The sequence below is a fragment of the Mixophyes fleayi genome, chromosome 7 (genome assembly GCF_038048845.1).
Source record: "Mixophyes fleayi isolate aMixFle1 chromosome 7, aMixFle1.hap1, whole genome shotgun sequence".
NCBI lineage: Eukaryota > Metazoa > Chordata > Amphibia > Anura > Limnodynastidae > Mixophyes > Mixophyes fleayi.
The window spans coordinates 93,820,614-93,964,792 of NC_134408.1; the positions used below are offsets into that span (position 1 = coordinate 93,820,614).

Genomic DNA, 144,179 nt, shown 5'->3' on the forward strand with positions numbered 1-144,179 from the left:
CATTGAGAGGTGTCTTCCGTTCAGAGCAGCCATAAATGGGTGCAGCGCACCAGGAGCTGCAGTGTTTGGAGGGGAAGGGTGGTTTCTAATGGACAGCCTAGTGCTTTACAGCACCAGGCAGCCCTTTGGGTAGTGGCCACGCTCCCATCACTACGTGACCATGACCCCCAATGCCGGGGAGTGAACTGTTGGGAGGTATATGCACAAGTGACTGTCACTATCTTCCACACAAAATCAGAATATTGATATCTAGTTGCTGTAAACATTCCCTTTTATGTTAATTATCTTTTAATACACATGGTTTAAAAGCAACCCTGAATATTATAATGTGGATAAACTATTACATAGATACAAATGTCAATAGTAAGTAATATACGAAAAATTATTATTTTCTCAGTACTAGATAACATCGTCCTATTAAACACAGATGCTTCCAAACATTCACATGAACATTATTTTTTGCATAATCGGTTCTTCGCTTTCCCCCAGGAATGCGGATTTATGGTACAGTCCTAACATTCTTGTTGTTACGGGCGACCACGAAGACGCTTTCTGTTATAGAACGGTGGCCGAGTGGGTACCTTGACGCATGCGCGCTGGGCACTCCCGTCCTCTAGTCCAGCCCCTATTTGCCTACGCTGTGACAGCTGTGTGTCCAGCTGCAGGTCCTTGGACCTCCTACGCTGTTTTTCTCTGGTAAGATTCGGCTTTACTATCCCCATTTTATCCCCGGTCATTTTCTCCTATCGTTCTTAAAGGCTGATACCCGGGAGCCGTTGTCATGGCAACTGATGGGAGATGCAGGGTCGTGATGTAGGATGGTCTCCCATCCCCCAACAACGGTCACCTCAATACAAGGGCGTATGGTGTTTAAACCAAATGTTCAAGTTTCTGTTTTTGTTTTTACCCATGATGCCACTATATCTTTAATTATAAACAATGATGATCTCCAAGTAATAGCAAATCCCGTCTTAAATCACAGTACAGTATGATTTGAATGAGTTATTCATATGAGCTGGTCCTAACACAAACAGATTTCTGATCTGTTGTAATGGGTTACAATAGCTTTTCTTAAATGTCCACCATTAAAATCACACCTAAGGATTGGGAGTTAGAGGTCTCAACAGTTAGTACATTTATGCTAGCAATTGTATTTTATCACAGCTGTGGGGTTTACTGATGTATAGTTATGCACAATACAGTCTGACATTTTTAAACAAAAAATAAAAGTAATGTAGATTGTAAGCACAGAAGTTGCCATGTTTTGACTTGTAGTAAGAAAAGCACAATTAAGTGGCCCATGTTACAGCAGCACTACCACATGATACAAATCAAATTAATCTGGTAGTAGTAAATGGTGGTGTGGAATGTGGTGGTAATAGTAAGTTATAGTGAGAAATGTGGTGGTATTCGTAACCAATGGTGAGCTGGCTGCCATGCCCTTCTGTAGTATAAACTGGTTATTTTTTTTGTGAACTTTATTAAAGTCTAATGATGTGACCATACTTTGCAATATCAACAAACAGTATATCCTTATATGATTTAATTGTATATGTAACCCCCTGTTACTTTATTATCTGTGGTATATTCCTCTGCCCTCGCTAGCTCTTGAGTGTGGGTATAAGTGACCAGAGGGTCCCCACACAAGCAGGTTTTTCCACCAATGTCTTTAAAGTTTGTACACAGGTGTGTGGTGTTGGCAAATCTTGCTTTTAAACACATTGCTGTTTTAAAATTAGCTGTCAAACTCGCCGAATATCGTTGAGTTGCAAAAAGCGCTGTTTAATACATATACTCCTAAGACTTTAGTGAACTATATAAACTCCATCAACTGCCATTAAATTTGCTAACTGTAAAATTTTAACATGCAAAAAGAAAATCAAGCCAATAAAATCTACATCACCTAACTATATTTTATTATGCATTAAAATACTACAATACAGTGGTTTTGGTTACAAATCTCTGACCTAAGTTATGCTATAACCCTTATTTTAGGTCACCATTTGCTTCAATATTTAATGTAAAAGTGCAGGTCAGTACATTTTCAATAAAATTGTAAAATATTTATGAAACAATAACATGGTGACAGCTGTGAATTTTTGATAAACATGTCTGTCATTCACAAATTTCTGAAGCTATACTCCTGTTTCTTAAACAAGCAATTTGCTAGTATATTGAAAGAATGTACAAGAACTTCACATATATTTATTTATATATTGTCATATTTGGTATTTGCTTTTATCTAATCAGAAAACTTTCTTGCATATTCACAGTTGGTTTGTAGGGTGGAAGTCTAATTTGTTTCTAAGCATAGAATTCATTTTTGTTTTAAACTCTCATGTCTGCAATAGTTTATTAATACAAGGAAAAACATTAATCTCTATTGAAGATGTCAAGACAAATATAACTGTCTGACTGCAGTTGGAACATTACTTGGCTCTGTTTGACTTTTAATATAGAGACATTTCAGGTATGTAATTTATAAAATCTTCAATATATCAAGTATGTCTGTTTATTTGTATTTAATATTCTTCAGAATGCAACTAACAGTAACAGAATACTAATGCTTTTCTGTATGAATGAATCAAATGCAGGTTATTATCACATCACCTAAAATACATAACTAAAAAATCACCTGTAACTGCAATCCCCGGCTCCCCCACCCCATGATCTTGATGGATGTTACCATTATATCTAGTGGTTTTGCATAAATGATGTGTAATTATGTATGCCCACAGAGTCTCCTCTTATGTGGTGAATTAGCATGCATAACAATACAACCTCCACTCTTTTCCTGCTCTACCTACTCATAGCACATTTTAGTAAACAGCTAAATAACTGATTTGATATTATGTAAGGGGTTTTCTAACCTCCCTGCCATAACTTACTTTAATGAGGTTCCTTCCCCTGGAATCCACATAATTTGCTGTACAGGTTAGTGCAGGCTCACAGAACTCACATATACCTGAGACTCCACTCTTAAACTTTTGTACTGTATGGGTCTCTGTGGACAGACAAAATCTGTTGCAGTACTGTTAATGAAAAAGTCGTTACTGATTGGAGGAACATTCAGTCCTAAAATCATCAGCCGACTTTCATGAACAGCACTGTGTGTTCCGGAGAGACCTTAGCACTGCTGAATATAATCGGCAGAGTGTGGAAGTGCCAGAGGAGTGACCCTACCAAAGTGTTCTTATAAATATGGGAAGGGGATTGGTTAAATTCGATATTAAAGTGGAAAACCGCTTTAATGAAATGTGATTTGAATCAATGTGTCCCATACTGTGTGTATGTGTTCAACTGCGTTTTCTACTGTTTCTAAAAGTGTGTGTTTAAAATTGCGAGTTTTACTGCATACAACTCTTTGGTCCAAGATGGAAGGAAATTTATATAAAATATTAAATACTGAAGATGTCAAGATAAATATAACTGTGTGACTGTAGTTGGAACAATACTTGGCTCTGACTTTTAATATAGAGACATTTCAGGTATGTAATTTAGTGTGTTTAAATATGTCTGTTTATTTGTATGTATACAATAGTGTCTTTTAACCATGGAATTGTTCATCCCTAGAACAGAGCAGTTACTTACAAATGAATGTTACAGTGCAGACATTCCAAACATCTACTAACTAATTTAAAGCTACCAGATATCTAGGCTCTGCATTTTAGAGACCCCAGAGCTTAAGCTTAGCTTTAAAATGCATACCCTAGATCCCCAGGAAAGCTGTCATAACTAGTGGTACTCTGATTGGTGGAGGGTACCAACCTTTCTGCAGACTGCAAATGTTTGATGGCTTTACAAATCCAAGTGTCTGGTAGTCATGCCCTGTGATAGCCCTCTACTGGGACAAAAGTCACAGACTATTGTTTAGCTAATTTGCTGCTTTTGTAACAAGGATCCCTTGTATATTTCTCTTTATGCTATTTGTCCCTAAACATGAACAAATATCCTAGGAAACTGGCCTCACCTATTTTTAGTGGCAACAAAATGTCTATTGGTTAAAAACTTAAAAAAAATCCACTTCCTGCTCACTACATACATACATACATACATACATACATACATACATACATACATACGATATATGGCGGATAGCAGCAATGGAGAATATCACCTACCACCTCCATGACATGGGGCATGTAACCCCTTGGCTATTTGTAGAGAGCAGATCTCAGACCACCTCCTCTAAAACTTGATAGATCACTCTGGACCATGAGTAATTGGAAGTCCTACTCCTCACAGGAATTTCCTTTGTACTAAGAATATTGTTCCTTAACTTTCCGTACATACCTTTATAATACCCAACGTAGCTGGGCACCTCCTCTCCCTTTCCTATAGGAAGCTAAGAAGTCTGTATTCTTAAAATTAGTCCTGTATGTATCCCTTTTGCTTGGATCCTGCATTCTATATGACTTTGTTGAAATATGGTCTGACTTTAGTAACTTGATCCAGTTAGTGTATTCAGTGTCGGACTGGGGCATGAAGGGCCCACCGGGGAATGTAGTGATAGGGGCCCACTACATTGGGGTGTGGTCAACTGTAAGAGTGGGTGTGGCCAGTCAAGGGGGTGTGGTCAGCCCATGGAGGGCAACTCACAACGTAAAGAACAAGGACACCTGGTAAATATATATATATATTCATAATAAGGTGCCATTTAGATGGGGTCTGCAGTATGTGTATTGATTCCATTCCCCCATTTCCCTCAGGGCTTCTCTGCTCCTTTCTGGTGAAAAAAAAAATGACAGGCTGGCTGGCTTGGGATGGCACTCACCTACCTGTGTGGAAAACTCCAGCATCCTGCTCCTCTGGGCGGCCGTGATACCAGGAAGATGGCACACTCCTCCCCTGCTGAAGTGAAAAACACACTACTGCACAGATGCAGAGAGCTCAGACATGGCTCTCTACACCTGCGCGGTAGTGAGTTTGTGACGGAAATGGCCCCGCCGCCCAGAGCTGGATTAAGGCTTTGGGAGGGGGCCCCTGATAATCTAAAATTAAGAGCGTCTTCATTGGGTATAATGCTGTAAACATTGACACATCCTGCATTACGACACCTGTAGCCCGCTAGTACGACATTTACAGCTCTCCCAGAGGGCTCACCTAGCTTGTCTGCACAAGAAAAGTCATTACTTCCACAAACTAAAATACTTTACATTAAAACAATCATCAAAACCCCACATTAAAATGGGCATTGACACCACACATTAAAACCAGCAATGATACCGCACATTAAAAATACAACTGATACCGCACACTAAAACTAGCAATGATACTGCACACTAAAACTAGCAATGATACCGCACATTAAAACTAACATAAAAAAAATAAACATTGATAACATAACACCAATTTTGACTATATATGTCTGTATGTGTGTAGCTATGTTTGTATACCCTTATATAATGCAGCGACTATGTTAGAGGATCCTCTATTTTATGAATCAATAGTAAAGCAATTGTTGAAGCCTGCCACTTATATTAAATCTTTTAATTAGATTACACACACACTTTATATATATATATATATATATATATATATATATATATATATATATATATATATATATATATATATATATATATATATATATATATATATATATATATATATATATATGTGTGTATATATATATGTATATATATATATATATACATACACTAAATTCTCATTCAAGCTTTAATATAAGTGGCTGGCTTATGTCATTACTTTACTAATGAAACATTAATATCAATGTTCAGTGTATATTTATTGAGATATAGCTGATAACAAAAATAAACATGTATATACATATTTAAGAAGACCCTTCATATCATGATTATTACTTGACTGCTTGATTAAATATGTCAAATGTAGCCACCTATAGCAGCAAGAAAATATATATATTCTCACTGCTATAGGTAACATATTTAATCAAGCAATAAACATGCTATGCTGTGAAGGGCCTTCTTGATATTTATTTATATGTGATTGATTTGTTTTTAACTGTATAAATATGTGTCCAGTGAAACTGACACTCACCTGCTCACTTGTTGTTGCTTCCTGAATCTGCTTCTGCTGCACATGCGCAGAAGCTCCAATTCAGACATTTTTGACAGTAGTACAGCAGCACCGCAGCTGCTGTACTACTGAGGAGATCATCTGATGCGGGCAGCGGGGGGAGCCTCGGAGAGAGGGGGGCCCAAAGCACATGCCCCCTATGCCCCCCACGATGATAGCTGACCTCCGGTAAGCTCCGCCCCAACAGCGGAGGGGGCGGGGCTTAATCGCGCCCTGGCCTACCGGTGTATAGCCCGGCTGGCCGGCAGGCCAGTCCGAGGCTGAGTGTATTGTATTATCTTTTATTATATTCAACACCATATTTTTAACTCATCTGGCTTTTACTATTTATTTTTCGAATTGCTGCTGGATTCAGAGACTGGAATGATGGCATCAAGCAGATGTCATTCAAGTTCTGCTTCCCATTGTTATAAATATTTACTTACACTTTTTTCATTAAAATTTAATGTAGTATCTAAAATCTTATTAGTGGTTCAAACAAATATGAACAACTTTAGAAAACTCTGGGTCATCTTTTGTGTCTGTCTTCCAAGTTACTAGACTTACACTGCTCAGGATTAAATGGCACAGTTTACAACCATGAAGCTTTTTAAATGTTTTATTTATTTGATCCAGGCCACATCCTGCTACTTGATGAGGTTGTTATTTATTAATGAAGGTTACTTGGTGACATGAAATAGACAGTGCTGAATACATTATTCTGTGGGCGAGTGACAACAGGAAGGAATATAATTCATTGCCTTATTACTTGCAGTTACTCCATGTACAGCAGCGGGCAGCCATGGGTGGGAGACGACCAATCCATGGTCAGCCGTATGCAAAAGAAATTTTGGAAAACCAAACAGGTCTTAATCAAGGTTACAAGGAAAAAAGAAGATGAACATGTGGTTGCATCAGATGCTGAGCTGGATTCTAAACTCGAGGTAGGGGTCAATTATTGTAGCAATGTTTAGGTAAGGTGAGAGCAGAGCCACAGTGCAAGTAGACCTCACCTAACCCAAGCAATCTGGTCAGATGAACCTCGCCTTTTTCTGACACATTTTTGGCCTGGTTGACTCAGGAGTAGTTTTTGGTGGAATTCAAGTGCAGCCATCAGACATTCATTAAATGGCAGAAGATGTGAATATATTCAAAGAGCGTTTCAAGTCTGTATTGATATTTATGTAAAATTATAGGGCATAACTCTCTGTTGCTACAATTTCCTTAACATAGTTAGTTGTAGTTATGTATAAACATCAAATTTGAGGCACTTTTTAATCTTAAAAAGCGCTGAAGCAGTAATATTTAGCTATTTCCATCAATATTGGGATCCTGTTTGCTAAGTGTAAGCCATCTTGACGATCTCTCAAAGTATATTGCTCTACTCTACATTTATTGAATATTTGTATTATGTGACACAAGTTGAAGAGCATAATGAACTCTTTATTTTTACAGGTATTTCATTGTATTCAATCAACAGGATCAGAGTTGCTTAAAATTATTGAAAAATACCAGCAAGCACTCAATGGTATGTATTATAAGCAAGGCATGGCCTCAGCAAGTTACACTTCATCATCATCATCATTTATTTATTTATATAGCGCCACTAATTCCGCAGCGCTGAACTCATTCACATCCGTCCCTGACCCATTGGAGCGTACAGTTTAAATTCTCTAACACTCACGCGCAGACAGATTGACTAGGGTCAATTGGATAGAAGCCAATTAACCTACTAGTATGGGTTTTTTTTTGGAGTGTGGGAGGAAACCGGAATACCTGAAGGAAACCCACGCAAACACGGGGAGAACCATGGCCATGGTCCGGAATTGAATTCATGACCCCAGTACTGTGAGGCAGAAGTGCTAACCACTTAGCCACCGTGCTACCCAATTTTTCAGCCTGTTAAAAGTTCATATAAATTCTAGAACTTCCAAAGAACAATATACAATGTGCACCAAAGTTACAATACAATGGAGTGTATTCCAAAATGCACTAAGACCCTTAGAAATCTGCAGCTTCCGCTTTAACACCCGTTCTTCCATCGGTTAACACATTCTATAGAGAAAAGGGGAAAATACAACGCTCCTTAGTTCAATCAAACCTTTTTATTCACTAATTACCACCTCAATTGAAATAAGCATACCAGATTAAAAGTCAGCAGAAGCTTATAACAAAGATACATTTAAAAAAGTTCCGGTTGCCAGAGGAACTATAAAGAGACAACATAATGTATAGTGTTTTTTTTTCCATGTTCCCAGTACCATCCAAAAGTGTTGTTGTTTTTTTTTTATCATATCAATAGAGTTACAGACATCTTTAGTTGACTCGTTAATCCATTTGTATGATTATGCTGAATACTGAAAATTCTAGCTGCCATTATATTAATGAAGTGGTAGAAAGCATCAATATTAAGCATATTCAGTGTTAAATTAATTAACCACTTAATTAAAGACTTCTAAATCTCTATGGATGTGATCATTTCAGAATAAACCTGACAATTTCAGGATGGTTGTTAAATGTCAGATTATTCTATAGCCTCTTTGGTTGGTAATGGAAAACTCCATAGTTGGAGCTTTTCATATTCATTTCAATGGAGTTTCTCGTGCACCTGTGGAAAAAAACTTATTATAAATATATTAACTTTAAAGTTAATATATTTTGCAAATTCAACCTGTAAATCAGGAAAATAAACTGTACAAATCTTTAGTAGATGTTCTTTCTGCATATTTTCTTCTATGTATAATATTGATGTTACCAGTCACTCCCGCTGTTTCAATGTTTGGTTATTAGTTGATATCATCTTTTTTTATTTATTGATTTATTTTTAGAGCTGTCCCAGGAAGAAAATGACTTTGGATTGCACTTGAAGGTACATGCTCAGCAAAATAGCACACAAGCTGGGAAAATGATGAAAGCCACTGGCAATGCTTTGTGCTCTGCGGCTGGCCAGAGGTATGAGATTCCTATTATGGAGGAAGGGCGTTTGCCTGCTTGTAAAGGCCTGTTTGTGTTTTTGGAATACTGTTAATATTAAACAGTGTAAATGACATGATATAAGACCATTACATGTATGTCAGTAGCTGCGGTGTTACCTTAATGCCTTTCCAGGTTAGCCCTGTGTGCTCCACTGTCACGCCTTCAACAAGAGGTGGCCACGTTTACCGGTTGGGCAGTCTCAGATACTTTACTGACCATCAACCAAATGGAGAAGGCACGGACTGAATACAGAGGAGCCCTGCTTTGGATGAAAGATGTATCCCAAGAGCTGGACCCGGACACCTGCAAACAAATGGAGAAGTTCAGAAAGGTCAGCAAAGCTCACTTGTCACATCAGAAACGAAAACATCTCCAGGACAGTTTATAAATACTCACATTGAAAAATGATAAACTAGCTTTGTCATTTCCTGCGACGATATGATTACACATATGCAAGAAAGACATGTTTCATACATTCAATAACCCCTAGTTATGTGTACGAATGTTATGTAAAAGGACTTAAAAAGTACTTGTAGATAATACTTTTATTGTAATGTTCTTCTGGTGCTAAAGTAGTCAAATATAAAGGAACGTATTGAAAGTGTTATGAAGAATTTCACACACATCTTAAGATTTGGTACTGGTCGAAGTTCCTAGAGATAAAACACTGAGCTGTACTTATCTTGGATGTGCTGCTCTCTTCATACCACCAAGGTCTCCAAAGTCTCCAATGGTCCAGCACTGCTCTTCTCCAGCACTCCATCCGCTCTCCTATTTCAGCTGTGTTGTAAGTGCCCCTGTTCTGTGAACTTCTCAGTCATATGTGCTGCAAGGTCACAAGTGAGGGGCATGAACACCACACTGACACATGAAACAGGCCAGCAATAGTAGCGTAGAGCAGAGGACTTTGAGGACCCTGTCAGATTGGGAGTACTGTGGTAACTGCTATACTAATGTTATTATAGGGAACTTTAACCATTACTGAATTCTAATTTTTGTGTTGAGTTGTTCCGTCTTTGCAGTTCTAAAATGTAGGTGTTATCTTTATACGATAAACCTACTCAGAATACAAAAATACATTATATGTAACAATTTAAAGAAATTGGAAGAACCTGCAAGGGGTGGAACCCAGCATAGCAAAATTTGGTGGCGGGCCCGGTGATGCTCTCCACACTCCCGGGACCTCTGCTCTCATGATTTTCTCAGTATGTGCAGGGGGCCAGCGCATGTGTAGTGAAGCCCTGTAGCAGCCCCATCCACTTGAATCTATACAACATTTCAGAAAACGTGTTTGGAAGGGGGAATTTGTTTTGTGCATATCAGGCTATAGAGAAGAAATTTCTGTTACGCTTGCCGCACACATGGAGATGTTGGTGGCCAGGTTAGTATTTTATAAGCCAAAATTGGTTCCACCACAATCAATTTTAACTGCTTAAAGCTGAAAATTAGGTTAGCCAGTGACACCCATTAGGATTGTTAGCTAACCTGAAAGTGGTAGGTGACCCCTTAATTTGCAGTCTAGACAACACCAGGACATCTAGGAAATACAAGACACAAGCATTTGAATGTAATAGAATATGAATTGCACAAGAGTTACATAGTTCTCTTAGTTCCAGGAATTGAAATAGGTTATTTAGCAACAATTTGCTCATATTGGAATAACATATCTCTGCATCCATCTTGAGAAGATCGGACAACAAGTTCATTTCAATGTCCCCAGGTGCAGATTCAAGTCAGAAACACCAAGAGCCACTTTGACAAAACGAAGATGGATGTGTGTCAGAAAGTGGACCTTCTTGGAGCCAGCCGCTGCAACTTGCTATCACATTCACTAGCTTCCTACCAGGTATAGGGCTCGCGCTACTATGAGTATCGGTCATCTTTTTATGAAGATTATTAATATTCATTTGTATTGGGTTTCATTTAATACAGTGCAAACAAAACAAACTGAGTTATGATGTAATAATAATATGTGAAAATTAAATCAATTTAAAGCCTTCAGTTCAACACATTTGAATAGAAAGAAAATTGCTCCAAAAATAGATGTAAAGGCAAAATGAATCCCATCCAGATATGAGCTGCAGATAAAATGAATGGATTATAGATATACTAATGAGAGATAAAGAAAGAACACTAAGGGGTAAATGTATCCTAGTGCGGGTTGTACAAGTCCCGGAAATCGGCGAGATGACAGCTTAAATTTAAAGCGGCGCTGCCTTGTTTCCCTTTACAAGGCAGCGCCGCTTTAAATTTAAGCTGTCATCTCGCTGATTTCCGGCGACTTGTACAACCCGCACTAGGATACATTTACCCCTAAGTATTAAATACAAGGTTTATTATGAATTGCATTTGTATAATTTATAAATATAGAAGACCAGCTAAGATTTGGCTTGATCTCAAATATATTGGGCAGTTGGCCTAATATTGCATGTAGTTTCACAACAAGCCTGGTCCCAATAGTCTGATCAAAATTGATTGGACCATTATGTCAATAAATGCGTTTGGAAGATGACCACTATGGGTGTGTTCATTCAGTTGTTTTCAAACCTCACAATTGCTTCCCATGTGGTCTATAATTGATGCACAATGTATATTGCCATTACACAAATTAGTCCTTTCACTCTACCTTCTTGCCAACTGGTAGAATCAGCCCTGTGGGGCTAACTGTAATTGTTCTCGGGGACTAAACTGTGATGTACACCATAGTTTATGTGGTCTCGTGGACTGCCAGTGTCTCATGATTTGTATTCCTAACAGACTACACTTCTGCACTTTTGGAGGAAGACAGCACATCTAATGTCTGAAATACAGGCGGAATTTCAAGAGATGCTTCCATATACACCATCTTATCTAAAGGTTTATTTTTCTTTACTTGCACTTTTTATTCTTAGGGATGTGAACCTCAACCTAAAAGGTAGACTAGTCTGTATGGACTTGCTATATATTGCTAAACTGCTAGAAATGATGATGATGATGATTAAGTTCCCTCTGGTGTTCTGCAACCAATCACAGTAATAGCCTCCCTTTTATTAATGTGCTAGATTCTGCAGTTATGTAGTACTTGATGTCTGTCATTACTGCAAATATGTGCAGCATATAACATCTAGAATCTCTCATTAATTTACCAAATGGCGAAATGCAAGAGGCCTGTGTTTTGTACATGTGGTTGATATTTTCATGGTATTTGACACTATATACAGATAATCATGTGATTTTTGAGTTTTCTATTTTTGGGGGAAATTCACTGCCTGACATACACTATGACAGCCATCATTCCTACTTCATTACTAATATGTATATTTACATGGATAATACAGAAATATTTGATTTAGTTTCTTTGAACAACAATAATAGAAGTAGGGATACAGAAGAAAGACGTAGAGAGTGAGAGAGTACAATCTCTACTGAACAATCAAAACATCTGGCACGATAGAGAACAAGTAATGCACTGACAGAATCATTATACACATAGCTCAGTAAAAACGTAAAAGTGTCTAAGGTTGTAGGAGAAGCCAAGCTAGGAAGAAAGGTTTTGAGGGGGGGGGAGATTGTTAATAAAGGAACCAGGGTGGAAGCAGTGGACATAAAAGCTAGGGCTAAAGATTAAGCAACTTACTTTTCTTACGTGTGGGAGGTCGGGCTGGCTGTATAGTGATCGGTCCAGGTGGACCAAGTATTGGAAATCTGTCTGGTGCGATCATGTATTATAGTAGGGATATGTTCTAGCTTGTGTATTTGCCAGACTTTAATCATGTTTTTATATTTATGCAGCCTACCAAGCAGTACTCTGAGCAGGGTAATGTGGAGAAGACAGATCAGAATTGTCAGTTGGTGGACAATCACATGTGAGTACCAAGGAGCAGTACCTAAACTATAGTCTACAGCTGTTTGTGTTACAGACATTATATACTGCTGTGTAGACCTGCTCTATTTTGAAGTAAAACAGTAGTTCTAAAGAAATGTTGTTCTCTTTAAGAAAAGAGAGGATTTCTACCTTTCCAGGAATAGAAGCAGCAATCTCCACCATTTTATATATAGTAATGTCTGTGGTTTTCTACCACAAAATTGATCCATGATCTGTTCTGCCAGAGAGCACGGTATCACACAGTTTACAGAACACTACTCTTATATTTTCTTTCAGGCTACTTGAATTACAAGGGGAAACACCAGAACACCAGGAAGCAAATACCAGTAAGTGTGCATTATTATTTTACTCTCTTGTATTACAGTTACTTGACATCTGTAGTAGACATATACCTTCTTTGTTAGGTCATATTTATCAAACTGCAGCACATGTTGGTTTAAGAAAAAGCATACAGCATTAAACATTGGCAGCTGCACTTCACACAAAATTTAACTCTTTACCTACAATCTTTCAGGCTGTTGCATGAAATACATGAGCGGATAAGCAGAGAAGATGATTTTGTGTTTCCAGGCTAATAAACACATATCCTTCATGGCACAAAGACAGTGCAAATTTTAACCAAACTTGCTTATTTTTATCAAAATTCAATATTAAAAACTATGGAGTTGATTGCAGTTCATGGCATATAATGGTTGTCCGAATATAAGCACTCTGGATATTGCAGTAATCAAGAGCAAACAGGAAAAACACGGAATCTGAGATAATGCAGGGAAGAGTAATTGGCCAAAAGGCAATGCAGGAATAAATGTAATATAATGAATATAACAGTCTTGTTGCAATCCAGCAATATCAACAGTGAGGCAATGCTGGTGCTGATTTGCACAGTCTTTTAGGCATTACAAGAATAGTCCAATACCAAGCAGATACACCAGAGGAACGAACTGACAGGATTACTGGAGAGACAAATGCTGATGGGCAGATAAATTAAGGCACTGATTAACCATGAGCAGGGATGCACAGTGAGTATCGAGGAGGAAGAATAGTTCAAATCGATACATGTCAATAGCGTAAGAAAAATAAATTAAAAAAAAAATGTACAAATCCCAACATCGTAATAAATTACCAATTGTTGAATATATAGCCTGGGTAACCACTTCCAGATATTACTGTGACATATTGTGAGGGGGCCTCGAAGCGGTTGATTAAACTGACGTATTGGAGACAAATCGGTTCCAATCAAACCATATGATGTGGGGAGATGAGGCAGAAGAGGTGTAGGGTATTCCCATGGTTTCCATGTCACAGCTTAGCTGGACCTTAGAGATTATTTTAGATATGAAGGGTAACGTAGTTGATTTCCATGCTTGGGCTATCACTGCACGGGTAGCTATAAAAATGTGGCCTATGACATATCGATCCCCCAATAAAACTTGTGGAGGAAAAAAGTGTAGAAGTGCTACTTCTGGAGTATTAGGGAACAGAGTTCGGGTGACCTTAGCTACCAAGATATATACCTCTGCCCAGAGAGCACGTGCCACGGGACAACTCCAGAAGACGTGGAATATGTCCCCTATTTCCCCACATTCACGCCAACAGGCCCTAGTCTGGGCTGGCCACATTTTATGCAATCTATCAGGGGTCATATAAAGTCTGTGGAGCAGCTTATAGAGCATCTCCGTGTGGTTCAAACACCTCGGCATTCGATGGGCAGTCTGATAAATTCTATTCCATTGATCCGGTTCAAATTCCCGGCCAAGATCTCTCTCCCAGGCTAATTGTGAGGGGGCTTTCACCGCCTGTTGCCTTATGTTGAGGTGAGTGTACCAAAAGGAGACAGCTGCTTTGTTAGTTCCAGTTGAGAGTCTGGAAAACAAGAGGGCTGGAGGGTGTTGTAAGGGGGTGTCTTGTGTGCAGACTGCATGTAACCAATGGCTCACTTGGAGATATTTATAGAAATCTTGATTAGGGATTTGGAATTTTTCCCTCAAATCAGAGAAAGATAATAGGGATGTGTCAGAGTGAAGCTTTTTGACAGTAGTAATGCCCCTTGAGCACCACAGGGATATATTTAAATTAGGTATGAGTTTAGCTAAAGCAAGGATAGAGAGATTAGAGGTAGGAAGGGAGACGGAATTAGATGCCTTTAGAAATTTGTCCCAAATTATAAGAGCATCGCTCGTAAAACGTGGTAGGGTGGCCTGAGTGGGTCTCCAGGACTTGGGGATCCAAAGGAGATCAGCCAATGGGAATGCATGATTAAGGCCTCTCTCCAGGTCAACCCAGGGTTTGTGGGAACCTGGAAGAGACCAATCTCGGAGCTGAGCTAAGATGGCTGCTTCCTGGTATTTTACCAGATCCGGTAAGGCAAGACCCCCTGTCTTTTTTGGACGGGACATGGTAGTATGGTTAAGTTTAGGTGGTTTACCCTTCCACACATAGGAGGTAAGTAGACCACATAGTTTATCCATGTAGCTTTTGGGCAGCTTAAAAGGCAAAGTCCTAAATAGATACATCATTTTGGGTAGGAGGGACATTTTAAACGTGGCTATCCTGCCCAGCCAGGAGATCTCATGATATTGCCACGATTTTACTGAAGCGTTTAGTTGTACCAGCAGTGGAGTGTAATTAGCCTCAACCAGGGAGTCTAGGAGGGGAGTGATCATAATCCCTAGATAGGGCATAGAGAGGGACCTCCAGGAATATGGATAGGCCGCCTTCAGTCGTACCAGGAGAGAATCTTCTGTATTGATAGGGAGGGCATCTGTTTTGGACGTGTTCAGTTTGTAAAAGGAGACTCTTCCGAATTTCTGTAGCAAATCATGTAAGAGTGGCAGAGAGGTCTCCGGACTAGTCACATATAGCAAAATGTCATCTGCAAATAGACATAGTTTATGGGTGGTTGCGGCTAAAGTGATGCCTGGGAGTTGAGGGTGTTGTCTAATTTGCTCAGCCAGGGGTTCAATAGCTAAAAGGAAAATGAGAGGCGAAAGGAGGCAGCCCTGCCTAGTACCGTTAGAGAGTGTGAATTTATCTGATGTAAAACCATTGCTATAGACCGCTGCAGAGGGGCCCCTATACAAAGCTAATATAGATTGAAATATTTCACCGCAAAAACCAAATCGAGCAAGGACCTTCCCCATATAGCCCCAATAGAGCCTATCAAAGGCCTTTTCCGCGTCTAATGACATAACTAACAATTCATGGTGATATTTATTGGCCTGTTCTATAATATTGATAGTTCTACGGGTATTGTCCGATGCTTGTCGACCGAGGACAAAGCCTACTTGGTCTGGATGGATCAAGGTCGGAATGAGGGGGCTAAGCCTATTAGCGATTAGTTTAGCATAGATTTTTTATATCTGTATTAAGAAGGGTGATTGGTCTATAGTTCTGGCATTGGGTTGGGTCCTTGCCCGGCTTGGGAATCGTGACAATGCGTGACTCTAGCATCTCTGGCGGAAAATTCCCTTGGCGAGTGCCTGCGTTATATAACTGTTCTAAGAGTGGGGTGAGTTCAGTCTGAAATGTAGCATAAAAATTGTTGATGAATCCATCTGGTCCCGGAGCTTTATCTTTAGGAAGGGATTTTATAATATGCACAATCTCGGACTGCGTCCAAGGTGCATTCAAAGTGGTTAACGAATCAGTGTCCAGAGATGGTAGTTTTAACTTACTTAAAAACTCTTCAATCAAAATCGAAGTCTGTTGGGGAGAGGAATCACAGTCACAGAGATTATACAATTTAGAATAGTAGGCCGCAAATTTATTAGCTATATCCCTCGGATTAGATGTTCTAATACCCGATTCGTCAGTTAAATATTTAATGCGGTTTTGAGCCCTCTGACCTCGCAGTTTTCTAGCAAGCAGTCTCCCTGCTCTATTTCCTGATACATAATATTTCTGGCGTAATCTACTTAAGGCCTGCTGGGTGCGGAGGAGTAATAATTTTTGTAATTGATTCCTGGTTTGAGATAGACGGGCCTTAAGATCTTCTGAGGGATGGGTTTTATTTTGAGACTCAAGAGAGGACAACTCTGCCTCCAACCTCATCTGATTACTCAGATACGCCCGCTTAAGTCTGGCTCCAGTCTGAATGGCTGTGCCACGCATTACCGCTTTGAGCGTGCACCAAAAGTTAAACACGGATGTGTCCTCAGGTGAGTTAGTGTCAATAAACATGTCAAGCGTTTCTTTAAGAGCAATCTTTGCTTCAGGTGACGTCAAAAGGTATGGGGCCATACGCCATGAGCCAGGGGAATTATCTGCTGAGGATATCGCCAGGTCCAGACTACCGGGGCATGATCAGACCACGATATGGGGAGGATCTTAATTGATCTGGTATTCTGAAGAGACCATTTATCTGACAAAATCAGATCAATTCTGGAATAAGAATTGTGCACAGAGGAGTAATACGTATAATCTCGCTCCATTGAGGCATAAGTCCTCCACACATCGTAAAGTCCGAACTCTGCCAGGAGCTTAGCAAAGGCAGCTGAGGGGCTAGTTATATTGTCCATTGTACGGGTAGATGGTTGCGATGATCTATCTAGTTTAGGATCAGTTACAATGTTAAAATCTCCCATAAGGATAAGAGTACCCTGTTTATGCTTTTCAATATCTCGTAGTATGGTTCTAAGGAAAGGAATTTGCCTTGAATTGGGAGCGTATAAAGAGACAAGCGTGACTAGCTTACCATCTAGCATACCCACTACAATAAGATATCTTCCATTTTTATCTTCGAAACTAGACTTAGGGACGAAGTTAACTTTGGAGCTAACCAGAAGGGCCACCCCATTGCGTTTGAAAGGGGCATTTGCTGTGAAGCACAGCGGGAATCTGTGGTCTTTAAAGGTAGGGGGGGCTCTAGCCAAAAAATGTGTCTCTTGGACTGCGACAATATCCGCCTTTTGCTTATAGAAAAAGGAAAGTGCTAAACGTCTTTTAGTCGGGGAGTTCAGTCCCCTTACATTCAAAGATAGGAACTTAACCATTTTGGCTTACTGAAAGACTCTGAAAACCTCAAGCAGACTTCAGGATTAGTAAGGAGAGAAAAGTACTTGCCTAAGAAGGGGAGGGGGCGGCAAGGGAAAGGAGAGGAAGAGAAGGGGGGGGGGGAGGATAACAAGACACAAAAACAAACATAAATAACCCCAAAATTGGGATTAAAGTAGTTGCCAGAGGGGGAAGTCATCTGGCAAAATCAGTAACTATAGGGACATGGCCCTAGGAATGAAGCACCCACCCAAAACCACAACACAATTGAATATTATGCAAATAATCAGCAAAGAGAAACCTAAACAAAACATAAATAAAAAGTCAAGGGTTATCACCCGTAAAGTTAACATTTACTAGAAACATAGGAAATCTTGCTATAACTTTGAAGAAGGTATACAGAGTCTAAATGTAATCATCATATAAAGATATCAACTAACTGTAAATAGGTATAAGGTATCAGCAAGAAATGCCATATAACAACATTCGAAAAATCTCAATCAGCGCTGGAACTGCTCACCGACCAGAGATCCACGATCCAACTTCCCGCAGGAGTCTCGCTCATAGGGTAAGTAAGGTCCATAGTTCACAGTAGTAGTGGCCCGAGAGCCTAAAGGGCCTAGCGTAGAGCTGAGACACTCCAGGATGCAGTCGGTCATTAAGTAAAAGCAGTATCAGAAGTGAAGAGTTCACCTAGCCTTTTCCAATCCCAGCTGACTAGACAACTTGGGATCAAGACGAAGAAGTTGTCGCTGCCATAGAAGTTTGAATGTCCCAGGACTGCAATAACTGACTGCCATCTTCTACCGTAGCTATCACGTGGGTGGAGTTATTGCGCTGAATAATGAGTTTGACTGGAAAGCCCCAGCGGTACTGAATTTGGTGTTTGCGCAGTGCTCTCGTGATAGGTTGAAAGGAGCGACGCTTGGCTACAGTGGCCGGGGAGAAATCCGGGAACAGTTGCAAGTTTTGCAGGACCTCTTCCGCTGCCTGCGATCTGGCTGCACGTAGGATCTTTTCTTTAATATGGTAGAAGTGGACCCTCATAAGTGTGTCGCGAGGTGAGGACTCCAGTCCCGCTCTCGGTTTCGGGAGTCTGTGGATACGGTCCAGCAGCAGATCGTGATCAGAGGCTTCAGGGAGGAGTTTTTTGAACAGGTTTTTAGCAAAGTCTGGAAGTTCTGAAATGGAGACAGATTCAGGAACACCCCGCAGCTTTAGATTATTCCTCCGGGAGCGATCCTCGACGTCAGCCATCTTATCAGCCATCCCAAAGACATCATTTTCAAGTTTCTCATGAGACGTGATGAGCGCATTATGGGACGCTGCAAACTCCTCCATCTTGTCTTCAATTTGAGAAGTTCTCCCTCCCATTTCCGTCACTTGCGCCTTAACTTCTCGGATCGAGGAGCGCATTTCGGATAGGACCTCCGTTTTAAACGAGTTGAATAATAATTGCATAGACTTAATGGTAGCTGGGGCATCTTGGTCCATTTGTGCCAGGGCTGAGGAAGATGGGGACTGAGTCGGATCTGGCGAGGTTGCTCTAAATCCCGGGTCTTCTGGACCTCTGTGTTTGGGAAGCGCCCCTGGAGATGGGGAGGATTGGGGTTTAAAGAACTGTACCGCAGAAGGCGTCTTTGTGGATCTGTGTCTTTTAGGAGCCATCGCGAAAGCAAGTCTCAAGAAGCGTGGAGGTGGGACTGGATAGTCTAGGTAGTTCAGAAGATCGCGCTGGAGATTTTTTCGGCAGTTGAATGTTGTGAGAGGCTAATCAGGCATGATCGTGTTAGAAACGATACGGGTGGTAAAAGGCTTACGGGGTCCCGGGTGGGTGATCCATCTCACGGTCTCATTTAATACATCTCCATGTATATCGTGTTTGCAGACCTGGTGCCTCTATATAGAACCTAGATAGGCGTGTAGTTGAAAGGCTTAGCAGGATCGTAACCTTTTACTCTCCAGACAGATGGGGACCAGCCCTCACCAGTATGATAAGCAACAGCAAACCTGCAACCGGAAGCGCCCGACAGAGACCTCAATAAGCGGTCTCCCTCTTATGGTATTATTGCGTCAGTGATAGTAGCAGTTGTAGCGAACACTGTAGATGGCACTGTAGTCAGGCTCTCAATCGTGGGCTAAGGCAAGAAGACAACTTGTATGCCCTTTCAGTATATTCCACGCTGGCACATTTGTATATTGATCCCAAGGGACCCTGATTAATATTTAGTGTGGGCTCCCCGCAGACACCCCCAATGGAGCACAGCCGTGCACTGACTGGTTGTCGCTGCCGGGAGAAGCGGTGTCCAGAGGGCCTCGATGGGACAGAGCTGTATATTGCCCTGACCCAGGTCCACAACGAGGGAGAGGCGCTGTGCTTCTAGACTCCGGTGCGAGTGCCACCTGCGAAACGGAAGTTCGGAAGTCAGGGACTTCCGGTTAGCGCTGCGGGGATGAGTGAGAGTTGAAGATTGAAGAGGCTCCGATGGGACAGCCAGGGCCCCGCTGCAAGGCTGAAGCTCGCGGGAGCTGAGTGAAGCCTCCCAGGGGGGCGGGGGCGCATCCAACACAGCTAGATGGGTCTGGGCTCCACACTCACACCAAAGCCTCCAGGCTGGCCGGGCACTTGATATAGTTAGCAGATGGCCACAGAGAGTGGGCTGGAGGTCGCCCAGGAGCAAACAGCAGCAGGTCCAAATGCGGGTCACACCCGGCCGGGTCTCTCCTTTCCTCTAGGCCCAGGCTGCGTTGAGACGGCTCAATAGGACTGGGAGGGCAGTATGAACCCCCAAATTTCTCTAGGGGAGGCTACCCCCACGGAGGCAAAATTTGCAAGCCTTTGTGGAGGCAAACAGCTGCGGAATTATCTTAATTTTAGAGGTTCAGGGGAGAGCTAGAAGACTGCACGTCTGCACAGTATGGCTGTCAGGCCACGCCCCGTGTAGTTGTATTTTAACCTCGTGACAGTATTGACAAACTGATTCTCTTCCAGCTTGTTCACTATCAAAAATGGAACTAGACAGGAGTGTCCCTTTTCAGTCAGAAATTCTTCCCCTGAACATACGCACAAGAGCATATACCCAGGCATCCATCTGACCAAAATGTACGACCAGCTTTCAGCTGCAAAGTTTCCTGCACTTGTTGAGATGATTAAGAAGAACTTAACAGAATGGAATATTATGTATACATCTTAGATAGCTGCCACCAAACCCTTTCCAATTTGGCTTTCTTCTGCTTTTCCTGAGAATATTCAACAAAGTTTTTCCATATCAGTTTGGACCAGTCGCAGGCCAAGGATGCCTAGTGGCACATCAAACGTCTTTGGCATCATTGCACATGGCAAAGGACCAAAGAATGCATATCCTCACCCCATACTTGCTATTCTAGATAGACTCCTAAATATTGACACCTGCTCTCACATAAACGCTGAGTTTTTCCCTCTTCGTCTGGATCATTGTGTGGGATTTTATACATTCATAGATATCTCTACACAGATGACTCCTTTATGGAATAATCCACCTTAACCACTGTTATCTATTTTACGGCGTTTGGAGAGTGAACCCAATACAGTATAAAATGTCTTTGTGATCTTGCCACACTATGGGGTAAATGTATCAATATGCGGGTTCTTCAACACCCGCGTGTTCAGCCTCTTCCGCGATTAAATTTCAAGCGACGCTGCATTGTAAAGGGAAGTTAACCCTTTACAATGCAGCGCCGCTTGAAATTTAATCGCGGAAGAGGCTGAACACGCGGGTGTTGAAGAACCCGCATATTGATACATTTACCCCTATGCGTCTTCCCTGAATTCCAAGAGTTGCAGTTGCATTTTCTGCTGCCTCCTAACAGATTGTTCTAGTACCTTCAATCAAAGCATTTATACGCCTTCTGCTTCAACAGATCTGATTCATAGTCTCATCTCAACATTTTATAGCTTACATGGCCAAGCTTTATATGACCTGCATGAAATTAAATGAGGAGGACAACAGAGATCTAGGGTAATGGGTTTGGGAGAGAGGAAGAGTGAGAGAGAGTTCCATAAGTGTTTTCTTCAGAGAGAACACTTACAAGCTTTTATATAGTGGTTGAAGCTGATGATCATGTATGTCATGTTTGATTTCTATCCCTATAACAAAAAAAATGTATTTAAAAAAAAAAAAAAATAGTGGAAAGCTCAAGTGCTTTTGCAAGGAGGAAGAGGCTGTGCGACCTCCCATTAAGCAGAGAACGCATCTGTAATAGTGCCCTCATCATCTATCTTATTTCAATGATATTGTCTTGCACAAAAAAAATCTAGCCACCCAACTCTTCCCATCAGATTGTTCAGTTCAAAGTACCGCTGCAATATATTTTTGGGGAATATATTTTTTGGGTTGCACTATTTGCATGAAAATAACAAGGGTTAAAATCATAGTGAAATGTACAGTGTTCATATTTCTGGCTTTCATATTGGTGTAGTCTGGTGACTGTGCAGTAAGAGGAGGTTGTGCTGAATCAAGTTAATGGCAGTTAGGTTTCCTTTTTATTGACACATGGGAAGGATTCTAATTGAGCCTGTATATCCAGGGAACATTTTCCAGATATTTGTGAGATTGCATAAGAGCAAAACTCCTTCTTTCTTCCATTACTGGAAAGAGGCAATAAATTCATCCACTCAGGTTTCATCTTCTGCAGAAGAGTGTAGGCTGTGCCAGACAAGAACATGGTGGATTCAGGCGCTCTATTAGTAGTATTCGATTTCACAATTGCAGTTGGTAATTTAATCAGCATGGTTCTGAACATTCAAGAACCACAGTCTGCTGAGGAGAACATTACTTGTTTGTAAAATTAGTATGACCGTTATCCCTGTTGTTCCATTATTAGTGATATTGTTAAAGAGTAGTCCTTCCCTAGCAAGCTTTTCCAAGAATTGCAATGTGGACGCATTATTACATTATGGGGCTAGTAGACAGACACTTTTTGAAGAGTTTAGTGATATATATACATCACACCCAAAAGCAGGTCAGATTAGAAAAAAAGAGATAGGGAATTATGATCCAAAAGAGGCACAGATGAGAGGTATGAGAAACAGTTAAATGGTGTAACAAGAGCCAGGCTCTGGAAAACTAGAATACTCTTCTTGATGACTTGAAATTGGATTTGTATGGCCTGGGAATATACTGTGTAAGTTCTTTCATACCAGTCAGCCAAAGACTGTATCATTTCTACGTGACTATTTGTTTTTTTTTCCATTTTTTAAATTGCAAGAATTTTGCTAGCACTTCTGCAAAACCCCAATTCATCTTTGTATGATAATCCCTGTGTTTTCCTAGCTGGTGCTTAAATCTGTCCTCCAGCATGCCTGCGACCAATTCAAGCATTGTTACCTCCATTAAATCAAGCACCAGACCGATGGCAGGCATGGGAATCTGAAACCAAGCACTGCAACCACAGCCAACATTGGGGATATTAACTTTCTTCGGTCATTTTCCTGGAGATTCTAAACAAGAGCACTTTCATTATGAGAGTTAATCAATTTAAGAAAAAAGCAAAATATAAATCGAAGCCCATTTAATAGAAATAAGCATGCAGAGCATGTTTTCTATCACATCCTGTCCTCAAATTGATGTTGTTTTTTTTCTGTCCGTAGTATATATTTCTGTTCCTAAAATATGCTGTATGTAATATAGAAGGAAAATAGATTGACTTACAGCACATCTTGTACAGTATTTTAAATTGAACTAACTATGTCACCGATGTCTGCAACTGACAAAATGCTATACAGATTATTCTAATAAATTTGCAAATGAATAGGGAATTTGACATATCAAAAAATAATTGCGTTAGGAGTAACAGGAGAGGGCACTTGGGCACCCATGTAACATGAAAGGCCAACTTATTATTATGGTTCTTGTGACACAGGAGGACTTTTTAGGACTACTGTATAATAGGGGGATTGTGGTAGAGTTTATATGCATTCATTCATTGAAACAAAATATTAAGGTAACCCTTGTAAAATGAGCTTAGTCTAAGGGGGGGTATTCAATTGTTCGTCCGGACCTCAGAAAAACTCGCACTCTAAAACGAATACCGTTAATACGGTAATATTGCGCATAAATACCGTTCATATGGTAATTTACTCGCTGAATTTCACTGCGAGCTAAAATTCAGCGAGTAATTACCGTATTAACGGTAATAGTTTTAGAGCGCGAGTTTTTCTGAGGTCTGGATGAACAATTGAATTGCCCCCCAAGAGTATGTAATTATGGCAGTTGTACATCCGCCTGTATTATGTATTAGGTCAAGCTTCTCTGAGCAAGTGGGTATACAGAGAGCATTTTAAAAGTTAAGGATAATCATAGCGTTTCATTGATTGGAACTGCGTGGGAAAAGTTTTGCAGCCTTGCATAGCTTAGCTTCATTTTAGATTCCAAATACTTAGACTTAGGTTCACAACCTGTAAAATGTGTACCTTAAGGGGTACATTAGTCCATACTTGCCAACTCTCCCGGAATGTCCGGGAGACTCCCGCATTTCGCGTGAGTCTCACAGACTCCCGGGAGAGTGTGACAATCTCCCGCATCTGCCCACTTCCTAGTGAAGTGGGCAGAATTGGGCCCCGCCCCCTGCTGTAAAATGGCGCGTTTGTGTCATTACTTAACGGGGGCAGGTCCAAAATGACGCAAATTTTGGAGCCCCGCCCCCATCATGCCCACCTCCCCCGGCAGGCTCCCGGAAGCCAACTTTAGAAAGTTGGCAAGTATGCGTTTAGTCTGTTAAATATTTCTCAGAATAACATAATATTTATTACTAAATAGCAAAACAAATACAAAACTAACCAGAAGGGTTATTTTTTAAAGCATTTAAATGCAAAAGGAACTGAGACGTATAAGTTATCACATGAGGGTACATTTTAAAAAGGGAAGCCTTGCCTATTTTTTTTGCATACACAGCATGTTTTAATGTGTGTGTACCTTGGATGCCTCCTTCATAATGATTAAAAGTCTCTATTACACTTGCCGAGCATGTGATAAACACAGCTCAAATTATTGTATCAAGAAGGCGTGAAAAGTATCTGCACTTATAATAGCCATTTAAGAATTAGAAGAATCCATTTTTTAGTGATTGTTTGTCCAGGCATCAGAAACGAGACAAGTAAGAAGATAAAATGTCAGTGATAAAGATTTCCAGTGATCGATACAGGAATGGAGATCCACATTATAAATTGATATAACCTCTGCAGGCTTGATTGAGCATTAGTGCATTGGTGTAATAGTCTCCCCGTGTATATATTAGCTACAGGAATCAGAACTTATCTGCACATGGCAGGTAGTGTAAACATTGGGATCATGTAACACTAGCACTGAGAAGCACTGTGTTTACCCTGTCTGTGTATTTTATCATTGCACTGATTTTGTCGTGATTATGTTTTGACTTAATATATGACCAATCACGATTACCAGCTGTTTGTGTTCTTAAATCTGATCTCTAATATTCATTCACTATAAGTTTTTGCCGGCGCCAAGGGTCCTTTCTTTATTAGTTTATCTAGGAGGGCTACAGCCCACCCCTCCCCCCTTCATTCCCAATAGGCAGCCAAATACCTATATACTGTTAGGAACCCCTCTAGCCGGTACAGCACAACCCGGAGTCTGCTCTGCCAGTCAGGTGTTCACTGGAGCCCCTAGTGGTGGGGACAGACTTGGCCGCAGACTAGCAGAGGGTCGTGAAGTGCGTACCGACTAGGGAGAACCCAGGAAAGCGGAGTAGAGTCCAGGCAGGGGTCGAGGGCCGGCAGCAGACAGGGAATCCAATACACAAGCCGGGGTCAAGGGTCACAGGCACGGTAGCTAGGTCCAGTTACAGGCAAGAAGGTCAGGGTCACGAGAAACACGAGCAAGGTCCAAATCCAGGCAAGGGGTCATACACGAGCAATCCAACATGATATCCAAAGGACAGAACAAGGCAGGAAGCAGGTTAGCACACTGGCAAGCAGGAATTATAACCGGCAGTGAGGCTACAGACCCCACTGCCCTAAATACTGGCTGCCACCAATCAAAGCCCAGATCTGTAAAGGCCCACAGGGGGTAGTAATCACTGGGCCAAGCCCCCTTCAACAATCAGCCCACAGGCTGCCTATTGCGCGCAACGGCCGGGCAGGAAGCGGAATTGACGTCCCGGGGAGCCAGAAGCGAGCCGCGGCGGCTGTGAGAACTGCCGCGGCTCGTGACATATACATAGAAAGCGCAGATTCCCAATCATCTGTATTTATATTTTACTCCGTAACCTGACTCTCAAAGGCTACAGAGGGCCTCATTCATTTCCACGCAAGTTTCATTTTAAAAAAGAGCATAAAACAAAGACTATGCCATGTCAGTCAGCACTTACACCTGCACTGTAGTGGGCGCAAATGATATGGCTGAAGTCAAACGGACTTGCGAAAAACTCAGGACTTGAATCGGCCGCATATCATCAGAGGGCTCTTACTGTACATGACAGACGTTAGTCCTCCCCTTTCCTCCCTCCTTCCGCCTCTAAAGTCATAGGCAATCGTAAGTATCATTTGCGTTCGGACATGAATTGCATGCAATTGCGTCCATTGGTGTAAGGTCCGTTTCTGAGCATGAGCAGAGCAGGTTTATAAAAGATACACTTTGCAAATGGGTGTAAGTACAACTATGTTTCAAACCCAGAATGTTCTTCGGGAAGATGTGTGGCTTAAAACATCAATAGTTGTCTGTCTAAGGATCCAGTTTGCAAGTCCAGCTTGAACATCCATATAATTGCTTTCATTTGTTTTCAGTTGATCTTCTGTTTGAAGGAATTGTGATATCCGTACAAATATCTGGTTACAGTCAGTACTGCCTATCGGGAATATCCTGGCAGGCATCAAATGGTCAGGAGAAGATATACTGTTGTGTTATATAAATAGAACTTCTTTTACTTACAGAACCAAAGCACCTGCTTTTGGACAGCACAGAAGTGGAGGATTTTGACCAGGAGTTCTCGTTCCTAAGTTTGCAGCCTCCAATGTCTCCAGAGTTTTCACAGGACGAACAAGATCTCTTTGGAAGCGCCGAATCACAAGATGTGAGCTCATGGGGAAAGCAGTCATCCAGTTTGTCAGGATTTCTCCCTTCACAGCTCCTTGACCTGGGACTTCAGTCTGTGGGAGGACTCAGCAGTAAGTGAATGTGTTACACTGTATCAGATTAATTAAGGTGTAATTAATTTGGAACTTCCTATACAATTAAAAATTATCCATATATTTTCTACTTAAAAATATAGACTCTAATATTGAAGTCTAATAGTAGGTTTCTGTTTTTGTATTTTTTTTTTAAAAGCATTTTCATGACAGTGGGCAGCGAAGGGTTTAATTCTTGTTATACAAGACTAATAATTGATTGAATTAGCCAAAGATAGAAAGAATCCTGCAAACCTTCCTGTAGCCATTTTTTGTAACGTTTTCTGCATTTCCATGATCTTTCAGCAGTGGCTACAACTGTGAGTTAATTCGGAGTATAGATTTTCTATGGATTACAGTCTATATATTAGGACTTTAGTATGATATAAGGCATGCAAATAATGATGCACCCTCTATATACACCATATATGTGCAGAGGAAAACACTGTGAATGTCTCTTTCTCTCTCTCTCTATACTGGTATTTAGATTTCAATAATATACAACCCTCTGAAAACACGACTTGTACATCCTTCTAGGACTGACATTTTAAATAAGTCGCTCGTTAGCGTCCTCTTACAATATCACTATATAGCTAGGTTTCTATAGGGTTACATGCGAGTTGATAGAAGAACGTTGCCCTGCATCAGGAGGATAATATAACAGAGAATAGGAAGATGCAGAAACAAAACATTTTTACTTTCAAGCAGAATGTATTACATGTACCTGTTGCTGGACTTAGCAGTCAAAAAATTGAATACACCTTCAAGTCAATGGTCCTGATTCATGCAGGCACGTATTCTCAGCGCAACCCACGTTCAGTATGATCCGCAGATATTTAGGCTTTGCATACACCCCTATTCAGCAAAGCACAGATCTCAAGATGTGTGTGCTTTTGAAATCGGGGGAAGGTCTGCTGTACCCTACTACACCGGATGCACAGGATGCATCCAATGCCTATGTGGATTATAAATTGCAAAAGAAAGCACAGGAAAATGTTAAAAAATCTTGTACTACTGTTACCTGATAATAATAAAGCATTAGTGTTAAAACAGTAAAAAAAAATTTTTATTCCCCCCAATGAAATACATTTATTAGAATGTTGTCAATGTCAATGTCTACTGTGAATAAAATACACTTTTACAGTTGTTTGTGATTGCAAACACATGTTATAGCATGCATCTGAGACTGTCATCACTAGTGATCAGGACTTAAACTAGCCCTTTAGCTGGAGCAAGAGCTACGGCAGAAAAACAAGTAACTTTCAGACACTCAGAACTTGATTCGGACGTGGCTGCGTGCACCCGAGTGCTCCCCTACTGTAAATTCACTGGCAAAACGCCCCTTCCCCTCCCAGTTCATTCCCTGAAATCGTAGGCTATAGTGTCCTTTGAGCTCGCGCGTGCACGGAACAGGACTGCTTTCAGTGGTGGAGGAGGTTCATTCTGATTGTCAGTGTGGAGGAATTAATACAGGCTGTGCATCCAGTACTTGATGTTCCTAAGGAGGCTGTTTCTGACACCGCAGAGCCTTCTCTCTTTTCATGGCGGACAAAGAAATCTTTGTCTTTCCACACTTCTTCCCAGTTGGAAGATTTGTTGGCTGAACCTTGGGCTTCCCCTGATCGGATGTTCCAGGTGTCTCGGCAGCTGCAGTAATGTTATCCCTTTCTTCCTGAGGTTCTTGCTAAATGGGAAGCGCCTCCAGGTGTGGATGCTCCTGTTGCAAGGTTAGCCAAAATGACTACTATCCCTCTTCCCAACTCAGCCACTCTTAAAGACGGTACAGACCGTAAGGTTGAGGCCGTCCTTAAGTCTATTTTCATGGCGGCCCTTGCATCTCTGCGGCCCACCTTAGCGTCGGCGTAAGTCAACAAGGCTGTAGAACGCTGGTCAGAACAGCTGTCTGAAGGTTTGTTGGCAGGGAGACTTTCCTCTGAACTGCTTCCATTGCTGGAGCAAATTTAGACGGCGACAGATTTTTTTGGAGAGGCGTCTCTGGATGTGGGACTGATTGGGGCATGTATATCTACCTCTGAGGTTTCGTCACGTAGAGCTCTCTGGCTTAAGTTCTGGGAGGCTGATGTTGAGTCTAAAAAGGCTCTTGAGACAATTCCTTTTTCTGGGAATGTTTGTTTGGCCCCCCCCATTATCAGTCAAGCAACGGGAGGTATGAGCACCTTTCTTCTTGCTCCCAAACAAAGAATGTCCAGGTTCCAGTCCTTTCGGTCTTCAGGCAGGTCTCGGGGGGGTCAATATTACTCAGCTCAATCCTCCAGAGGTCAGTCACCACCAGGGGTGGTTAGCGTTGGGCCTTGTCTGCTCGATGTCCTGCAGCTAAGCCTGCAGACAAGCAGTTCGCGTGACAGGCATTTTGCCCTTCCGCGGTCGCCACTGGTTGGAGCCCGTTTATTCTTATGCAGGGATAGGTGGTTTCAGTCTACCACGTATGCCTGGGTATCCAGGCATCCGTGTGGAGTTCTGGACCGGAGATAGAAGATAAATCTGCTCGGTCTTCCTCCCAGGCAGTTCTTTACCTCAGGGCTTCCCACATGTCCACAAAGAGACTGGCTTTACGAGAAGTGATCCAATTGCTCATTTCTTCCGGAAGGCACATTCAGATCCATTCTGAATCAAAAATCATTGAACACTTGTGTCAGAGTGCCCCAGTTCAAGATGGAGTCATTGCGGTCGGTCATTCACAGCATGGAAGTGGGAGAGTTCATTGTGGCTCTGGACATTAAGGATGTCTATCTCCATGCTCCCATCTGGGAGGGTCATCAGTCCCTCTTGAAGTTTGCGGTTTGGACAGTGCACTTACAATTTCAGGCTCATCCCTTTGGTCTGGCCACGGCACTGCGGGTCTTCACCAAGATCATGGCAGTCATGGCTGCTATGCTAAGGTCCAAGGGGCTTACAATCATCCCTTACCTGGACAATCTTCTTTTAAAAGCTGAGTCTCCAGAGGTACCTCAGTCTCATATCCAAGTAGTGATCCAGACATTAGGATCCCATGGTTGGATTCGCCACTTCAAAAAGTCCAAGTTGATCCCATCCCAGCGGATGATCTTGTTGGGACTTTTATTCGACACCTGACAACAGCAGATGTTCTTACCTACGGGCAAGATTCTAGCCTTGCGGAAGATTGTGAAATCTCTGGCGGCAAAAATAGATCTCTATGCATTTCGGCATGAGAGTTCTGGCCAAGATTCTAGTGACTTTTGAGGTGGTTCAGTTTGTTCAGTTTCATGCACAGGAGTTTCAGTTGGAACTTCTGTCGAAATGGAACAAATCCCATCTGAATCTGTTGGGCCAGGTATTTCGCCTCTCTCCGCATGTGCATCAGTCGCTTCTTTGGTGGTTTCAGAAACAAAATATCTGCAGGGGTCATCCGTTCTTCATCTGGGATTGAACCATGATCACAACAGACACCAGCCTTTGTGGTTGGAGGGCAGTCTGTCTTTATGCTCGCTTTCAGGGTCTTTGGACTCTGAAGGAATCCAAGCTTCCAATCAATGTATTGGAACTGTGGGCAGTGTTCTTTGCTCTTATAATATTTGCTGTAGGGAAGGATAGTGAAGATTCAGTCGGACAATGCCACATCGGTGGCATACCTCAATCACCAGGGCGGCACAAAGAGTCCCTTAGCCATGCGAGAGGCGCCCAAGATCTTTCAGTGGGTTGAAGCCCACATTACGACAGTCGTGACAATCTGTTTTCTGGGAGTAGAAAAATGGGAAGCTAATTTCCTAAGCAGGCAGACTCTGCATCCAGGTTAATGGTCCCTCCCTCCAGAGGTGTTTCACGTTGGTGGACAGGTGGTGTCAGCTGGATGTTGACATGATGGCATCTCTGTTGAACCACAAGGTCTTCCTCTGCTGCTCCTGCGCAAAAGATCCCTTGGATGTCTCTGTAGACGCCATGTCTGTTCCTTGGAGGTACCTCTTAGTGTACCTTTTCCCTGCGGTAGCCATGCTTCCACAGGTGTTTAAAGCCCTTCTAGTAGCGCCGGATTGGTCTCTGAGGGCCTGGTACACAGACGTGCTCTCCATGGCCTGAGGGCAGTCGTTGCGTCTGTCGATATGCCCAGACCTATTAACTCAAGGGCCTTTTGTTGTGGCTGTTCAAGCCATGATCCTGTGAGCTAAAGGTTTTTAAGAACATGTGGTACAAGTCATGCTGGGCTCGTAAACAGTGTTCAGCAAAAATCTATTATCAAATCTGGAGGATGTATATTGTCTCATGTGAAAAGGGGTATCCTACCTCTTCTTTTCGTTTATCCAGGTTACTTATGTTCTTGCATGATAGGCTGGACACGCCTTTGTACCTTAATTCTCTTAAAGGTCAGGTGTCAGACCTTTTCGGTCTTCTTTCAAAGAAGACTCGCTGTCATGCCTGATGTGCACACTTTCATTCAGGGGGTGCTCCATGTGCAACCTCCATATGTTCCTCTGGTAGCACCATGTGGTTTAAATTTGGTGTTGAATGCTTTACATTATCTGCCTTTTGAACCCTTGAATACAGTGGAATTCAAATTTTTGACCTTTGAAGACGGTCTTCCTTTTGGCCATATCTACGGCAAGAAGAATTTCAGAGCTTGCTGCTTTATCATCCAAGTCCCCTCTTTTTGTTTTTCATGAGGACAGGGCAGTTCTTCGAACCAAGCCTACTTTCCTCCCTAAAGTGGTGTCTAGATTTCATTTAAATCAAGACATTGTCATTCCTGCCCTAAGTCTAGGTTCTCCGAAGACAAAGCTTCTATTCGTTCGCTCGATCTCGTCCGAGCCTTGCACATTTATGTGCGTGGACTCCGGATGTGCGCAAGACTGAGGATATTTTGATTTTCTATGAGGCACACAAGAGTTTGGCCAGCTTCCAAGGTGACTATTGAAGGTGGATTACAGCTGTTATCTGTCAGGCTTATTGTGGGGCTGGGCAGCCTGTTCCTTATAATCTTTGGGTGCACTCTTCAAGGTCTGTGAATGTTTCCTGGGCAGCCTGGCATGGTGCCCTTTAGTGAACAGCTGTGTCGGGCGGCCATGTGGTCTTCTGTACACACATTCACTCGGTTTTTTACAAGTTTCATGTGTTTGCATCCAAGGATGCAAGTTTTGAAAGAAAGGTACTTTGTGCCTTTTCTTCTGAGCATTCCCTCCCTTGATGCGGCTTTGGGATATCCCCGATGTCCCCCAAAGAAGGATAGAGAAAATAGGATTTCTATACTTACGTTAAATCCGTTTCTCTTAGTCCATTGGGGAACACCAGGCGCCCACCCTTAATGCTCTGGTTTCTCCTACTGTTTCACATGTCTTGTTTTTGAGAGAATGTTGTTTTTTCTCTTCTCCTGTTTTCTCTCTGTCTCCGCCTTCTGTGGGCTTGGTTAAACATAAACTGCCTATACAGATAGTGGGGTATACAGAGGGAGGAGTTGGGGCTTAGTCAACTGAAGTTTTAAAGTGCTAGATCGCCCTGTCCCTACTCTATACCCCTAATGTCCCCGGTGTTCTCCAATGGTCCAAGAGAAATCTTATTTTCCCAAATAATTTTATTGGAAACCCCCCACCCCAGTAATATTCAACAAATTATGTGTTCGTCATCTATTTTTGGGTTGTCCCAATAATGTACCTCATAAAATTATTCCAATGGTCCGTGGTTGTACCAAATAACAAAATACCTAGTAAAATTATTCCCAGCTTGGAAAAAAAAAATTATGTTCTTCAAGCTTGTTAAACCAAAATAATCCACTGGAAAATGCTTGGCAAAAGAAGAAAAAAACATTACAACTGACGTACTCTAGTTCCTGACTGGAGCAGTCAGCATATAATGAAAGAATTACAGCTGCTAGGTCATTTTATGAGCTGGTACTTTCCGAAACTGTCGGAGTAGAAAGCCCCAGATTATAAATAGACCTAGCGGCTGATGTTTTTTCATTATGTCACAAGAGTTCCTACAGTCAGGAGCTATTTTGCATAGTTTGTAATGGTTTCTTTTTTTGCCAAGGATGTTCCAGTGGATTATTTTGGTTCCTGCAACTGATCATGTTTTGTCCCAGTGAAATGCTTGTTGAAATTAAACTGCCCTATTGCCTCAAATGTTCAAATAAAACACCTACATATTTATTTTACACTCTGCATGTAATACACTTTCTTTGTATTTAGGAAAACTGATGACTGGTGGTAATTGGCAGGTTTGCTTAGGTTACTACAAGGTGATGATACTAGCAGTGCCAATTAGTCTGCCAGACAGCCTTGCTTCCACTTTCTGGTCTCTTAAAGTGACAGCGATCATTGGCAAAATGTAGAAGTGTCTTTGATCCACAGCTCTTGCTCTGGGCATCGCCCATGGAGGGTTTGGCGCTTATGGTTTTTACTTGCGCTATTGGCAAGTAGGACTAAGAAAGCCTTTAAGCTTTACAGGCCTGGGAATTTGTATTCATTGTGTTTTAATTTGTGTTTGTTATGTAGGGCCTGCAAATAGTTCTCTTTCTATTTAATCAGAATATCAAAAAGAACAAGTTTTTGTTTGGGGTCAATGCGGATTGGGTAGGATGTAATACAGGAAACTAACACTGGGAGACATTACTACTTTAAGGCCTTGATTTAGATTTAAAAGAATAATAGTATACAATTGTGTATAATATGCAGTTTGTCTATACTAATTGTAGACCTGCTCAGATGCAGTACAGTGAACCAATGCAGTAAATAGACATCTGAGCACAATTTTAGATTATGTAACCATCTTTTAGCCTTGTTACTGTTAATGACCTACAAGTCCTAATGTGTCATGAAACCTGCTGAAGAGGCACAGGTTGCCCAAGCTACTTTTATACTTTTAATTAGTTTGTGGTGTTCTGTGGCATAGAGGGCCAGGAAGTTTCAGGAGAGGGTGAGTCCAATTTAGGTTGCTGTATTTGTTATTAAAGACACAAGAGATATAAAAATAGACATACTTCATGGCTGCATTTCATTTCTTTCACTTGCATGCAGTATATCTGATATAATTGTCCTGCTTGAATACGTAGGGCATTATCCAATATGTAGTCAAGCAAGAAAATGAACACTCTCTCCTCCCACCTTACAATAGGTACTCTTTAATGGCAAATCTGACATCCCGAGCGGAAACCCTTGTAATTACATAAAACACATCTGATGTGCACCTCATTGGCGAATCTCACTTGATGCATACTGTAAAACTGCCCGGCACACATGAAGGTACATGCCTACTCTCTGCTCAGAGGCAGAAGAATCTGAAGAAGCGCACTATTCAAAAGTTAAATGCCCCATCAAATTCCTGTTTTTATATCCTAAAATACTGCTTGGTAAAGCCTCATGTACGGCTTACATAATCATGAGAGCAAGGGGACATCAGAACTGTCTTTATTACACGTGTCATTTTTGAAAAGTTTTTTACATTGACCAAAGTGTGCATAGAGATGTGCTTCTCTGCTAAGGTACAGCTGGAAGACATAAAATGTGTCCCATTAAAAGTATAGACTGAGACTCTGTCTTTCATAGCTCAGAGCTGTGGCAAAAGCCAAATCCTCTTGCAGTGTGTACATAGCCATATGCCCTTCAGAACATCAAGGAACTCCTCTAAAATGCTCTCGTTCCACCACTATTTAGAAAATATTGTTTCTGCAGTGCTGCCCAAAACTAGGTGCATCAGTGTGTATACTTTATTCTTAGCAGCAGGGGCAGATTGGGAATTTAAAGTGGCCCTGGAAAAAATTATTGAAGTGGCCTCATGTGGACGGGTCCAAATCAACTGTGGGTGGGGCCAACACAAAAGTAGGCGGGCTTTAAAACTACTAGAATTCGGTTGTAGTAACACTTAGGAAAACCTATATGTGATGACTTAAGACACAGTGGGTCATTTCTAAAGCAAAGCAGGGAAAAAGCTGCCAGTCCTGTGCTATAAAAATACATGAAATCTTTTACATTATCTGAGACTGATTTATGCCTCTGTGCTCAAACTTATTTTAGTTGCCTACTAACACATCCTTCCAAAATTCCCTTCATAGAAACATATCTGACTTTGTTTAATAAGTTTAACTATTACGAAACATGTTGGCAGAATCCTATTTGATCAGTCTGCCAGAGCAGCATATGAGCACCTCACCGCACTGTTGCATCTTTCCCTGACATCATGAGCTGTAACTACCAGCCAAATCTCTCTCTTTAATATTTAAAAATGTGTACTGTGTGTTTCAAAAAATGCATCAAAAATAATCCTTATAATAAATGGCTATCAAGTGCGATCACCAGAAAAGTAAAATGCTTCAAGCATCTGCAAGAAAACACTTCTTCGGTAACAATTATGTATAAGCCCTAAATGTGCCCTGTGATTGGTGGTGTTTTGATTTGATAACGGTGCAGGGAGGGTTGGCAGACAATGGCATAAGTGAAGGGGAGAGCTATTCCAAGGGTTTGCTGGTGATATAGTAAGTTTAAAGGAGGCAGGACTAATTATATTGTCAGTACAATGGGGGCTGGCCATATGTTCAGCAAAGTGATCTGAGAATGGGACCAATGCAAGGTAGAAGGAGGCAATGGAATCAAGGCGAGAACCACTAAAGTATCGCTAGAGCTGGAATAAGGCTCCGGGGGGCCCGGGGCACTTAAGACAGGGGGGGTTATTATATATGACAAATAAACAGGCAAAACTGTGTGCACTACTGTTAGGTACACGCAGCTTTGCCTTCACAAGTAGTACAGTGTGAAGCGGGGCATACCTCCCAACTGTCCTTTCAGTAGGACCAAATCCTAAGCGAGACGGTCACCGAAATTCTGGACTGTCCCACCAGATTCAGGACAGTTGGCAGACTGTCCTCCTCTCTCCTACCTGTTCTTGTCACTGTCACCACCTGTGGCTGTTGGATCATTTGCTGCTTGTCTGGATTCTGGAATGTTGGCGGCCCTACATGGAAAAAAAAAATGGATACACGAAATTTAGAAAACTCCAACCATCCCTGGCATTTAATCAATAGCACCCACATTTAATAATTAGGCCTGTTTCCCTCCCTCCAAACAGCCCCAGCAATAAATTAATAGCATTTACATTTAATATAACCATTTTCCAAAAACATCACGGCATTACATAATTAATATTCACATTTAAATAATAAATAGCTCTCCTTCCCAAACTCAGCCCTACATTCAATTAATAGCCCCAAACCATCCCAGCATTAAATTAAAGGTCCCTTCACTCCATATTAATTTAATAGGCCCAGTATTAAATGAAATTATCCCACCAATAAATTAAATTGCCCCACCATCACCCCACAAATATTAGCACCCATTAAATAATTAGCCCCAACATAAACTCCGCCATTAAATTAATACCCTATCTCCCACCCATGAACTATTAAGGCAGCCCCCTCCCTTCCCTCTTATCACATAATATATTAAGACCCTCCCATTCCAACCTTTAGCAGCCCCCACTCCTATCCTAAACACCCTGTAGCAGCCCCCACTCCTATCCTACATACCCTTTAGCAGCCCCAACTCCTATCCTAAACACCCTTTAGTAGCCCCCCTCCTCTACTACATACTCTTTAGTAGCCCACACACACACACACTTTAGCAGAGTTACACACACACACTTTAGCAGAGACGCACACTTTAGCAGTGACACACACACACACTTTAGCAGAGAGAGACACATACACACTTTATAGCAGAGACACACACTTTAGCAGTAACACACACACACACACTTTAGCAGAGAGACACATTTTAGCAGAGAGAGAGACACATACACACTTTATAGCAGAGACACACACACTTTAGCAGTGACACACACTTTAGCAGAGAGAGAGACAGACAGACACACACACACACACACACACACACGCACACACACACACTTTATAGCAGAGACATACACTTACCTTGTTCCTTCTGCAGACTCCCCTCACTGCACACATGGGACGGCAGCTGTCATGTGACACGTCCCATGTGACCTGTGTAGGAGACTGCAGCCACAGAGGGGGGGAGAGGGGAGAGACCATTCTCCGCGGCCACATTAATGTAGGTGGCTGGTCCCGGAGGAGGGGCAAGCTACCTAGTACCACACTGCCTTTCCCCCTCCCCCGCCGTTCGGGGGGGGGGGGGGGGGGGGGGCGCGCTACACATCATTTTTTTTTATTTTATTTTTTTATTTATTTTAAAATAAACTCCTAAAAAGACACTAGTCGGCCTCCTGAGGTCGTCGGCATCCTGGGGTTTTTCCCGGTAGGTTACATTGCCAATCCGCCGCTGCTTAGCAGGAACGCTCTCACTCTGCTTAACTCATTTCATAGCTGGTGAAAATCTCTGCTCCTCTGCAAATGCCTGTGCAAGGAGAGGTGCAGATGATTTTGCACTGCATCTCCCATTTTGTAAATAAAGTCCTGTGAGTCTACTGTGGATAATAAATATATTACGCCCATAATCCAAATCCATGTAAATGATGCAAACAAGAAACCAAATCTATGACTATAATTAGTATTTGACAAATTTATGATTTGAATGCACATTTAATAACCTTCTCATATTTAGAGAAGCCTGTAGCAGATAATAATTTTCCACTACATTTATTCTGAATGAAATGTTACTCTATATTAGGCTGGACAATGCAAGGTCTGACTTCAGGTGGCAATAAGTCTGACAGCCAGAACTGTTCTCTGAAGAAATCGCCTGACCTACCAGCCAACAGTAAGTAAAAATGTATTTATATTTAAGAGCTGAGATGCCAAAGACTTTTTGTATGACATCATTATTGCTAACCTTTATATTATATAGCGCCAGCATATTCTGCAGATCTTTGTAGAGAATATTTAAATTATTCACATCAATCCCTGCCCCCGTTATTCTAAATTCTCTAGCACACAAAACACACACGCTAAGGTCAATTTTGTCGAAACCCAATTAACTTACCAGTTTATATTTTGGATCATGGGAGGAAAATGTAGCACCTGGAGGAAACTCATGCGAACAGAGGAAAACATACTGTGCCACCCAAGGATTAGAACAGAATCTAATCGACAAATATGTCACAACATATTAAAAACACTGATCTAAGAATCTACAGCTAGTCTACAATCCTGTAGTCTGTTTAATACTAATACCAATTCTAAATGGCTGCCTAGCTGAACTCCAAGGGTGAATGAGTGCCAGTTGTCTGAGATTAAATCCTGAGGCTCTTATGATAGGAACCCACTTCAAATAACAAGATCAAGCTGGGCCAACCAACTGGACTTAAGCTTGGGGGTCCAGAGTTGCAAAATTCTGATCATGTGTGAAACATTGGAGTTGTACTTGACTATGGCTTGACATTTAAAACTTCAGGTTTCAACCATTATCAAATCTTTATTCTCTCGTATGAAGAACATAGCCAGAATTAAGCATTTCATTCACTCAAAAGATCTTCATGCATTCATACATGAATTTGTGTCCTCATGCTTGGAATACTGCAATGCATTCTACTTGGGTCTCCTAGAAAAAGAACTGCACCGCTTGCCACTGGTACAAAATGCAGCAACCAGGCTGTTATCCAACCAGTACCGTTCACGCCATATATCATCTGTTATTCATTCCCTTCCCTTTCTGCCTGTATAATGGCGACTCTGTTTCAAGATTTTACTTATTGAAATGCAAAGCCCTACATAACCAGAGTGCTGAGTACTTTAAGCACTTTCTCATTCCCTATACTCCCACTTGCTCTCTTAGATCGACAGATGAAGGAATACTAACAGTTCCTATAAGCTCCCATACTTCATTTGGGGCACGAACTTTTGCCTTTGTGGCTCCTGCTGTCTGAAACCCGCTCCCTCATACAGTCTACGAGTAACTTAAGTATTTAGTCTGTTTTTGAAGATTTTGATTAACTGTTTATTCAAGCATTTCATTAATGTCCCTTATTTTTCTAAAAAGCCAAATTCTTGGCTCTTTTCTGTAATTTATTCATCCTTTATATTTTTATTTTGTTTCTTGTGGTTTGTTTTTTGAATAGTGTTTTGGGTCCTATTGGGAGAAAAGAGTTATATTAATATTATTATTAATTATAATAATAATAATGATGAAATAAGATAAATCTATTTCCTTTCAGTTGTTGTTCAGATCAGTTCTCTCGTTAAAGTAGATAAGGGAGGATGCATATATTTTAGAGGCTTCATACCACGGGGCTCTACAAAACAGATACTCTCCAATGCCCCCTGCAACAATGTAATGTTAGAGGGAAAACTGGTGAAGATTAGTGCTTGTATAGCCCTGGTTTTGTGCAATATACTTCATTCCACATCTTATGTACTACAGATGCCATGCCAGACTGAAACTGATGGTTGGTATCTAGGCATATCAGCATGGACATTGATGACTAGACTCACAATTTATAGGTGTTTAGTAAAATAATGAAATAAAAAAAAAATAATAAAAAATAAATATATATATATATATATATATATATATATATATATATATATATATATATATATAGCATTTTATTTCTAGTTTATTTATATGTCTATGTAGAAGAACTGTTTGTCTGTGATAAGTTCTATGGATATATTAGATTAGGTCATAGTTGGAGAACAAAAATAAACAGTTTTGTTCAGACCAGTTCAAGGTTACTACTTATGCAGTTATAACCGGTTCTGACTGCTTTGTTTACTAGGTGGAATCACAGTCTCGTTATTTAATAGACATACCTCGTATGTATAGCTGAATCCGGCTCCCTCCCTTGTCCCCTCTTCCGTGCTGCGCTCGCAGTGAATGTGGGGCATGACGTCATCACACCCCAATAATTTTTTAAGTCGTACTACTGCACTTAACACTTTCCTTCCAAATTTGGCATCTGCTGAAGCTTGGACATTAATCCACTAGTGTTTAGTGAAAGTATGTTTGGAGGACTAGTGTGGCCTTGTATAACTCCTCCATAGAGGCAGATTCCTTCTCTGCCTATGAAGTCGCCACAGATTTTATCCATCTTGCCACCAATGCCCTAGAGGCTGGTTTACCCTTCTCATTGCCACTAATTAAAAACAAATAACTGCCCAGAGAGCTTGAAGCTCTGAATCCTCCTTGCTGAGCTACTTGCTACTAGAAATATGACCTTCATTGTTAGGTATTTCATGGGAAACTTTTGTAAGGTTCAGAAGGTGCTTCTGTCAGAGGTCTCCAACACCAGGTTCAAGACCCATGTAGCCAAAGGAGAGCAATAAAAGGTTTTAATCTCTATGCCACCTGCATAACTTCATTATATACTTATTATCGGCCAACCTTCTGTGTAACAATGCTCCAAGAGCAGATATTTGGATTTTTAGTGCATTAACCACTAATCCTTTGTTAAACCCATCTTGCACACATTTAAGTACAGCACCTATGGATGGACCCTTTGGTGCAAACTGTTTATCAGAGCACCACTTACACAACAATGTCCCAGATTTTACAATCTGTCTTGGATGTTGAGATTTCCTTGTATTTCAAGCGTGGTGATTAATCTACTAGAAAGCCTTGGTATTTCAAATGTCTCCTCTCAGTAGTCATACCGCTAGTCTCCAGAATCCTGGGTTTTGAAGGTTTATCAAACTGTGATGGATCAGATCCGGTTGTAGTGGAAGGAACCACGGTTTTTCCACCACTAGCTGTAACACCCGAGGAAAACAACAAACCTGAACTGCCTACTCTACTATAAGGACAGGAAAGAAGACACAGGAAGGAGGGAGGCATGGCTCTATATACCCTCCGGGTGTGTCTTCTTTCCTGTCCCCACTCACGTGGATTTACCCCATAGTGTTTGCTGACTTGGAGGAGGAAGAGTAAAGTCTTGTTGTGTGAGGAAGGGAATTCCACAAAGTGGGTGCATCGCGAGAATCCTATAAATACCTATGCGGTCCAATAAATTTAATTAAGCATTCTGACTTTGCAAAATAAAATTTCTTAACAGGTCTCAAGCTGCCCGAAATGTCAATCCCAAAGCACATTGACCTGAAGAACTGATTGGATCAGATGTTTGATTTCACTCCAGAAATGTGCTAATTTAGGACATGTCCACCAAATATGGAGGAAAGTACCCTCGTGGAAGCACCACGGCCAACAGCGGTCAGAGGAGTCAGGGAGTATTTTGTGGAGTCTGGAATGCATGTAGTACCAGTGAACCAACACCTTATAAATATTCTCTTTTATTTTAACTCGTATAAAACTGGAGGCAGCATTCTCATGGATCTCCGACCATTCTTCATCTAGTAAAGTTTCACCAAGGTCTTGTTCCCAAGCCAGTTCATGGGGGTCTCTGAGGCCTGAGGTAGGCGGCGCTAGTTCATAGTATAGTGTAGAAATGAGACCTTTTGTGGAGGAGTGACGCAGACAGAGAGCCTCAGAAGTATTAAAAGAGTTGGAAGAAAGGCGGAATTTAGCGATGTTGTAAAAATTGCGGAGCTGAAATATTGGTAGAAATATTTTGAGGGGATGTGTAAGCGAGATTAAATACCTGAAAATTGAGGGAATTTTGTAGAAGTGAGATTGTTGAGTTATCTGACTCCCCGTGAGACTGAGTTTGAGATAATTAATATATGTGAAATGAAGATAAGAGACAAGATATTAAAAGGAAGGAAAAATCCCTTATAAATAATCACTATAATACATTCCAGCAGCAGCTTGGCTAGCAGTACAAAACTGCTATTTTAACAGTTGATTAAACATTATATTTTTACTCTACGATCATTGATTTTAAATATTTTGCTAATTTATTGTGAATTAGTAAATGGAATTAGAAAAAATCTTTTTATTGTATTCCAATAAAAATTGAATTCATTTTTAATTAAGACTATTAATCTTTGAGTGCCCCAACTACACATTTATTTTCTTATATGTTTTGTCCTATACAACCTTATACATAAGTAAGTTACTCAAATAATACATAAAGAACACCAAACAGCTAAAACAGAAAATCTTTAGCAAAGGAAATAAGTCATAATTAAAGATTATATGAAATTACATAAAATCTAGCAGGAATATAGCCGAATTATTAATCGAGGAAACTAGAAAAACTCTCGCTAACTAAATGTAAAAACTTTTATTTTAAAATATCCTATGATTCTTATCACCATCTTATCATATCTTAAATAAAATTGCAATTTGAATAAAAACAACATATAAGCAAAACAGCGTGTTCATTCAGCAAAAAACAGAGTAAATTTTAACATATTCCACAGTAGATGCTATGTTTAAATTATGCATTCGTGGGAGAGAAGTATCTGTTGCTATTAATCCTCAAATGTTCATAGGTACATATATACTGTCCACTAAACCAGTGAAGTAAGGAAAACAGTTTCCATACCTTACAAAGTCTTACAATCACACAATTTCCATTACTGATATATATGAACTGACATCCTGGAAGAAGATTCATGATATCGACAATAACAAAGGGGGTGAGGGGGGGGCGGGGGGGTGTAAGTGGCCAGCTAACCTACCCTTTGGCTTTTCTGTATATCCGGGAGCTTAAAAAAAACCCACAACAATTGAGATTAGTGTAGATGCTGCTTAGGAACAGCTCTTCTCCTCTTCTTCTTTTGTAGACTGCACCACTCAGTTTGTAGATTGTACTACTTAGTTTGTAGAGACATTCTTAGGGTTTTTCCGCATATTATCTTCCTGCTAACGGAATTTCATCTCTCCAAATTTTTGTAAATAAATAGAAACTCTGATGCATTTTGCTGCTTTCTCAAAGATGTAATATTATGGAATTCCATATGGTGTTATAAACCCTCCCTTTTCTCAAGGGCTACCAATCTTAACTCGCTTCTAACGATACAGCCTTATATCGTGGTATCACTTTGAATCGCTGAGTACACTTGCCTCATACAAATGTAATATAAAAGCCCGTAAAAAGTACTCTAACCGGGAATGGGAGCAGGTAATGAGTATAGATGAGAGATGCAGATCTTATGAAGAACGAAGGTGTCGAGTTGGTAGATATTTTGAGACAAGTGAAGAAATGTAAGTTGGTGCAGTTTTGTTGATAGCCTTGTATATTAGTAGAAGTATTTTATATTGGATTTGGTATATAAAACAGACAACCAATATAGAGACTGACAGACTGACTCAGCTGTGAAAGAGCTATTTGCGTGGAAAAATCAATCTATCCTTTGTGTGCAAAATAGTGAATGCAGGACATAATGAGTGCATGAATTAACATTTTTGCCGGGCCTTGTGTGATATTTGCATATTCTGGAAATCTTTCTTAGATGTATGTAAGAATATTTAGATTTAGGTTGGATTGTAGTTGATAGCTCTGAGTCAAGTTGAGTTGGCAAGAGGACATCTAAGGTGAAATGGCTCCGGAGAGGATAAACACATTTGGTTTTCATCTGCGTAGAGATAATAATGAGCTCCAAAGAAGTTTGTTGAACAGCATCTTACATAGACGCAGAGCTCTCTCTCCTGAGGCCTGTAAACACCACCTTTGGGACCCCTAGGCGACCCACCTGTGGCTTACCACCCATCTGAGCCTCTTTGGCGTCACTGGGCCTGAGAACTGGTCCTTTTGAAGCGTTTCTGCCTCTCATCGGGCTCCTGTTTCTGCCCTCCTTGCAGTCAGGACTGTAGGAGGGCAGCCCCGACTGCCCTCCTTGCTCGATCCAGCTGGTCCCTCCTCTGTTGCCTATCATTGCTGGACCCCCTCCTGGCTTAACCAATGCTGCCTGGTGCCTGGATTTACCGGAGAGGACCACGGACGGCCACTTCCGTTTCGCGATTGCTGGGATCAGCCATCTGAATCCCATACACTGAGGGCCACGATTACCACCCATTACCCGGCCTCACATCCGGCTGGCAACAACTCTGGACATCACAGCCACCCAGACAGTCATACAAAATCTAAACGGGCTACTGACACTCTGGACCAGTGAGCCATGGATGTGAGTATATAAAGGTGCACATGATCGAATATATGCTATAAAGCTCCAGCTATTACCAGCCTTACAAATATTGGGAATATAGCCCACCATTGCTGGGGTTATTATCACACAAAGAGATATTTCTCTCCAGATCTGTGCATCTAGGATGCTTACATCTAAATATAACTGCAGCAGATTCCACTTCAGCATAATCACTCAGGAGCTGTGGCCATCTGTTAATCGGCCTGTAATAACAATACTACGCTTAAGACTATTCACGCCACCATTGGCACCTGTCTAATCCTGCTCCCCTCAGGCGATGGCATGTGACTGCTATATAGAGCAGGTGAAGGGCTGCTATCCCGGGGCTACCTCTCTGCATACTGGCTTAAATCATGACCTCTTGTCCAGCTAATGGATAACTGATCTCGATGCCTGGACTGTGACCTGACCTTATCGCTATACAAGCAGCGACACCAGATACTGCAATCCTCTTCAGGGAGCATTGGCAAAATCTCACTACTTACTCTGTCGTAGAGCTCCCTCAGGGATTTCCTTTCTCCCTTACTCTGCGACACCATGCCATCTAAGAAAGTTAAATCTAAGTTGCTTCCGACTGTGAATTTCTTCGTAAGGGGTTCGGCAGCCTCATCATCTTCTCGAATGTCCTCCAAATCTGGGAAACAACCCCCTAATCACCTCAACCTCAGGGGCAAGCGGAACCAGATGTGGCCCAAGAAGAATCTCCAATGGTTGCCATGGATGGCCCAGTTACCCTCAGATCTATACAATCTCTCCTGGTGGTCTTTAAGTCTGATATCAAATTTGAGTTCCGGGCCACTATTAAAGAAATTAAGTCTGACCTGGCAGAGATTGCCACTTGAACGGATCGCCTTGAGACCAACCTGGAGAAGCTGGTCTTCTCACATAATTATCTCATTGCTGCTCATGACAAGCTACAGGAGGAGGTGTCAACATCTCGGGACAAGATCACAGACCTGGAAGACCGGTCCCGTCGCAATAAAATTAAGATATCCCAGACTCCGTCTCAAACGCTGACTTTTATGGCTATGCCGCGGACTTGTTTCACAAGCTGCTACCAGTGGCATCAAATTAATACGTAGATTAATAATAGATAGGATTCACCGGTTTCCTAAATCCCGCCAGGCCCCAGAGGACGCCCCTAAAGATACCTTACTTCGGGTCCACTTCTTTCGCATTAAGGAACAAATCCTGCGGGCAGCCCTCCCTACCTCCACTAACCAGGTGGCCCTTGGCAATCTCCATCTATTCCCTGACATCTCAACTGCTACGCCGGCCAAACGCTGCTTGTTCCGCTAAACTACCGTGGCTTTACATTCGGAAAACATTCCCTAACATTGGGGATTCCCTACTAAACTAAATGGAATCCAGGTGGTGATATCCACTTCGGATAAGGGCCTCTCTCTCATCCGCGTAGAACATTCCCGTAGAAGAGACAGCTTTGCTAGCTCCTACCCAGGTTCGAGAAGAATGGTCGAGACCTGCTACTTGATGGACGATTTCTTCTTCTCCTGATGTGAACCCTATCTAAAAGACAGTAGTAGGTTCCCTACATATCTATGGCTGTCACAATCTGTTTTGATATTTTAGCATAAATCCTTAACTTGTTAGATACTTGGATTTACATGGCTTTACATAGGCCTGCCTCTGTCTTCTGAGGCACGCAACTGTTTGGTTTGCTCCGCTCCGGTCCCTCGTGCCTCTGGGAGACAGGTGTGTTGCTTGATGTGTGCTGTAGCTTGTTCCATTTTGTTTCTTGTACGTATAACAATATCTTGTCATTGAATGTTTACAACAATGTTTCTCTTTAGGCCGGTTGCCTATAATGTTGCTACTTGTGTATTGTATATCATATATATTATTTTACTATTTCATGTCTGTTATCATTTGGTATTCTTGTTCGAATACCCTGGGGTCAGGTCACCCAGGTCCAGTTCCACGTCCCTAAATATATTATAGAAATGCTTACTGACCCCCCTGAAGTAGTTTTGGTTTTGGATCTGGATTAGCTTTGTTTTGGTTTTGGCAAAACCACCCTCGTGTGTTTTTGGTTTTGGATCTATATTTTTTTTAGAAAAATTGCAAAAATATTCTGAAATCACATAAATTTGTTCTTTTTTGATCCTGTATTATTATTAACCTCAATAACACTAATTTCAAGTCATGTGCAGTCAATTTTGACCACCTCACAATTTTATTTTCATACACTTTCAAAGAAAGATTGCAGCAGTTCTTGGCATAAGACCAAAAATCCACCTCTTATGTGTGCAATTATTTTTTTTTTAAATCCAGTATTTTTATTGAAATTTTTTAAGATATAAACATACTAAACAACAAAAAGAAAAGAAAAACAATCGCATATTTGTGATTGTGTGCAATTATGTGTGCAATTATTTTTACACAAATCCTGACAACAGTTGTCTAGCCATTTGTAGCGTTCGTAAACTCAACAGAGGTAGGGACCTTAACCATTTAGGATCCTCATCCATATTACGGCATTTGAAGCAAGTTCATGGCAAGCTGTTGGGAAAATCAGAAACGTATGTTAAAATAAATAACAACAAGCAGTCCAGCATCAGCTAGCTCCCTTCTCTCATTTAGATCCCAGCACCTGCAATCTCCACCACCAACACCTTCCTCATCAATATCCTCACAAGTGATGGGAGTTAGTCCTGCATCTAAGTTGCTAAGGCTAGATGACTCCTCCACTAACCATGATTCCTCTGAAGAATTATTGAGCGTTAGTCCCGCTGCTGCTGCTGCTGGGGGTGGATCTTCAACCCAGAAGACTACTTGTAGTTTACAACAATTGACTGTTAAACAATCCTTTGCTAGAGGAAGAACGTAAGAAAGCTGTCACCCTGTCGCAAAGCGTATCACAGATGCCATGGGGACTATGCTAGTATTAGATCTGCGTCCAATATCCACTATTAATGCAGCTGGTTTTAGACAGTTACTTGAGGTCTTCTGTCCATATTACCAAATTCCATTGTGACACCATTTTAGTAGAAAAGCTATTCCTCACCTCTAACAGAAGGTTCATAAAAATGTAATTATTGGGCTACAAAATGCCATTCTACCCACTGTACACTTAACCACAGATATGGGGACAAGCGGAACTGGGCAAACTAAAGATTATACAACTGACATCCCACTGGGTCGGTGATTCACCTTTATCAGCAGGAACAGCAGCAGCATGTACCCAAGTATGTCATATTTTTCTGAGGCAGGCTACTCTGTGTATCATCTGCTTCACTAAGAGGCATATTATTGTTATAATATATATATATATATATATATATATATATATATATATATATATATATATATATATATTAGTGTCAATATTGTTATCAAAGATAAGGTCACCTCTAAAAAAAAAAAAAAAAAAAAAAAGAGATGGGTTTGCAAAGAGCATCTAAAGATTTGAAGGCTGTGGGAAAGTCGGATTGAGCGTGGTAGGGAATTCCATAAGTGGGGAGCAGCATGGGAGAAGTCTTGAAGGTGGCAGGGAGAGGTCGTTTTCAGACACGAGACAAAGCGCAGGTCAGAGGTAATACCGCTGACAACCTGTTTTAAAAACTAAGAGATGTCATTGCAACATGGCTTATTCTGTTTCGACTCTCGGGAGGATATGTGATTTCTGATAACGCCACCAATATTGTTAGAGCATTACAGCAGGGGGAATTCCTTAACATTTCCTGTTTTGCTCACACAATCAACTTGGTGGTACAGAACTTTTTAAAAAATTACAATGACATGCAGAAGATGTTGTCTGTGTCCTGAAAAATTTAGGGTCATTTTCGGGATTGTGCAACAGTATGTAGGAGAATGCAGCAGCTACAAGAAGATTAGAATTTGAGGGGGAATGTACTTTAGTCCAGCGTAGTAGTCAACTGTGAAGAGAGTGCAGACACGGTTTGCTTGAGTCAAGTGATTGCCTTAATTATACTTTTTGAGAAGCAGCTTGTCACGGGCACTAGGAGTTGCTTACCCGAGTTTCACCAGATGGAACTCTGCTAGAGAGGCGGGGTTATGGCACGCACCTCAAAGCAGGCAGGTGAATGTTTGGAGCGACACAACAGCAGGAGAGTAGAGATAGTCTGAGGAAGTCAGCGACTTGCAGCTATGGTTAGAGGAAAGTCAGCGACTTGGAGCAGTAAACTGGAGGCTGAAGATAATGTAGACACGAGGAGTGGACGTGGATAGGTGATGGTAGGTAGAGGAGGAGTCAGTGGTCTGCGTACAGCAAGTTGTACCACTGTAGTGATGGGAAGACTAGTACTGGTGCAGGTAGGTAGCAGGGTAGTCGGTGGTCTGCGTTCAGCAAGTTGTACCACCGCTATGGTGAGGAGTCTGGTCCAGGTGTAGGTAGGTAATAGGAGAGTCAGTGGTCTGCATATAGCAAGTTGTACCACCGCTGTGATAGGAGGACTTGTCCAGGTGCGGGTAGGTAGCAGGGAAGTCAGTGGTCTGCGTGCAGCAAGTTTGTACCACTGCTGTGAGAAGGAATGAGGACTTGTCCAGGTGCAGGAGAGTGAAGTTGAAAAGCAAACTGTGGCTGTATGGAAACAGCGCGAGTAGAGCAATCTCTTGTGAGGCAGAGATGGAAGGCACAATGAATAGTCTGTATGGAGTAGATGCCTTGCAGTGAGGAGAAGCTGGTCACAGCAGATATGCACAATAACGCTTAGTAGCGTGAGGCGATATCGTAGCTTGAGTGAAAGCTTGTCCTAAATGAAGCAATGCAGTAACACAGTCTATATGGGTACTTGTACCCTGTGCAGCAAACAACAATGGATACAACTGGTATGCGAGCAATAGGCAATAGTCAATAGTCAGTAGAGCATACCCAGTTGTGTAGATCCGGAATAAGCTGAGAAGTGAAGCGTTGTAGCGGTATGGGAACCGCCGCTGAGTTGAGCAGGGAGCAGCGTGGAAGCTGAAGCACAAGTAGAGCTGGAAGCAGTTTGGAAACTGTACACACCTATAGAAGTTCACTGGGAGTGAGACTTCAAGATCAGGCCACTACCTAAGGCTGCAGGTGCCTTAAGTAGGGAGGGGTGATTGATCCATCAATCACATTAGTGGTCAGGTGTAGTTGTTAAAGGGACCTGCGCATGCCCAGTGCGACAGGAAGGCGGACGGCCACGGTTCCACACAGGTGTGAGCGGGAAAGATGGAGAACCACGTACCAGAGTGGAGGCACTCACACTCCGGTGAGTGACACAGCTAGAGAAATTGAAGGAGGAAATTAAACTAAACAAATCCGCTAACTATATTGTAATTGTAGAGTAAGTACTTAATTCGCTTCGCCAGGATCAAAGAGCTATCAACATCTTGTAATGACGTCTCCTCCTTCAGTTTCTCTGGCAACTGCTTCTTGGAAAAAACTTAGCTTTCCCAAGATACCCAGTGGTGATGCAGATGAGTCAACACAACATTTTGTCATTTGCTCTGCTCTAAAAGAATTGGCCAAAAATTGTGACAGCTCTGCCATAAAATGAACTACAAATTCCATGAGGAAGGCCATTATCAGCAATTACATCAAAGTACACAGACTTCTGTGATGGTGGATTCCAGCGGGGATGAATTTGTATTGTTTGATTAAGATGTACACAATGATGAGGGTGAATATGATGACAGTTTAGATTGCAGGTGCTGAAATCTAGCTAAGAGAAGGGAGCTACCTGATGCTGGTATGCCTGGTAATATTTTGGGTAGAATGGCATCTTGGCAATTTTATAATTTTCTACAGTAAACTTTCACCTATTTGAGAGATGTTTTTTTTCTTTAAAAAGGTACAAGCTTTTTATTAAAATGTTTGTTTCCCTGACTTAAAACCACTATGCACATGAACATATAGGTTTTAGCACATGAGGTAGAGGGATTACTATAATCATGACTGAGACTGGAGAATGACATCAACAATGTCACCCCTCCTGTTTCTCTATGAGCTATGGCACAGTAGAATGTCACTGGAGACTTTTAAGAACACCGACAGCCCTATTACAATTTCTGTTTCCGCACTGAACCCTTCCACCTCTCATGTTTCTAAGTGAGCTCTGGTACATTAAAATGTAACTGCAGATTTAGGCCAAGACAGCCAGCCCTATCATTTCTATTTCAGCAATGACTCTTAGCAATGGAGCACTCCTCTTTGTCTGTTACCTATATAACACAGTAGAATTTGACTGCAGAATTACACCAACCCTGACAGCACTAGTATTTGTATTTTTCTGCAATGAGAATTAGCAACACAGCTCTCCTGAATGTCACTGTCGATTTTCTTGAACACTGCTACCCCCTCCTCTTTCATTTCTATCTACTTGGCTGACCAACTGCTCTACACAGTGTGCTGCCCCTTCTGTGTCTCTCTTTCAAATGGTGCTAGATTGCCGTGGGGTACGGTATTTCTAGATTCCAAAACTCGCGAGATCCGACGATGTAACGATGATGTTTTGCCTCGTTTTTCAATTCCATTAAAGCGCGAAAGTAGCGAGACGACTCTAATCCCCTATGTTCGGGTGTGCTCGGTTTCTGAGGAACCAAGCCTGAGCCTCTCTAATATATTACACTTTTCTGACACTCCGTTTCCTCCCTGCGGCAAAACCCTTAGTTTCCTTATGGAAACTATTTGTTTTCCCCTCTGCTAGTTCCTCCCCCAGTGTTTTCTCATTTCCACCACCCACCCCCAGCTCTGTGGAGACCATCACTAGATGCATCTACCCCACTGTTCAAGTTATGTTCAAAGTCGTTGCTCATCTTCGCCAACCTCCACGATAGTCCAATTTCTATCTATAAATGCCAAAGGCCTGAATTCCTCCAACAAGCGCAGAATTGCTCTCAAATATTTTGCTACACATAAAGCGGATATAGTCGCAGTACAAGAGACTCATTTCTCCCTGCATCCCCCACCCCCCTCAATTCCACCTCCTATGTGGCCTGCGGTTCCGTCAAGCTCAATGGAGTGCCTATTTTATTAAAAGCAGAATGTCCTTTTAAATTGGAAAAGCGGGTTACTGACAAAAATGGTCACTATCTTTTTTTTGTAGGTTCCCTGGCAAACAGGCCATTCCTTTGGTCTCCATATATGCCCCAAATTCCTGGCAAATCCTATTTTTGAGACGTACTTTCCAAACTGTCCAACAGATCAGGAAAGGGATGTTTTTTTTATATGGCGGATTTTAATGTAACTCCAGATCCCAGATTTGATAGATCCACACCCGCTTCCGACCGACCATCTCCCTCTGCTACACCCCTAACCCAGAATTTTGCTCAGATTCTTACTGAATTTGACCTATATGTTTGGAGAGCGAAACATCCTGGAGAACGAGATTATGCATTCTTTTCCCAAGTGCATAATTCATTCTCCCGCATAGATCTCCTGCTTTCTGATAAATGGTCTCTCCAGCGGGTGTAGTACGAGTTATTGGTGCTGTGAGCACCAACACTGTTTATTCCTACATAATTATTCCAATAATGAACCGAGCGACATAGAAAAAATAACTACTTAGTAGTAAAAAGACACAGAGGACATCCGATGAGAGGACATAGTGACACTTCCAAATGACGTCCGTTGCGTGCAAAACGGTTTTGTTTGTTTTTTAAAGTGACAACGCACGGACTGTGGTAATGTTAATTTTATTCCTAACCCCAACCCCTAATGTAAAGCTAATACTTACCTGGGTCTGTGTGTTGCCGCTTTAAAGGCCGAAATTTCCAAGTCGCGCACGCAATAGATGTCATTTGGAAGTGTCGCAATGCCCTGTCATCGAATTTCCTCTGTGTCTCTTTACTGGTAAGTAGTTATTTTTTCTATGTCGCTCAATTCATTATCGGAATAATTTTGTAGGTGTAAACAGTGTCTGTGTTTACAGCACCGATAACTCGATTACCACCGCTAACACCTCGATTAAGCCCATTACTTGGTTGGCTCATGCTCCGTTAACCTGGTGTTTGGAGGCCCTAGCTAGGGACCCTCCCCCGACCCAGGCGAATGGCCGAATACATCCTTTTGGACACTGTGTAAACAGGTACTAAGTGATGCGCAAGACTCCTGTTTGCACACTAATAGTTCAGAAGTCACCTCAGAATTCACGCAGTGGTGTGCTTTGAAGGCGGTCATGAGGGGAGCAGCTATACAAGTCGCAGCTAGAGTTATACGCATCCAATTAGAGGTACTTGAATCCAACAAAACGCAGATTGTTGTATTGGAGCAGCAACGTAATCTCAACTCCTCTGACTCTGTCGTCAAAGCGTCCCTGGCCGATCTCCGTAAACAGTTAAATTCTGTTGCGCTGCTGCAAATTAACAATGCTATAGGTAGGTTAAACCAGAAGTTCTACACCCCCGGAAATCGGGCGAGCAAACTTCTAGCCCATAAACTCAGAGGGACAAATACCATTAATATATCAAAGTCCTTCCAGGCCCCCGCGGTACTCGTATCTCTAATGTACCAGACAATGCTAACCAGTGCGCTACTTACTACACGCAGCTTTACAACCTCAGGTCAGATGATTCCCAACCCCACCTTTCCCCTGCTATTATAGTGGATTTCCCTGACTCCCCTTCAGTTCCCAGCCCTGGCACCGACTATAACGTCAGACCTGTGCTCCGCTTGGACGGAGGATGAAGTCCAGGTGGCTATAAAATCCCTTAAGCATGATAAAGCACCAGCGCCTAACGGTCTCATAAATGGCTTCTATCTTGACTTCCGTGCGGAGCTCAGTCCAGTGCTTAAAACCCTGTATAACAAGGCCATGGAAGACTCTTATTTACCTAAAGAGATGTTGGAGGCAAGAATATTCACGATCCCCAAGCCTGGCAAAGACCCAGCCCACTGCCATAACTACAGACCAATTGCACTCCTAAATACCGAACTTAAGCTGTTTGCTAACATGATCGTCAATAGATTGAATCCCATTCTGCTGAGCCTAATTAACCAGGACCAGGTTGGATTTGTTTTGGGTAGACAAGCCCCAGACAACACAGGCCGGGTCCTTAATTTATTATCAGCCCATACAACTCAGGCTCAGCCTTTGCTGTTCCTCTCGTTGGATGCTGCAAAAGGCATTTGACAGGATCTACTGGGACTACCTGATGGGTATAGTTTTTTGTAAAGGGTTCCTTTTGCTCTCTCCACTCATCTTTGCATTGGTGATGGAACCTTTAGCGGAACGGATCTGGGCAATGCCTGATATCGCTGGCGCTAAGATTGGAGACGCATCATGTTTGCAGATGATGTCCTCCTATTCCTGACCGAGCCTGAAACCCCTTTACCCACTTTGCAGGGAGATCTCTGAGGCTTCCTACTACAAGATTAACTCCACCAAATCAGAAGCCGTGGGAGTCTTGCAAGAGAGTCTTCTTTACCTGCAAGCCACTTACAAATTTCATTGGTGCTCTTCATCCGTTAAATACCTGGGGATACATATCCTCTCCCATCCTAAGGACCTCATAGATTGTAATTATATGCCACTTGTGAACCATTTTACAGCATTAACTATCTCATGGATGGATTTTGAGGTCGCGTGGCTCTGTAGAATAGCTGCGCTCAAAATTATGCTATTACCAAAAATCCTGTACTTGTTCAGGTCCATTCCCACTTTGGTTCCACTCTGAATAATTAACAAGTTTTACACGAGCGCCTTGAGGTATGTTTGGAGAAGCAAGCATCCCAGCTTGGCCTGGTCACATTTGTTTCTTCCCAAGGCCACCTCCTTGGCCTTGCTGCTTCTGATTGGAACTTTATCAACAACTGAATGGCTCCCCATCCTCGCAAACCATGGGGTTTCTATTAAAACCCAAGCTGTTTCTCCACTTCCAATAGAAGATTTGCTTTGGTTGGAGGGGATGACCAGACCAACGTGTCCATATTACCTAATGTAAAAGACTCTTTAGCTAGTTGGGATAAGTTGGTAAGGGTGGTTCAGAATTTCTCTCTCCCCTTCCCTCTCCTTTCCCTTTCTACTGTGGCATCGCTAATCCCATATCTGCGCTTGTACTGTTGGATTACCCGGGGAGTCAGTAGGCTATCAGACCTTTACGAGCAGTGTGTCCTGGTGCCGTTCTCCTCTTTTCAGGATCACTTCCAGATTACAACCTCTGATTTCTATAAATACCTCCAGGTATGCCATTGGATCGAATCGCAGAGGTTTGGCTCGCCCTTGCTACATTCCTCCCAGCCACTATTGAGGCTCTTGACCTACTCACGCTCCCACACTGGGAGTATATCAGCTTGGTACCAATGCTTTTTAACCACCTGAACAAAGCAAGATGCTTGTACAAGTGCAATGGGAACTTCATCTTGGTTCTTGATCATCTCCTAACGGAGGAAGACTGGGAATGCTTTTTCAAAAATATATATATAAAATCTCAAAATCTATTAACCACTTTGAGATGCTCATAAAAATGATCCACAGGTTGTATTACACTCCAGTTAAACTGCATAGAATTTGGCCCACAGTATCTCTTTCACGTTTTGTGGACCTGCCCCACAATTAAACCCTTATTGGATGATGTGTTTGATCTAATTCGACAGGTAACTTCATTAGTCATTGCGCCACAACTATATTCGTCTGACTTTCCAGTCCATCACCGGTATGTGTTGGGTCATATTCCGATTGCCACTAGAGCAGCTATTGCCCCCCGCCCCTCTCCAAAGTGATAGCAAAAATCCGACATAATTACATGATGGAAACTATTGGTTTCAGCCTCCTCCCTTCTAATGAAGTGGTTCACCTGGTCTGATTATTATGCTACCCATTCAACTGTAGCCTCATCTCCAAAGTCTCAACAGAGCCACTCTCTGTTCAATTTTGACTTATTAAACATAGGATCTCCAGTATGTCTCACCGACTCCTCTGCTAAACTACTCTTTGATGACATCTCCCCCCCACCCCCTTTCCTTGCCTCTTCCCTGTAGGATGTGATTTTCCCAGTTTTTGTCTTTTTGGTTTGATGTACATTTGTACCTGATGTTTTAATCTGTCACTTAAACTGTGATTGTCTGGACTCTTTTTCTTTTTTTTTCTCTGAAAAATTTAATAAAAACTCTTTGTTAAAAAGAATAGTGGTATAGATAGAGAAGTTCAGAGGGTGTAGAGCCGTGTGGTATGCCAACTGATAAAGTTAAGCGGTGAGTAGGTGGATTCAGAGAAACAAACGAGAGAGAGAACTTTAGTTAATGGTTGGGATGAGAACAGGAGACGGGTATCGACTGATTTGTGAGGGTATAGGATTTAGAAGACAAGTAGTAGAGTAGGAAGATAAAAGAGTAGATATTTCTTCATTTGTGGGATCATATTAAGATAAGGTGCCTGTGGGCGTAGGCACAGAATTGAGCTGATTGCTCGTCAAGGTACCAGGTACCAAGATACCAGTTTATGTTGGTTCTTAGCTATCTTGTCCTTGAAGTAGGAAGCAGGATCTTGGGCACTTATAGTAGTTGAAGGGTTTGGGGAGGAAATATTGACAAGAGATTTAAATGTATTAAAATGTGTTTGGAGTTAGAGGCCTGAGCAGAGATGAGATTTTGGAAGTTAGTTGTTTGGCAGTGTCTAGATCATTTTGATAGGTGTGACAGATAGCAGTATATGTGAGATAATAATCAGAGATGAGATTTACACATTCTGCTTTATGAGAACATTTTTGAAGTTGTCATGTTTCTTTAGTGACAACACCTTTTTTAACACCTTAATCGTCATGGAGTATGAAATGTAGCTAGGGCTACTTGGATCAACGGCAAATTCTAGGGGGTTTGGTTAAGATGTGAATGGAGAAGTTGGGGAGAGAAGGTGTTGCAGAGAAGAGGAAAACTGTTTAAAATTAACAGTTAAGATTTCTAGGGATATGAGGCAGATTGGTAGAGTTTGACAGCAGAGAGGTTAAACTAATGATGGAGAGCTTGTAGCTGATAAGGTGATGATCTGAGAGAGGAAAAGGAGTGTTAAGAAACTCAGAAACTGAGCATAGTTTAGAGAAAACAAGATTGAGGCAGTGGCCATCCTTATGAGTAGAAGAATCGCTCCACTGGAAGAAGCTGAGGAAGAAAGTTAGAGTAGTTTGGAGTCACAAGTTGAATGTAGATTATCAAGTGCGGATGTTGAAATCACCCATAATGATGGTAAGGATGTCAGATGATAAGAAAAGAGGTAGCCAGACAGACAGAGAAATTTTTTAAAAAAATTGTTGGTGTGGTCCAGGGGAAGATAAAGAACATCAACATGCAGGGAGAATGGCTTTAAAATCTGAATAGCATATACCACAAAAGTTGTGAACGTATGTGATGGGACATGTGGTAGCACTATGAATGTGCAATAGGGGGAAAGTAGTCGGCAACTCCACCTCCTTGTCTGCTCTCCGGGCTGAAGGTGTGAGTGAAATGGAGAGCACCAAGTGAAAAAGTTGCTGTGTTCGATTGTGTAAGGCATGTTTCGGTTATTGCCAGAAGGTTGAGGTTGTTTGTGACAAACTTAACGCTGTATACGTCCTATTCCACTCAGAGCATGCATTCCAAAGGGTACAAGGTCTTTGAAAGAGATGGGAGACAAGTCATGTGTTTGAGGTTATCTGGATTTCTGTAGCGTTCTGAATAAGAGATACGTGTATGGGAGATGTGGGGAGACCTGGATTTGGTGATATATCACCAGCTAATAGAAGCAGAGAGAAAGATAGGAAAGATGATTGTAAGGTAGTTTACCTTTTATTTTCTGGTGACAGGGTGTGGATGTTAATGAATACAAATAGTGAAAAAGTTTGAGTGTTAAATAGAGGTGAGGGCAGTGTGAACAAAGGTGTGTGTTGCAGGAAAGGTAAAGGATGATGTAGTTCTAAAGGTAATGCCATGAAAGGATAATAAGAAAAGCAATTTGTTAAACATTGGGATTTAAAAAGCTAAGGCAAATAAACTTTATTTTTCTCTGCATTATTTATCTATAAACAAAAAATACCTGGTTGCAATGTCTAGAATATATATACAAACCTGGTTATTCTTTATAAACGTTATTCATCTGATTTTGTTGGCATGTTTTGCTCAAAAGGAAAAAAAAAAAACACTTAACTTTTTTTTGGGTATAGGACACCATATATTCTTATTACAACCGAGTGCTTTTGGGTGATGAACGAGTGAAATATGGGCTAAATTTCATTTATGAAGCTCCATCAGGAGCAGAAAAAGGTACACTGCAGATGTCACAATAGGGAAAAAATGTGTAGAGGCAACTAGTTGGAATCTCTCTATATGATTTGTTGATTTCAAAAGAAGTTCTATTACCAGTTCTAATTTGTGTATGCTCTGACTGATGCCTTCTCTGAAATCATGATTCATCTCAAAGCAGGCAGGCGCCATTTACTACAGATATCGGGCTCTCTCTATGGCAAATCTTTTAATTCCTGTGAATGTTTGGAGTGATACTCTGTACCAGAGTGTATGTCTGGCTACACATTACAGAAAGTTTCTCCTGATGCGATATCATTAACGATTTTACCAACGTCTGAAAGTCCCGATCAGCATGCCGATTCATGTGTACACACAAAACACGTTTTACAAGATTAACCTTCAGATCTGTGATTTTCATCTGTCATAACCGTCGGCTGAAAAGATTGTGACTCTGCACGCTCTACAGAGATCTATGGACACTGCTGGTCGTAAGTGTACACATACTGCAGAATTGGCACAATATCGTTCCATCGTTAATAGATATCTTTAGTCCGTTTATAAAATCAAATGATGCAATGTGCGTTGGAGCGTACACACTATTGTGATAACGGACCTAACAGTCATTTATTGTGGCACGATAATCGTCTGAATAACTTGTAGTGTGTACCCAGACTATCCCACATCATTTGAATCCGAAAACTCCTCTTTACAGTGGGAAGGGGACCATATATAATCCTTTGAATATGTTTGTCTCCCACCAGTGCATCATTTGCTGACGTTGGTTTATAGTCCAAACTGGTTCACGTCAGACAAATTTGTTTGTCTTGGGTTTTTATTTGTTAAATTATGTACTATACAGCATTAATATAATTTTTATGAGAACATTGTGTAGAGGGGAGGCAATTGGGTAGAATGGTCACTGGAGGTCAAGAAGATGGTTAGGGAATTTGATAAACTTCTTCCCTAAAGAAATACATTTTTAGAGAGCGCTCACAGGTTTTGAGGGAGGAAATTCAATAGCGTGGGTACAGCCAACTGGCAATCAGAGCATATGTTGACTATAGATGAGAGTTGCAGATCTTTGAGCAGAAAGGTTGAGTTGGGGATAGTTTGAGACAATGGGACGATAAAGAATGGGTTTCCTTTCCCATTTTAATGTTCTATAGATGTTCCGATATTCTTTTCTTTAGAGATCTTGAGGTTTTCCCTACATATAATAACCTGCAACAACATTCTAAAATGTATATAATTTTTAGTATTACAAGTAATTAACGGTTTCATTTTATACATGATACCATCAGAATACTCCCTTTTCTTACTCAACATGCTACTAAAACTCTTATCCATTCTCTCATCATCTCCCTCCTTGACTACTGCAACCTCCTACTATCTGGCATTCTCGACACCCATATATCCACACTTCAATCCATCCTAAATGCTGCTGCAAGACTGATCTTCCTCTCTCACCGCTCCGCATCTGGAGCACCACTTTTCAAATCCCTACACTGGCTCCCTGTGTCTTCCCGGATCCAATTCAAATTATTCACCCTTGCCTACAAAGCCCTCAACAACATCATCCCTGCATACATCTCAAATCTCATATCAAAATACTTTTCCTCCTGCCTCTTAGATCTACCAATGACCTGCGCCTTGTCTCATCTCTGGCAACACCTCTCACTCTCACCTACAAGACTTCTCCCCACGCTCAATCAGACTTTCCCACAGACTTCAAATCTTTAGACATTTCTGTAAAAACCCATCTATTTTTTTTTTTTTTATTATTTTTTTTAGAGAAGACCTTATCCCCGTTAATACTATTCACACTATTACTATCCACTCTGAACCACACTTGCTCCTCTTGTTTCAGCTGTCCCATCTTCTACATTGAATGTACGCTCTCTAATGAACAGGGCCCTCCATATCCTTTAGTTTCTTGTCTACATTTATTTTGTCTACCTTGTATGTCCCTATTTTATGTATGTACTGTAAGGCGCATTGTGGTGACTTACAAATCTACAATAATAATATACACATGACCCATTGAGAAATGAATAGAAAAAATTAAAGGTTTAGTACAACAAACGAAAGAATTAAATCAGACTGGTTTGTCTAATGGCAACACTAGTTTTATCATATTTTCTTTTATACACAATTATCTCAGTTCTACTGTCTCCAGTTTACTTTTTTATTTATTTTTTTACCTTGTCTCATAATGTGAATAAGTTCTCGGTCATGCAACTAGCAGGAAACCAGCCATTGTTTTCCCATTTCCCCATCGTCACTTAACTTTCCTTATGTTTCTTGCAGGCCTAAAGACAGGAAGTACAGACATGTCAGCATGGTTAAACATGTTTGCAGATCTTGACCCACTTGCAAGCCTTGGTGCCACCAACCACTCAGACAGTGAACTTTTCCGTGCATGACAGGAGACTGGATGAAGATTATGTGAAATGATTGTTGTGCTCCAATTTAACAGGATACTTTTTGAACTCTCCTGGAGATTAACAGACCACTTAAAGTGCTTTTAGTGAAGTTCCTCTTCCTCCCCAAATCCTTGATTCTTTATGCACCCTGAACTAACATTGCAGTCTGGTCAAATCTTATAGGAAGGGGGGTTGTGTTTGTACATGGAATCTACACATAGTTCTTGTTGCAGATTTTGAATGGTTAGTTTTTCACTGAACTGCTTTCAAAAGCTATGTGATCATCACTTTTGCTATATCTCACTCATTTTTACAGAATTGTTATTCCACATCTTCTGTTATTACACATTTAGAGAGAAGTTTTATTACTTAGACTATAGATAAATGAGATTTTAGACGTGAATATCTGGTAAAGCAAAATTAAAAATAAGAATCTGACATGCCACAGTTTAGAAGTAGTACATTCAATGCGTTGGGATCGTTTTCTATGCTGAATGAATGGAAACCCCAAGGTTACAATATTGTCATCGGATGATCACTCTGGCAACACTAGTTAGGGTCTTACCATCCTCAGCATTGTTAACACCCCACAATTACTGGGACTTCTGTCAATTGGTATATAAAAAATGTTATAAGAGACATTTGTAGGGAAAATGTACTATCCTGATGAATAAAAAGACAGTCCGTTGATGATCTCTTACAATTTTATTTTGATCATGGTGCTGCATTATATGTATGATGTTGACAGACTTGCTTCATAGTGTTATGGCCACCAGTGCGGCATAAACTCATAGAACAGGTAGCAGAGGTCTTCTCCTTTAGCAGCCGTCTTTCCCGTAGAGACTTGTTGTGCTCACAAGTACTCAGATGCCCCCAGGTCTTATACTCAGAGTAGTATGAGTTTATGCTTACACGGTAGCACACGAGTATAGGAGGTTGCACACGGAGTAGCGACAGGCCAGATGTCAGCGGACTGGGCTGGGCACCAGAGGAAATGTCAGGTATAGGCAGAAAGGTCAAGGTCACAAGGCACAGGTTCAGGATCCAGGGACAGGCGTAAGATCAGGGTCACTAGCAGAGGTTCAGAATCCGGGTTCAAGCAATAGATCAGAGTCCAGGAACAGGCAAGAGTCATACAAAGGTAATCAATCTCAGGTTAAACACCAAACACAGGAACAAAGTAGCAGGCAGCAGTCCTGGAACAGGACGCTATAACCGGCAGTAAGGCTCAGTCCTCACTGCCTTAAATAGTCAAAGCAGCCAATCAGGGAAGAGCCCTCACAAGTATTCACAGGATTAGCCTAATAGATAGTAGTGCTGGTGGCCAATAGTAATGCAGTGTTCAGCTGCATAATCATAAATGACCCACAGACAAACTGCCTCCTAGACACCTGGATAGCCATGATTGACTATAACCTAACTAGCCCTGTGCGCGAGCGCCCACCTATTAACCAGCTGGCCGGGCGCGGCGACAGGGAGTCTAGCGTCCCAGTTGTTGCGCAGGCAACTGGGACGCGGAAACCGGAAGTGACGTCCCGGTTGCCGTAGCAACAGCCGGGGCGTCACCAGAGGCACCGCCGCGATCTCTAACACATAGCCACAGAACCCATCACAGACGTAGTTACCATTCTTTAAGGGCATTGTGTCATGAGAGGTTCAGAAGATGCTGATTTGACCTGTATACATGCAGTATATAAAACAGACTGGAAAAGATCTTGCGCCTTCCAGTTAGAGGCTACTGCTAAAATGTTAATACCTTAGATACATATCCATGGCTGCACTACATGCAGGTGTTCCCAACCTTCATTATTTCACTACGGTAAAATGACACCTCAAATCGCGGTTTGTGGTTGTCAACCAAATTTGACTACATATACGCCACTGCCAAGATTTTCACTTTCAATGCCCCAGATTTCTTTTGATTGGGAGACAGGCAGTCAAATTCTCCCACCAAGACTTCATGAAAGTTAGTTGTGCACTATATAATGCCTTCTACTCTCCATTACCATGTCAAAAGCAATGACACAGGTCACTGCCTCCCACAAGATCAGCACACCTCTCCTGCTTCTGTGAACAGTACAATAATTTGATTGGTTACAGGTTGTTGTATTCCCACCCACTTCAAAACAGGACATCCCAGGCAAGGTGGATTTTCACTCAGATGCATCCTGTTTCTATGTTGACTTTTATTGCAAATATTTTATTTTGTTTCTATATCCTAAATATTGACCATATAAATTATCATTTAGCTTTACATAAAGAAAAATATTTTATCAAATACCTTAAAAGGTTAATTCCAATGTTAGGTATACTTTATGCTCAATATTTTGTAGCACCTGTTGGGGGGAATTCAATTTTAAGCTGTAATTTTTACTCTTTTTTTTTTTTTTTTTTTTTTTAGCACTGCGGTAAGCGGTTTTAACTCATTCTGGAGCGTGTTAACATTACCCATTATTCAAACATATTTATAGGGAAGGACGAAGAAGCCTTAAAAGCTATTCAATTCTTTTTAAACGTGGCGCGGTAAACTGTCAAATCGCCAGTTTTATCTCGCACATCTCATGGCTGTGCAAAAAATTAACATTTAGAAAACTTTTGAAATCATATAATGTAAAAAAATTGCTTCCTTTCCCTAGTTCATGCCAGCCCATACAATGGGTTAATCCCCTGATCAGCTAGTGTAGACAGGAAGAATTTTGTGCCACCTGGCCCCTATATAAGGCAGCGCCTCACACCCCATGGTGTCTTTTCTTCCTGTCTCAGCAGTGTTAGGACAGGGTAGTGTAGTGGAGTGTTTATTTTTTTATTTTTTATTTTATTCCAGCGGGCTTACCTGGTGAGGTTTCTGGCTTCCTCGATGCTGACTGCTGTGTGCAGTTCCAGCCAGGCAGTTGGACGGGAGTTCTCTCTGATGATTCTTTGAGACTCCCGGCGGTTGTGCACGGAGGGAGCGCGCGTGTGCAGTACGCTGCCGAGCTGCCGGGAGCGCTGTTCTGTTCAGGCTCACCTGTAGGATGAATCAGGTGACATAATTATCCGGTAAGACTCACTATGTTGACGTCAAGAGCAGGCACCGTATGTAAGCAGCTGCAGCCCATTATATATGAGGTTCAGTGTTTTGCTTGGTGTTGGATGCTGCAGGATGTAGCAGCCATTTGGATAGTGCACTATGGACCATGAGCCCGCCCCAAAAAAGCTGAAGGACACCCCAAGGTAAGCCCTTAGTAAGAAGTCACTATTACACTTAGGATAGGTTACTTAGTTCCTTTTCTGTGTGTTTACAGTACTTCTGTGGAGCTGGGAAAAAGGAAATGCAAAGTGAAAAATCGTGTGTGTGCAGCTTGTGATGGCAGATTGCCGAAGGATTGTACCGATCCATTATGTGTGTCATGTACCCCGGAAACTGTAGAGGAGCCTAACCCATCCCCATCCCCATCCCCATCCCCATCCTCCTGAACAATTCAAACAGTTCTTTTCATGGATGGTTAAAACGATGCAGGAGTTTCAGGCCCCAGAACAGAGAGCAACAAGGGTCAGGGTCCCTATAGTGGAAGATATGGAGGAAATGAGGCCAGGGCCATCCTCTGAAACATTCAGCTCTACTCAAGAATGGGATTCGGACTCAGATAGTGAGGCTGAGGTAAAAGGAGCCCAGAATGTTTAATTTGGATACTGTGAATGTTATACTTAAGCACATTAACAAATCTTTAGGTATTGAAGAGTCAGCATCAAACCGCAGCATTGTTTTCAGAGCACCAAGTAAAGTCTAGAGTGTTCTATAGGCATAAGGTGGTTAAAGACTTGATTGCTAAAGAATGTAAGGCTTTAGCCAAAAGTCATCGTAACATGGGGAGACTAAATTGCATGTACCCTTTTCAGGATGAAGATGTGCTGAAATGGTGTTCGGTGCCTAAGGTGGATTCAACCATAGCTGACTTATCCTCAAGGACCACTCTACCATGGGGTGATGGGGGTCCATTAAAAGATGCTATGGATAGGAGAATGGAGACTTCCTTCAGGAAATTACACATCTCCTCAGGTATAATCCTAAAGTTTGGTGTAGCCATGGCTTCGGTAGCTAGAGTCTTGAGGCTGTGGGCCAATACTCTACATACGGATATTGAGGATAAGATAAATAGATTGTATCTTCTTAAATCCTTAAGAAATCAATGCTTTTCTGCATAATCTCTATGTGAAGCTGCATTGGATATCATTGTGTTTTCTTCCAGGAGCATGACTTTGGCAGTAGTAGCAAGAAGGGGGCTCTGGCTATGTCCGTGGGCGGCAGATCATCAATCTAAAAGCCGTCTGACAATGTTTCCATATAAAGGCAGTTTTTTGTTTGGCAAAAAACTGGATAATCTAATGGGTTACCACAGGACGGAATGGTGAGACGTTTCCTTTCTTATTCTCTAAATCAACAGTTTAAGGAAGCCCGTGCCTATTGGCCAGGGAGACAATATTCTAGACAACAGGAAGGGGGAAACCAGGACAGCAAAGACCCCAATGACTATCTACGGATCCAGTCTCCACTAACTCCAGTGGGCGGCAGGATATAACGCTTTGCAAAAGTTTGGATTCAGACCACACAAGACAAATGGGTCCAGGAGATAGTCACCAAGGGATATGTTATTGCATGTCATACCTACCCTGTAGGGAACAAATTTATTCAGTCAAGAAGTCCCTCATCTTCCCTAGAACCAGTACCGTCAGGTCAGGAAGATATGGGGTTCTATTCCAGACTGTTCCTCGTCCAGAAATCATCAGGTGCCTTCAGGACAGTGCTAGATTTAGGGGCTCTCAACGGCTATGTGCGTGCAAAACATTTAAGGATGGAATATGTCAACTCAGTTCTCAAAGCAGAAACTTTAAGTTTATTGCTGTCAGAAACATTTTCTGACAGCAATCGACTTAAAAGATGCAAATTTCCATATTCTGGTCACATCTCATCACCAGCAATTTCTAAGATTTTGCATTCAAGGGCACCACTTCCAGTTCACTTGCCTTCCATTTTGGCCTTTCCACATCTCCAAGAACATTCACCAAGGTCCTTATAGTTCTCATAGTAGCACTCAGGGAAAGAGGAGTGACTGTGTGGCCATATCTGGACGATATTCTAATTTCGGCAAAGTCAGAAGAAGCAACCTTGGAAGTTACATCCCAGGTAACCCAGTTTCTGCAACAGCATGGTTGGTTAGTCAATATAGCAAAAAGCCATCTGATACCGTCACAACAGCTTGTGTTTCTAGGAGTGAAAATAAATACATGTACGGACAAAGTCTGCCTCTCTCAAGAGAGAGCGGACAAAATCCAGGCCTTAGCGCACCAGGTTCAAATCCAACCTCGTGTGTCAGCGCGAACGTGTCTGCGCCTCCTAGGAATGTTTTCCTCAACGATAGGAATCCTCCCGTAGGCAAGATGGCATATGAGAGATCTGCAAGCAAACATCGCAGTGTGATCGTACAGTGGGGTCTCTAGACTCCAAAGTCAACCTCTCAAGATCGGCAAGGCAGTCCTTACGTTGGTGGCAGCTCCCAGGACTGAGAAAACAAGGTGTGAGTCTCTCGGTACCAGACTGGTGTGTCTTTACCACAGACGCCAGTTCACTAGGCTGGGGTGCTCACATGCAAAATATGATCACGCAGGGCACTTGGCGAGACAAGGAGAGAACTCTTCAGGGAAACATCTTGGAGATGAGAGCAGTCTGGCGTGCGATCCAGTACTTCCAGCCCTACCTACAAGCCAAGCATCTACGAGTTTTCTCCAACAACAGGACTGTGGAGGCCTTCATAAACAAGCAAGGTGGTACCAAGAGCAGAGCAATGTTGGCAAAAATAACCACGCTAATGGAATGGGCAGAGGTGAATCTGAGATATCTCTCAGCCCTTCACATAGCAGTGAAAGACAACATAGTGGCGGATTACTTAAGCAGACACCAAGTCCACCCAGGGGAAAGGGAGCTGCACGAAGAAGTCTTTCAACTGGTACAATGCCGATTTGGAACACCAGAGATAGACCTGATGGCCACAGGAAGCAATGCCAAAGTACCCCTTTTCTACTCCCATCACAGAGACAACAGGGCCCTAGGGATAGATGCCCGGTCAATGCAGTGGAACTTCAAACTGGGGTACGTATTTCCTCCCTTTCTATTCATCCCTCAGATACTCAGGAAAATAAGGAATGAAAAAGTGGAGGTGATAGCGGTCCTCCCAGCATGGCCCGCGGCATCCCTGGTTCGCTGTAGCACGGAGAATGTTGCTGGAACATCCATGGCCATTACCGGTCAGGCCAGACCTCATACATCAGGGTCCAGGTTATTAAAGTAATTCTATCGTTTTCAAATAAACATTGCCCAAGCAATTGTTTTGTGTTTCCAATGCACAAAGTAATTTATTTTAGCAGATGTAATAATTTAACAGTTCAATACATGATTATTATACAGTACAGCCAATACCAGTGTTACAGAGAGAACAATGCAGATGATGTGGCTTGCTTCTATAGGTCCAGGCTTGAGGTGGGTCCAATGTAAACAAGTCATAGGCTAGTTCAAACTACCCCCTCAAAGGCTGAGGGTCAACATTCCAGATGATTCTCCCGCCCAGAAACCAGTTACAACTAGTCCATTAGCATTTTACAGTTTGGTATCACTCTGACTATTTATTCCCTAACATCAATACCTAGAGTATGCAATATGCGATCTCTTCGGCGAATGAACCGGACAGCTGCTGATAAATAGGGGATTAAAATGATATCAGACATGACATATTTCCTATAACCTGAACCTTAAATTACACTGAAGTGTACATATAATCATAATATATAAACTAATAATAAACCAAATACTATCTGCTCATAAATCACTGTATAACAGAACCAATATGAATATGAATTATATAAATAACTAAATGTTGTAATGCGAGTGTGTGCGTGCTTATTTTACCGTGCGATCGCAGTATGCCTCGTGTAGTGTGGCATACTGAGTGCAATCGCACACTAAAACAATATTAACCAATATACTTTCGTTCATCCAATTATACGACTTTGACATTTCCACCCTTTGATAGTATAATAAACTATAACCTTAAAGATGTTATATGCAGGATCTCAGTACCACGTTTCATTGCTCTGTAATGTAAGCCCCCCTTTGATGTATAACAAAGCTGTTTGTAGATCTAAACAAGTTATCATAAGAGAGAGTTTTAATCCTCAAGACAATTTTTCCTTTTACTATAGACCGTATACTTCTGGAGATAACCTTTTGTATGCCCTTCAAGGGTGCAATAAAACATGTAATACATTATTTGGAAAGGTACAGAGTACAATAGAACATGTATCAGTTATACAGAATACTCTACTACAGTTCTTCAAGTTTAACAGGTTCATCCGTCCAACGCATGTATTTAAGCTCAGATTACATTTCAACACTTCATGTTCATTAATAGCATCATCCTATGTCTATCAATAATGTCATATACAATCTCCTTCAGCTTGCGTTAATATACACACTTCTAATAATATAATCAGTTCTTTTCATCAACACTTGTGGGCCGGCTATTGTCTGTTCGTTCTTCCCAGTCTCCCAATACTCAGGTTTCTTTGTACGTGAAACAGTGATCGGCTTGCAAAATAATGGGAGACTCCAGACTAAGGGTCCTAGGTGTCGTACTTTTCCCCTAGTGACCTCCCACCCACAATTTGGGTACCTCAAGCATATTTAGTGGAGAGAGAACTAGTCCTACTCGATATAATCACTGAGGCACGTGAGAGCACGGCCAGCACTTGTTGGTCTATAACCTTACCCTCCCAAGAATGATAATCATTCTCAAGGATGCCTGCTCAAGTCCGAATATTACTGGACTGGCATCGCTGGGTGTACTTCTCTTCAACTATGGGGTCAATGTACTTACGGACATAATTCTACTAAGACAATAGCCCCCTCACACTTTCTCCAAGCTCCAAGGTTTCCAAATTTTCCTTTACCCCTGAATTGAATAGAATAATTGGCTGGACCAATTGTGCTACTAACTTCTCCTTCATCCCCAATATTATTACCTGAACCAGCCTCTGTCACCTGTCAATAATCAAAAGAATTGACCGTCCCCTGAAAAGAGAATGTGATGAGAGAAACACAGAACAGGAAAACTACAACTTCATGCTGGACAACTGTCTTAGCCTTTGGCTCAGGTGCTACTAACTGCATTTGAGGCCTCCCAGAACAGATTCATGAGTGCACTTGGACCCTTCTCTGGGTGTTGACTCCTCTGCAGTGGGTGAAGTGGGCACCAGTGTGTCTCTGCTACCCTTGAAGTCGTGATGCTGGTAGCCTACACCTGGTCTTGTCTGTCAAATTACCTGAGCCTAGGAAATTACTGTTCCACAACTTACTCTCCCGGTCCAACATCCTGATAGTGTAACTTTTCAGGAAACAGTGTTTTGAATGTTCTCGGTTGCCGTCTCATTGCTTACCTTCCCTCTCAAGGTCTAAACTAGTCAAGAACATTTCAAAAGTCAACAAGTTAAGAGGCTGCCTAGGAGGGATTTTAATAGCGGGGAAGGACTAGTGGCCAAAGCTATCAGCCACTTCAATCAAGTTCCAACTCTCATTCTATTCAATTCGTTCTACCTAGTACCGTTACTTTATGTTCACACTGGTTTGTGGCGAATCAAAAAGTATGTAATTTGTTACCACTACTCATACATTATACATTTATTATCAATAACATGAATACCCCTATCACCTATTATAACTCTAGGACTATCACATTGAATAACAAAAGCTTTGAGTATGACATAGTAATACTTTAGACACATTTCAATACACCTTTACCCAGACATATTTCATTGGTACACCAGTGTATACTTGAGGATCCTGCATGGTGGTAATTGGATGACGTGGATTTGTTTTACCTGAAGAAAAACCCATCTGCAGGAGGGATATGGGATGGCTCTATTGGTATCATCTTCCTGACATTCTCTCAATCAAGACAGGATGTTGCCGTCCTACTAGCTTGAGAAGAAACGTTTGGTGCACCCCAATATGCTCTTACCAGCTTGCGCATACCTTCTGTACCCATCTGAGCCAGACCATGTCCTGCCTCCGCTAGGTCTGGAAGATACACTCTGGGAGCTACTGGTCTACCTTGTCCATCTCTCCAGGGTCCGCCAGACTCTTCACCACATCTCTTCACCTTCCAGACAGTTTATTCTTCAGGTAACACAAATCTTCATATATTAAACAATATGTGTATGCGTGCATGTGTGTGTCCACATTTTAAAACAAAACAATACAACGAAAAACAAAACAAAACATAGATTTGTCAGCTGTCACATAAAACCCTGCTGTCTATTTAACAGCCATGTTCTGCCTGGTGTGACAGCCATGTATAGTCGTGTATGTAAATATGGATTTTACTAGCAGCTACTTCAGTTGGTAACTGTGTCACTGTGTAAAGTCCTCTATGTAGTGTTCTACTCATGTGCTGGTATTGCCATAAAAGATTTTTCAGTCAACTCAACGTCGCCCCCTAGACTAGAAAAATGCTGAAAACCAATGTATATCAATCGATTTTTTTCTCTGCCAACTCACATATCATTTTCAGTACCCTATATTCAGCTACTTGACTAAGTGAGAAGGGCAAAGGGGTCTATTTCTATAACACTTTCTTCAAATATAACAGTATCCATTACATGTCTGTCTAACAGTGAAAAAATATAAAACACGAAAATTCTACATTTTCTAGGGTTTCCCATTATGTCGTATCTTGTGGCAAAAATCCTACTCCAATGTTCTACACAGAGATGCATATCTGTATGTTTAACCTCTAGCGATCTCTCCACCCTTTGTGCATAAATATAAAGGCACACTTTGTACAGGAGGCAAAAAGCAGATATGCACTCTAAAAAAACATGAATCATATTTCCACAACAAAAAAAACTCTGCTTAACATTAGCAGCTTCTATACACATAACACCAAACCCCTAACTGTTTCTGTAACTCATGTCAATCTAGTGTGTATCTCCCTGAGTTCGTCTTATGTAAAGAAAAATGTCTTAGCCCCATTAATGAGACTGTGTCTATGTCTTTTCATATCTCTATACAAGAGAAGAGAGAGAGAGAAAAATAGAGAGATACTAGCATAGATGTAAAGAATGAGAAATAAGAAAGCAAATGAGTAATAAGAATACAAAGATTTTGAATACAAGGGTTTGAAAACAAACAGACATGCAAAAAGGGAGATTTTACAGCAAACATGACAGCTGGATTGGACACTATGGGACAATGGCTGTATTCATTCCACTAATCCCCTATTCACCAAACTATGACCCCTCCCCATACTTGACTAGGGGGTCTTACATCAACCGTGCAATCCAGTGTCGTCCGTCATTTGTTCATTAAGAACTCTGTATCACCATAACTACATACCTTTGCAACGGACTTCCTGACTTATAACAGAGAAATGGAAAAAAAATTGACTCTCGGTGACTCATCTGAGATACATAAAACGATATTTTGGAGCAAAGTATGTACATACTTCATTTTGGATAATGATTATCAGCCAAACAAATTATCATGAGTCACTGCAGCCTAAAGCAAAGAGTGTTCCAATGACCCATTGTTAATTTGTCTTTCAAGAGTAATTTTTCTATTTCTCTATTCCACCCCCTTAAGCACTAAGTCTATATTTTTTTCATCTACCCTTATCTGTGAGAAGAAAAGACAAGATAGTTATCTTTAAACAGCAAATGAAACAAACACTTTCATTCTTTACTATCGGCCAGCGATCAGAAAAGCAAACATGACAACATAAAACAAGCAAAATCAACAACGTATTAATTTTAAATCAGTAACCTGCACACTAATACTTACCACAGTTTAACATTTACCACGCCTGGTTGTAGGACTATAGGTGTGACCTGACTTATAGGGTTGACTATAGTTCTTCCTCAAAACATTTGCTGCTGTGAGGTGTGCAGGTGACTGTTGGAAAAAACCTCTGAGACTTGTGTACGCTTCCTTTGTGGGTGGCTATGATTGTTTCTCTTTACAGTATCTCCTTATGTCTCCCTCTTTATGGCAGTTGTAACACCTCGATATTGTAGGTTTCCTGTTATGTGGGTTGTATGCTGGTGGTCGTGTGTGCAGTCCCTCTAGTGCTGGGATACTTACCATCATTACCCTATCACTTAGTGTCTCTTTCTGTTTATTTATACTTCTAACATGTCATATAGCTGACTCCCTGAGAACACTTACAGTGATTCCTCTCCAGTGTGGTAATGAAGTTTGCATCCTTGTTTTCAAGTTTTCCCTGAGGCCATCCATTAGAACTGAAACAGCAACCTCCCTGTAGTGTACATTATCTTTTATGTTTGATACCCCAGTGTATTTGGCCATTGCTATCAGAGCTCTGTGAAAATAATCTGTTACCTTCTCACTATCTTTTTGTTTGATAGTGAAAATTTTACTCCAGTTCACTACCACAGGAAAGTATAAAGCCAATTGAGAAATATTTTCAAGGTTATCACCCTCTTTTGAGGATCTATCCTCCTCCAACATACAATCCTTAATAAACTTTTGTATATCAGTATTGAGAGGAAGACAGGCCTTCAACATTACTCGCCAATCGTTATTAGTTGGCTCGTACACATTATCATAATATCTAATAAACTTCTGACATTTGGCCAAATCTTTCCTAGGATCAGGGAAATCAGACAAAATTGAAAATATTTCAGACCTAGTCCATGGATCATGCTTTGCTACATGTTTTAAGGGAACTTCACCATCTCTGTCCGCCTTCCCATTGGGAACTGCTGTTGTGCGGACAGGATGCAGACCTACCAAATCACTAAATCCTGAACTAGTTGCTGGAATTGAAGTACAATGAATGTCCCCCTTTCTATTAATTTCCATATTATTCTCACCGATTTCAGCCGCTGCCCCTTTCACATTACCAGCATGAGCAATGGCCGAAATGACGGTAGGTATATTTCTTTCTTCTGAAACATTACTCTTAACACGACTTAATACAACATACAAGTTACTGGTTACAGTATTTACAGTTTTGGTATTGGCTGTACCTACCACCCCAACCGCATTTGGCGGCGAGGGCGCGCTTGCGCTAAGTTCTCCACGCTTTGCAACACTCACTTCCGGAATGCTTGTTTCCGGTAGGTTTACTTCCGCTGAACGCGCGCTCCCTTTCCACGTGTACCCTTCTTGTTGCCACAATTTTAAACAGTCATCATGTTCAATTCTCGTTTTTGTTGATTTAATCAACCGTACTTTATCTCTAACATTATTCAGTACCTCTGAATCAAAACTCCCTATTGTTGGGAAAGGCCTAACACAATCTTTGGTCATCTTGACCCACTTGTCGCAATACGCCGTTGCGTATGCATCATATTTCTTACACATTAAAAATCTTGCTGAATCAATAAGGCCTTCCTTAGGCAGTACATTGGCCACCTCTAGTGTATGTTTATCACTTGAACAATACTCTTTATGCGGACCACAGATAACACTGTAGTGCTCTGTCCCTTCCAGCAAACAATTTCAACCCCTTGCTATAAACAATCTACCGTTAGAGATCTCTAATGGCCGTGGACGCATTTCCTCTAGCTGCATCCACTCGCTTCTTCTCGCACCAAGCGAGGACCCCTAACACAGAAATATCACTGTGGGCCCCATGGCTATCAGCTCCTCAATACCCTGGCTCTACCACAAAATCTGTTGAGTTTATTAAAACTGATAGAACAAAGTCGATACAATCAACCAGCCTTTTTAATATAATTCCTCCAAGCTGCTCTCCTAATTCACAATCACGGTTGTTCTTACTGTGCGGTTAGATCGCACCGCTTACTGATACTAATTAGCAGTAAACCTTGCGCTCTTTTGGGGGAGCTTGGCGAAAACCTCCTTCGTTTTTGCCTTCGGTGTACCTGCCCCGTATACCATCCTTCAGTTGGGCAACCTGCCTCGTCAGACAGCAACTAAGCACAATCAACAATAAAACAGTGTACCTACATCACGAAATCACACAATATACACCTTTTCTGCGCAGAAAATCAAAGTTCCCAACAATAGTAATAACATTTCAGAGGCCTTAACAAGTGATCATACTATGCATGTATAACAACTATCAAAACGATTGTTTAACCACTTGGCAATATTACCGGAAGTACACATACGCAAGGCAGGAAGTACACATACCCTATGCAATGCAATACACTTTAAAATGTAAAACGACAATAAAAAGAAAACATTTTTCTTTCTTGTCCCTAGATTCAAGTTAGCGTTCCTTTAGATTATGCAACAACGGACATTCGGTTTCGCAACACAAAGTGAACAACAGGTTTTGAACACATTGCGTTCTTTCCCGTATGTGACACACCAATCCACCCTTTGTTGAGGAACCGAAAACCGTAAGCGTTGCATACCTGCCGATAACGTAACCTCACCTTCGAGCCCCCAAATTATTAAAGTAATTCTATCGTTTTCAAATAAGCATTGCCCAAGCGATTGTTTTGTGTTTCCAACGCACAAAGTAATTTATTTTAGCAGATGTAATAATTTAACAGTTCAATACATGATTATTATACAGTACACCCAATACCAAAAGATAAATACATACCGCTGCAATCGTATGCGCTCGCTGCGCTCCCACGGGTACCAGTGGACAGTATATCACTCTAGAATACTGTGGCTAGAGTAGACTGAAGCTAGTGGGAGCACAGCTATGATTATATACATTCAGTGTTACAGAGAGAACAATGCAGATGACGTGGCTTGCTTCTATAGGTCCAGGCTTGAGGTGGGTCCAATGTAAACAAGTCATAGGCTAGTTCAAACAACCCCCTCAAAGGCTGAGGGTCAACATTCCAGATGATTCTCCCGCCCAGAAACCAGTTACAACTAGTCCATTAGCATTTTACAGTTTGGTATCACTCTGACTATTTATTCCCTAACATCAATACCTAGAGTATGCAATATGCGATCTCTTCGGTGAATGAACTGGACAGCTGCTGATGAATAGGGGATTAAAATGATATCAGACATGACACATTTCTTATAACCTGAACCTTAAATAACACTGAAGTGTACATATAATCATAACATATAAACTAATAATAAACCAAATACTATCTGCTCATAAATCACTGTATAACGGAACCAATATGAATATGAATTATATAAATAACTAAATGTTGTAATGCGAGTGTGTGCGGGCTTATTTTACCATGCGATAGCAGTATGCCACGTGTACTGAGTGCAATCGCACACTAAAACAATATACTTTCGTTCATCCAATTATACGACTTTGACAAGTTCTACATCCAAATCCAGGCTCCCTTGGTTTGCTGGCGTGGAGACTGAGAGGCAATTAATGAAATCCAAAGGGGTTTCAGGTGAAGTAATAGACATTCTAATTCAGGCCAGGAAAAATAATTCCTCTATGATTTATTACAGAATTTGGAAAAAATTTATTTGTTGGGCAGGGGCGATGGCGAAGGATCCCACGTCTGCCAGTGTGCCGGATGTGTTAGAATTTCTCAAAGATGGTTTTGTTAAAAGGCTAGCAATCGCTACATTAAAGGTCCAAGTATCTGCCCTTAGCATCCTTCTTGATATCAAACTGTCATCTCAGAGTCTTGTCTTCCAGTTTTTTTAAGCACTGAAAGGTTATGCCCAAGACGGAAACCATTCTTATCCCCTTGGGACCTTAATATTGTCTTGGACGCCTTATCATATCCTTTTGAACCGTTGCAAGACATATCTCTTAGATGACTCACTCTGAAGGTGCTCTATTTGGTGGTTATCACTTCGGTTCGTCAAATAGATATTCAAAAAGGGTTTGTCACACCACAACACATGTATGTCCTCTATGAAGCTAGAGTAGTTTTGAAGAATCCTGATTATTTACCCAAGGTGGTATCCTCCTTCCACATCAATCAGGAGATGATTCTGCATTTTCTCTACCCTCATCCCACTAATAGTGACGAACCATGTCTCCACACTCTAGACCTGGTGAGCGATATATCTACGTACATCATCAGGACAAAAAAATCTGAGGAAGACAAAGTAACTATTTGGACTTCCTGAAGGTCCTCGCAAAGGACATGCCCCATCCAAACCCACATTGGCAAAGTGGATCAGAGAAGTGATTGCACAGGCCTACAGAGAGAAAGGGCGTGAAGTAGCTAGAATACTGAAGGCGCATTAAACTAGGGTGGTAGCAACCTGCTGGGCACATAGAACCCATGCATCAGCAACTGACATCTGTAAGGCAGCCAGATAGTCATCGATGCACACTTTCTCTAGCTATTATCTTCTTGACGTATCAGTATCTAAAGAGACACAGTTTGGGAGAAAGATTCTCCAGCAAGCGCTGTAAATACATTTTCTGTTTGACCTTATTGAGGTGTTGGTTTTATTTAGAGATGAGCGGGCTCGGATATCTGAAATCCGAGCCCACCTGAACGTTGCCAATCCGAGCCGGATCCGAGACAGATCCGGGTATTCCCGCCAATTGCAAAACTGAAACCGAGGCTCTGAGTCATAATCCCACTGTCGGATCTCGCGATACTCGGATCCTATAAATTCCCCACTAGTCGCCGCCATCTTCACTCGGGCATTGATCAGGGTAGAGGGAGGTTGTGTTAGGTGGTCCTCTGTCCTGCTATATCTCATGCTGTGCTGTGCTGTTCAGTTCTGTGCTGTGCTGTTCAGTTCTGTGCTGTGCTGTGCTGTGTTGTGCTGTTCAGTTCTGTGCTGTGCTGTGCTGTGTTCTGCTCAGTCCAGTGGTGCTGTGTCCTGTGCTCTGTCCTTCTGAGTTCAGTGGTGCTGCTGGGTCCTGTGCTGTGTCCTGTTCAGTCCAGTGGTGCTGTGTCCTGTGCACTGTCCTTCTAAGGGCATTGTTATTTCCCCATTATTCCCAAATTATAAAAAATTTCAAAAAAAATTGTAAAATTTTTTACAAAAAAAGTAATTATAAAAAAAATAAAAAAAAATATCCCAAAACAATCCTGCGGTATAAGTCCATTGGTACTGCTATATTACAAAGTTCACTGATTCTGCAGTATAAGTCCAGTGGTACTGCTATATTACAAAGTTCACTGATTCAGCAGTATAAGTCCAGTGGTACTGCTATATTACAAAGTTCACTGATTCAGCAGTATAAGTCCAGTGGTACTGATATATTACAAAGTTCACTGATTCAGCAGTATAAGTCCAGTGGTACTGCTATTACAAAGTTCACTGATTCAGCAGTATAAGTCAATTGGTACTGCTATATTACAAAGTTCACTGATTCAGCAGTATAAGTCAATTGGTACTGCTATATTACAAAGTTCACTGATTCAGCAGTATAAGTCCAGTGGTACTGCTATTACAAAGTTCACTGATTCAGCAGTATAAGTCCAGTGGTACTGCTATATTACAAAGTTCACTGATTCAGCAGTATAAGTCCAGTGGTACTGCTATAATATTACAAAGTTCACTGATTCAGCAGTATAAGTCCAGTGGTACTGCTATATTACAAACTTCACTGATTCAGCAGTATAAGTCCAGTGGTACTGATATATTACAAAGTTCACTGATTCAGCAGTATAAGTCCAGTGGTACTGATATATTAAAAAGTTCACTGATTCAGCAGTATAAGTCCAGTGGTACTGCTATATTAAGAAGTTCACTGATTCAGCAGTATAAGTCCAGTGGTACTGCTATATTAAAAAGTTCACTGATTCAGCAGTATAAGTCCAGTGGTACTGATATATTACAAAGTTCACTGATTCAGCAGTATAAGTCCAGTGGTACTGCTATTACAAAGTTCACTGATTCAGCAGTATAAGTCCAGTGGTACTGATATATTACAAAGTTCACTGATTCAGCAGTATAAGTCCAGTGGTACTGCTATTACAAAGTTCACTGATTCAGCAGTATAAGTCCAGTGGTACTGATATATTACAAAGTTCACTGATTCAGCAGTATATGTCCAGTGGTACTGATATATTACAAAGTTCACTGATTCAGCAGTATAAGTCCAGTGGTACTGCTATATTACAAAGTTCACTGATTCAGCAGTATAAGTCCAGTGGTACTGATATATTACAAAGTTCACTGATTCAGCAGTATACGTCCAGTGGTACTGCTATTACAAAGTTCACTGATTCAGCAGTATAAGTCCAGTGGTACTGCTATTACAAAGTTCACTGATTCCGCAGTATAAGTCCAGTGGTACTCTCCTGTGCCGCATATAATTTTTAAAGGCTTTGCCGAGTGTGTGTGGCTTAGGGGTACGCTCTCTTGTGCTACATATAATGGAAAACAAAAATTTGGAGGATAAAGTAGGGAAAGATCAAGACCCACTTCCTCCTAATGCTGAAGCTGCTGCCACTAGTCATGACATAGATGATGAAATGCCATCAATGTCGTCTGGCAAGCCCGATGCCCAATCTCCTAGTACAGGGCATGTAAAATCCAAAAAGCCCAAGTTCTCAAAAAGTAGCAAAAAGAGAAACTTAAAATCATCTGAGAAACGTAAAGTTGGCAATATGCCTTTTACGACACGTAGTGGCAAGGAACGGCTTAGGCCCTGGCCCGTGTTCATGACAAGTGGTCCAGCTCACCCAAGGATCTAAGCCCTCCTCCTCCCCACCCCTACAAAAAATTTAAGAGAGTTATGCTGTCAGCAACAACAACAAAACAGCAAAGAACTCTGCCTTCTAAACAGATGACATCACAAATCCCCAAGGCGAGTCCAAGGGTGTTGGTGGTTGTGAAGCCTGACCTTCCCATCACTGTACGGGAAGAGGTGACTCCATCCAGCATTTGCAGCACGCCCTCTGCATATGCTGGAAGGATCACCCACAGTCCAGTTACAGATTTGGCTAATGAAGGTGTGAATGTTGTACACCGGTAGGAGGATATTGATGTAGCTGGCGCTGAGGAGGATGTTGATGATTATGATGCAGACAGATACCAAATTGCCTTTCTCAATTTCTATTTATATTCTAGATTATATAATGGCTGAATAGTTTTACTCCTACTGGAGAGGGGATCTGATGCAGACAGATACCAAACTGCCTTTGTCCATTTCTTTGTATATTTGAATTTCTAGTTCTACAGTCTATGCAGGCTGCTTTTTTTATATTCAACTACAAGTGTAGGGCGGGGGGGGGCATAGATAGCCACCAAAGTAACGTGGTCCATTTAATTTCACTTTCTAGCTCCACAGTCTGTGCAGCCTGCTTTTTTTTATCTTCAAAGTATTTACAAGCCTTGCAATCTAAATTAACTAGAGGTAGTGACGTGCTAGAACTCCACCCTCTATATGCTGCAGAGGATGGAGGAGCATCAAAAGGCCATTCAAGCCTACACAGCTACCTACGACATAGGAAAAGGAGTGGGGATGCGCCTGAGTCAAGCGCACTGGAGAATGATTTCCGTGTTGTGCAAGGTTCTGCAGCCATTTGAACTTGCCACACGAGAAGTCAGTTCTGACACTGCCAGCTTGAGTCAGGTGATTCCCCTGATCAGGCTTTTGCAGAAGCAGCTGGAGAAAGTGAGGGAGGAGCTGGTACACCATTGCGATTCCACCAAGCATGTAGCTCTTGTGGATGAAGCCCTTCGCACGCTTTGCCAGGATCCGAGGGTGGTCAGTCTTTTAAAGTCAGAGGAATACATTCTGCCCACCGTTCGCGATCCTCGGTTTAAAGAGTATGTTGTGTCTCTGTTTCCGGCGGACACAAGTCTACAGCGGTGCAAAGACCTGCTGGTCAGGAGATTGTCCTCTGAAAAGGACCGTGACATGCCACCAGCTCCACCTTTATTTTCATCACTGTTTGTGCAGTTCCAAAAAAGAGGAACTGCCATTTCTATTGCTACCTTCTTTCTTTCTGTATTTCCTGTGTCCTGTGGTCTGTTCTGCTAAGGGCATTGTTATTTCCAAGTTATCCAAAAGTTAAAAAAAATATATATATGTTTTTATAAAAAAAATTATAAAAAATTAATTTAAAAAAAAATAAATAAAAATTTTTCCAAAATTAATTGGAAAAAAATATTACAAAATTTTTAAAAATCTAGCTTGTACTGCTATTTAAAAGTCTAACTATGATCATTCACTGTTGCTGTACCCAAAAATAATAGGTACTGCTATTAAAGTACAGTCCAGTGGTACTCTCCTGTGCCGCAGATAATTTGTAAAAGCTTTGCCGAGTGTGTGTGTAGTTATGTATCACAGGTTTTAAGAAGAGGCACAACACTGACAACCTGTTAGAGAAACTGAGGGAAATAATCTCTCTGTGGCTCACCCCACTTAGACTCTCCTGGGGATTCGAATAACTGCCATTTCTATTACTTCCCTACTTTCTGTCGCTATTTAAAAGAAACTAAATAACTGCTATTTCTAGTACTACCTTCTTTCTTTCTATATTTAAAACAAAAAAAAACCTGTCATTTCTATTACTACGTTAATTGTTTGTGCAGTCACAAAAAAGAGGAACTGCGCCCTTAACTGCTATGTTGGTTTTAGACGTCCATCTGGTGTCTGCCATCTGTTCCCTGGAATTCAGACCAGTTGAGGTTTTTTTTTTATTATATTGTGGCCCCGGTATCAAATTGGGTACCGGGGCCACTCCACTACGCAGTCCAGATACTTGTTTGGTGGAATTCAGACCAGTTGAGGGTTTTTTTATTATATTGTGGGGACCACTCCACTACGCAGTCCAGATACTTTTTTGGTGGAATTCAGACCAGTTGAGGTTTTTTTTTATTATATTGTGGGGACCACTCCACTACGCAGTCCAGATACTTTTTTGGTGGAATTGAGACCAGTTGAGGGTGATATATTGTGGCCCTGGTACCAAATTGTGTACCGGGACCACTGCACTATGCAGTCCAGAAAGCTACCTCGGTGAAACGTTTTAGACTAAAAACAATATTGTGAGGTGTGAGGTGTTCAGAATACACTGGGAATTAGTGGAAATGATTGCTAATGAATGTTATTGAGGATAATAATAGCGTAGGAGTGAAAATAAACCAAAAAAACTTGATTTTAACACTTTTTATGTTTTTTTCAAAATAAATCCGAATCCAAAACCTTAAATCCGAACCAAAACCTTTCGTCAGGTGTTTTGCGAAACAAATCCGAACCCAAAACCTCAAGCAAATCCAAATCCAAAACACAAAACACGAGACACCAAAAGTGGCCGGTGCACATCCCTAGTTTTATTGCCCTCCTGATTTATTGTACTGCTTTGGTATATCCCATTGTGCAGGCTGCCATGGAGCAGGGAAAGGAAAATTGAGAATTATACTCACCGTTAATTTCCTTTCCTTAAAATACTCCATGGCAGCCCTATATTTTCCCACCCTTGTTCTATAGCTATGTATAGGACGGCTTGTGAAATTACGAAAGACACCATGGAGAGGGAGTAGCTGCCTTATATAGGGGCCAGGTGATCAGGGGATTAACCCATTGTATGGGCTGGCATGGAGTATCTCAAGGAAAGGAAATTAACGGTGAATATAATTTTAAATTTTCTCAGTAATGTATAACATGAAAAGGGTGATTTTTACTTTACAAAACATGTTAAAAAATATTAAAATAAACACAATAATCACTAATATATGTATGTACTAATGTGTTTTGTCATGGTGTGTATTGTATAGTAATAAAAAAAAAAAGTACTGTATGTAGATATTATAAAATAGAAGGTTGTGTAATGCAATACAAATGTATGCCGATGCATTTCTTTTTTTTATTATTATAGATGTGTTAAAGCCTCTCCTCCCTTAAAAATTCATTAGCACCAATGGGTTAACGCACGGGGGCAACGTTACCTGTTTTTAAATTGAAAAGCACAATTTTTTATGCTGTGGTACCTAAAAACGGTTGTTTCCACGGGTCAAACCCCAGACGGATAATTTTAACATTTTTAGCGCTGCAAAATTTTGACAAAAATACCACGGTCAATTGAATTCCCCCCATCAAGTTGTAAAGAAATGCATATTTAAAGTCAAACTAAATATGGATAATATTGGAAAGGAGTTTTATAAATGCCCAGGGCTGTAACTAGGGCTGTGCGATAGGGGCCATCGCCCAGGGCGCAACGCTGAAGGGGGGCACAATTTAGGAATATTTTATGTTCATTTGGTTAAAATTGAGTGCTAGGGTGGCGGCATTTGTCTTTCTCGCCCCAGGCGCTAGAATTCTAAAGCTGTGTACACACTACACTGTTTTCGTCCAATAATCGGCTCAACCAGCCGACATATAACCGCTCGTTCAAAAGTCGGGTCAGTGTGTGTAGTGACACGATGGTCAAAAGTCTGCCCAAATGGACGATTGTCGCCTTATTTGGTTGGTTGTACGGTTTAACATTTTCGTTCCAATCTCGTTTCCACTGTGTAGTGTGTATAAACTTCCGACCGATCCACGACAATCCTCCGATACTTTCTCGACCTGGGGGGGGCGTGTGTATGTTAATTTTTTATGTCTGTCCCAGTCCCACGTGGTGCGGTATCTGCACATCACAGGCGTGTGTTTTGTATAGATGTGTCTTGCACCTGTCTGGCTGCAGACCATTACACGTGTATAAAGCACGTGTGTTATTACCCTTTGCATCTATGTTGGCAATCATTTCTCATTTAACCTTTATAAAGTTTAAAAACTATTAAAGTTATAAAGTCATATTAACCTTTATTAACAAATATTTGTAAAATACTCTGAATAAACCACACAGTGTTTATGCAACAGTTTTATTGCTGGAAAAATAAATAAATTAAAATTTGTATAGTACAATATGACACGTGAACAAAAAAATAGTACTACATTGAAATGGTGCTACTGGTTTGTGGCACAACCGTTGCAAACAGCATATACATGTCATCAAAAGTATTATCAAGGTTTTTTCTTGATGTTGGCAATATTTCCTTTCATTTCTTTAAAATAATCGTTGAGCTTGGAAACCTTTTTTTTCTTCTTCTGAACTTTCATCAGATATGATGATAGTATCTATGAAGCAAGAAAATAATTTTTTTTTACCATTACACTTCTATATCTGTAAAGTTAATAAAAGTTTTATTCCAACACCTGAAATGTGCTCACCTTGCCCACTACTCGAGATCAGTTTGTGTTGTGGTCCCTCTGGCACATTTATTTTTTATTGTTTTATTACATCAGTGGTATCTACAGTGGCCTTGTCACCGTTAATTCTTGCTTCTGACAAAACAATAATCATGCGTTTGCATTGGTTCATGTGACAGTAGAATGAAATACATAAAGTCCTTCCAACTGGTACACTACACGACTACACGTGCTACTCACTTTTTTTAATGTTTCTACGGATTCGCTCCAGTCTCCTTACCCTCTTTATTTTTAAAGTCTGACCACCTCTTCTGGACTTGGAATTTATTTATTTTCTTTCCAAGTTTTTCCTTCAGTAATCGCAGTAGTTTTTGCATTATCAATTCCTTTCTATTATTAACTTTTCTGTACTTTCGCTTTTGACAGTCGTAGTCGTACTGGTCCAGTACTTTTACCATCATCTCCATCTCTCTTGGGCTCATTGACTTTGCTCTTTTAACTGCAGTATATTCTTCTTGAGCATCTCCATCCCCCACCTTAACTTTTACAACATTTGTTGGCCCTTCCAGCACCTGCGTCTTCGTCTCCATTGCCTCAACCCCCACCAACACCTTCTCTTTATTCACCATCTTATCACGTTCCTCGGCGCCAGACAGGCTCCGCTATAATTTTATACACTCAGACATGGGCGTTTGCTTATGCTGTGTACCAATCAGGGGTGATGCCCGCAGAGAATGGAGCATTGTGGGTCATGCGTATTCGTGTATAATAACCTTGTGTATGGATTTTTTTCTATAACTGTAACCTGTTCATGACCGTTACATACAAAGGGATTTTACAATTCTTCTGACGTGATCATTCGTTCACATATACGGTAAGTTCTTTGATTGGTGCATACATGTGTACTTGCATTGGTTTATTGTACAGCACAGATTATATATATTTTATTATACCCAAACAGAACGCAATGGCTTACAAAAGAAATGCTGACCTAATGAAGGATTTTATTGAGACCTACAGGGCTCACCCATGTTTGTGGAAAGCCAAATCCAAAGAGTATTCTAACAGAATGATGCGAAACATGGCGATGCAAGAGCTTGTAAAAGCATGTCTGCCATATCACCCTGGAGCAACTGTTGAATGGGCAAAAAGCAAGATCCAGAACCTTAGGACTGTGTATAAAAAAAAGAATTAAATAAAGTCGAAGCAGCCAAAAAATCAGGAGCCGCAGCTGAAGACGTGTATGTGCCAAAACTATGGTACTTTGATCTGTTACTCTTTGTGAGGGACCAAGAAACACCACGTACATCCACTAGCAGCATGCCCACAGACAGCAGTTCATCCACAGAGGTAGAGCAAGCATCGGATATACCTGCAAGCGGCACAGTACATTAGGATGTTGCCATTTAACAGATTTATTGATGTTCAAAGAATCAACACAATAACAATACATAACATGTATAAAAACAGTCATAAGCAATCATTCTGCCATGGCACGACACCATCACCATTGAAATACATAAGGTACGCTTTCCGATTTAATTTTGCCAATGTACTACTATTTTTAGAGTGTCCACACTCTAATGGTGTCAATCCTACTACCTCCATGTCCTCAGCATTACTTTCCACATTTGCCTGAGTGGTACGTCCACTGTTGCTTTTATGCCGCAGAAAGTTATGCAGAACACAACAGGCCATCACTACTTTGTCCAAACGCAGGTTTATTGCAGAATGAAAAACTCGGAACCTGTTACTTAGAATCCCAAAGGCATTTTCAACTACACTCCGAGCACGTGACAGTCTGTAATTAAATATACGCCTTTCAATGCTCAGATTTCTTTTGTGGGTATGGTTTTAAAACATTGTTGTGCAATGCAAAGGCGTCATCTGCAACAAACACAAAGTTTAGTCCATATTTTGTGCTACTCCACGACGGAAGGTTTAGGGCATTGTTTTGTAGTTTGTTATGGAAGGTAGTATGCTCCAATGCGTTGATAACAAAAACGCAGGAACAGGACACATTTGATTTCCTGGGAGCAACAATAGCTAGCAAAATGAGAAGTAGCAGCAAGCGCATACAAGCTGAAATGGAGCGGCTGCTGTGCGACCTCATGTGTAGGGCAACCGCTGAAGATTTGTGGCCGGACACAGTTATTTCCCCATCTAACCACAGACACAATCATTCACATTTCACACAGCACAGTTGCAGCATGGTACCATGGGTGGACAAAGCATAATGTCTTAACCTTGTATGACATCCACACCAACAGCATCAGGAAGGATGCCACATTATGCAGGGGACATATCTGGAATGGACACAAGAGAAATTTTGCACTACCAACAATTATAAACTGTTGCTCTGGTCCAAATAATTTATGCATTGCACGTTACAAGTAGGGATGTGCACCGGCGACTTTTGAGGTCTCGTGTTTTGGATCCGGATTTTCTCTATGTTTTGGGTTCGGATTTGTTTTGCAAAACACCTGCCGAAACGTTTTGGTTCGGATTTAAGGTTTTGGATTCGGATTTTTTTTGAAAAAAAACTAAAAAGTGTAAAAATCAAGTTTTTGGGCTTATTTTCACTCCTACGCTATTATTAACCTCAATAACATTAAATAACAATAATTTCCACTAATTTAAAGGCTATTCTGAACACCTAACACCTCACAATAATTTTTTTTTTTTAGTACAAAACGTTGCAACGAGGTATCTTTCTGGACTGCGTAGAGGAGTGTTCCCCACAATACAATTAAAAACCCATCAACTGGTCTAAATTACACCCAAAAATAGTATCTGGACTGCGTAGAGGACTGGCCACTGGCCACCACAATATAATATATAGAAAACCTTCAACAGGTCTGAATTACACCCAAAAATAGTATCTGGACTGCGTAGAGGACTGGCCACTGGCCACCACAATATAATATATAGAAAACCTTCAACAGGTCTGAATTACACCCAAAAATAGTATCTGGACTGCGTAGAGTAGTGGGCACTGGGCACCACAATAAAAAATATATAGAAAACCTTCAACAGGTCTGAATTACACCTAAAAATAGTATCTGGACTGCGTAGAGGACTGGCCACTGGCCACCACAATATAATATATAGAAAACCTTCAACAGGTCTGCATTACACCCAAAAATAGTATCTGGACTGCATAGAGGACTGGCCACTGGCCACCACAATATAATATATAGAAAACCTTCAACAGGTCTGAATTACACCCAAAAATAGTATCTGGACTGCGTAGAGTAGTGGGCACTGGGCACCACAATAAAAAATATATAGAAAACCTTCAACAGGTCTGAATTACACCCAAAAATAGTATCTGGACTGCGTAGAGAACTGGCCACTGGCCACCACAATATAATATATAGAAAACCTTCAACAGGTCTGCATTACACCCAAAAATAGTATCTGGACTGCGTAGAGGACTGGCCACTGGCCACCACAATATAATATATAGAAAACCTTCAACAGGTCAGAATTACACCCAAAAAAAGTATCTGGACTGCGTAGAGTAGTGGGCACTGGCCACCACAATATAATATATAGAAAACCTTCAACAGGTCTGCATTACACCCAAAAATAGTATCTGGACTGCGTAGAGGACTGGCCACTGGCCACCACAATATAATATATAGAAAACCTTCAACAGGTCAGAATTACACCCAAAAATAGTATCTGGACTGCGTAGAGTAGTGGGCACTAGGCACCACAATAAAATATATAGAAAACCTTCAACAGGTCTGAATTACACCCAAAAATAGTATCTGGACTGCGTAGAGTAGTGGGCACTAGGCACCACAATAAAATATATAGAAAACCTTCAACAGGTCTGAATTACACCCAAAAATAGTATCTGGACTGCGTAGAGTAGTGGGCACTGGCCACCACAATAAAATATATAAAAAACCTTCAACAGGTCTGCATTACACTGCACATACGGCGGCTCCTCCATCCTCTCCATCATATACATGTTGGAGTTTCAGCGTGTGAAAACCTCTTGTTTTTGATAATGTCAGTGCATTTTGAATATTTTTCAATTTGCCCCACAACACTGAATGTAATTTATCTATGAAACGCATCTATCTTTCTTGACTGCGTAGTGTGGTGGCCCCGGTACACAATTTGGTACCGAGGCCACAATATAATTAAAAAACCCTCCACGGGTCAGAATTCCACCAAAAAAGGGTATGGACTGCATAGTGTGGTGTGCCCGGAACACAATTTTTTACAGCGCCAACAATATAATTAAAAAATTGGGCATCAACTGTCACCGTTGTTTAATATCTGATACACCTAAATATGGACTGCACAGTGGAGTGGCCCCGGTAGTAAATTTGGTGCCGGGGCCACAATACCTCCTCCAACTTCCAAGTGTAGTGTTTATAAAGACAGACAGCGTCGAAGTGTTATTAGTTGACTTTCTTAACCCTAAAATTGTCCCTGTTGCAAATATTCGTGCAATGGACAGTTACTTTTTCATTGCAAGACTCAAGCTTTCAAGTGTAGTGTTTATAAAATATAAACAACAATACAGTAGTTTTAGAGCACGTCAATACCTCTTGTTTTAAATTATGACAGGGCATTTTACTTTTGGTTTAATTTCTTGAATTTGTTTAAATTTGGTTTTACTTTTTGAACATGGCAAACGACTGTTGATTGGTCATATAATGCAAAAAAAAAAGTTCCGAGATGGAATTGTCCTTGGGCCCTCACACCCACCCTTATGTTGTTGAAATAGGACATGCATACTTTAACAAACCAATCATTTCAGCGACAGGGCCTACCAAACAACTTTGGCTGAAATGATTGGTTTGTTTGGGCCCCAACACCAAAAAAGCTATTCATTTCTCCCTGTACAGACTAAACAGGCTCTACTGAGGCAAGATGTCGTCCTCATCCTCAACCTCTGATTCCTCCAGTGTGTACTTCCTCCTCATCACACATTATCAATTCGTCCCCGCTGGACTCCACAACCACAGGTCCCTCTGTACTATCTGGAGGGCAGTGCTGTACTTCATTGAAGAATTGATTATTCATTTTTATAAACATCATTTTTTCAACATTATGAGGAAGCAACCTCCTTCGCCGCTCACTGACCAGGTTCCCCGCTGCACTAAAAACTCTTTCCGAGTACACACTGGAGGGGGGACAACTCAGGTAAAATAGAGCCAGTTTGTACAGGGGCTTCCAAACTGCCTTTTTTTCCTGCCAGTAACAATATGGACTGTCTGACATGTCTACTTGGATGGTGTCAGCAAAGTAATCATCCACAATTTTTTCTATTGTGACAGCATCCAATGCAGCGAGAGTAGACATGTCTGCAATGGTTGGCAGGTCCTTCAGTCCGGACCAGATGTTATCAGCATCCCTGCCAGCGCCTCTTTTGGGAAAACTGAGCTTTTTCCTCGCAGCCATAGATGTGGAAGAAAATGAGGGTGGAGCTGTTGGCATGTCACGGTCCTCTTCAGAGGACAATCTCCTGACCAGCAGGTCTTTGCACCGCTGTAGACTTGTGTCCGCCGGAAACAGAGACACAACATACGCTTTAAACCGAGGATCGAGCACGGTGGCCAGAATGTATTCCTCTGACTTTAAAAGAGTGACCACCCTCGGATCCTGGCAAAGCGTACGAAGGGCTACATCCACAAGAGCTACATGCTTGGTGTAATCGCAATGGCTTTCCAGCTCCTCCCTCACTTTCTCCAGCTGCTTCTGCAACAGGCTGATCAGGGGAATGACCTGACTCAAGCTGGCAGTGTCGGAACTGACTTCTCGTGTGGCAAGTTCAAATGGCTGCAGAACCTTGCACAACACGGAAATCAGTCTCCACTGCGCTTGACTGAGGTGCATCCCCACTCCTTTGCCTATGTCGTAGGTGGCTGTGTAGGCCTGAATGGCCTTTTGCTGCTCCTCCATCCTCTGCAGCATATAGAGGGTGGAGTTCCAGCGCGTCACAACCTCTTGTTTGAGGTGATGGCAGGGCAGGTTCATGCTTTTTTGATGTGCCTCTAGTCTGCGGTAGGCACTGGCTGAATGCCGAAAGTGTCCAGCAATTTTGCGCGCCACCGCAAGCATCTCCTGCACACCCCTGTCACTCTTGAGGTAATGCTGCACCACCAAATTAATGGTGTGGGCAAAACATGGGACGTGCTGGAAATTGCCCATATTTAATGCCCGCACAATGTTACTGGCATTGTCTGACACCACAAATCCCCATGAGAGTCTAAGTGGGGTAAGCCACTGGGAGATAATTTCCCTCAGTTTCTCCAATATGTTGTCAGCGTTGTGCCTCTTATTAAAGCCTGTAATACACAATGTTGCCTGCCTTTGCACGAGCAGCCATTTTGTAGATGCTGCTACTGATGCAGCTGTTGCTGTTGCTGCGGAAGGGGATGCATCTACCCAGTGGGCTGTCACAGTCATATAGTCCTTCGTTTGCCCAGAACCACTTGTCCACATGTCCGTGGTTAAGGGTACAGTGGGTACAACCGCATTTTTTAGAGCACTGAGGACACTTGATCGTACTTCTCTGTACATTTTTGGTATCGCCTGCCTAGTGAAGTGGAATCTCGACGGGATTTGGTACCGGGGACACAATACCTCCATCAACCCTCTAAATCCCACTCCACTGATAGCGGACACCGGGCGCACGTCCAACACCAACATTGCAGTTACAGCCGCAGTTATACGCTTTGCAATAGGGTGACTACTATCGTATTTTGTGGTCATGGCAAACGACTGTTGGACGGTCAATTGTTTTGTGAAAGACTTAGCGGTCTTACGACTTCCCCTCTGGGAAGATGACCGACTAACAGCAGCAACAGCAGCAGTGGCAGTAGTAGGCGTACCGCTGCAGGATTCCTCGGATGAATCCAGTATTGAGGAGGACTCAGTCTGGCTGCTGACTTGGGCTGCAGGACTGAATCTGATGGAGATTGTGGAGGAAGTTGACGAGGAGGGTGTTGCTGGTGTGTATCCAACTGGACCACGGGATTTAGGTGTCCCTGTACCGATGAGGGTCCTAGCCCCAGTTCCTGAACTAACCACTGAACTATGAAGGTTATTCAGGTGACGTATAAGGGAGGATGTTCCTAGGTGGGCAAGATCCTTACCCCTGCTTATTTGAGCTTTACATAAGCTACATATGGCCATACATTGGTTGTCTGGATTTGGATAAAAATAACTCCAGACCGAAGAGGTGCATTTTTTGGTCTTCTGACCAGGCATGACGATGGGCTTTTTCATCCCATGGACATCAGCCGTTTCCCCCCCCTGGTGCCTCATTTACAATAACCACATCACCATCCTCATCATCAAGTTCCTCCACAGCGCCAGCTACATCATCAATAGGCTCCTCCCGAGCCACCTCTTCCCGTACAGTGATGGGAAGGTCAGGCTTGACAACCACCAACACCCTTGGACTCGCCTTGAGGATTTGTGATAATTTCTCTTTAGAAGGCAGAGTTGTTTGCTGTTTTGTTGCTGACAGCATAACTCTCTACAATTTTTTGGAGGGGGGGAGGAGGAGGAGGGATAAGATCCGTGGGTGAAGCTGAACCACTAGTCATGAACACGGGCCAGGGCCTAAGCCGTTCCTTGCCACTCCGTGTCATAAATGGCATATTGGCAACTTTTTCGTTTCTCCTCAGATGATTTTAAGTTTCTCTTTTTGCTACTTTTTGAGAACTTGGGCTTTTCGGATTTGGACAACGTTGATGGCATTTCATCGTCTATGTCATGACTAGTGGCAGCAGCTTCAGCATTAGGAGGAAGTGGGTCTTGATCTTTCCCTACTTTATCCTCCAAATTTTTGGTCTCCATTATATGTAGCACAAGATACTGCAGAATGTGTGAACTTGGTAATATTGCAGTACCAATGGACTTATACTGCTGGATTGGTTTTGCAAATTTGGTTACAATTACTTTTTTTTTTAAATTTTTTTTATAACTTTTTTTTTATTTTTTAAAAACTTGGGAATAATGGGGAAATAACTATGCCCTTAGAAGCACAGAGCACAGAGCACAGGACACAGCACCACTGGACTGAACAGGACACAGCACAGGACCCAGCAGCACTACTGAACTCAGCAGGACAGAGCACAGGACACAGCACCACTGGACTGATACTGCAGAATGTGTGAACTTTGTAATATTGCAGTACCACTGGACTTTTACTGCTGAATGTGTGAACTTGGTAATATTGCAGTACCAATGGGCTTATACTGCAGGATTGGTTGTGCAAATTTTGTGTAATTAAAAAAAAAATTCAATTTGTTTTTTTTATTTTTTTAAACACAGGGGAATATTGGGTAAATAACTATGCCCTTAGAAGCACAGAGCACAGGACCCAGCAGCACCACTGACCTCAGAAGGACAGAGCACAGGACCCAGCAGCACCACTGACCTCAGAAGGACACAGCACAGCACAGCACCACTGGGCACAGCACAGCACCACTGAACACAGCACCACTGAGCACAGCACAGCACAGCACCACTGGGCACGGCACGGCACGGCACAGCACGAGATATAGCAGGACAGAGGACCACCTAACACACCCTCCCTCTACCCTGATCAATGCCCGAGTGAAGATGGCGGCGACTAGCGGGGAATTTATAGGATCCAAGTATCGCGAGATCCGACAACGGGATTATGAGTCAGAGCCTTAGTTTCAGATTTGAGTTTGGCGCCAATACCCGGATCTGTCTCGGATCCAACTCGGATCGGCAACGTTTGGGTGGGCTCGGATTTCATAAATCCGAGTGCGCTCATCTCTAGTTACAAGTTAAATGTATTTTTACAATGTTATATATGGTAATATGTATGTTAATAAACTGCTATTTTTACAATAAATACTATAGCTTTTCACCAACCTTCATATACTACTCACTGAGAACTTCGATGATAGCATCACAGGTGTCAGGTATTATCATGCCAAGAGCTTGAGGTAAAATAGCCGTGCTGTATTTAAGATATGAAAGTGTTCTCCCTGTTGCCAAAAATCTTAGGGTTGCGACCAGTCTTTGCTCTGGTGGTATGGGTCTCCTTAATTAGGTGTTCTCCCTCTGGATGAGAGGGGTTACTAGTTGGAGCAGTTCCTGAAAAGTTGAATCATTCATACGAAGAAAATTCTTAAAGTCATCTGGGTTGTTGTCCCGTATCTCCTGTAGCAGGGGCATATGAGAGAACGTGTCTCTCCTCTTGAACCAATCTTTGCTCCGACAATATCTACTCTCTTTCTCCTTCTTTCTCTTTAGTTCCGTACCAGCAGCCTTCTTGCCACAGCAAGCAGGAAAATTGCAGTTGCTTGTTCTTGTACTACTGTAGCCATTGTAGGTTTAGAAATAGGAATGAATGAAGAGACAGTGTAGCCTTCTGTTTTTATGCTGCTTTGGGTGTTAACTATAGTGAAAGCTTTGCCCCTTTATGCTAATGTCTTTGGTATCTCGTTACATTTCCCGTAAATGTCGCTGCAGTGTGTACAAAACTAAAATTATTGCTCACGACAACATGGCTGTAAAAAGTCGCTAAAGGGACATCCGCTCTTCCCTTTATCGTCCTTAACAAGGCTAGTGTGGATGCAGTCCATGGACCGAGCGATCGGGCCATCGATCGCATGTAAAAACGCTCGGCATAAAAAGTTGGTCAAAATTTCTGTAGTGTGTACCCAGCTTAAGTTACGGCTCTGTAAATGCCTTTCAAAATGATAAATAGGTGTTCTAAAAAGTCTACATAACCTTATTGAAATTGTTTGTGATGTAAAGCCTAAAATAAAGATGTAGTCAGACCTTTGGTTGTGACTTCGCAACCAAAGTTAAAGCAAAAAACAGACATTTTTTTAAATTAAAACAAAACAATGACGATACCCTTTGTTGCATACGTGTGCACACCTTTTCATAATGGGACAGTAGCTGTGTTCAGAGTTTACAAATTACATTCAAAATCATGTCCAATGTAATCATACTATTAAAGCAATTGTGATTATCCCTAAAGAAACATTAGCTGTTCCTGTAGAATTGCATGCAGTTTTCTTGATTGCTTCCTACTAGGATAGCTGTGGTCCGCAAGAAGCCTGCAAACAGTCTATGGTAACGCATTGTTATTAGGTACCAATCAGGAGGGAGGTATATCAATTTCAAAAGGCATTCCATTCAACATAGAACACTGAAGACATCAACAATAAGAGGACAGACTGTGGCACAACAAGAACATTACCGAGATCAGGATGTCTCTCCAAAGCGGATGCCGAGACATGGAAAAAAAAACTGATCAGGAAAGCTAGCAAGAGTCCAATGGCAACATTAAGGGAACTACAGGTATTTCTGGCAGGAACTGATCACACTCTGCATGTGACAATAATTTCCCATATTCTGTTATACCTATGGGGTAGGATGGCAAGACATAAGCCATTTCTCACAAAAAACATCCAAGTTGGTTTAAATTTAAAAAAAAAATAAAAAAAAAAAAAATATATATATATATATATATATATATATATATATATATATATATATATATATAGAAAAAAAATACCTTCCATCACTCCAATGTGGGAAAATGGCTCATGGTCTGAGGAGACCAATGTTGAGCTTCATTCTAAGAGATATATGTTTTTCCACACCTCATCACCCAAAGGACACCATACCTACGAAGTATGTCTATTAAATAACGAGACCGATTAAATAACCTTCATTTATTGGTATTACAAATGTTATGTTTGTCCACTTCAATATACTCCCCATTTGCACCAATACATCGCTGTAGTCTTGTTTTCCACTGGTCGAAGGCATGGAGCAAATCAATTTATGTCACTTGTTTCAACATATCTGCCGTTTTCTTCTTTACAGCATCAACTGACTCACAATGTGTCCCTTTAAAGCACCGATTTTAATTTTGGGAAAAGATAAAAATCGCAAGGTGCAAAATCGGGCGAATATGGAGGATGTTCAAGTGTAGTAATGTGTTTGTCGGTCAAAATTTTTTTCCCAGAAAGTGCTGTGTGAGCAGGCGCATTGTCCTGGTGAAGAAAGAAACCATTTTTCCACAGTTGTGGCTGTTTCTTTTTTCTCAGCTTTTTCAAAACTGCCTTATAATAGTGCTGATTAACTGTTGTGCCTTCTGGAACCCATTCTTTCAAAATTACACCATTGATATCGAAAAAAAACAATGATCATTGCTTTGAATTTTGACTTGCTTTGACAAGCTTTTTTAATTCTTGGTGATGACGGTGTTTTCCAGTGTATTGACTGTCTTTTGGTTTCAGGATCGTACTGAAAGATCCAGGTCTCATCACAAGTGATTACTTTATGAAACAGGTTTGGATCTGTGTCAAGTTGCTGCAGAATGTCAACACAACATTCCTTGCAACGTTTTTTTTTGCTCTGGTGTAAGAACCCTTGGGACCATCTTTGCACAAACTTTCGTCATGTTAAGATCCTCACGCAAAATTTTCCATACAGTGTCTTTGTCAATGTTTACGGATTCAGCTATCATTCGAACACTGAGTCGGCGGTCTTTTCGAACAATCTGATTATTTCTACATTTGTTTCAGTTCTTGAAGTGCAAGGTCATTCATCATCTTCGCCATTCTCACGTCCCTCTCTAAATATTTTGTGCCACTCACATGCGCACGAGACAGGCAGTCATACCCATAGGTCATAGTAAGCTTTTGAAAACATTCTGTTGGCGTTTTGTGCAACTTTGCTAAAAATTTAAAATTGACACGTTCAACTTTTAAACTTCGTATTTTTCCGGCACTCTACAGAAAACACAACCAAACTAAATGGCAACTCACAATCAACTGAACGCCAGAGTGTTGCAGCTTGTCATGCAGGTTCAGACCGGTTCAAGGTTACTACATATGCAGTTATAACCGGTTCTGACTGCTTTGCTTGCTAGGTGTTATCACAGTCTCATTTAATAGACATACCTCGTATTGTGAAGCATGGTGGTGGTGGCAGCACATCTTCAGCTGTACAGGGGCTCTAGTCAGGATAGAGGACATAATTAATAGCTCCAAATATCAAAATATTTTGGCTCGAAACCTGTTGGCCTCTGTCAGGAAGATGAGGAATTTCACCTTCCAACATAACGATCCAAACCACACATCCAAATCAACCAAGCAATGGCTTCAGAAAAGGAAGATCAAGGTCTAGGAATAGTTCAGTCCTCAGTCCAGAAGATCAACTCGCAATTTGAAGGACTTTGAACTTTTTTTTGTAGTAAAGAGTGGGATACAATTGCTAGGGTCACATTAAAAGGTGAAAAAAGGTTCAACGTGCTTTACCTTAATTTCAGGCTTTACATCACAAACACCTGCAATTTCAATAAGGGTGTGTATAATCTTTATATCCACTGTACATTGACCTACCCATACATGGGCACTTGGAACATGCCTCAGTTCTGCTCACTTGGCATCGACCAAAGCAGAAACAGAACTTAAAATATGAATCCCTGATCTAACTAATGGACTTTTAAAAAACGAACACTCCAAGAATTTGGAGATATAGTCACAGTATATTATTACATGTATGGGCAACAGTCCAGTTTTAGCCCACCTCCAGGATTGCTATTGAATGTCAGAACCAAAGCCGCAAGGTTAAGCCTAGCATCACTTTATCAGAGCAGCCACTTCTGCATAACATAGCCGCACACTGGAAAAGGAGAAAAGTATAGAGAAGTCAGCCCCACATGATCTTCCTCTGCAAGACACACCATGGTCTTGACTGACAAAGCGAGTGCACATTTTTGGGCAGGGTTTAAAACAGTGTGAATTCCGGGCTGCTACTACACCCCTCCACCAATAGGGAACATAGGACTAAAATAACCAAAGACCATCACTCAAACTTAACACAGGAAAAAATAAAAGGGTCAGAACGCAGTGTCCTCCAAATGGAAGAGAAATGGATTTAATAAGCACAAAGATCCGCTTTTCTCCCACTTTGAGGGGCGCTGCTAACCTTGGGTTCATTTAAAGCTGTCCCTAGGGGAGGGTACACTCAGACACAGCAACTAAGGACAAAATGGCAACTAAAATGTTTCCACATACAGAAAAGTGAAACGGCCTGCAGGATGAATTTGCAGAAGTGTGAAGAGTAACAATGAGAGCTGCAGACCTCCATTAACAGACTGCGAGAGGGGGGGGGGGAAGATCGGCATGTTCACCCTATGTTCCTCTCCCTTAAACACAAAACCCTGGTTCAAATAATGCTGAATTACAGACAGCAAAGTTTTACTGCAGATATCTGGTGCAGCATAATCTGTACCACTTCTAGAGCTCCGCAGTAATGAGCAGACTGGCAGCCAAACCTGAGAAGAGGATATTGCCTTGCCTCACCCCACCAAGAAGTCTGGACCACTCAGATAAAATTCTACTTTAACATGCTATATAAATTAGAAAACAAAATTTAGAAAGGAAAACTGAACATTGTTGTTCAGTTTTCCTTTCAAAACCAGAACTCTTAACAAAATAAACAGTTGCAGTGTTCTGGGAAACATATTAAGAGCTACCAGCAGGGGGCAAAATCTGATTGTGTATCCACATCACATTGTGAATGGTCAGTTATCATGTGATTTCACTTTGTCTCCTAATGTTTATGCAGAGGTAAATGTTTCTGAAGCAAATTGTACTATCACATCAGCACCTATTTTATTACCCATTTAAAAGGACACCAAGATACATTAAGGGGCAGATTCAATTGGCTGCAATGTTCCTGAGAACATTGCGGCTGCGCTTTATTAGTTTATACAGTAAAAGGCAGTGAGCGGTACTTTCACAAAACAAAAAACAGCTGCATGTCTCGCGCCCGTTCAGAGACACTGCACGACGATGGTTTTTAGAATTGAATCTTCCCCTAATACTGCCTCTCATGTCAGCCAACAGGATATTTTGATAATATTAAACATAAAGCATTCCCCTTTCAAGGGGCAGTGGCATTAGCATCAGCATCCTTAATAACACAGGAGCTTCTACCCATAGCAACATGTGCACTGCAGACTGCTATAGACATTTGTAGTTATTTTTTTTTCCACTGTGGTAGTCCAGCAGATCAGTTTTATGAGACAGTACTGCCTTTTTGTCACAACATAAGTCCACCACATGTGGCTAGTGGCAAATGCGTTAAACACTGCTGACCTAGTAAATTTCTAGGTTATTAATTTGCGTCTACCTTTACAGATACACCTGAAAACATGTAAGCCAGAAGTTTCACTTCAAAGTCCAGCTAAAGGGGCATATTCAATCCTGCACAAGGTCCCTTAGGAGCCTCGCACAATACATCTCCACGGCACTGTGGGTTGAAATCCCCATTCATTTTTGCTTACACCTCAGAAATTGCTCTACCGTAATAACTAGTAGTGTGCACAGCCAGACCTTGTGCTGAATTGAATGAAAGCATTTATAACTGCCCCCTTAATTTAAGCCTTTATCTTAAAAATACTACTCATTTTAGCTTCATTTATGCTTTAAAATTATTAGTGAGATACATAGGACACTTTTGTTCAAGTGCAACAAGGAATGCACTCAAAAAAAAAAACTGCAACTGGAAGGACTAAAATGCATCCCATTAAAAGTACAGCACGGAGAATAGAGCCCTTTAACAAAGCCGGAAATGCCCCTATATATGTTGGTGAATAAGCACACTCCTGCATCTAATCCATAATATACAAGGAATACCTTCAATTCCACTCAAATCATCCTGTTGGCCATCACCGCAGATGCTGCCATCTTGGCACACACACATGCATGAGCTGCCCTGTGCATGTGGCCACATGCAGTAACATGTTACATATCTTGTGATATGTACATAACCCTTATTGTCATGTAAGCTAGCAAGCAGGGCCCTCTTACCGCTTTGTTTTATTATTGCGTTTGTTCTCAATCGTGAAGTTCTACCGAATTTTCTGGCACTTTAAAAATAAATGTAGATGATTATGTAATCAGTGCTCCAGAGCTAGAAACCAGCATCAAAAGCCCTAAGTGGGAGATCATTTTTTATTTGTTTTTAAAAACTTTGCTTCTGGACCACAACAAAAGAAGTAAGAATGGAGCAGGATTCTGTGGGTATATATCAGCTCATCTTTTGGAAATATTACATTGTGAAATTAAATCTAAAAAAAATCAAAACATATCCAATTAGCATTGCTAGCAAAAATTCCATCAAATATACTTAAAATTGACATTAAACCCAGAAATATTTTGTGAAGTCAGTAGCTGAAGCAGCAGTATGGAGCTGCTCTGGAGCTAGGGATCAAGGAGCAGCCTGCAGCTGTTTGTAGTGACTCTGCAGTCAGCTAGGTTAATGGAGCTAGTCCAGACCCAGAATTGGAAAACCTGGACAATGGTCAACACTACTGTATTGGATTGTCTAATCAAGTTAGATATCAAAAGTATACTTCAGATAATATTTCAGTAAAGAGTACAATTTGGGTGTTTGGGTGGGGTGGGGGTCTTATGCCTTTATAATCGCCTAAATCACATCCAGTCTGCAGTATTGCTTTAATTTCTAACTTTAACTGTCTTCTGTGAGGTGAAGTGGAGAAAACCCTAAAATATGGTTGACTGCACTACTGCTGTGCAGAGTAACTGGTTAAACTCCAGACATAAGCCAACAGCTCTGTTTCTTACAGCAGCAAGACCTTCAGGGATGAGGTGCAAGCAGCAGTGGGGTATGTCTACACTTTGCCTAGTTTCACAATATTTTTTTCATTTTGCGTCTCAACAACTGTCTTCGAAAAACATTCTGATCTTTATTTTTAAAGAACCATTTTAAAGGGACAGACCACAATGTGTAAACCCCACACATTTGGGTTTATCAAACTCATATTTTGTCAAATTGCCAATTCACTCCAATTTTGGCACCCATATTTAAACAGTTATTTAAGTAAAGGCAAAACCAGCTTTAATAAAACTGTAGTTTTAAAACTGCCTGGTTTTGTCAAATTGCCGTTTGTCGATTTTGCCAGAGTTTGATAAATAAACCATATTATCTTTAAAGTAGAAAGGCTGAATGGCAAAATAGCAGCAGTTATAAGTTTTGCAAATTGGTATTGGTTGCAACTCATTTTATGCTTGTATAATTACCACAAGCTAAATGAGAACAGTCAGGTGAACAAAGCTGGAAAACCAAAACATGTCCATTTAAACTACTATGGAAGGCATTGCAGGTACTCCAAAAATAGTTACACAGTTCCAAGTTAAAAAAAAATAAATAAATGGAAAAGCACACTCAGGTTTTCAAATAAAGTTTTATTCATTTATTTCCGATATTCACATTTCACCATGTTTGATACATAGTGACTTACACGCAAATTATTCATTCCGTGCTTGGGCTACAGTGTGAATAGATGATCACTATGCTTTAAATAAAGGCTGGCGTACAGTTCACTCACTCTTGAAATAAGAGTTATTGCTATAGAAATAAACCATTTAATTGGGCTTGGTTTGAAACCGATCCACAAGAATAGATACAATATTAATGCTTAATTTACCTATCTGAAACGGTCAATGCCATATTTCTGTGTAAACAACATTAGCTTATTATAAGTCTGCTATTACAAAGCAGGCCTATCACCACCCTGCAAATTAGGTACAGGAGTATGTTTTAGGAACTTTTTTGCAGTAACAGTGTGTGGGATTTGTTCAATTGGATAATTTAAACACTTTAAAAGGACAAGCCCAACCAACAATTGCAGACAGACATCAGGATAGAAGTTGTGTTTTTATTTTCAATGGTTTTGCCTTGTAGATGATTCTAGGAATAAATGGGAGGGAAGGGGGTAACAATCAGCCATACAAGACACTAACTTAAACCATCCTGGTAATACAGATTAACCCTCCATGTGCATGGAGGGGAATGCAACACTGATTGTTGGATTCCTCTACACAAAAAAAATAAAAAAATTGCTTAATAAAACACTAATAAATCTGTTTCATGGCATATAAAATTTGCCTTGTCTTTAAAAAGTACAGCACCTTACCTACACAATAGTAACTACCATGTCTTTCCATGCCCAAAAAAAATAAAAATCCAGCAATTCACAGCTAATAAGCCTGAGGCATAAAGCATAGCACAGTAAATGTCATGGTGGAAGTAAAGTAACTATGCAACACCAACTTGGGAAGTAAATTGGGAGTTACATATTGATAAACGTTCACAGCCGTTGTCTGCCGATGCCTTCTGTATAAACCTTACAGTGCTCAGACAGTTGGGGGGGATAAGGTTACCAAGAAGAGAGATCCTTATAAAAGTGCATAGGAGGAAAACAGTGCCTAGAATAAAACTGATGCATTTTTTTGGAGCGCAATAACCTGTAAACCTTGTAACAGCATTTCTTAATGAAATATGTTTTTGTGATAAAGAATCAGTGTGTGACTCTTTATATCATGATTCATTAATACACTGACAATGCAGAATCCACATATGCCATGTAATACAAATACATTTGCTAACCAGCTAGCACTTTATTTTCTTTGCTTGCTTTTGCCCTATATACAGTTTGCCATTCCTAAAAGGGGAGCTTTATATAAACTTTAGTTTTCAAACATAGCCCATATGTTTGGTCCCCGCAGCTGGAATACAGCTGAAATGAATAGGAAATACCACACCACTTAACACACATTCCACTTTCTTAAAACATTTGTAAATTTATACACATGCAGAAGAAAAAAATAATTGATCTCTTGGCCTTTATGTATTCAATATAGTTACAATAACCTAGGAATTACCTACTATGCGAGATGAGTAACCTTCAGCATATCAACCGTTTCAGAGTTCCCCCCCCCTTCATGAGCCACAGCTAGCGGTCCAACGTTTCGCCAGCTAGCTATGCATCATGGGAGAAGTAATCCAGTAACAACTATAAAGCTGAAGACTGCCTATCCCTGGCCTATTAGCTCTGCCCCTATCACCACAGTGGTTCAATGAAAACCCAACTATTCATAACAGTAACTTGGCCATATCTTGGGTATACTGGTATAGTACTCCTACTAGCTCCACATTTACTATGACAGTTACATTTATAACAATTTAAAGGGAAAAAAAAAAAAAAAAAAAGGTGTTATAAGAATGAGCTGAAGCCCTTTTCAGTATCAGACAATATCAATACCAGCAATGGTAAGGCATGCTGTCCATTTTACTTGAGAATAATATGGTCTGCAATGAAAGCAGCTTATGACAATAATGCATCAAGAGTCACTGTTCTCCATTAGAGCAGCTTAGTCTTCCTCTTCATCGATCTGGCCAGTAGGGTGCAACAGAGACATTGGAGACACAAGAGTATTAGTACCACGAGAATTGCGTTCCTGTTCTATGTTTGCTGATATGGAGGCCATGCTGAAATTCTGAACTAATGCCGGAGGGATTCCGGAGGGCACAGTCAGACTATGGTTGGAGCCTTTAAAGGTAATTTCCTGATTGGGCAGAAGTGGCTTAAGGATGCTAACAAGGCAGAAGGCAGATCCACTCTTTGGAATAAAGTTCACTTTGTTTTTGTCTGGACAGTAGAAAGGTGGGATTTCATGTAGTGGCTTTGGTCTGAAGATAGAGAAGCATAAACAGTAATTTTAATAGAATATACAGTTTATAAATACAGCAAATCATTTGTGGGGGATTGTCAAAACAGTGTTGCCTCTTTATAAGACCACATTAAAACAGCGGCCAAACCTGGCACTGTAACAATGGTAGCATTATAGAGAGAGATACCGAATAGAATTATTACATGGCATGGTAATTTTGTGCAAAGAATAGGATTGGTGGTAAATGAGGGTGACCTTATAAAAAGGGGGTATTTGAAAAAGAGAACATTTCTACTTTGCTGGGTCAAAAAAGGGATACAATTTTACAATTATTGGATTCAATTTGTGTACAGGTAAATGCTATATACAGTTTTATGTAAAAGTTTGGTCACCCGTAGTCAAATTCCATGTTTTTACTGAATTGGCAAGTGTACACAACTACTGCAGAGTACAAACGTAAAACATAAACTTTCTACAGTGTCAGTAAATGGCAATTGTACATTAACAGATTTTTAAAAAAAACAAACCAAAAAAAAAACCCAGTGAATGTGGTATTGTTAAAGTTTGGGTACCCTTGGGTAAGTATCATTAAAGGTTGTTCGTTATTTTTCTCGTGTGCCTATTGTATGAGCTGCTTCTCTGATTGTGATGTTTTATGCACTTGATTTGAGAGTTTTCTATATGTATATAATGCTGCTTAGTTGGATTTTATTGTACTAGTTTGATACTAGCAGTGGGAGTAGTGCCTAGTCTAGTGTTACCTTTCCCATCATAACAACTACTGTCTGTAGTTTCTCGGGGTACCTACACTTCTAAAATGCATTACTACAAGTCACCTAAAATATAAAGTGGCCGAAGATGAACAATTTAAAAAAACCAAAAACAAAAAACACAAAACAGTTCTTGGATTCTGACCCTCTCCATGGCATAAGTTGATTGTACAAATATTTTTTTTTATAAAAACCCACAATCTATACACAGCTACAAATTCCACATAGCCTACCAATCATATACTAAAATGCAGAGAATGGCATTACAAAGGTAGAGGCCAAATCATCATTTTACAGGGGAAGTCACCCTTCAGACAACTTTAATTTATTGGCTTGTATATGTCCTGATTTTAATCTATAGTTTTAGAGCTATAGAAAAAAGGGGAGCGCATACATTCCAGACATCTCATGTGTCTATGTGCTCCTTTATTTATTTATAGTGTACTACATACAAATTGATTAACAGTTTAGGTTGTCACACAGCATACCTACCATTATGAGCAGCTTCTTTCTTGCAGACCTTACTTTTTTCCCCTCTTATTTAACAGTACACAGCCAAATAAATTTCCATTTTTAAAAGGAACTTTGGACAAAATATAAAGGATATTTTATTTCATCCCTATTCCCACATCTCTCTCCTCTGCCATACGAGCAGATTTTCCAGGGATCAGAATGTGGACATTTTTAATCCATGGTCACTTAACTATTTTTACTGTAATGCCAAGCAAGGGATCAGGTTAGTTTCCTTTTATGCGGGTTGCAGGATGGTATCACCACCTTGATGGTTCATAACTAGAACTGTGAATCCATGATGTTGAATCCATGATGTGACAGACATAGCTGGATTGCCCTGCTGCACCTCTACTCTGATCTGGACCTAGTACCTAGTTCCCTGAATAAATTTGATTTTGCTCTCCAATGTAATGCAATTCAGGTGGAGGAGACAACGACTACTATAAATGTACTATAAATGTTTTTCCTTTTGCAAAAGAATAGTGATTGTAAATGTGCTTGGTCTCCCGATTAAATGGCAATATTTCATATTTTTATGAAAGTCCTCAAATGCCTGTGTCAAGTGTTTAATGTATTAATCTGAATGTGATCATGTATTTAAAAAAAATCACAACAAAACGATCTCCCAAGTACCGAAAAGGCTAAAAAATATGAATTCAAACTCTACATCAAAGAAAATGCTTTAATAGACTTGTAGGAGGTTTAATGTATACTTACGAGCTTTCCTCAAATACTTTTACCCTCTCGCACCCCTCAGGTGGTTCTCGTTTGAACATGTAGCTGTTATTTGGTTTTGGAGATGTAGCATACTTTGGAAGAGGAGAGTGGTTTCCATTCTCTACATGAAAGAAACATTCATCAATAGCAGCTATATACCACCACAGGTTAAATAAGCGGCTAATCATGCAACACAAATATACACATACATATATACTATCTATCTCCTTTATTTTTTTTCTCAGCAGCTTCCCACTCATAAGACAGCCCACAATTGGTGGTAGATTCCTGCAATTTTGGGTAACGCAATGGGTAAAGTAAATGCAATATTTTTAACCAGCAGTTTCTTCTTTTAACGCACAATTGTGGCCATAAAATCACCAGTTATCATTACTGAACAATTTCTTTATACAAAACTTTATCATGAACTGCTTGTGATTACCAGCATCAAACTTTAGAGGAACATCAGCTTATTGTTTTTGATATGATGCATGCTTTTATGGCTTGAGGCAATGAAGCCACTGACATTAACATAACGCGCAGAACATGCATTAAGCGCAAGTCAACGGATGTGAAAATAAAAATAGTTGTACCAAATGCTAGCATACACACTTGCATTGTATGTACATTACTATTATACCATTTTGAAAAAAAAATTTTTTTTTCTCAATTCAGTTGGGAAGAAGAGTAACCAGGTCTTAAGAAGCACATACAGATTAAAAATATCCAAAGAAAAAGAAAAAACAGGTTGAATGCACATAAATGCAATGTGATTTGTCTGTTTCTATGTCCATTCTACGGAGTCTATGAAAAGCATTTGGCCACTGATTAAACCTTTTCAAACAAAGCAATTATTTCAGGATAAGAAAACGATGCAATCTAAAAAAAAATAAAAAAAAATGGTACACTTCATCCAGGAGTTAATTTACATAGATGACTGCTGCAGTAGAGAGAAATTGGTACAAGAGAACAAAACTCAATTTAGCTGCTTTGACACATGTCAAATTTCCTTTCCCCATTCAGTTTTGGCTTAGAATTAGCAAGAGCAACGACCAACAGGCCCAGCTGTGGCCCCCTATTATTGTAGCAGGCCCCTTGCATGCATAAGAGGGACACGCAATAAACAAAGAACCGTTTACCGAGAGTCTACAATGAAGACAGAAAGCACAGATAAAACCCCTGACAACAAAATAGAAGTTTTGTGGATATTATTAATGAACGGGAGAGATTAGGGTGCTGGATTATATTTTGGATCGGGACCCAGTTGGCTTGTAGAGGCGGCTTTTTTATTCATCGTATCCCCCGATTTATGTGGGAACTGCCATATTGCTTACTCAGCAGAGATAAAATTAAGGATCATACATTGACACTAAAAACACAGTAGAAGATGTATTGCAACTTCTGAATAAGACATGATAGCTAGCCCGGTCAACCTGTATGTGAGAAAATATAGGGGACATTTATGAAATCTAGGGGCAAATAACCCCCCCCCCCTCCCAAAAAAAAAGTGCATTCGTCCATAGCAAAACAATGCTTAATTTTATTTTTTTAACACAGGCAGAACAATTAGATTGCTTGTTGTTTGGGAAGTGATGGCAGTGCTGAATGAGAAATATACAGATTTGTGTCAGTGTGTAAACCTATCTACAATTTGAATTGCTCTAGCACTAAAACACTTTTGCAGGATGTTTTAAGCAATCTCAGTTATCTCTTGTTCCAATTATTTTGCAGTCACGTAAAAGCAAAACATCCTCTAAACTGTTACAAAAATTTCACTCCGGTTATGAAAATTAGCTGTATGTGCAATTTTATATCAGTTTTAATGTTCTACTACAACTTTTCCATTATTGAACTGATAAAAGGGCCACTGAACCCAAAAACGTCTTAATATCATATGCAAAAGCATCCTTAAAAGATCCCATAACCTGATTGGTTTGAAGACCATCTCCAGTGCAGCCAAGTACAAGCCCGGTAAGGCTGGCTATGGAACCCCTTAATTTACTTAAAAACAGGAAGTCTGCTGTGCTTATGAAAGCATAGATACAATCAAAACAATCAATATCTTCTTTTTTAGGGACAACTCTCCACCTTTGGTTGTACTGCTTTCAAATCCAATAATTGAGAATTTCATAATTTTAATACCTTTGTCTCGAGGATCCGCAAGTGTGTCGTCAGCTGAGCATGGGCTTTCTGCATTGCAATCGGTTGAAATTGTAATGAAGGAAGCGGGCGATATTGAATGTGAGCGGCTGCTGTTGTTGCTTCCGCGGTCATTTCCTCCGGGAGTTTGAGTATCTATACTACGCAGAGAAAGAGGTGGGGGAGCACGGTGTCCATCTGGGATGTCTTGTGGCTATAAAAGAAATAAACAAAACATACAAAACAAAAACAAAAAAAATTATGCGGATAATTTTTCTTTAGCAATCAAAAAATAACATTGTGTTTATAAAATATTATGGGTCTAAAACTGCAACACTAAGAATATAGCATACTATATTAAAAGCACATCAACACTATTTTCATTTTATATTTATCTAATGGCAATGTTAATACATAAAAAATGAAGATTGTAATTGTAATATTTCTGCAGCAAAGCTTTGCTTCTGTCTTAAAAAACCCTGCTACTAAACTCCATCTGCAGAACGTTTAGATTATGTCCTATAATCTCCACATATCCACTTGTCAATCTTGTTCGTGTTGGTAATCATCTCATAATGCACACAGCAGGGTCTAACTCAGAGCATGGTGGTGCATAAACAAGGAAACACAACCTCCAAAGTGGTGTTCTTTTAAGTAAAGGGGTCATTACTAGACAAAGTAATACTTCACAAATTGATTGTATGCCTGGCATTACATATGCTTATAATATGCTAATATGATCAACTTGATTTACATTAATGCCATAAGAAAAACATTTTATCTAGGAGCCCATATACGCAACTCCTATCTTGAGTTAGTTTTGGAGCGCTATCACTGTCCGGTTATGATGGGACTGCTTACAGTAGGAGTTAATAATTACATTCCTTCCCTAGCCTTCCTTTGGTATCTGGAATGGGCTGGCCAGATCTCACCTTGGTCTAGGCCCAGGGAAAGGACTAATTCAGTATGGCATAGGGAGATGGCACAGTTCTGTGAACCATGTGATTGTAGGTAAAGATAATCAGCAGCACAACCAAAATCTGCTGATCTACTAATGCTGGGTTAAGTGAGGGAAGCAAAGGGGACAAAATAAATGAGAGGAACAACATGCATTAAGTCAATATTAAGCAACGATCTAACAAGCACATTCCACATTGAAGTGCTCCACCTAGAGAAGAACATTTGTAAATTACTATAATAGATTTGATAGAATAACTTTTATACGAAACAAATACCAACATGAGCAAAAGGGAAAAATCCCAGCAAGCGAAACCGCCTGACATGCGTCGCAAATGTACAAGCGACTTATTCTGCCATTTTTGATGGTTACAGACGAAGACTGTCAAACTTCACAATGTTAAAGGGAAGCTATTATCCCTTTAATCCATTAGCAAATCAAGTACGTTCTGACATGCCATAGCTCCATAAATTGAATTGGAAGACATGCCACAAACATGGCATATATGTATTTATCTGCTTTGTGTTCAATACTGCCATCACTCCTGATTTCATCATTTTGAGTACCTGGGTGTAGGAATCGCACTGGGGCATTAACCCCATGTCAGTGAACATTTACTTTGTAAAATATGCATGCAGTGCAAGCATGACTCCGTAACTTTAAATTGAGCACCGCACCTAAAAATACAGCGTCGTACTAGTTATAAGGAACATCCATAGATATACATTGCTGGGATATGAAAGGTGACATTTTTTCTTCAATGGTCGATAGAAAAATCTGTCATGCATATGTAACATTCGTCAATGATGGAACAAGACTCTCAAAAAAAACACTTTTTCAAAAGCTGGGATATTTTTAAAGTTGCCAATCTTACATGTGAGCCAATAAATCTGTTATACACTAATATTTATCAAACATTCCCTTCATCATTTCAATGGCTCCAGCACTGGCATTACTCAAGAACAAATAGCTCTGCTGCCATGAAGGTGGCTAGTTAAAAAAATAAAAATGGAAGTTCAGGAATGCTTACTAAACATGTGTCAGATTACTGTAATATATATTTATATACTATTTAGGATTTACAAAGCACACACTATGGGTAAATAAAGCATTATATAAAATCACACTACTTAGAAGTTTACAGCTCTAGAATCATTAGGTTTTAAAGATAAAAGGCCAGAAATTCAACAGTAAACAAAAACATTCAATATTAAAACAGCATTTTGTGCTCCAAGCTTTAGAAAAACAAAACAAAAAAACAATACAAATATTTAAGATTAATAAATAATACCACACACAGTAACAACTTACCTCAGGAAGCAGATGCTGGAAACTCATTGTAATGTTCCCATTGACATCAGGAAGGCCTGAACAGTCTCCATGCTGGGAAACCACAAGGATATATGCTTCAAGATGAATATTGGAGCAACCCACCCTCCTTAATAAACCCATAATATGGAGGGTGAAATCTTAAAATAAAAATGCTTCTTGATTCCATGTGCAGCGGAGAAAAGTGAATAGAGCCTTCTCAATGGTAAGACAAATTACCATCAAGAACCAATAACTGGGATATGGCTCCAAAGTGAAAAGGAATCTGCACTTACCATGAGCTGCTCTTCTTTCTCTCCAGTTTCCTTAATGATGATCTCAATCTCTTGGTTCAATCCCTCTACACTGTTCCGAAACCGAGACCCAGATGACTTTGTGATGGGTATTGTCATTGGAGTAAGAACATTCTTCGACATGGAGGTCTGTGGAGAATATATTAAGTTTTAAATATTCAACATTATACATCAGAGGGAAAAAAAACAAAACACTTTTTTGTTTTTTGCCAATTTAAAATGCTTTAACTGTGATCTTTGGGGAGGCTGTTGCAGATTCTGGAAATTGTAAAGCATTGAAAACAAAACCCCCAAAACTATTGTGGGTTGAAGTGTTTAAATGCAATACTTATTTTCTTAGCACTCTTTGCAAATCTAAATTCACATTGCTACTTTAGACATGTAATTAAGTAAAAATCTGCTCATAAGACCATATTTGGGACATTACTTTTTTTTTTTCTTCTTTTAAATTTAGCTTATCCAGACAGTATTTTTTTTTATTTTAAGTTTAATTTTTTCTACAAATGGAGCTACAAATCATTAACATTGTAAAATAGTTATTTAAATACATGTGGGAATGGATTAATTGGATAAAATTATTTTCACATCATGAAACTTTTTCCTTTTCAGTCTGACCTATCAGCAGTTTCTGCAATTTCTAATTTTCACCATTTTCATGAATTTATTTAAACTGAAGGTTTACTCAAGCTGAGAGAAGTTTGTTAGTCAATGTCTTGATTTGGTCAGAGCAGTTTCTTTCACAAGCTACAAAAGTTGGGAAAATCTTAAGCAAGCAAAAGAATGCACCAGAAGTTGCGTAAAGGCCTTACCACCATGAGGCGGAAGAGATATGCATGGCAGAGTCCCAGACTGCATTCCAGGATCAAACACCTGGAGATGTTCTGTATTCTGCAACTACTTTTCCAACACCACATCCTAAGGATGTTGCTTGTTTTGTAATCTAGTCAAATTCAGTATCATTGTCACTGCTAACATTTCTTCCTTTGCATTTTTGATCCAAGAGATTTGCAGCAGCGAGTGCTGATTATTAACAGACAAGAAGAATTGTGCTGCCAAAGTCTTGAACGCTTCCCTTGTACTCGTGTGTGGAAATCAGCCGAGTATCAGGAATGTCTGAAAGAAGGGCACCTCACATTCAGATGCAGTGATAACTGGAGAAAATGACTTTAGTATATTCAGGCACTTCTATAGCAGAACCAAGGAGACCTCTATCAAGCAAAGTATTCCTTACACTGTTGGGTACTTTAAGATCCTCAATTAGCTTCCTTAATAAACTCAAATGATATAACCACTGTACCCAATCTAATTTTACTACAAAGATTGAGTGTAACCATTTTATTTGCATTCTTTTCTTTCTGCTGTTCTCAATAGTATTTATATGTTTAACCATTTGTATTGTTCTTTTAACGTTCTTATTCGTCTGGAGGTTGCCCTTGTTGCTTGGAAAAAAAACAACGTTCCCATTGGCCCATTATTTTCATTACTAAGGTGCTTGCATCTCTCCAAAGGTTTTAGAAAGTGGCAAGTGGATATACCTGTACTAACAGCAGAATAATGAGATAAGGCCCGAGAGCCTCTTTCACAGACATTAACCCTAGCCAGGGACCTGACTGCATTAAGATTTATCCAGATAGCACTTCACATGCTATTGACCCCCCCAGTACCTGTCTCTCTGTCATGTAATGATATGGGACTTTTTGCATACCATATGGCCAGGGCGCAAAATAGTAAACCCCATTACCGAATTTCAACCATTCCAGATCTAAAGCTCTGACACCTTCAAGTGCAGGCTGCATGCCCCTAAGATGACTCCCTCCCCCTCATTAATCAAGATATACATAAAACAGTGTATATTAACTTAGGTGGCCCACAAAAGTTCTAAAAAGTATAGAAGGTGTGGATAGAAGACCCCAGTTCCAACCGCCCAATAGGAATTACACTAAATAAATTCTCATTCCCTTCTATGTTTCTCTGGACTGTGTCAAATATTATGTATATTATGTATACAATACAAGGTTTACTCTACTCAGTTGTTGACAATTACTGAAATGAAGTTCAGGTTTTTGAGGTTGATTTCTGCAGTATTTTTCTATGCTTCAAGTTTGTTAGGGAGATAATGAATTAGAGGTTCATTTTGTTTGTAAGTTTTTAAATAAAGCAATTAAACTTGATAAATAAACCATTAAAAATATTTTTAAAAATAAAATTATAAAAAATATTTCCCAGTTTCACAACTTCTTAACAAGGCACATTTTGGTTGTATACAAGATCTTACAATTAAAAAGAGACAGATTTGCAATATAACAAAAAACGTTGCAGGGGGATCTTTCTAGACCGTTGCACTTAAGCTAGTGTAGAGTGCTAGCGATACAGATTGGGCTTTATGCAAGTGGCAGCTGGTAACCTGCATTTGGGGCTTATGTGTATGGTAAATCTGTGGCACCCAGCAGGGGGTAAACACTTTCAGAATACAAAGTAGAAAGGACACCATCTCTTGGGGCCCACTACTTCTGTTTGGGGAAGACAAACACTGTTTAGTTGTTAAAATATCTGCATATTCTGAAACATACTGGCACAAAGACAGCCTGCATAATAAACTGTGAAATTGTGCTTTTGGTAGAAAGTAGAACAGCAAACAGTTAGCTACATATGCTATAAAGCAGCATTCATACAATTGCTGCTTCTTTAGAAAATTAAAATCTGTTTAGTTCAGTAGAGAATTATTCAGGAACAGAAATTCAGCAACTAGACTGCATTCCAGGTTTTTATTATAAATATAAGATGCAGCCAATTAATATCACTAATGCATTTAAAATAAAAAAAGGTATGAGCTATAATTATAGCCAACACCAAGGTATCTGACATGTTGCTTTTCTACATCTAGCTATATAGACCTGTACAGATGACACATTCTGTGGGGAAATTACAGTAGGTATTGCCAAGGAATAATATTTTGACAACAACTTGAGCATGAGTCAACATGATTTTACAAGTGTCTGACACAGTAACATAAGGTGTAGAATATTTTATTTAACTTCGCAAAAGCTTCTGAAACAGTACAAAACAGGGTTTTGTACAATCTACTTGTAATTATGCATTCTTTGGAAAGAGAGGATAGATAGAGAGATAGATAGGGCAGCAGTAGCTTAGTGTCTAGCACTTCTGCCTAACAGCACTGGGGTCATGAGTTCGATTCCCGACCATGGCCTTATCTGTGTGGAGTTTGTATGTTCTCCCTGTGTTTGCGTGGGTTTCCTCTGGGTATTTCGGTTTCCTTCCACACTCCAAAAACATACTAGTGAGTGAATTGGCTGCTATCAAAATTGACCCTAATCTGTATGTCTTTGTGTGTATTAGGGAATTTAGACTGTAAGCTCCAATGGGGCAGGGATGATATCTATATCATCAGTCCATCTCCGAGTAAACTATGGTCACCGTTTTCTGTTATGCGATGGGGAACAAAAAGAAAAAGAAAAAAAAAGGATAGGGGAAATTCTGCACTCAATGACAATTTTCACTAAAGAAATGTGAAATTTTGCTAGTAAACGTACAATGAGACAAATATTCCATATAATTATTTTGGAAATAACACTCGTCCAGCGTGCAGTCTGTTTTATCACTTAGAGAATAAAGGCACTGCTTAGGAGGGGAGGGGGGGGGGGGGGGGGGTTTCCTTATATTAACACTAGTAGGACAGCTCAGAATCAGAATGTTGCTCACTACAACCTGCAGATTGATTTACTCTGTAAACAGAGCATATTTCATATTGTATTTCGAATTTCACTGTTTCCTCAGTGGCTCTTCGGACAATTATTTAGAGCTATTAGCTATAGCTGCCTGTAATGGAAGAAAAATACAGATATGGCGACTGAAAGTAGAGAAGCCTGTCCACTACTAGATACTATTCAATGCTTTAGTAAGCCTCCCTCTAGAAAAAAAAAAAGACATATTGTTGATAGAGCTCCCATGAGAACAGACCTCAAAACCAATAAAATATGAAAGAAATATATCTATCTCCTATAATAAAGAGGAAGAGTTGTTTTCCAGCTAGAAGCATTTCAATCACCTTGTCAGAGACTCCCCTTGCACCTCAGCTAACACTCCACACCATTAATATGAAGAAAAAAAAAAAAAAAAAAAAAAAGGAATGTCTGGAATTGGATGCAGAATTGGTTCCCGTAGCAGTAGAGCTGATTTCAGTAATACAAGAAAATGGGAAACATAGCACAGAAGATGACCATCTACTGCACTGTATTTCCCTTTCATCACTCTTCATTTGGTTGTCTACACAGCCCCTTACAGCAGCGTTTTTGGCCCCATTTGGTTTGCAATTGGCTCTTTTTATAATGTATTATATTTTTATTTAAAGTGTATCACTTATTTTTTTATTTGGGTGATAAGTACAATTTATATAGGTTATCAGATTTAAGTTGACATACGGTGCGCCATAGGTTCTAGTAGGAAATTGAACTGATCTTCAGGTCACAACCCAAGGCTATTCTTGGAGCACTTCCAAGCTATTGAATAACCACAGATGATAAGCTTTGGTGTTCCAAATACTCGCCATAAAACTTATTCCAGATGGCAATTTCAACAATTTCTTTGTGCAATGACTATTTCCCTGGATGAACCTGGGATATGATGAGATATTTTGCTACACTGTTTTTGCCTACCATGCTGTCTTCATCCCTTAACACCAGTAGTTTTGTGAAGATGCTTTTTTGCTCTACAGACACGTGAGCAGAGGCAAGTGAGGTTCCTCACTCACCTTTCCCCTGGGAGCTAGAGAGCAACTAGCACCTTGATAAAGGGGAATAGAAGAAGATGTAGATGGGCAGACCTGAGTCATGCAGATTTATGGAGGTAAGAAAGTTTTGCTGCTTCATTGTGTGAAGAATGGACTTCACCAATTCTATACGATCTTTAAACTTCTACAGAATTTGAAATTATGCCACCCACAGAACTCAATGGAGATTGAGAAGGCTTCAGCCCAAGCCTCCGCTCCTTATTCCTAAAAGAAAGTAAAGTATTTCCAGAATACGCACATATCTGACACAAGACACCGCAAAAACATTAATTCATGCACTCATCATCTCCCGCATTGACTATTGCAATTCCCTCCTTACTGGTCTTCCGAAAGTCAGACTTGAACACCTACAATCTATTTTGCACGCAGTGGCTAGATTGATTTTCCTTACTAACAGTTATTCCTCTGCTGAGCCACTCTGTCAGTCTCTACATTGGCTGCCTGTATATCAACGAATCAAATATAAAATTCTTCTACTAACATACAAGGCCATCAACAAAATTGCACCGACATACATCTCCTCACTTATCTCAAAATATCTCCCTACTCGACACCTCTGTTCTGCACAAGATCTACGTCTCTCCTCCACTCTCATCACATCCTCCCATTCTCGGTTACAGGATTATTTCCGGGCTGCACCCAATTTGTGGAATTCCCTCCCACGCACAATAAGACTTTCCTCTAGTCTTCAAACCTTCAAGCGTTCACTGAAAACACACCTCTTCAGACAAGGTTATGATATTCCTCAACCACCATCTTAATTTCCCTAGATTACCCTATTACCATCCTCTACACTGCTAAGACAACAACCCTCTGACCAACATTGCAACACACACAGCCCACTCAATACTTTTACCTTTGCGTTCTAGCTGGTCCATTGTGCAATATGATGTAGCACATGCCCTTGTGTTTCTAACTCCCATTGTCCTATAGATTGTAAGCTTGCGAGCAGGGTTCTCTTACCTCTCTGTCTGTATTACCTAGTATTGTCTTATCAGTGTTTGTTCCAAATTGTAAAGCGCTACGGAATTTGCTGGCGCTATATAAATAAATGTTGATGATGATGGTGATAGGGCAGCACAGTGGCCTAGTGGTTAGCACGTCTGCCTCACAGCACTGGGGTCATGAGTTCAATTCCCAACCATGGCCTTATCTGTGTGGAGTTTGTATGTTCTCCCTGTGTTTGCGTGGGTTTCCTCCGGGTGCTCCGGTTTCCTCCCACACTCCAAAAAAACATACTGGTAGGTTAATTGGCTGCAATCAAAAATTGACCCTAGTGTCTCCCTCTCTGTCTGTCTTTGTGTGAGTGTGTCTATATTAGGGAATTTAGACTGTAAGCTCCAATGGGGCAGGGACTGATGTGAATGAGTTCTCTGTACAGCGCTGCGGAATTAGTGGCGCTATATAAATAAATGATGATGATGGTGATGAAAGGTTGTCTGGAAGTACTGGCACTATATTGCCTATAATACTGCTTTCAATGCCAATAGCTACCTTCTCCCTTGAAGTGCTGTTGAAGGGACAAGAAAGGGAAAGCCCTTGTTCTCTGAACTTCAGCCATATTATAAGATTTGCTCCAACCCGGCTAATCTTTTGGATCAACTTTATCTTCCAATTAAAAAGTGCCTTGAAAAGGAAAGCATGGCCAAATGATTCTTTGATTATGGCACCCAAAGACACACTGTTAAGGGACTCATTTATATAAATAATCGGGTCACACAGGACACACTGCTACCCGCCAACGGGCGCTGCTGTAGAGTCTGTTCCCCCTTAGGGGGCAGCAGAGACGTGCACACTGATCAGTGTGAGGCGGAGAGGATCGGGCAGTGACAGAGGCGTCCAACCTTCTGGCAGTTTACTTGTATCCCAGCTGCCCCACTGGCTGCGGTGTACTTATTCATAGACAAACAGTTTAGCTTCCAGTCTCCGGTGTGTTCAGAAAAGCATCTAATTGCTGCTCAAAGTCAGATTACAGCAGCCAAACGGTAACTGCGTACCTGTGCAGTTTACATGCAGATTTTTTACATGATAGACATGACTTAAACAAAAAAATTTCCAACAACCTCCTACGTGTTAGTGCACAATACTGATTGTGTTTATCTGATGAACCCTGTTGTTTAATAACACATAACCAATACAGCTGTAATGACATAGATTAGTCTTCATGAGGTCTCCCAATGATGTGATCAGTCAGTGCAGGCTGTGTGTTACAGGGAGACAGGTGGGTGACATGACTAATATCTGTAGATATAGTCAGTGTCACTGGAGCCAGTACTGCCATTACTGATATACCATCCACATATAACCAGCGTATAATATGTGAACTATAAGGGAATGGACACATTAATAGTGAAGTGGCACTTGAAATATTTTAAATTATGGGTCCCTGGGACCCATGAAGTTATGAACCCAGTGCAATCACAGCAGATGAAGCCATGCTACTGGCAGATAGGGCAATCGTGTCTAGTGATGCTTCACAAAGAAAGTCAATCCCTTTTCTCAGGACATCAAAGTAGTTACAGCCTGTTAAGTTTCTCTTGTAAGTTCTATTGGGTATCAGCCCATACTATGTGTGCCCTGGAGAAAGAGGGAAAACCAGATGCACTAATCTTGAAATTAAACTAAATTCACAATACTTCAAACTGTGTAGATGAATAGTACATCCAAGTTACAGAACAAGACTTACATTGTAGTCCACTTACAGAATAAAGCAGATACTCTGAACTGCGTGTTCAGAACAAACACTGTTGTAGCTTGGCATAAACAAAAGTTACGGAAGTTCCTTACCTTATCACAGTGATTTCACAGCTTATTGTGATCTATAAGTGGAGATCATATTGCTTGGTTGATTGCTATGTAGAGAACACCCACACACACAGAACCAAAGGATTATCTGTTCCTGAATTAGACTTTCTAGAATGAGGTGTCTACTCCCGGCAGATCAAGTATGCTTAGAAGCAACAGGTTGTAAAACTTTGCATAAATCCTAGGAATTCATTGGCTCATAGTTAACAATAAACCAGCCTTCCCCTACCAATTGCTTATTCATCAGGTATGTAAATGATAAAATTAAGTGTGATTCAATATCAATAAACATAAGGACATTTTAGAAACTAAGCCAATGATCGGCACCCTGATAAACTTCAAGTGCCACATGGGCAGCCTTCTAAATCTTTAAAAGGGCCGAGCATTTTAAACAGTGTTACAAACTATAACAAACAAATCTGACGATAAAGCAGTAAGGAGCTGGGAGCTACAGGTGGAGACTCAGAGGGCCGCATGTTGCCCATCACTGCACTAAACCAATCCATGAAGATTACTTTGTGAAAGTACAAACAACTACAAAAGCAAGCCATGACGCTTACAAAACAAATGCTCAGGAGACATATTGGCGTTTCTTAACATCTCACATTCTCCTCCATAGATGCTTGCTGAAGCACAGCGATAACATTGGTTAAGTGCCTCTATTAGGAATACAATACTATTTTAATTTTCCATCTAATTGTTATATAAATAAATGGCAAGGAGAATCTGCTACATTAAGGTAGAATAATCACTTCACAATATTTTTGAAGGGAAATAATTTTTTTTTCTTTATCTAGAACAGGAAAGGTTAATGTTAGGCAATATATTTAGATCAAAAGCTGACATGACATATCTAAACAGTAACACACATGGGGGTAAATTCCCGGAGAGATGACAGCTAAAATTTAAAGCGGCGCTGCCTTGTAAAGGGAAACTTGCCTTTACAAGGCAGCGCCGCTTTAAATTTTAGCTGTCATCTCGCCAATTCCCGGCGAGTTGAGAAAAACGGACTTTAATACATTTACCCCATGGTGTTTTAACACCTGAAGTGCCAAACTGAAAGAAATAACTATTTCTTATTACAATACTATTATATAAAATTTATAATATTAAATTAAGCACCCTAACACATTCATGCAAATGGTTTCAAAATGTGGACCAGTCTGTTACATTATTTCATGGAGAAATCATAGCTGGTTTCCATGGTATCACCTCTTGCAAAGCTCACCAGGCAGTGTCATTCTTTACCTGGTTAATAGCAGTGTGGTTGCCATGGAAGGGAGACTGTCTTTCCTTTTCCCGATGGTGTCTGCTACTGTGTTTACTTCTTTGAAGTTGCTGACGTAATTTTGCAATCTAATGAAAGAACACAATAGATTTTAGCTATTGATGTAAAACAAACCATATTTACATTTAAATGTAATTTTTATTTTTGTAAGAGAACATTTAAAAACTGAACCATCACCGAAACAAGTCTGACACAGCTTACAAATTCCTTAAAAAATCACATGTCATAGTAAAGGGCATTATAAAATATCATGAAAGAGTGCAGGAATGGCACATTAGGACAGTATCACATTATCTGGATGTAAAATTGTGTACACACTAACTACTCCTTTAAGGTACAGTGCTAAAAAAAATACCAGCTTTCATCATTTGCTCCACTGTTAACACTAAGTAAAATGTGTATGCACTCATCAATAAAGCAATTCATACCAATTGAAGTGAGGGGCATCCACTACCAAATAGATAGGTTTTATATTCTGAGTAAACAACATATTCACTAGCATAATTGAGCAATAAAGTAACTACAGAGGATGCCAAAGCATACTAAAATATGACTTGCACACTAGCATGGAGGCAAAGGTAGTCGCCCCAAACAAATTTCTTGGCTCGAAAAGAAAACCTTGTCTAAAAAACAACTAACAGAGGCCAGAAAATCACACACCTGTTCCTACAATTAAAAGGTGTTACTGCTTAAATATAAAGTATTGTGACTTAGTGTTATGTTGTTAAAATTTCTTTATCACACGCCATCCAAAACGAATACTGTTGAAAATACATATGTATAACCTGTGTTTGTTGCTAAAAACCTCAATAAAAACTTATTTAAAAAAAAATATATAAAGTATTGTACATCTTACGACACTAACTGGACTATACACTAGAAAATATATTTTAACAGTTTTAAAAACAAATGAAGTCAATTAGTTCACAAATAATGACCCCTCACGATCGCACACTTCTAGCGCTCATTCCCAGGCTATTTCAACTCTTTACTTACAACTTGTTCTAACTGTTCTCCAATACCGATTTTGGCCCCTTCACCATTGGACCATTTGCCACCAGGAGTCCCATGTTAGGTCTTAGTAGAGCCCCCTCCCCCCCTTCCTCCCTCCTGACATAATAGTAAAATAAAAAAAAAGACCTCACACTCTAATACATCTATTAGAGATATTGTAACATTTCAGACCAATTAAGTATATGTGTAACCTGCTTGGTTTTTTTAACGTACACTTGTGCATCAGCTCTGGCTATTACACAGTCCCTGAAGGATTTGAACAATGTAATTTACTATGGTCTTTTTCGGTTCTCACTTTGTGTAAATTGTGTGTTGGTATTTTGATAAAGTTCTTAAAAAAATAAAAACTAATAAAGTGCAAGTTTTCAACGTACAAAATTATATTCTACTGAAGGTAAAAAAAATGGGAATCAAAGCATTCTTTGCCACATATCATAATCACAGAAAATGTAATATTAATTGAATACCAGCCATGCACCAAAACACAAAATCCATAATTCATAACAATGGGCAGCATTCACTGTGCATTCTTCCCAACTGCCTGTTTTGAAGAATAGGTGACCACACAAGAACTGATACATGAAGGCAGAGGGCCTGTCCACTATTCAGCAAATAGCAGCTGTCTAACCTCTTTCAGCTGCTCGTTGCTGCCCCAGGACGCAGATCGCTTGTGAGAGCTTTTCTTCTTTTCAGCGTACTCCTCAGCCCAAGCATTCTCGGTCTGCATTTGGTATGAAGAAAGACAAAAAACAAACAAAAGAAAAACATTTTTAGATTATAAAATATGTACGCGTCACTTAATTAGTGCATGCTTAGAAAGATTTAGTGGGGTATTGTTTAATTGGTATGTGTAGTTCAAACCAGTTAAGCAACACAATAATTTGCACCAAACTCACTTGGCCTGTCAGCTGAATCTTTTTAGAGAACTGCAACACAAAATATTCCCATAGTCAAGTTTATTTAAAGAAAGAAAAAGAAAAAAAAAAATGTCCTGTAAAACCAGCAGATCAATGAAAGTTGCAGAACAATTTCTACTATGACTTCTCAACTCATGTACACTCAACATCCAAAGCAGTCGCTGTGCCCATTAAAATATTATATGATGCATCACAGAAACCTACACATAAAAAAGGCGTTAATAAAATCCAGGCCCTAATATAGAGGGCTGATCATAAAGTGCGAATGTTGCAGTAAAGTAATGTTAGAGACTATTTTTTTTATTCATTCTTACCCAAATACCCACAAGGCACTGGTTCCTAGAGAATGGATGAGTTGCATCTCATCAATATTAGTTTAAGTCCATTGAATGGCTGCTACCACTGTTTGCAGGCTTCAGGAACGCTTTAAAAATGATACATTTATAAATCGGATGACTGCATTAAAATAAAAAAATAATAATGTGTCCCACACCACTATTTACTGGCTATAATCAATAAATAACCTGCCATGAAGCATTTTTTGTAAATTCCTTAACCCGTTTACTTACCACCACAGAATTCTCTCTGCCTCCAGGACAATCCTGCCTACTATAAAGAATTGCACAGACAGGCTAAATTTTAAACATTTATCGTGTACTCCTAAAGACCCTCAAATGCGATTTGATGCGGATAACCGAAAAATAAAAAGCTACAAATGGACTAGTACACACAACAGCTTTGATGTGTGCCAATTTTGAGAATGCCTGCACTCTTGAGGGTCGCTAAAATACAAAGGTGTTCTTTGAGATCTCATTAAGTGCATTATGCTGCAGGAAATCTTCAATACGCGCTAATGAGCACGCATCTAACACTCTAAGAAAGCAAGGACAAAAAGGTTTTGTCTATACTTTTAAGTAGCACTTTTCAATACCCAATGCCTTAGGGCATATCAATACAGTAATTCTCCACAAAAGCCAAAACTGTAGAACTTAAATTCAGGATACATTATATATGTATTACATCACAAATGTGACTTTATTAAAGTAGAACTAACTGCTACACTTGTGTAGATTAAATTTGGTGCAATCTGATATTTCTCCCAACTTTCATACCGAGCAGTTGAAAATTACTGGACAGGAATAAACAATATTACATTAAAGCATGCCTACCATCGTGATGTAAAAATGCCTATGCTTTAACCAAACATACCTATGCTGTTGAATTCAAGCAAATATTATGCAGCAGATTTTAGCAGTTGTGAATGTCAACCACCCAGTTAGATGCCACCAACAATAAGGGCTGGAAACCCCTATTTTGTAATGTACTGAAGCTGGGTTTTGAACTCAGGGCTGGGAATGCCAGAAAGTGACATAACTGGGAAAGATTTTCACCTTTCCCAGCGAAGTCACTTTCTAGCTTTCCTGTACTGAACGAACAGCAGATTTTAACAGTGATAGATGCAGACAGCAAACACATAGGAAAGCCTTGCTGAAGAGTCATTTTTACATTGCAATGGTATGTACAAGTTATTCTTTTCACTGTGAAAGAAAATTCTCATACTTCAAGTGGTGAAGATAAACATCAAGATTGGGTGCACAGGATGAGTGGGGCTTGCCCGCCACAGCAATGGAACACAGCAGAGACAAACCATGTAAATTACCTGAGTAGACTTATCTCTCATGCATGGCGCTGTCTGCCCATGTTCCCGAGGCCACTGTCCAGAGAGATAAGGAGCCGCCAGAGTATCTAAGGAGGATGTGCGCCGAATTAAACTGGATGGACTGGACGAAGGCGGTGGCGGCTTATCACCTGATTAAGAGAAACATTTGTCTTCAATGTTTTACAGATGTGTTCTTTTGTGCAATATATCCATCTTTTGCTCTTCAAGAATTATTCAAACATAGAATATTCTTTGCTGGTGCATAAACTTGAATGTATTTCTGGAAGTATTAGGTTTTCATGACCTTTTATATTCTTTATTTCCACAATTTTCACACATACAGAATAAGAACATTACAACAATAATGTACATGCAGAGCTTCCCAGGGTTAAAGCATGACTAAGAAAAAACTGAAATGACATTAAATTATTCACATCTTGTATCCCTGTATCCTAGACATATGAAGGATCGTAAGATTACCATACTATGTAGAGATCAAGATCTTATAGGCTTGCAAAAACTGAAAGTCTAGCTAAGGTAGCAGCAGTTGGTGAAATATGTTATATATCTTACAGTCACATTGTGAATTGTATCATATGTAACCATTCTTTGTGCCTTCCCATATTTAGGTAGCAGAGCTTTATCTGGAGGGGTGTAATGTTGACCAAGGTAGTAGAATGACCCATGCGTTCTATGATATAGGGATATTTACATACACATTATGCAACAGTGGTAGAATCTTAAAATCCCTGGGTTGCAAAAAGGAGTTTGGGGGTTTATTTGTTTATTCCTTTAAGAGGCTTTGCCATGCTTTAAGAAATAGGTTTTTATAGATTATATTCAAAACGTACAGTTTTCTAGTTTAAATAAGGAGTGCAGACTTTGTTAGAAACAAATACGATAAACTACTACATGCATTCTATAAAAGTGATATTTTACTGTCTAAACAACATCCACATTTTACTAAGATAATGTTGTAAAACTGAATTTTAAGGGGTTAAAGGCAAAACAACCATTCCTCTTTTTTAATATCCCCTCAAAATTTATTTCTAAAAATTGCTTGACAAGAGGTCAAAACGATTAGAAATGGATTAAAGCAGCAATGTGGCGCAGTCGTTAGCATTGCAGCAATTTTGCTAGGGTCCCGTGACATCTTGTCAAAAAAACAAACAGCAATGCAGATTTAAGGTAATTTAAAAATAAGCATTAAATATTTGCCACTGACTTTACAAGAAATACAAATCCATCTACAATCTGTCATATGCATTTCAAAGTGATCTTGTAATATAGATAAGTACAATATGGAGTCATCAGCCTTTTATATCTTTCTAAAGGAAATTAGATTTCCATTTTATTCTCTAGCTTTGAGCTATTTATTTATAGAAGATTTGTTGAAGCAGAACCTGTGCTTATATCTCTAAAATAAAGCTGGGTACACACCTATACAATCACACTTCAGATGAGATATCGTTAATGATTTCCCCAATGAATGAAAGTTCTAATCAGCATGCCGATTCATTTGTACACACCTACACAATTTACATTCAGATCTGTGCTCTTCATCCATCATAACCACCTGCTGAAGAGATTGTGACTCTGTACACTCTACAGATATATACGCTGCTGGTTGCGAGTGCATACACGTCCCCATATGCCCAATATCATTTCATCATTGATGGTGATTTTTAGGAAGTTTAGAAAACCAAATCAACATAGGAAATATGTTTTGTTACAATAAAACACAACCATGGGAGCGTATTAACTTGCAATATCTGAAAAACAGCTGTGAATCATGTGATCTGCAAGATAATTGCATACATGTGTTCCCAGCTTAACACCATTTACAGCACCATTAAGTTAAATGTACAAGTTTTTCATAGCAATCAATGTTACCTCTGGAGTAAGTACAATGGCCCACAGCAAACACAAACATTAAAAATTCAGTTATAAATGAACCTCAAACTTTTGAGCATGTAATCCACTTCTTAAACCGCCTCCTTCTGTGGGCCCAAAAAGTTTTAAATTTTGAATTTCATTAATGCAAGAGTTCCTTCAGCAAAGAAAAATGCAGTGTTGAAGGACAGTCTAAAATCAGATTAACACCACATTAAAATCTGTGGTTATTGTGGGCAAAATTGAGCACATTGGAATTAATGGACTATACAGCATTTAAAAGTAAGCATTTATAACACATTTGCAATACGTTAACCCAGCATTTGAATCAAATGTGTTTTGTTTGTTTTTAAGCTTTTGATCAATACTTGAGGTCAAAGTGTTGACAGTTGTTGCAAGGCATTTCCATTGACTTCAATGGAAAGATGAAAATGCATTGAGTGGTAGTGAAGAAGACATGCACTTTTCCAAAAAACAAAATTTAATGTTTGTGTACAAAATTCTGCAACAAGCCATTTAAAAGCTGCAGGAATGTAGTGTGAAAGAAAACCTTTTTAACCATTGATTGGTACTTCTTTAAAAAGTGTAATAGAAGAGACCAGACTTAACAGCAAAAGCCAACAAATGCAGAAAGAAAAAAAAAAACAAACAAAAAAAGCTAAAAAAAAATAAAATAGATCAAGCCATAGTGTTGCTTTGCTGTTTTACCACTGCCATACCGCCCTTATCACCATCCGGACTTGTACACTACCTAGGCCCACACACCATCAAGGCACCTGCCCCACCCTGGATGTTGCCCAGATAGGCCCTTGCACCATTTGGACCTTTCAGGACCCTGTACCACAATAGCCCAATCTAGGCCTCAGTATCATGCAGTCTGCACCAAAGGGAACATGACTATGCCATTTGCTCCTTTTGTCTTTCATGCCCTCCCTTTAGAAAATAAGCTCTCATGGGCAGGCTCCGCTACCTCATTGTCTCTACTCTGTCTTTCATGTCTATACATTCTCAGTTGTCCTTTCTCCCTGTTTTGAATTGTACTGAATTGTTTGTGTATGCCATGAGATTTGTGCTGTTAATTGCATCCATACATTATTTTATCTGAACCCATTGTTCTTATCTGTATGTATCTGTGACTGGATCACTCAAATAACTTATGGTATAAATTTATGTAAAGGAAATAGCACAGAATGCTTATTTATATAATTGCACATGCACTTATTTTTGATATTGTGTATATTTTGGTAAGGGAAACCGTTCTTTCTGAGACCAGGGTAGAAAATTCTTTTTTTCTGTTTTAACCTTTCTAAAGCAAATGCCTATTTTTTATGTATATATCTGATACAATGAGCCTTTGTTTAGAAAGTCTGCTGTGTATTGTGATGTGGGGAAATTACTTGTTAGACGTTTATACCTTTCTTTGGGAATGTGTTTTCTGCAACTGTTGGAACAAAAGGTCTAATGCTAATCAGGCCTTTTGATGTGTGAGGTTTCACTTGGAGACAGGAAAGTTTAATTTAAAATGTGCTGCTAGATTTCCTGCGTCTAAAACAAAGATGCAGGACATCACAGCGTTTCTAGAATTTCACAGATAAGTGTAAATATTGTTTGCTTTGCGTTGCATGTAAATCTATGTTTTGGTAAACTGGGTACATCCTGTGTCCAAATCTGTATAGAAAGCACTGTACTGTACACTGAAATGTATCATTCTGATGTTCCATCTGACCTGACCACTGATACCTTTAATCAGTGGAACTGTCCTTGTAAGGGCACCTGAGGCAAAATAAAACATCACTCTTTGCTTCAAGACCCTGCTTAACAACTGTGAGGATACCACCCTTAGTTGGGATGGCAGTTACCTTCTGTGGGATTCAACTCACTCGGGTAGACCAGAATATATCCAAAATAAGACTTTATTATGATAGCACAACACCACAAGACGTTCACAAGTTACAGGGTAAATGGTAGCATGTACCCCCCAGCAGCCTCTTGCAGTCAGCACTCCAAAGTAATAATCTCTGTCTCTTTCAAAGTCTTACCCTCCCGCAATATTACCACTACCGATTAGCAAAACAGTTATGGTGTCTCCCAGCCTGGGTTACTGACTCACACCAACCCTGTCCTGGTAGGGTTTCATAGGGTTTCCTCCAGCGGCACCACGATGCCTGGCCCAGGGTCCTTTTCACTGATCTCTTGTACACCAGGATCCTCAAAACTAGCATAGCTTCCCTGGCATTCTCCTCTCCCTATATTATTTGCGGTATACACAGGAAGTAGGGTCAAATGTCTCAAACCTCCCCCTTACAGAAGGGGTCTCCCAGTCAACACTTTAGCTGTTTTGGCTGGATACACTACACATGAGGTTACAATAGTACATCAAGGAATGACACTGCACACTTACATGAAACAATAAGACTTTTGACGCATTATATCAGCAGTGTTACACAATATAAGTCTGTGATACCTTTCGATACAATAACATTTATATTGATACATTTCCCTATGCTATTTCAGCCAATATATTACTGTGGAGGCACATTGTATATCATTTACAAGTTCATCACCTCTCAGATTACCTGTTGACCTAGCTAATTAACATGGGCTGCCAACTAGTTAACTTAGACATTGTTCTTATTACAAACCCAAACCAAATCTCAGCTGCACTTCATACAATAGACATTTGAGACAAATGGTAATTACATTAGCTAACACAAGCAAAATGACTGCTTTTGACAGTATGGCAATATTCTTTATATTTATACTACATACAATACTGCAGGTAATAGCAAGGGCAAAATGTACCTAATAACATGAAATAATAATACACATAATACGCCGATGCTCTGGTGTATATACTTAGACTGGGCCAAGGATTAAAAAGTACATTAAACCATGAGAAACGGGTGATGAATACAAAGTTCTCAGTCTAGTAGCACCCAGTTTCCTCAAAACAACTTCTTCAATATTGCTGTAATCCTGTGTCTAATCCGTTCCCGGCTGTCCTCAGGTTTGGACCCAGGTTTTCAGTACCACCGCTCTGCCTGCTACCCTGCAGCTCTGGTCAGTGTGATAGGCCAGAGGAGATCCATGGGGGGAGGGGGGGTCATCCACCACAACCCTGATCCACAGTAAGAGGTCCAGAGTTACCAGCCCAACTGTAACAGCACAGGAGTACACTAGCAGTGACAGTTACCCAGAAAGAATGTGGTTCTGAGCACCATAAAGGAGCTCAGTGGTGGCAGCATTGTAAGCTGCTCCTACTGCGGCAAGGGGCGCATTTGGGATAACGTATGGGAACGGTAGCGAAGTAAGCCCAGCCGGTTCCAGCAACAACAGACAGGGTGGCATAGGCGGTCCAGCCTGTCATAGTACCCATGTAATTTTGTTTTATGTTCTAACCCCCTTTGTACTGCACATCGCTGTGGCCGCCTTGCAGCACCTAATACCGTATATACTCGAGTATAAGCCGAGTTTTTCAGCACATTTTTTGTGCTGAAAAAGTCCCCCCTCGGCTTATACTCGGGTGATGCTCGGGGTGAGGTAGATGAGCGGCATCCCTAGTGGGGAGAGAAGGTTCCGTATTTAGTGCAATGCAGGCTGCAGCAGAGCGGGCAAGGTGGGTGGTGCAGGTGCGGCCTGTGCAGAGTGACCACTGACACCACGTCGGGAATAGCTGAGCACTCTTTTAGATGCTGCCCGGCATTAGACTGCGCATGCGCAGCAGTTCTCCCGGGTCCCGTTGCAGACTGCTGTTCCTGATCGTCTGCGTCTTGGGCTCCGGGTGTCCACTTTTCACTGCAACTTCGGCTTCCAGATAGACCCAAAAGGTGAGTGCAGTGCCTGGGACGCATCATCCTCTAGTCCCCAAGCATGGAGCGCTTACTTATACGGGGGGTTTAACAAACACCTTAAAAACCAGCGAAGGAGAAGTGTGGGTGACAGGGCATTATTTACCCGAATTTATCCAGGCTGGGAGGGAGAAGAGCAGCGCCAGTAATAGAGAGCTGCTAGTTTGGAATAGAGCTGTGACTGACTCTACCCGACCCTTGGTTCTATACCTGCCGCGAGTGTCATATACAGTTTAAAGTTGGAATTGATCGTTGACACTTACCTCTTTTGCTCTCCCATACATACTTGGCACACTGTAATCTGCTACTGCCGCTACGGAACACTGGAGCTGAGATAGATAGACCATTTAACGTCTACCCTGTCGCTGATCTCTCTGACCTAAAATACCAATTATCCACTGAAGAGGCGACATCAGTGAAAAATTGCACAAACCTAGCGGCACTGATCAACGCCACAGGCAAGAGGCTAATATCACACTGTCAGCCATCATCACTAGATCGGCACCTCTGCTGATTCCCCGCAGAGACATAAAGTTTGCCTAACATCAGAAAACAGATAAGAGACTGCAATGTATGGATTTACATTACCATTTACTCTAGAGATGGTTCTCTCTCAGTATAACTAAACTTAGGAAGACACTTTATAAAGGAATTACAGAACAATTCCTGTGTTCTCATAATTACGTCCCCTCTTTATGTATGATGTCCAGACACTATTAAGGGCAGAATTCTGTAAGCTGTCATGGAGGCATTTATCAGGTTTAGAGAACTTGTAGCACCTGTTGTACAAGTTTCAGCCAGTGGCAGCTGCTTATGGTCCAGAAGAACTGGAGAGCTGAAGGTTGCCCAAACCTGGATCATAGTCTACAGTTCATTGATTAGCAAATTGGCATAATAATGGTGTACCAGGTAGCCATTAGCCTAATGTGATGCAATCTAGGTAAAGTTACACAGTATGAAAACATCTATAAAAAGTTAAATTTACCAGTAGCTGCTGCATTTCCCACCCTAGACTTATACTCGAGTCAATAAGTTTTCCCAGTTTTTTGAGGTAAAATTAGGTACCTCGGCTTATATTCGGGTCGACTTATACTCGAGTATATACGGTAAATAAAATATCATTTGTCTCAGTACATTGTCATATATGCATATAAATGCATAAATTGGTTCAGGCTTGGGTATAACTGAGATTATAAGGGGTAAGATGATATTGTAATGTATACTTATTTCAGCACAATATAAAAAGAGTTCCTTTGGGATTTTTCCAACATATCTACATTTACAGTAGGGGTACATTTTTATATTATTATTATTATTATTATTATAATATACAGTTTACCACAAGGAACAGAACAAAAATGGCCTCACCCTCAGGCAAACATCACTAGCAAAGAAAATTACATGTGCAGGATCCTGTATCTTGTAATACATCTATCCAGCATGTGTATTTTGTTTGTTTAAAACCTTTAAAAAAATCCCCTTAAAACACATGCTAAAAAGCCAATTCATGTCATGGCAAGGTTGCAGTGAATAAGGGTCGTTGTTATTCATAAAGTATGGAGGATCATTTGTAGGGTTGGGGAGCTGGATGCATTAGGAATTCTTAATTTGTTTAATCTACTTTGGGTTTGGTTATGAAAGTACAGAAGATATTGGTTTAGTAATGCAAAACTAACTTTACATACCTAACATGTATAAAGTATGGATTCCACACACTGACATATGTCCCAACATTCCAAATGGCTTAATAAATCTTACTGTAGAGATGATCCATACTTCAAGCTACTCAAACTTTTAAAGATTTTTTTATTAAATAATGAACAACCAGGAAACTTGGCCACAGTAGACATGGTTAGTTTTTCCTACCCATGGTGCATATACTTGTGCAAGCACAAAATGTTCTTTCTTGAGGGTTCACTGATCCCTATGAAGTACAAACATCAGTTCTCACAAGCATTCAATGTGAATGCAGGGCGAAGCATAAGTGTATGGAAACAATGATATGCAGTGTTGCACACTGAACAATTGTGACTACTGACAAGCAAATCTTGATAGGTATGAATGATCCCAAGTGAAAGTAGTTTATGCTATGTTCACATGACTGAAGCACCTTGCAGGAGCAAAACCTGCCAGTGTGTATAGCCTAAAGAAGTCATTGGTTTGGATTAAATTGGCCTTTATGTTAAATACCAATAAAGGGTAATGCTACTTTTTTTGGTAATCTTTTAACCGTTAAAAGATTACCAAAAAATAAAAAAATAAAAAGTAGCATTACCCTTTTTTGGTATTTTACCCTTGACTGTGAGAAAAGTTTAGGCTGTCTTTGTCTGGTTGCTCCAATCAAGGGGCAATGACTTTCGTAGTAAAAAAGGGCAACAATTTCAGTGGGTAATTTTAAAAGACATTTCCAACCGCTACAGATTTGAAAAGAGGCAAAAGGTGGCTCTCCATTTTATGTCTATTTAATGCATTAAAGACAAAGTCATTTTATATGGGGAATAAATTAGTAGGCCTTAAGATTCCTCTGACACATGTACATGCCCTGGCACTGTGTCATGTGTCTTTGCAGTTTTTGGTAATTAAAAGCAAATAGATTACAAAGCGGCCCTTTAAGACAGGCAAAAATATATATATAATGGAATCAATGCAAGATTCTGTACGGAATACACCTATGGGTAACCAAAAGAGACATTATAAAGGGTGGCGGCATACCGATGAATACTATATGCTTGTGGCCAGAGGTTGTTGCATAATTATTTGCTGCAGCAGTTTAGCAGCAAGGAAAGATGCTACGTTCTGCTAACCTTTGTTGTATGGAAGACTATCTTGGGTTGGAACAACCTGTTTCTGGCTTCTCAGAATTAAACAAAGCCAAAAAAAACCGTGGAAGTGATAAAATACGTGCATGCTATTTAAAGACAATTACAGTTATTAATTTAAATGAAATACCAAATAATTCAGTATAGTATCTACTATTTTATAGACGCATCCTTTATTTAAGCCATAACAATGGGACCTGGCTCACAATCTGCATCAAACACATTCACTTGCAGTCAGCCAGCGTTAAATTATATAGTAATGTACTTCAGTGTTCACAGATATGGGCTTCAACCAGACATAGCTCTCTAGAACCATATAAGAACAAACACAAGCTGCTTAACACAAGATTTTGATTTGTGCCAATAATGATAGTGCGAGGGTCAGTGAAGCTTGAAAATAGGATTTAAAAATGACCAATGTGTTCTTTCAATAAGAAAGCAGGGCACTTCTGCACAGGCTGTAGGGAATCCAGTGACAAACTCTCTAACAAGAATTTATCCACAATCACTTAGGATCTGCAATCTGAAATATAAGGGTATCAGACAGGATAGCTACTATTAACTCTGTGTTTCCATGATAAATGAAATCTATAAGGGCTAACAATATGGGAGGCCTTCTGACCTCCTGACTCATCAGGGACAGCTGGTTTTACAAACCAACAAATCCTAAAAGTGTCTGGAAACAAACACCTTTTTAAACAGTACAGTTGTATTCATTGGCAGCTTGTCACTGTTATTAGTTTGATTATGAGGTAGAGCAAAGCTGTAAACCAGCAAGAAAACCAGACAAAAGGCCAACAAATGTAAATACTGGTCTGTTTGTTAAGATGTTACCTGTCACTTGAAAGAGCTCGGTTCAACAAAAATAGAAAATTATTTTTAAGCAATTATAGTTATTATATAATGTCTCTAAGACAACTATACATCACTGCGGGAAGCCAGAGTTTTCTCAAAAGCTTCCGAAATGTGAATCTCAAATGAAGTGTTCAACAAATAGAAATTTGCACACTTTAATATAGTGTGGCTTTCATGTGTTTAATGTAGTTTTAGAACATTTGAAGTGGTTATGCATCCAAAATTACTATGTGTTGCGCCATACACAACACAAGCATCTCAGTTTTGCTTCCTTCTGAGTACATATTTTTCTATGTTTTCATGTTACAACAAACATGTCTGTGTGAACATCTAGATTCAAAACTCCCTTCAGACCACTATTGGTAAGAAATGTGTATTTACATTAACAAAAATGATTAGACCAAAATGCAAAAACAAGATAAATTACAAAGGCATATAGTCTCCCATTCCCTCGTTATTCCAATATAATTAAAATAGGATTGTCATTTTAAATTAACACATTAGTGCCGTATCCAATAAAGATCTGTCCGGCTGTGTGTATAGAACAGGAGGAACTTTTGTTATGTTTCCTCTTCAAAAATACAGTGGGGAAAGTGTACATCTTTCTTTAACGTAATGTCTCCTCCTGTTCGTTTAGAAAAAAAAAAAAAAAAGCAGACAAATGTTGTAGCCCTGCCTAGTCAGAAAAATGCACAATATACTTACGCTATGTTCACATATGCACATTTATCCACAGTGGATTCATTATAACACATATGTAGGGGGGTGGGATTCAATTGACCGCATGATATTTTTTTTACACCGCGTTAAAAAAAACCAGCGTTAAAATAACTTCTTTTCGAGTGGGTTAACTTTACCCGTGATTCGATTCAATTTTTAACGATTTTTTTTTTACATGAAGCGGTCCTCTCGCGCTCCAGTAGAAGGTCTATTGAAAGTATAGGGTGTGCAAAAGGCAGCCGCATTAAACGCTATTCGATTGTTTTGTTGAGGCATTAAACAGGCCAATATGCTGTTTTATCTCGCACCTCTTTGGGGTGTGATAAAAATAAAAGACCAAAGAAAACTATTTGAAATCATGAAATAATGAAAAAATAAAATAAAAAAATCACTAATTAAACTTATTTATGTATGTTTTTGGTACAACTATGTATGTACTAATGTGTTTTGACATGGTATCGATGATTCTATAGTAAAAAATAGTTAAATAAAAAAAATATGCTAAAGAAAGTACTGTAATGTAAATATTATCAAATAGAATGCTTGTGTAATGCAATCTAATGTACGAAAATGTATGCCAATCCTTTTTTTTGTGTTATACATGACCGCGCTAAAACTGCCCTTCACTCCCCTAAAAACTCACAAACACAATGATTAACGCGCAGGGGCAGCGTTTCCTCTTTTTCAATTGAATTGCACGAGTTTTCACGCTGCATTAACTAAAAACGGTCGCTATAGCAGTTAAAAACCCACGCACGATTTATTTTTTTCATTTTATTTTTTTTAATTAACACTGCAGGGAAAAAAAACAAAAAACTTGCGGTCAACTGAATACACCCCCCCCTCCTTCATAGAATGGAGTAAACATATAGCAGTCACAGGGAATATTGATCCAAGACAAACTATCCCTCTCGTTAACGTTTTAATGTGTGTTAAAGTTCAAGTTACTCAAAATAGAATGGGTTCTATTTTCAGGCACCTCAGTTTGCTGTTACTTAGCTTTTTAAGATATTGTTGCAATGCATAGCAAATAATTTTGAATGTGGTTATTAAGGTAATCTGTCAACTATCTTTGCAAAATATTAGTTACAGCTGTTTTCAAATTGCCAAATTTTGTCAACAATTACAAGTGATATTTTGATAATTAAAACTAAGTATCATATTTTACAATGAAATGTGAGCAGCAGTCATTTAATGCACTATTGGATAGTCTCCTGGCTAATCAAAGCAATGGCCTGATCTAATATTCACTACCATGTTAAAGACCTGAGACCTTGGGCAAAGTAAAGGAGGGTCATATGCAGTCCCTTGGGCTGGCAGTTGGATAACATTGCTACAGACTATTATAAACACTTGGTGTCATCTCTTAGGACCAACTGACCTATTTTCAACTTGTGTCCACATAGAACACTGCTCCACTTTGACCTTTACAGTTCTCTTTTGGGTTTTTACTATTACCACCAGTATTTGCAGTTATAGCTTGACAACTTCCCCAAATTGTTAGCCCTCTAGATCAAGGACCCAATAGCATATGCTGCACTTTTCCATTATCCAAAAGTCCTCGTGACACTGTCAAGAACAAAAGAATGACTAAATAAATATTAGACAATGGCAAATCAAATCAAAGAGTGATCACCACTGGGATGCACCGAGAATTAAACCCCTCTCTGTACCAAACCTCATTACATTTACCCCATCTTCACGTTTAGACTGAAATTTTGCAGCCAGCTTCCTATATGTTAATGTTTAAGGCATAACACTGATGGGGTATATTTACCTTTTGGAGAGCTGGGGCTTTTGCTCTCTGGGGAGCTCCTCTGCTGCCAGACCGATCTGCTGACATTAGACAACGCCACGGGCGACGGAGAAGAGGATGAGCACAGAGCACCCGGTGTAGTAGAATCCGCAGTTGGGCTGGGCAGTACCGGAGAGGTGGAGGTAGGTGACCCTACACCAGGCTGCTGGCTGCTACTATGGTGGTGGAGATGGTGATGGGAGTGATGATGGTGATGATGATGATGGTGGTGGTGGTGGTGATGATGATGTCCACGGGTGGGAGACGCCCCTGTTTGCGTGGACACTGTGGGGCTCCCCCTCGAGTTGGTGACAGAGGGAGGGGATTCCACCCCGTTCCCGTTAGCACCATTCCCTCTGTTAGGGCTGGTGCTCCTGGATGAATTTCGTTGGGCAGCTCCGTTGTTGTTATTGACCCGTGTAGGGCTGCCGTGTTGCTTCAACTGAAATGGCACTGTGGCTCTCATGGGCTGCAGCCGGCTTCCCGGTGCACCGCCCTTACTGACGTTAGCAGGATTTACCGGCGGTGTGGGGGAGCCATTTCTTCTCACCCGCTGCTGAGACATCTCCCACTCCTCCGGAGACAATTTTGCAAAAATGGCGACAGGCCTGTCCAGGAATCCCAGCGCGAGCGGACTGCGGATACCTCGCTTGTCACCACCGGGCTGTCACGTGTGAGGTGGCGCGTTCGGTGTAACGACTGCTGCACCTGTAGAACTCGCGGCAGATGTGTCTGGAGACAACACAACACCCTGTACGCCTGCGTCCCGCCCACCGCTACTCTATCGCTACCACTATTGGTTTGTTTAGCTCTGGCCAATAGAATTGCGGCATTCAGCGAGGCAACAGGAGCTGATTGGTCGAGGAGCGTCTCCTAGACTCTGGGAAACCAGTGAGGTAGCGATTCCCTAGCCTCCAGGGAATGAGTGTGAGGGAAAGTGGGGAGTAGGCGGGAATCTTTGCTGCTCTGTCATGGGCAACACGGTGGCATCCAGTCACCTGCCAGAGGTTGTCACTCACAGAGCAGGGGGGCTGGACAACCAAAGTAGCTTCTTTATCGTCATAACTGTAGTAACAAGAGAATGCTTCTGGCATCAGCCTATGAGGGGGATTGTCTACTACAACATCTGTGTATGAATGGTCGTTTACTCTAAGCCTATTTTATTACAATCAAAACAGAAAAATTAGATGTACTGGTAAACACACAAATCCAGTACAGTGAATAGGCGAATCCCATAAGCGCCTTACTTGTTTTTTTTTAAGATAGCTCAGGGTTCTTCAATAAGTGTAGACAATGGTGCAGGTTACATACGGGGCAATATATCACATGAATATAGTCACATTATTGTTGGTAGATGTGGTAGCAATCATTCGTGCATAAAACCCTAGTGAGATAGACTAATTTTGTTTGCTTGGATATTACATATTCATAAAATGCTAATCAGTTCTTCCAGTAGGCCATATATTACTCTAAAAATTTGTGTCTGATTGTCATTTTAAGCATTGAATAAAATGCATTGCCTGATGCTTTTGTTAGGATGGACAAAAGAAAGGCGATGCATACTAAAATATTGCTTAACGGTTTTTTTCTCTCAAACAGAAGTTGTACAGTACACCAATGGCAAAATGAATTCAAAACATGGCAATAATCAGATTTGCATCCCTGCACTATTTATAGCAGACAGGTAATATGTAGTTAAGGCTGATTGAACCTCAATAGACTACTTAAAACACACCACTGTTAAATAAAATTTGTGATTTCTACTGAGACGATCTGTATGTATGTATGTATTTACATATACATATCCAGTAGTTGTTTTTAGCATAAAACATCATAGCATAAATAATCCATGGCTTCCTGACACATTATCTCAGCCCACAGTCCCTGACTATTATCCGGCTGCTTGTCCTGATCAGATGCCCGCCCACCAGATCCCACAATCCTTTTATATACACACCACACCAGTCACTCCCATGTTGTGCACCTGTGTGTCTGTGTGAAAGACTAAGTGGTAATTTGACCCTTTCTGCAGCCTGTACCTGCAAACTCGCTGGGATTTTACCTTTCCCTATGCAGGAAAGGTGTGGAAAATAACCTTCTTTGCCACACCTTTCCCTATGCAGGAAAGGTGTGGAAAATAACCTTCTTTGCCACATACCCTTCCCCTTAGTGTTGCCATACTTGGCGAAGCGGATACTTTTCTTGGCAAAAATTTCCTTTTTGTATGTTAGTAGAAGAATTTTATATTAGATTCATTGAAAAACAGGCAACCAATGTAGAGACTGACAGTGTCTCAGCAGAGGAAAAACAGTTTGCAAGGAAAATCAATCTAGCTGCTGCATGCAAAATAGATTGTAGGGGTTCCAGTCTGATTTTGGGAAGACCAGTAGGAGGGAATTACAATAGTCGATGCGAAAGATAGTGAGTGCATGAATTAAGGTATTTGCAGTGTCTTGTGTGAGATATGTGCGTATTCTGGAAATGTTCTTTAGATGTATCATGATTTAGATATAGAGTTGATGTGGGGAACAAAGGATAGTAGTGTGTGAGTCAAGGATTACACCTAGGCATGAGCTTGCGAGGTGGGATTTATTGTCATGTTATAAACAGAGATAGAAATGTCAGGCAGGAAGCTTCAGTTTTTGGGTGGGAATATTATTAAATCAGTTTATGAAAGATTGAGTTTGAGTTGGCGAGAAGACATCCAAGATGAAATGGCAGAAAAACAGTAATGTGAGACAACACAGATTGTGAAAGACCAGGAAAGGATAGATTTGTGTATCATCCGCATAGAGATGATACTGAAATCCAAAGGAGCTTATTAGTTTTCCTAGAGAAGTGGTGTAGATAGAGAATAGCAGAGGACCTAGTACTGATCCTTGTGGTACACCAACTATAAAGGAATGGATCCAGAGAAATTAACACTGAAAGAGCGATTAGATAGGTAGGATGAGAACCAGTATAGGACAGTGCCTTTAAGACTTAGGGATTGTAGCGTTTGTATGAGGAGAGAGTGGTCAATAGTGTCAAATGCAGCAGAGAGATCCAGGAGAGTTAGAAGAGAGTAACGGCCTTCAGTTTTTGCTGTGATCAAATCATTGAAAACCTTGTTCAGCGCAGTCTCTGAGAGATGGGGCGGTAATTTGAGAGAGAGTTTGGGTCAGAATTTTGTTTTTTAAAATAGTAATCACTGCATGCTTGAATAGTGATGGAAAATTACCAGTAGAGACAGAGAGAATACAGATTTTAATTAGAGGTTGAATGAGCACAGGAGACAAGGACCTACCAATTTGTGAGGGTATGGGATTAAGAGGACAGGAGGTAGAGTAGGAAGATGAGTGGAAACATCCTCTTCATTTGTGGCATCAAATGAAGAGAGAGTGTCAGAGGGTTCTACAAAGGAATTAAGTTGATAGCTTGATGAGGGAGATGTTACCATTTCAGTCTGATCTTATCTATTTTGTCTTTGAAATAGGAAGCAAGATCTTGGGCACTGATGGTAGTTGTAGGGTTTGGAGTGGGAGGATTGAGAAGAGATTTAAATGTGTTAAAAATGCGATTTAGGGGGAGGCATGGTCAGGACGCCATCTCGGGAGGTTGCATTTTAAGAGCTCTGTCCAGTTGGCCGAATATAACCTAAAAATAGGGTTTATTTGTCCCCTAAAACCTCTCTGATTGCTCTCGCCTTAGCAGAGAAGCCAACTGTAGTATGCAGACTCGTGTACGCAGCCGCACTACCCGAACGGAGACAGCCGGCCTGTCGCCCGCAGCTGCCCGCCCGCAACAACACCTACCCGGCTCCCCTGCGGCCACCACAGTTACCTGCTGCCCCCTGTACCTGCGGGCTTGCCACCGCCGACGATCGGAGACCACTTCTGGGAACGGGCCTAGTTCCAGTTTCAGTCCTGGAGTGCCTGGGGAGCCGCAGGTCACTCACTTCCGGTGGGTGTGGCCAAAAGAGCGAGGCCTGCTGAGAGGCAAGGATCTGAAGCACTGTTCCATAGACAGACTGGGCACTGGCCACCTGTGCTGTTGGACATCACTACAAGTGCACAGGGGCTGATACTACATCCATTGGGATATCAACTCTGCATGCCAGCATCACAGCAAGTATCCAACATATATATATCCTTTTGGTCTGGGTTGTGGCCATGCAGTTTCGCTGAAGGCTAGAAGATTGATCCCTACTTTCAATAGCTATTGTTATTTTACAATCCTTGACCAGCTCCTTACTACAACCCAGGGTCTGCAGCAGCAGGCTGTCAAATACTTTGGTCTCTCAGGGCTAACAACGTACAGAACATCCAAGATGCATGCACCACACAGACCGAAGCTTGTTGCCACTCCCGCCACCCATTTCACCGCAATCATTTGCATATGATCTTTCTTTTAACTAGCATGTACTTACCACGCTAAGCAGGGGCATCAACCCATTTATCCTGCTGCATTGACTTACTGTAAGAACACAGCTGACCTGTAATGACTACTAGAACGAAACAAACCTCTACAATGGACCCCTCTAACTTCTTTGATAGAAGCAAATAGCACACTAAACCACAAGTAGTGTCCACGTCTCAACAGCAACCAGACCGTTCGCCAGGCACGGGCATGATGGGAGAGGAAGCAATTCCCCCCGCTATGAAACATTTAATCAGCTCGCTGGTTCAGGATATCAAGACGACATGCCATAATGAGCTGCGACAAGCAATCTCAGAGTTCCGCAAAGATATCAGCAATCTTGGCAACCGCACTGATGCTTTAGAGACCAAGATGGACGAGATCTGCAAATCTCTAGTGGATAACACACAAGAGCTCTCATCGCTGCGCTCTGATGTCGTGTCTCTGATGGAGAAAAGTGAAGATATTGAAAATAGAGCCCGTAGGAATAACATTCGCCACAAAAAAATCCCTGAAACAGTGGATGCATTAGCCCTCCCCGGCTTCCTGCTTGGCTTCTTTCAGACCTTGTTAACGGACCCTACTGATGCTGAACTTTTTTGGATAGAGCACACAGATCGCTGCGCCCTAGGTCCACTCCAGGTCAGCAACCTAGATATGTCATCCTTTGTATGCACATCTACCACATAAAGGAGAAAATTATGTAGGCAGCAAGGAACCAGGACTCCATCCCGTATCTTGGCAATGGTATCCAGCTGTTTGTGGACATGGCTCCTCTCACCATTTAAAAGCACCGTGAGATGAAAGACATCACAAAAGCTTTGCGCCAACATGGATACTGCTACCGATGGTGTTTTCCTTTTCGGCTCCAAGTTTTCACGGAAACTAGGCCTCTCTTTGCAAAGACCCCAGCAGAAGGCGCCCTAATTCTGGAAAAGTTGGGACTGTCCTCCAACGCTGCTCCTTTCATGGCAACATGAACCCTGCGAGCCGAATGGAGCACATCTTGAACATGTTAGAGACTGAAATATCTAATTATTGATCTTTCCTTGTTACTACGGAACTGAGAATTTCTGGAGAGCATTGGGCATAGCCTTGACCCTCTGATTCTTCGTTGACCTTTAATGCTTGCTCTCCGTTGCTCTTTTGTCCTTTCTACCCTCTTTTTTTTTTTTTTCTCTCTCTTTATTCTTCCCTCCCTGACAGGTTGCAGACAGCTTATTCTTGCCACTCTCCCACACCCGTTTTTCTATTGTGCTGGACAAAAGCCACGGACTCGGAGGGACCCCTTACTGATGCGCTCTAAATTCCTCTCACAACATGTCGCTTCAGCTATTTGACAGTCAATGTTAAGGGGCTGAATACCCCCGAAAAGTGTTCCATACCATTGGCCGCATTAAAAAAGTCACAGGCAGACATAGTTTTCTTTCAAGAAACCCATCTTGCCCAACCCCATACGACATTCCAAGGAAAACTTTGTTCTCAAAGGTTTTTTTCCTCCATCCAAACACCAAGGAATGGCAATTCTTGTACGACCATCTGTGCCACTGGTGGTGCGATACTCGACAGCAGACCCAGATGGTCGGTTCCTCATTTTAGAATTCATAGAGTATCTTACATATATGTCTCTGGCGCCACACAATGCATTCAAAAAATGACCATAAATCAAGGAAAATATATATAGGTGTATTCAATTATTGTTTATTCTAAAAATGAGATATATTCATAATGGTATAACCACCATTTGAACATTTATTCATAACTATGAATTCATTAAAAATGATAGACAATAAATTCTTGAAAAAATAATGTGTGTCGATTTAAAAGTCAATTGCAATTTTCCAAAAATTAAAATATATAAAAAAACATAAAAACAAAACAAAACTCCGTAGCGTGAGTACTCACGTATCCTGTAGTAGTTAGTGGGATGGAATTCCAAACTTTATAGGTGCATACAAATATCCATGCGTCCGGACAGTTTCTTTCGTTTTGTTTAGTTATCTTCCGGCAAGACACGCTGAAGATATTTGCAGTGTTTTTACTTCCTGGTATGTTGGAACGCATATGCGTTCCAACTTGTGAACTTCCGGTACTTGCGAACTTCCGGTATTTACGATCCTAAGTGATACAAACACTTACAACAGCTTATATTTAAAATATACAACTGTCATTGGTATTTCCCGTAGTTATATATTTACGCCACTTGTATTGCCACTTCTCGTTTAGTGTAACTGTTGTGTTACATGTCCCGTATTTTCGGTTATTTAGCACGGCGTCCAGAATGTAAAAAACTGCTATGAAGGGGATAATTGTGTGGCGCCAGAGACATATATGTGAGATACTCTATGAATTATAATCTTAGTAGTTTGGATATTAGCTACTAATCTCTAGCTTCGCAACGTATGACATCTATGGTGAACATGTTGTAATGCAGGCAGCCCCTATTGCACTCATAAGGAAAGCGCTTCTTTTTTCCATTATACTGTATTGGTTCCTCATTTTAGAAGGCACACTGGGTCAACTACCAGTTACACTAGTTTGTTGCTATGCTCCGAACAATGGCCAGATTCCCTTTCTTCAAAAGCTACTTAGTCTCGTCAATAAACAAGCCGAGGGCCACTTGCTGATGGGAGGTGACTTTAATATGATAATGGATCCTAACTTAGATAGGTCTCCAACGACTTCAGCCTCCCCACAACGCCAAACGCACTCTACCCGACTAGCCAAACGATTCGCTCAATTACTCAGGGAACACTCTCTTTTAAATGCATGGAGGGTGATCAATGGCACCGATAGAGGCTTTGCATTCTACTCACACCCTCATAACATATGCACTCGAATAGACTACTTCTTAATAGATGCACAGCTAGCAACAAAACTACTTCATCCATTTACCTGGACAGATCATATGGGTGTATCTCTCCAATTAGATGTAGCAAACCTCCCCAAGCAAAGTTTGACGTTGAGGCTAGATGATACCCTCCTGCTTAACCCCAAGACATGCTTAGAGCTAACAGAGACTTTAACAGATTTTTTTCGCTCTAAATGATTTATCACCATCCACAGTCTGGGAGGCACATAAAGTTACAATTTGTGGACGTCTTATTAGTATAGCCGCCGCCCGACACAGAGAAGAAAGAGAGCAGATATCCACGTTAGAAAGCAAACTCATTTCCCTCCTCACTCAACATCAGGGCTCGCTAGATCCAGCACACTTACAGGAACTGACGGTAGTGAGGGGCCAGCTCAACGTGGTCTTGTCTAAAAAAACAGCTCGTAATCTTAAGTGGGCCCAACAATTCTTTGTTACCCCCTTGATTTGAAAGGAAGGAAATCATATATTTTTAATTATTGGAATTCAAAATTTTATTGAATCTATTCAAAATTTCTTTGAAAGCTTCAACTTCAAAACTTCAGGTTTTGGAGAAATGACGTTGCTTCATATTTGATACGAGAGCATCAATATTGGGGCATTTTGATGTCAGAGCAATTTGGATACAGTCTTCAGCGTCCAATCAATTTGGCTGCTTTGTTTTTATGTTCGTTAGAGTGAAAAATCCTTGTTCGCAAAGGTAGGTTGTTGCAAAATGCAGCAATTTTTGGACTGCCTTCTCATGTGCAATTTTGAATGCCTTTGCAGCTGTTGACATCCAAAAATATGACAGATCTGCTTTGTTTTCAAATGCAATATGTGCTTCATTATTGCATCGAAGCTCAAGAAGTGCGCCTGCCAACCCTTGAGGCTCTTCTGGTACAACAGCAATTTCACATTTAAAGGGGTGTACAATCTAACTGACAGCATATGAATCGGCAGCATTTCCCCCAGGAATTTAATTTTTACCCCATTTGGGGTAATTTACCCCTGTTCCCTGACCACAGGTGTAGACTATATAGTCCCTGTTTTTTTTTTCTTCACCCAAATAAGTGCATAGATACATTTGCAGTAATCTGACCAACAATGCTATAATCTACTTAATAGTGGGTTTTGTGGGGAAAACCCATTAGCAGAGAGTTGCAGTAAATTTCATACTTTGCCTGTACATTTTGAGGGCAAGGACACTCTTTGAAAGTTGCAAGCACAGTAACACTGATTTCTGCCTAACAAGGTTGGCCCCTATTCTGAATGCTCATGAGCAGGAATGAAATAAGAGTCCAGGTGGGTTTAAATGCATGATTACATTAATAGGCCAGGTGTACACTGTCTTCCTAATTGCAGAGTACAGAGTACTCATCTCACCTGCGACGGGCACCATGTGTTTGGATGGCGAGGCAACCATTACACACACAGGTGTCTGAAAGATCCGCGTGAGACGTGAGCACGCCCATACGTGCTCAGCTAACCAATCAGCGCAGAGTACTGCAGAGTAGTTTTAGTGACTAAAAATGAGGTTGGCTGTGTTCTCCAGGAGAGAATTGAGGGCTCTGACTGAGGGCATGGATAAAGTGCCCTCGGGCAGATATGTATCTAATGAAGTGAAGTTTCGGGCCTATGAAAGGGTCCACAGATACATCTACCTGCGGTACAACAAACGGCGGACGGTAGATCAGCTACAGCGGCGCTGGAGCCACCTCTGCCAGCGTCAGCCCCAGCTGCTCCGTGAGCTCCGAGAGGAGATAATAAGAAGTGAGTTCTCTATTAATCGCAGAAAACATCTGTAAACATATATTTTTGGTATGTGTATCAAAATATGTTCACCCAAATCACCTGCCTACCACTACATATCAATCTTCCTCCACACTAGAAAGGTCATACCCCTTCCAATGCACCCAACCTGCTTTGGCTCCTGTCTCCTAAAATTTGCTGCTTAACATTTACTTTCCTAAATTATTGGAGAAAATGTTCACATCATACCTCTGATGAAGCCGTGCTTAACGGTGAAACGCGTCAGGATTGGCTGCTACTCAATCAGCTGACTAGTCGACTCCGCCCTGCTATACCCCGGGGTACTGTGCAACTGTCGGTCCATGCCATCTCCTCGTGGCATTGATACAGGAAGTAAATCTTTCCAACTTCACCATACAATAAGGACAAATTAGCCACAGCAAGAGCTAAGTAATCTAGTCATTTCTTTAAGTGGTGCTGTGGTTTCTGCACGTTTAAACTGATATATCCAGCGCTACTCCGTTGAACATTTTCGTTCTCAGTATAAACGGATGTTCTCATCCTGATATCCAGAACTGTTGGCTAAATGCTATAGCGCTGACTAAACGGGCACTACTCTATGAATTATAAATATAAGTAATCCAACTAGTATTTTGAATATTGCTGCAGATTTCTGCATGCTAAAATGGACAATTTAGGATTACTTTGTTGAACTTTACTGGTGTTTTTTTAGTTACTGGATGCCCTTATTTTTCAAGTTTGGAATTGATCTATTATGCACAATACTGTAGATCACACTGGTACGCTTATCCATTGTTCAATTGGAATTTCTATTCTGGGTCCTATTATCTATGAGCCAATTAATATTGAAAGCGAGGAGATTTTTCAGCAGGAACATAATCAATTGTAACAACTGACTACTGTTAGAGTTTTGGTATTTATTTATTTTCAAGGAATTTATCATGGTTATTACCGCTATTTATCTCAATGAATGTATGTGTGTGGCCCGGATCATTGTGCACTAAAGGTAAAGTGTACACATAAGGATATTAAGTGGCATTATAATCTTGTGAGACTGATATTGACTAGTCAGTCTACTTAATTTTTTTTTATCATTGGAGACATATTTCCATTTGGACCAATTGGTCTGTGTTCCTTGTATCTAAATCTCATATAAGGGGTCCTAGTCAGCTTTGATTGTTTTATTTATATTAATACGTTTAATTTTCTGTTTCATATTTTATATTTCCATATAATAAATAGAATTACACAGTTGGATCAGCGCTTTCCTATTTTTCTTATATTTTTGTAACTATTTGGTCAGACTCAGATATCTGCCTATAGGGAGCAGCGGCCCTCTGTTTTTATAATTGATATAACTAAGATCCCTTAGCGCCTAGTATTGTGTTTAATTTTTAATTACAAAACAATACTCTTGCAATAAAGCGAGCTAAAGTTTGGTTTGAACACTTGTTTAATAATAAAAATTTCAAATTTCCTAGTAATTTTGTACTGTGCCACCTCTGTCTGTATGATTTAACAACTGAGTAATTTGTGTGAATGGAAAATCTTGCTTTACCAAAAAAAGACTTGTGTTATATTAGCCAAACGTTTATAGATTAATGTCTGCTCTTCAGCAGACGTTTTAATTTAAAAACACTGATTTTGTGGTAGATACCAATAAGTATGAGCTGAATTTTCTTGATAATTTTATTTGGATTCCTGTGAGTGATTGTGTAGGTAGGGCCCCAGTGTAGTGTTTTGCCCTGGGGCCTATAATTCTGTTAAGACGACCCTTTCCACGCCCCTCTCCCCTGGGCACACCAGAATTTTGTATATCTCTAAAAATGCAACACAAAAGCCTTATCAATGTCTAATGGGCTGCCAAATGCATTTGTAGCAAGAGGCCTAACAGTTTAAGTGGGTATATATATATATATATATATATATATATATATATATATATATATAAAGTGATGTCACTTCCATCAAACACATACTGCATACATCTACATCCTCCTTTTTTTTTTTAGAACAAAGTAACAATCAATAGGTGTGTGCAAGACGTTGTGACAGGTGTTGGATGTGGGAACAGTGTGCAAGTGAAAATACACATGAACTGGTAATGCCGAAAGTTACATAACAAAGTCCTGGAATTTAATATGAGGCCTGGAGATTCCACCAGACCTCGTGATGTAGAAAGGGGGCAGTGATGTGTCCTGTGTTGAACATGGCTCACTATTGGTCAGGGGTATAGGACTTTCCTGCATTGCAATAGATGCTTCTTCAGAGGACCCATTGTCCACATTGATAGGTGTTCTGAGACCCTCAGGCGGTATTCCGTGGGGTGGGGGTGCTGGCTCACACACCCCTAAGAGGTGATGCCTGTTGCGCTCATACAAAGCACCGTCGGAGTGCACCACATAGCTTTTGAGCCTGTTGGAGGATCCTTGCAAAGTCCCGACTCTGTCAATACCGACTGGGGTCTGGATGCGGATGGTCTCCCCCAGGGATTGCAGTCTCAACTGATGAGAGGTTTTGTCGTGATTGACTGAGCCATAACCTAGACTTCTCCAGAACACTCTACACATTGGTCTCAATGGTTTGTGAAGCTTGGCTTTGGTAGTAGGAATGATAGTGCAATTGCTTCTGGACAGAAGGCGTTGAGAAGGAGAAGGTAGCTCATCCCTTGAGGTATTTCTCAAATTAAGGAGTGGCATGAATATGCCTGAACCATCTCTGTAGCATTTGTCTAGCAGGTGCTTTGCAGAGCGTACTGCCCTTTTTGCTAGTCCATTAGATTGTGGATAGCACAGACTGCTACTGACATGTGAGATGTCCCATTCATTGGTGAAGGACTGGAACTCACTACTCATGAACTGCATGGCATTGTCAGTGAGCAGCTTGCGTGGTATACCATGGGTAGAGAAGTGTCTTTTCATTTTGATAAGAACTGTGGGACTTGTCAGTTTAGGAAGATAGTTTATCTCGAACCAACTGGAATGTGAGTCCACTAACACAAGGTGCTCTTTCCCCCACACAAAAAGATCTACAGCAACGATAGACCAAGTGTGGTCATGTACCTCATAGAGAGGGAGAGCTTCTTTGCCATGGTAGGGCTGTAGAGCATTGCAGGGGGCACAAGCAGAGACTACCCTCTCAATGTCAGCAGCCACAGAGGGCCAATACAATGCATCCTTAGCCAGTGGCAAGGGGGCATCCCGCCCGGGGTGACCCTGATGGGCCTGCTGGGCATATAATCTTTTGGAGAGCATATGGGATTACAAGCCGCTGACCACACAAGAGGATGCCTTCTGAGAAAGTCAACTCGTCTCGGAAAGCAAAGAATGACTTGAGGCCACAAGGAAATTCCCTGGAGGAAGGCGGCCAACCATGGAGGACGACATGCGACAACCATTGGCAAACCTCCACCCTGAGTGTAACATCATGCAGCTCTTCCATGTGCTGGGTGGAGAGGACATCAAACTCCATAACATCCATGTCATCGTCAGCATCAAGAACACCTGAGTCTGGAATGTGAACACGTAATAAAGCGTCAGCTACATGGAGGTCCTTCCCAGGCTTGTACACCACATCGAGATGGTACCTTTGGAGCTTGAGCATGAACTGATGGATACATAGCGAAGCAGTGTGCATAGGTTTGCGGAGAATAGTCATCAGTGGTTGATGATCTGTTTCAACCACCACTGGACGTCCATAGATGAACTCACTGAACTTTTGACAGGCAAAGACAATGGGACGCAGTTTCTTTTTAATCTGAGCGCATCGTGACTCAGTGTCTGTAGGGGCTCTGGACACAAAACTGATGGGTTTGTTGCGCTGCAAACAGACAGCACCAAGACCATGCTGGGAAGCATTAGCAGAGATGACCACATGAAC

General features: G+C 40.7%; 2 protein-coding genes across 5 annotated transcripts; one reads left to right on the forward strand and one right to left on the reverse strand.

The window, feature by feature from the left end:
• The first annotated feature begins 603 nt into the window (after positions 1 to 603).
• ICA1L (islet cell autoantigen 1 like) lies at positions 604 to 60,225 on the forward strand. 3 transcript variants are annotated; one of them, XM_075180131.1, is made up of 12 exons: positions 604 to 696; positions 6,815 to 6,983; positions 7,495 to 7,567; positions 8,868 to 8,991; positions 9,148 to 9,346; positions 10,736 to 10,861; positions 11,773 to 11,871; positions 12,787 to 12,860; positions 13,157 to 13,206; positions 26,802 to 27,035; positions 37,637 to 37,726; positions 59,420 to 60,225. In XM_075180131.1, exons 2-12 carry the CDS (start codon positions 6,822 to 6,824, stop codon positions 59,533 to 59,535), a joined length of 1,347 nt encoding a protein of 448 aa, XP_075036232.1. In that variant the 5' UTR covers positions 604 to 696; positions 6,815 to 6,821; the 3' UTR covers positions 59,536 to 60,225. The 3 variants fall into 3 exon arrangements, with proteins under 3 accessions (XP_075036232.1, XP_075036233.1, XP_075036234.1); XM_075180132.1 differs by lacking the exon at positions 604 to 696 and adding an exon at positions 2,361 to 2,470; XM_075180133.1 differs by lacking the exon at positions 604 to 696 and adding an exon at positions 3,463 to 3,488.
• Positions 60,226 to 97,850: 37,625 nt separating this feature from the next.
• On the reverse strand, positions 97,851 to 132,057 carry FAM117B (family with sequence similarity 117 member B). Of its 2 annotated transcripts, XM_075180136.1 has the most exons (9): positions 131,261 to 132,057; positions 119,349 to 119,497; positions 117,400 to 117,492; positions 115,718 to 115,825; positions 106,840 to 106,986; positions 106,547 to 106,618; positions 104,281 to 104,491; positions 102,139 to 102,259; positions 97,851 to 100,157 (listed from the first exon to the last, which is right to left on the reverse strand). In XM_075180136.1, exons 1-9 carry the CDS (start codon positions 131,841 to 131,843, stop codon positions 99,839 to 99,841), a joined length of 1,803 nt encoding a protein of 600 aa, XP_075036237.1. In that variant the 5' UTR covers positions 131,844 to 132,057; the 3' UTR covers positions 97,851 to 99,838. The 2 variants fall into 2 exon arrangements, with proteins under 2 accessions (XP_075036237.1, XP_075036238.1); XM_075180137.1 differs by lacking the exon at positions 106,547 to 106,618.
• Between the last annotated feature and the right edge of the window lie 12,122 nt (positions 132,058 to 144,179).

What these genes read in the sequence shown, in the direction of transcription:
- ICA1L (XM_075180131.1), top strand. Translation starts at nt 6,822, where the DNA reads ATGTACAGCAGCGGGCAGCCATGGGTGGGAGACGACCAATCCATGGTC. An exon ending in ATACACCATCTTATCTAAAG is followed by an intron (nt 11,872 to 12,786) that starts GTTTATTTTTCT and finishes ATATTTATGCAG; the next exon opens with CCTACCAAGCAGTACTCTGA. An exon ending in ACACCAGGAAGCAAATACCA is followed by an intron (nt 13,207 to 26,801) that starts GTAAGTGTGCAT and finishes TTTTACTTACAG; the next exon opens with AACCAAAGCACCTGCTTTTG.
- FAM117B (XM_075180136.1), bottom strand. Translation starts at nt 131,843, where the DNA reads ATGTCTCAGCAGCGGGTGAGAAGAAATGGCTCCCCCACACCGCCGGTA. An exon ending in AGAAAGAAGAGCAGCTCATG is followed by an intron (nt 106,619 to 106,839) that starts GTAAGTGCAGAT and finishes GTGGTTTCCCAG; the next exon opens with CATGGAGACTGTTCAGGCCT. An exon ending in AAAGTATTTGAGGAAAGCTC is followed by an intron (nt 100,158 to 102,138) that starts GTAAGTATACAT and finishes CTCTATCTTCAG; the next exon opens with ACCAAAGCCACTACATGAAA.